The sequence below is a fragment of the Lynx canadensis genome, chromosome B1 (assembly GCF_007474595.2).
Source record: "Lynx canadensis isolate LIC74 chromosome B1, mLynCan4.pri.v2, whole genome shotgun sequence".
Classification (NCBI taxonomy): Eukaryota; Metazoa; Chordata; class Mammalia; order Carnivora; family Felidae; genus Lynx; species Lynx canadensis.
This window is the reverse complement of record NC_044306.2, coordinates 35,407,341-35,536,147: the sequence shown is the minus strand read 5'-3', so window position 1 is coordinate 35,536,147 and position 128,807 is coordinate 35,407,341. Positions and strand designations below refer to the sequence as shown.

Below are 128,807 nucleotides of genomic sequence, written 5' to 3'. Positions count from 1 at the left end.
TTCCCTGGAGACAGGGCCCTGCATTTGAAGGTGGGATGTCCCTGCCAGGCCCACAGTCTTTTGAAGTACTTGGCAAACACTGCTGCCCCCAGCCCTATCCAAGACCTCTCCACTCCCAAACAACGGAACTCACGGGACTGAGTCAGGCCCTTAGGACTGAAAAGCAACTTGTCAACGTATTTGCTGTGTGTGTGTGTGTGTCTGCAGGTCAGTTTTCACATCTGTGAAGTGGGGACTGCATTGGTCCCAGACTCCTTTCTGCCTCCCAGGGATGATTTGAGAGAGAATGAGGTCATGTCTGGCAGGGCTATGAGAGCCTCAGAGGCAGCCTAAGATAAACACCAGGCCGCCTGGAAGAGCAGACTGCAAGAAACCACGGCTCCACTCCCCCATTATCACTGGGAAAAACACTCCTCCCCTGTTAAGTGGACCTAATCACCCCTGTGGTGAGGAACACACGAGACAACAGGAAAGCCCCTTGTAAACTGAGAAGGGCTGCGCAGGCAGAGGGCTCTCCAGGCACTGTACCCAGCCCTTCTGGGAGTGCAGAGGGGGACAACAGAAAGTAGACTTTCTCAAGGCATTGGGTGGAAGACAGAACACACCAGACTAAGCAGAGGCCCTAAGACTGACAAGAAAAGCTGAGGGAGGAAGGGGGGCTGAGGGAGAAGCCTCCAGAACCAGAAATAAAGAAAGTTCTTTGTTAAAGTTTGCTCTGTATCCTCCATTTCCAGAGAGAGCAGAACACTGGTGGGGGTGGGGCTGCCCAGCATGATGGACAAGTGTGGCCAAACTGGTAGATCACAGAGTACAGGACTCCCAGCATCCATGGGAGCAAAGCCTGAGGCAGTCATTTCAGAGCACGTGGACACACATGCGCGTGTGAGCACATGTACAGGAAGGCAGTGTAGGCAATCTTGGAAACAGGGCCAGGGATGGGCAGGCAGGGTGGGGCAAGGGTGTCTGTGATTCTGGAGGCCTTTACAGAGCAACAAATGCCGTCCCTCTGCAAAGTAGGAGTGTGAGGAGGGCAGCAGCCCAAGGTATACAGGGAGGGGGAGGTTTGGCTCAGCCTGTGCTCTGCCACTAGCTGGCTGAATGACCTTGGGAGAGCCACATCTCCCCTCTAGGCCTTCTGTATCATGCAGGCATAGGTGGATCCTGAAACAGAAAAAGGACATTAGTGGAAAACTGGTGAAATCCCAAAATTCTGTTGCTTAGTTAATAGTGTTGTATCAATAGGGGCGCCTGGGTGGCTCAGTCAGTTGAGCGTTTTTCAGCTCAGGTCATGATCTCAGGGTTTGTGGGTTCAAACCCCGTGTTGGGCTCTGTGCTGACAGCTCAGAGCCTGGAGCCTGCTTTGGACTCTGTATCTTCTCTGCCCCATCCCTACTCACACTCTGTCTCCCTCTGTCTCTTAAAAATAAATAAATATTTTTAAAAATGTTTAGTGTGTCAATAATGATTTCTTCGTTTTGATCACTGTGCCATGTTTGTGTAAGATGTTAACATGGGACAAAGCTGGATGCAGGGTAATCAGGAACTTCCTGTACTATCTTTGTGACTTGAGTGTAAATCTAAAATCATTTTAAAATAAAAACTCTGAAAAGGTACTTTATAAGAAAAAAGAAAAAGGCGGCACTGCTTATCTACATGCTGATGTCACTTCCGGCGCTGAGGGTTGTGCTTCTGTGTTATTTGGGCGAGTGAGAGGGGCTGGAGTAGACAGTGGACAGCGGGGATGCTGGGAGAAGCAGAGACCCCAAGGGCAGTGCTGGACTGGGGTGAGCCAGCTGAGCCTCCATGAGGAACAGTGCCACCAAGTGCCCCCAGACGTCTCAGGGTCAGTACCCACCTGGACTGGCTTCATGCCCAGGGCCAGTCCTAGAACATTTGGTCCACCTGCTGTTTGCAAGAGTCAGATCCAATATGCCCTCGAGGGTGCTGTGACCTGCCATGAGATGGAGGCAGCAGAGAGGTGTGCAGAAAAGAGAGGCCTGGTGACTGGGCTATCTCTGTCTTCCCGCAAGAAGGACCCCATGTTTGGGGTTCTAGGGTGACATTAGGACACAGCTATATAAGGTGAAGTGTAAGTAGGGATGGTCGTGCAGTGCCACTTGGAACAAGATCAACTGTAAAGTGTGTGTGTTGGAAGGAGGACAGAACAGCAAGCTCATCTGCAAAGTCCATTAAGGGCCGAAACTAATGTAAACGAGGCTCAAGTCCGGAAGCTTGGTTCAAATCCCAATCCTGCCACTGAAATTGCTGCGTGACCTTGGGTGACTCAACCCCAGCCTGCCTCTTTCCTCTCTGTAAAATATAAATAAATAATATCTACCTCAAAACCATGATAAGGGATTAAATGAGATCAATTAAATGAAAACAGTGGCAGAGTAAAGTGTAGGACTGCTTCCATTTTTTCTTCTCTCTCTATCCCATGATAAAATGAAAATAACCTTGCTTTGCAAACAATGAAGAAACCTAATTTTTTAGGTGCAGGATGGTTATGTAAACCACAGCAAAGCCACATAAGGGAATATAAGCAGCTATTTAAAATGAAGGTTGCATAGCAACACAGAAAATGACCATAACACAGTGTCGAAAGGAAAAATCAAGTACAAAACGCATCAATTCAATCATGTATGAAACCCTTAGAGAAAATACAAGGAAATACACCAATAATGCTAACAGTGGTTGGGTCGGGGTGAGTGGAGATGAGCTTACAAGTGACTTTTTCCTATTTTCTAAATGTTCTGAAAGTATATTAAATTTATAATAAAAAATTTTATTTCATAAAAAACAAAAAACCCACTCCCCGAACCACCGCAGGAACAATTAGGTATAACAAGAGCTGGAGTATGCTGGCGCTAAGATGTACAAGGGCAGCGGAGCGGGCTGAGCCACCCCGGAGGGCCCTGGGGGCGGGGAGGGGCCTGTCAACTGTCTCTCGGGCAGCAAGCCAGTCCCCGGGTAGCGGGCCTGGGGCCAGCCGCGGGCACTGAGGGCAGATGGCTAGGCAAGGGCTCTCCTGGGCCGCACTCCCAGTGCTCCAGGTCAGGGCAGACAGGAGAGCTGGGGTAGCCTGAAGTTTGCCCGCGGGTTGGGGCTCTAGATCTCTGCAGCCAGTGCGCACAGGAAAGCTGCCATGCTGCTGCACCCCAGGGTGCCTTGCCCACCGTCTGCTGTCAGGAGCATCCTCAGGGGCAGACCCCTGGAATGTTCCATCTGCTCCTCAGTGGGAAAAGGATCCAGGCCCCAGGAAGAAGAGTAGGCAGGGGTGTTTGAGGTCCCTGTCATCACCCCCACCCCTGCCCCACTCCACTTCCTTATCTCCCCACCCCTCCCCAGTCCATGTGGCCTGCAGGAGCAGGGCCAACCACTCCAGCAGCATTCACAGAACAACAGACTTTAATGGAAATCATGAAGGAGGGAGGTGAGAAGAGGGAGCAGGAACAGGGCATCACCCATATCATTCCTTCCAGCCAAGCCTGGGCAATGTTCTGATGCCACCCTCTCCCCACACCTCACTGTTCTCTGGCGAGAGGGCAGGATTTCAGTGGCCCCTTGTCCAGCATGCCTGCAGTGAGAAGGGCCACCCGGGAGCCCAGTGAAGATGCAGGTGGTGTAAGGAGAGCACGGGCACGGGTGGGACAGCAGGGGATGAGGCAGCAGAAGAAGGTGTTGCTTAAGCCAGAATGATTCCCGAGGTGCCCCAGGGAAGGGCTGTTTGCCTCCTGGGTTCAGGGGGCAAGGGTTGAAGGGAGTCATTCACCCCCAGTGTGGGCCTGGTACCATGGCAAGAGATGCAGGGACAGCAGGTGCCATCCTGCGAAGGGCAGGTGTGAGCTTCGACGGCACTGTGGTTGCTGGCTGTAGGGCCTAGGTTGGAGCGGGGAACAGGGTGCCCTGTCTGTGCCCAGAGTGGTGCTTGAGGGATTGACCAAAAGTCCCCAAGTCTCCCAGCATCATTATCTGCTGAAGCTGTGCCTGGACTGAGTATTTGCCCCCCAACCTACCCCAGACACTGGGGATACCCCTATTTAGCCTCCTGTAATGTTCCCACAGCCACCTTCACTGCTTGGAACACAGCCCAGTCCATCTAGGAGAAAAAGAGAGGACAAGGTGTTTACAGTCACATTCCTGGGCTCTTCCCACTGAGGATGCCCTTCCTAGGCCCCGGCTGGCTGCTTGCTTGGCACAGAGTAGATCTGCTATGCCACCCCAACTGCCCTCCTGGCCAGTGTCACACTCACCTGGGCATAAAGCAGGCGGTGATCAGGGGGCAGGCTGGGTCCCTGGTGGCAGAGCTGAGCAGAGAGGGCAGAGGTCTCCGGGGACAGGAAGTGCTGAGTGACACTCACTGTGCTTACTAGGCCCTGTACCTGTGCCAGACAGGAGGTAGGCAGAGGGTCAGTGGAGACTCGGGCTCACACATCCTCCCCTTGCCCCTCTTGTCCCTGAGGTCTACTTCCCATAATGACCCCCACCCAGCTCTCAGAGAGCAGAAGCCCTGGATCCAGCACCAGGCACCTCAAAGGGCAAGGCCAAAACCATGCCCAGGGGATGCCAGAGGTGGCACAGGCAGGGTGGGGAACCGAGGACAAGAAGCTCAGTTGGGCTAGATGACTTCAAGACCACTCAGCTTCTCCTCTTCCTTACAACGGGGCGTGACTTCCTGCCCTGCCTAGCTCTCAGGGCATCGGGAGGGGCAAAGACAGAGCAGGCCGGGGAACACTGTGTCACTGTGGTGTCTGCTCTTGGCACTTCGCATAGTGTGAGCTCTCTGCAGAGCCCCTGGCTTGCTGGGGAAGCACCTGGTGGGGAGCCCCCGCAGGCACCAGCACAGCCTCTCCAGGGGCCTGCAGCAGGGTCCAGCAGCTCACGCCCCACTCCTCCCGTAGGCGCCGCCGCAGGCCTGCGTCCAGGTAGCAGCTGCCCGGGGTGCCAGGCTCCAGGTTGCCTGCTCCGGCCGGGCACACCTCAAAGAAGAGAAGGCAGAATGAGGAAGGTGGGGAAACAAGGACAGGGCTGCCGGATGGGGCACAGACTTCCCAAAGGTCAGGGCGCAAAGGCCAAGAGCTGAAGGGGTCAAGTCTTGAAGGGCAAGGAGGGGAGGTCATAGGAGTGGGAGAAGGGGCTGGGTGGTGAGAAGCTAGGGCTGCTCAGGTTGGCAGAACAGAGATGTGGCTGGAAACAGCTTAGAGGAAAGGTTTAAGGCTCTGAGGCTGGGAGTCTAAACCCCCACCTTTCGTGGGGCTAGATGCCTTCAGTAGCCTCTATGTCCCTGGTCCTGGGCCCCTTTCTCTAAAACCCAGAAAGATATCCTGCATAATCCCAACTCATAAACTGTCTACATGAGGAGATCTTGACTTGGAGTCCTGTGAACGTCCTGAATTGTGTGCTAAGTTGTAGGTGACTAGATAGCTGTATATCCTTGAGATGAGATGATCTAAAGCATTTATCAGATTCTTCTAAGATCCTAGATGCAACAAAGGCCACACAGAAGTTCTGATGCCCAGTGGAAGTACATCCTTGCCTGCTGGGCTGAGGCCTCTGGAGCAGGCATGGCTATGGGGAGGGGTGGCCTTCATCAGCCCAACCAGAGTGGGGAACTCCTTGGGCACACAGGGATTCATGGGGGACAGAGAAGTAGACGCCCAGGGAATAGCCGTAGGGGTAAATGCCAGCATCGTGCCCCAACTGGCTGCTGGACAAATCCACCCCTTCAGTAGGACCTCAGCAATTGTCCCTGGACTTAGGACTCAGGCTTCCAAGACTGGGCCATGGGGAAAGGGGAGGCTGGTGTGTTAGGCTGGACCCTAGGTAGCCCCAGGCAGGTGCCCAGGCTCTTTTGCCCTCTGAGTGCATCCTGGAGTTCGATCAGTGTTTCCCAGGCCACCCAGTGAGAATATGCCCCTCAAACCTTCTCCATGAATCATCAGGTTTGGCCATATGAGACTGCCTAGAGGAACCACACCCAGACTAGATGAGGCTGTCTATGTATGAAGGTGTGCTTCTGTCTGCTCCCTCTGTGTGTTCTAGCATCTGTGTGTACATCTACAGATCTGTGTGTGTTTGTCGATGTGTCTGCAGATACACATGCCTGTGGGCAGGAGGGTGGTGGTGGACAGCAAGTTTAACACCTGCATGTCTGTGTATATGTATGTGTGTGCCTTAGCAGGGGTGACATTTGGTGGACGTCTTTTTCCCAGGACAATCAGAGTTCAGCTGGCCTTTGGAACTGCTGTGCCTGTCCTAACCTTAACACTAGCCTTCCACTGCCTTCCACCCCCTGGAGCTTCCTGCCCCCTGCTCATCTTCTCCTTCCCTGCTCCTCATCCTGTCCAGTCTGTCCCTCTACCTACCATGCTGTCTCCCTCAGCCTTCAAGTGCTAGCACCCCAAAGAGCACCTCCTCATAAGGTGTAGACAATGGACAGGGGAGAAGCAGGAGGACATCTCAGATGGGCTTCCCTTTGCCCTCTGCCAGGCCCCCCCCCTCCACCCCCAGCCTATGCAGGGGATGCTGCCTGCCCCCAGGAGAAGCAGTGTAGTGAACTGAGGTGGGAATAGCCATAAGCTCAGGTCTCCACTCTACCACTTAGCCTCAGTTTCCTCATCTGCAAAATGGGAAAGCAGCAGTGCCTGCCACACAGGGTGGTTATGACGACTAACGAAGATAATGTACCCAAGGCTCTTACACAGTGCCTAGCCTGTGACGGCTCCTGCTTTCATTTCATCATGAGGTCCCTCCTCAGCCCCTGCTCTCTCTGCGTGCCCCAGCACACAACTCATAAGGTCCCAGTCTGCCTTCTCTGTACCTGTCTGTGGGAGTCAAGGCTGTCCAGCTCACCTAAGGGGCAGAGAGAGTGAGCACATGGGACACACACAACAGGGAGGGCTTCCTGGGCTGGGAACCCCGACTCCCAGGGAGCATGAGGGCAGCGCAGCGAAAGAGGGCTCCCAGCTCCTTCCTCACCATCTGGAGAAAGCGGCGGATGCGTTGGGCATCCTGTGCCCGGAACACGTGCCACACGGTGCTGACCTGGCTGCCTGGAGACCAGAGCCCCTCCCCGTCCAGGCCTGAGAGGAAGTCTGTGGAAGAAAAACAGCTCAGGAGGGCCCAGGGTAAGCAGAAACAGCACGCTGAAATCTGCAGATTGTCCCCACCCCTGCTTCTGGCCCAGGACCCACCTTTCTGTGCCCGGTGCCAGGTAGGCAGTGGGGCCTCAGCACGTACCAGGACACTGACCAGGTCAGCCACCTCCACACAGAGGTTCTTGGTTCCCAGGTGCCCACGGTGTGGGCTCACACCTGATGGAGGCAGAAAAGGGACAGCTGGGCACGGGCTCCAGGACTTTGGCACAGACACACATGGGCCCAGAGGTAACAGGAATGGGCTCAGGGGCTGGGCAGGGTGGAGTAGCACTCACCATACGCTGCCCACAGCTGGGGCTCCAGTGGACGCAGGGCAGGACCAGGTGGGAGGTAGGAAGCCAGGTTGAGTTTCCCATGGTGGGCACAGTACTCTGGGAGTGGCAGGCTGGCAGCCAGGTTCTCCATCCTGAAGGGGGCAGTGTCATACCCAGCAGGCTCAACCCAGGCACCCAGATCCCCTCAAAGCCCACCACTAGTGAGGTCACTCCCAGAGGCAAGCAGGGAACACTGAGGTGGGGGGTGAAGAAGGAGAAGTGACAGCAAGGGGCTGGGCAGAGCCTCGGCAGGTGGGGCCAGCCCTTGGTACTATACACACCTGCTGGTGTCCTCGTCCCCCAGAGCTCTGTGCAGCAGGAGGACGGAGCCCTCATCTGACTTTGGGCGAACTAGAGGAGGAGACATGCCATTTGCCGGGGGAGGAACCTCCTTGTCCAGAGGACCCCGGCCCCCTGGCAGCAAGACAGTCTAGTTTCTGCCCTGGGCTCTGCTTCCAGCTGCCCCCCAGGGTCACCATGGGACTTCGCTGCCCCCTGGCTCAGTCTCCCAACTCCCCATACCCCACATCAGGGACACTTACTTTCAGGCCTGGAGAATCCCTCCCAGAACGTAGCACTGTGGAGGCTTGTGGGCTGGGGAGGTCCAAGGGGGGTCAGTGCCTGCACTTGGCCTCCAAGTGCTCCAAGAGCTTCCGTCTCCCACAGGTTGCCTTGCAGTGTCCTCTGAATCCCTGACACCAACACGGGCTGCAGTGAGGAAAGGAAGAGGGATGCAGGGAGAATGGACAGGCACCCAACTTGGCCAGGCCAGAGCATGTTGTGAGGGACACCAGACCAGTGTGGGGACCAGCCCCGCTGCCCCTTCTGTGTGATGGACCAGGTCTGCCTGATGGTGACCCTGAGGCCCTGAGGGTGACCAAGGCCATGAGAATGGGGAGCTGGGAGGTGAGGAGCCTCACCTGGCCCTGCCTCCAGTGCTCCTGGAAGAGGTGGAAGCCTCGCTGAGGTCTGGGCTCCTGCAGCCACAGCAAAGCTCCGGGAGGAGGCAGCCGTGGCCGCACTGGCGAGAGGGGTAGGCCCAGGCCTTTGCGCAGGCCTGGCCCAGCCCGCAGCCCCGGCCCCAGGGCTTTCTCCTGGATCTTCCGTTCTACCACCTGTGCGATGATGCTGTCCAGGATGTTGGTGATGCGGTCGTCCTGTGTGAAGGGAGGGATGGAGGAGCAGAACAGCTCAGGACCTGCCTTACCCCACAGGGAGGGCCAGCCCAGCCTCTGTCCCCGGGCCCCCAGGCCTCCCTCTGTGCCCTCGCTCACGCTGGGCAGGGCAGGAGTGACTGGGGCAAAGGCCATGTGTATCCTCTCGTGCCCCAGGCAGAGTTTGACAGCAGTGGAAGCCAGCAGTTCACAGAGAGAGGGACAAGGCAGGGGCCCTCGGCTGGCACGGTCCTCTGCTGGGGTCTCCGTGGAGTCGGGGGTCTCTGGCAGGGAGGAAAATGGTGAGAGGCTTCCCCTTCCCTTCGAGGCTCCACAGCCCATAGGGTCTGCCCTCATCTCTTGGCCAAGTCTGTCTCCCGCTGCCTCTCCAAAGGAGGGGCTCACAGTGGAGTTCTGACTGGACAGGGGTGGGGAGACTTGTCCTAGATTGTATTTAGATTTATTTCATCTGGAATGACTTGAGAAGAGTGAGGAAGATTATTGGGGGCAGGGCGGGGGGGAGGGGTGCGCTGGCTAAAGCAATTCCCATCTGTCCTGGGGATGCCAGCCCTGGCCCAGCCTCCCCATGCACAGTGTGAGCGAGGGCCAGGGGGGCTGCTCACCTTCCTTGATGTCCTTGGTCCTGTCAGTATCCCCGTTGCAAGAAGATTGTGGAATTGGGGGAGTTTTCTCTGTCGGCTCCTTCTGTTAAACCCATCCACCAACCCCCCCAATCCAACCAGAGATTTAAAAATGGCAAACACAGCTCAGTCCAACCCAACCCACAAGTATTAACAACAGACTCTTATAAATCCTAAAACTGTGTTTACAAGGAGCAAAATATTATGTGATATAACGTTAGGTGGGAAACAGTTGCTTACGGAATGTCACACAAGTCTGATCTAAGATACACAAAAACAGACTGAATAAATATACAGGCAAGTGCCTGGAAAGAAATATGTCACAATGATAATGGTGGCATTATAGGGCTACTGTTGTTTTCTTCCTATTACTTGCTTGTAGTTTTCACCATGGGTATGTAACACTGTCAGGCACACGAAATGCATTCAATAAGCCATTTCTTGAACGAATGATTTTTATAATAAGAGCATGAACTTTATAAAAAGTTTGTAAAATGCATACTGAGTGCCTGCTATGTGTTAAGTGCAAGGCACACAGGGAAGGTGGGTCCAAACTCCACCTTCAGGAGTCCATGCCGGCTGAGTAGAGAGACAGGACCCGCCAGCAAACGCTAAGCTGTAACACGCACAAGGTGGATAGGAGCTCTGAGCAGGAGCGAGGGAGGTGGGACAGGTGCTAGAGCTCAATCCATGGATCCCAATCCCCAGAGGAAGGTGAGAAGTAGCTTGATTTTACCCAGCTTCCATATCCTTCAGTCCCATCAAAAGATACGGGCCAAACCCTGCCAAGGTCAGTAACTTCCAAACACACTGCCCAATCCTGGGGCCAACCAGCTAGTGCTGGCACCTGTCCCATGCCCTGCTTCTTACCTGCTGGCCCCCATCCCCAGCGGCCCACACCCGGGCATCAGCTTGGCAGGGGCAGTGCCCCCGGATGTCATACTTGACCCAAACCTGGTGCATGGCGGTGCTCAATTCTGCCAGAGCTGTGAGTGGGGAAGGGAGATAGAGTTTGGTGGTGAGTGTGGACAGGAGGCTGTCCCTGTGCTGCTTGGCCTCACCAAGCAAGAGGGCATGGGATTAGGCTGAGGCACATCCACACAGAAAGCTGCTCTCCCCAGGACCCGCCCTCTGCACACCCCACTTCTCCAAGATGGCTTACCTTGGCTGGAGATGAACTGGGTGAGCATCAGGGAACTGGCACTGTGCCCAGCCTCTTGAGGACACTCCTCTGTGGACTGCTCCTGAGAGCCTGTGGGTAGGAAGAGAGAAGGTGCAGGTCAGGAAACCAAAGTAACCACAGCTTAAAGACAGGGAAGAAGGACAAGGGCATGATATCTAAATCAAGGGGCTTGACAATCCATAAAACATGGGCTTTCTAGGAAACTTGGGTTCAAGAGTGACATAGGATCCTTTGCTTGCAGAATGCAGAGCCTTTAAAATGATGATATGCATTGCCAGACTCCAAGACGATCACATAGAATACGGTGTTCTGAAACATTTCTGACCCTGCACCTCCTTTTGGCTATCTCTATTGGAACACTGGGAAATTTTAAGTCCTCAGGTGACTGAGTGGAGCCAAGGGAGAAAAAACTGAGGACCATGAAAAGAGTAAGACTTGGGATTAGAAGACGTGAGTCTGCATCCTGGACCTAACACTTACTAGCTGTGTGACCTTGAACAAGTCACTTAACCTCTCTGAGTTTTTCTTATCTGGAAAATTGAGGCAATAATACCCACCTCACAATGTTGTAAGGTTTAAAAAGATGCAAGCTGAGCAAAGTGGGAGGCATAGAGTAGGCACTCGACTTCTCTTAAGGGTGGGCAAAGACACAGGCGTGGCCCTCTGATCTGGGGAGAGGGAAAAGTCTGCTCTAAGGGGCATTGAGCCATGGTGGCTGAGGCTGGGGCTGGGGAGGGAGGCTTTCTTGGGGAGAGGCAGCCAAGAAATGGCCACACACCTTAGAGCAGCCCTTGGAGGCCCCCGTCTCTGCCCTCCCACCCTCAGCCCCCAGCTCCTTTCCTACCTGCTTTGTCCCTGGCCCTCCTAGCACCTGCCATGCGACCACAGGCCACACACAGCCGGTGGCTGCAGTGGGGGCATTTCCAGTGGGTGTTGAAGAGTCCACGATGGCAGCTGCTGCAGCAGAGTGGAATGCCTGGGTTGTCCTCTGTCCTGGTTGGCCCCTGGCCTGCTTACCACGGGAGAGAACAGGGTCAGAGGAGGCTCAAGCCATAGGTCCCTTTTGAGGACCTCCAGGCAGGGATGGAGAAGAGCAGGAGCAGCTTCCACTGTGGGGCCACCCTGGAAGGGAGACAGGCCCCTTGCAGACACCCCCACCTACTCGACAGCCTCTGTAAAGAAACTCCCCACAGCACGTCTCCAGAAAACCCTCCCAGGGAGAGTGCAGGCCTCACCTCCCCAATTCCTGCCCCAAGGATTTCCCCTCAGTCCTGAATTACCAATCCACACCATTTCCAACACATTCCTTCACCCACCTCCCTCCCTCCGGAGGTGGCGTTCCTGCAGGAGACTCTGTACACCAGAAGAGGAAACCTTAGGTGGCCACTCCTTCCCTCGCCTGGGGTTTCTGACTAAGCCCTCCGCAGTAGGTGGAAGGACGCCAGTGAGCACACGCTCATTTACTCATGCAACAGACACCTTGTCCTGTGTGGGGCTGAGCGCTGGGGACTCAGAGCTGGTCAGGGCTCAGAGATGCCCTCCTAGAGCTCACATTCCAAGAGGGGAGATGGGCCCATAGACGGGGCAATGACCACAGCACCACGGGGTGGGCACTGGAGTGGGAGAAAGGGATAGAAAGACGAGGATAGGGATGGTGGGGGCAGCTTCACAAAATGCGCCCCTAGAGTGATGAGTAAGTGTTCATTCATCAGGGAGAAAGGGAGGAGAAGGCCATTCCAGACAGAAGGAACAGAAAGTGCCAAGGCCTGAGGGGCTGGGCAAGCTGGGGTGAGCCGAGGAGGACAGGCTGCTGGCTGATGTGGAGTGCTGGGAATCCAGGCTGAGGGAGTGGCAGGCTAGATGGGCTGAGGAAAGGGGGAGGGAGCTGAACTTTCTGGGACAGGAGGGAGCCGGCTTGTGACCTTGCTGCAGGTGTGTGCACACATTTTCAAATGCACATGCAGTGTTGTGAGAGGGAGCAGGAGGCAGAGCCTGAAGCCAGGGGGACCCACGGAATGTCTGGCTCCCCACTGGTGTCTTCACATCAGCCCAGACCCTACTAGCTTTCTTAGGGCCCATTAGCCTCGAAACGCAGGGAGGGCCCTCACCTTCCAGAGTTCGTACATATACCTGGCTCTCAGTCTTGTTCCCCCAACAAATGCAGAAGCTCTTAGGCAGCTGGACTGGACCGGGTTTCACACCCTCCCAACATCCCTCACCCAGGCCAGAAACTTCAGAACTCATGTTAACTAGAAGCCTAAGCCAAGAATAAAGGCAAAGCAGTGCAGGAGCTCTCCTTGAGCCATTATCAGGACAGACAGCGTTAAGGGGAGGAAGGGGCCCACACTCTGCAGACCTCCTGCTCCTTGTAAAAGCACAGTGACCGCAGGATCCAGCCCTCTCGGGCTCCTGGCTGCCCCACGGGTCCTGCTCACCTTCCCGCTGCGCCCAGGCCAGGGCTTCACGCTCCCTCCGAAGCAGACGGCATAGTCGATCCCCCAAACCACTTAGCAGATGCTTGGCAAGGCCCTTGCTGAGCTGGGCCTCAGGGCCAGACCCTCCTCCCTCAGAGCTGACTGCTAAGTCTTCCTCCTGATGCTGCTCCCCTTCCGGAGGCAACCTGAAGACAGGGCACAGGAAGGTAAGGAGGGAGCCCCCACTGGGAAGATGCTGGGGGCACACCGGGGCAACAGGCTCACCTCAGCACTTGCTGGGAGCGGCAGGCCGGCCCTCCCACCTCTCCAGCTGCATGGGTACAGCTTTGGCACTGAGCCACGCATGCCAGAGGAGCCGAACAAGGTGTATCCTGAAGCCCTGGGTCCTGGAGGCTGCTGGCCCTACCATCTTGGGGTCCTGAGGAGACAATGAAGCTGGTCAGGGACTTGCTGGGCTTATGTGAACCCTGGGCCATGCCTTAGCACTCAGCCCACCCACATACAGAGCCAGCCCAGCCCCTAGGCCCTAGTCTACTAAGCCTGATTTGGAGCTAGTGAAAGTGAACCAGGCAGCCAGAAACTTCACAAAAAAAGGCTGGGCAGGGAGTCTGAGAATGACACGGGCAGATGGCTGAGAGGAGGGGTCTACTGTGCTGGGCCCAAGGTTGGAGCAGGTGGGATGATTATCCTGCCCCAAGTTCAAGATCCAGTCAGTGTGGACTTTGTTATATCTTTTTTTTTTTCTTTAAAGTAAGCTCTGCCTTTAAAGTAAGCCTCAGTGTGGGGCTTGAACTCACAACCCTGAGATCAAGAGCCACGTGCTTTACCGACTGAGCCAGCCAGGCGTCCCTCAGTCAGTGTAGACTTTTGGATTGCTGCGCCGTGGGCTTAGCAATACCTCTGGCGTCGTGTCAGCCTGAGGAGACAATCCCGGCATGGGACGGAGGGCGCCGGAAGGTGAGAAGGCCTGAGGGTTTCAACATAGGCCACAGGTGCAGTAACCCAAGAAGGGAGAGGGGGCCAACTGCTTCCCAACCCAGGCAGAGGCCTGCGAGAGTGTGGACAGACCCACGCCAGGTGCAGGGGTGCTTAGGCAAGGCCATTGAGAGTTGGGATCCAGGTCCGGCGGTCCTGGAGGCCAAGACTGAGGTGATGGGCCATCAGTGCCGGCTCCCTCCATGAAGAGCACAGCATGACAGAGGGGTTCAGGATGTGCCCAAAGTCCTAATACTGGCAGAGTCCAAATTGAGTTTCCATGATCCCATTGCCCAAGGGAGTAGTTGTTTATTCCTGGGGCAGGACAAGGGGTCCTTCAGGAGGGATAATCTGCCAGACAGGGTTAAGTGGCACAAGTAAGCACAAAGACAAATGTTTAGCAGGGCGCCTGGGTGGCTCAGTCGGTTAAGCCTCCAACTTAAGCTCAGGCCATGATCTTGCGGCTCGTGAGTTCGAGCCTTGCATTGGGCTCTGTGCTGACAGCTCAGGGCCTGAAGCCTGCTTTGGATTCTGTGTCTCCCTCTCTCTGCCCTTCCCTGGTTCACACTCTGTCTCTCTCTCTTTTCAAAATAAACATTAAAAAAATAATTAAAAAAAAATGAAGACGAATGTTTACTGAGTCCTTACTCAATAAAGTGCCAGGAATTCTTCAAAGCCCTTTATGTGAATGATATCATTTCATCTTTGCAGCAGTCTTTATGAGGTAGATGCCGTCTTTATTCCCACTTTATAGATGAACAAACTGAGGCCCAGAGAGGTGCAGTAACTAGCCCAAGGTCACATAGCACCAATCAGCAAAGTCAGGACCCAGGCACTCTGACTCCAGAGCCCATGCTCTGAACCATGTTGTTATATTGCCACCAACACATCATAGCTTGGGAGGAGGCAGATGGGAAGAAGAAGCCACTTTCTAGAAGGCTCTGGCCTGTAGATGCTAATGAACTCCCAGGGAACTATCACATTTCGGTGGGAAACCAGACAACTTGTGCGATCCACTCATAAACACCTCTAATGACCCCACTTCCCCACAAAGCCCCAGTCCCAGCTGCCCCCTCCCAAGCAGGGCCCCGTGCACACTTACCTCTGTGGTCATCATGCTGTTCTGCCTCCACTTTGTTCCCAAAGGATGAGTTGAGCATCTCCTGCCAATCTCTGGCCCCCTGCCCCGCACTGCCTGGGAAAGGGTTGGGTGGGCGCTTGGCAGCTGGACTGCCACCTGCCCCCTGGACCTCAGGGCTGCTTGCCCTCTTGAGGGCCTGCAGGTGGGCAGATGGGTTCTCCTCATCGCCAGGGCAGCCACCTGGACACCTGAACTGCTCTGAGTGTCGTGTGAGCCATGTCTTCTTCAGCTTGGTATGATGGCTGGGTGGGCAGGCCCTGGGACCAGAGGTCTTGTTTGCTTCCTCGTTGGAGTCACTGGGCCCAATGGTGCCCCCCTCCAGGCCCTCCTGGCACTTCCCACAAGGGCCAAGATCTCTATCTCTAGCAGGTGGGTGAGATGAACAACAGCCCACCTGCGTGGTAGGAGGCCCAGGAGAGGGGCACCTCAGCGTGGCTGATGGCCCCAGCTGGCACCCAAGGCTCCCACCCCCTGGTACAGCCCAGACGTTGCCAAGAGTATGAACCAGGCCTGGGGGACAAGTGGGCCAGGGGTTCCGGGGAACAGCATCTGGATGTCCCAGGAGAAATGGGCAAAGATTCTGATGCCTGCTGACTCCTGCCTCTCCGTCTCTCTGATGGAATGAAGGACGTTCCACTTCCCCAGTTCTCTGGAGATGCCCACCAGGGGCTAAGCCCAGCAACCCAGGTTCCACAGTTGCCAATGGCTCCTTTGCCAGCCTGAGAACACTTGGATCCTTGTGGTAAAAGCCCTAAAGAGAGGAGAAGGGATGGAGCTAGTGCTGACTTTGATCCCCAGTGCTTCAAAGGACGAGCAGAACCGACAACCAGCAGGTGTGCGCCTGTGTGGCCTCAAGGGTTGTGAAAACACTGAAGAACTCAAGCCTGGTTTATAGGCACTGCTCCCTAAGTGCCTCCCCACTGCCCTGGCCACCCCAGATCCTTCCCCCAGGATTTCTCAGACCTCCGCACAAATCCAGCAACTAACAGGTTAGTGCTTGCCACCCCCAAAGGGCCTCCAGAATCTATTGAGATTGTTTGATGACCAGTACCATACTGGTCTTAAAATATTTTAAATCTTATTCCTAGGCATGTGGGTGGGTTGCCTGGGGCAGGGGGAGGTGACGTAGACACAGGCCATGGGGCACCCTCATGTCCCACTCCCAGACAGACAGCCTCGTCTGCTCCACAACCCCAGGATGAGACCACACATTCTGAGATCCCAGTTCCCAGGGATTTGTTCTGGGTGGACAATGGGTGAGTCAACCCTGAAATGGCCCAAAGGCAAGGAAGGCTTTGTGAGATGGAATTGCTCAGAAGAAGAATTGCTTGGGGTTGACTCTGAGCTGACTACTTGGGTGCTGTCTTATCTTGTCATCAGAATGGAAGAGCAGAGTTGTGTGGCCCTGGCAGGGCTGATCAGGGATCACTGAGCTACCTCGTGTGGCCTGAGCCTCAGGTACCTTCTCTGCTCCATCACTCACCTTGCTGCCTAAGCCAAAGGCAGAGGGCACTTTGGGCTGTCCCCCTGAGTACACCCAGGGGTGTGGGGCCAGGGGCCAGTCACATGGACGCTCTGGGGGCAGGCTGGACACTAGGTAGGGTGGCAAGCAGGTGGGCATCCAGAAGGGAGCTTGCTCCAGGATCTTGGTCTCCAGCAGGAAGGGGCAGTGCAAGGGCCGGAAGGCCACAGGGTCACTCTTGGGATGGCCACCATTATGCTCAGGAATCAGGGGGCCATAGCGGGGCGGGCACGCGGAGCCACAGAGTGCCAGTGGGTGGTTTAGCATTGCCTCCTTCCAGCGCAGACCCTCTTTGCTGCCCAGCCAGCTGGCCTTCCTCTCCCCATTGCGGGGGTCTTCTCCCTCCACCAGTGGGAGCGTGTCCTTGGGGCTCTGGGGAAAGCCAGGGGGACGCCAAGAGTCTGGGGTGCTTAGGACACCCCTCCAGAAGGGGGCAGACTCTCCCAGGCACAGTGCCCCACGACGCAGGCCATCTTGAGGCAGGGTATCCGACTCCTGTCCCACAATGCCATTCTCAGGGGCTATCTTCTCCCAGGCTGGGGCGTCCTTCAGGAAGCTGGGCGTACTCTCCATTACTCTCCTGCCCTCATGGGGCTTTCCAAGAGGGGATCCCTGGAGCATAAGCAACAAAGCATGAGTTTCTCAGGCACATGCCCCAAGCACCCTACCACCTGCTACAGAGCAGGCACCGCCCTGGCAGCACCAAGGCAGCTCAAACCAGTAAGGCAAGTGCCAACCCACAGCTAGACTCCACACTGCCTGCCCACATGCGACTCGAAGGACCTGCATGGGTGGGATGCTCAAGTGTGGGGAGGTCACCCCTTTGCCCAAATACCTGGGACTTGACAACCCACCTGGGCCAGAGCCCCTCAGCAAAGACTGCCATTTCTAGGATAACATGTCCTTGCATTGCTGAGCCTGGACCCTGGTCACGAGCCATTGGGAAAGGCAAGGGGGAAGAACCCAAAAGATGAGCTCGGTGGGAGGTGCTGCACAAGGGGACAAGAAGGCTAGATCCTGGCCCTGACTCAGCACCTGCTGCATGACCTTGGGCAAGTCATATCACTCCTCTGGACGTCAGTGTGCCCTTGTGCAAAATAGGGCTTGGAAATTGGGAGTCTCAGAGGCTTCTTCCCACATTGCAGTCTGTGGATCTGGGGGTACTGCTTGCCTACCCACCCCTCAGCCCTACTCAAGCTTATAGGGGTGGGAAGTGAAGGCAGGGCAGGCCAGAGTCACTGGGGAGAGCTGCCAGGCAGGGCTGCTGGCTGGTATCTTTCCCTACACTTGGGCAGCCCCTAGTGTGTTTCTTCCCAGCTCTGTACAGTTTCTTGGCTTCTGAAGCAGAGTCCCCGGGCAACTGCTGGGGGCTGGGATCTTCACCACTGCCCCCAAGGGAAGGAGTGAGCCAGCACTGAAGAGGGGGATTAAGAGGACTCAGCTGGGATGGGTCAAGCCGCTCCAGTCCAGCAGGCAGTGCCAGGGCCGCTGGCGGCCGCTGGTAACTGCAGCCTGGCAGGGGGAGGGAAAGAGGCGGGGAAAGCGGGCTGGGCCCCAGAGAGAGGCAAAGGAGGGAAAATTGAACGTGCATGCAAAGGACCAGGATGACAGGTGGCACCAGAGCCGCAGCGCTCTCCCAGCACGGCCCCCTCTGCCGGCTGGATGAAGCCCCAGGAGAAAGGTGAGGGAGCCCAGAGAGCCTTGGCATGAGGTCGCTCGGGTTTTCTGGGGCCACCGCTCCGTCGCAGTCCAGCCCTGTCTGGCATCCTTTTAGATCTGTGGCCCAGCCCGGAGAAGCACACTGGAAAAGCACAGGGAACTCACTCGCTGCGTGCAGCCCAAGCTTGCCTCAGAAATGCCCCGCTACGAGTATCCCCTGAAGGCCCGCCCCTGGCGCCCCCTCTCGGCCCTTACCTGGGCTTCGCAGGCCGGGCGCGGCGCGGGCGGCGGCGGCGGTCGTCGTGGCCGGCGCCGGGCGCCCGCTCCCCATGGGCCGGCTCCGGGGCCTCCCGGCCGGCGAGCGAGGACGCGTTCTCCCGCTCTCTGCTCAGCGCGCTCGCGTTCTCTTTCCCCCGGGGCGGCGGGGGCGCTCTAGGGCCGCAGGTTAGAGGGGTCGGATTCCGGGATTTGCAGGATGCGGCACACGGCGCGGATTGGCCGCACCAGCTTCTGGGCCGAGGCCGTGGGTTGCGCCATGGGACGCCGAGACTCCGTGCTGCGCCGCGGGGAGGGCCGGGCCGGGGCTAGGGAGCGGGTGCCCCCGGAGGGAGAGTGGGAGCCGGGCCGGGGGGAACGTGCGCCCCGGGTCGGAAACGGCCGAGTCGGGGGAAAGGCCGAAGGGCCGGGGGAGGGGGTCGTGCCTGGAAGGGGGGCCCGATCCCGGGTCCCAGGAGAGAGGCACCAGAGAGGGCGCAGCACGGCGCAGCGCGGCTAATGGAGGGAGAGCGCGGCGGACAGCGCAGCAAGACCTCTCATCGCCATCGCCAGACGCGCAACTGAGAGTGGGGAAGCTGCTCCGCCGGTTTCCTCCTCCAGCACCCTGCGGGAAACAGGAGCCCGTGATTCGGAGGCCCCGCCTGGGCCTGCCCCCTCCCGGGCCCTGGGGGCTTCCGCCAACGCCCCGGCGATGCCACCGGCTGCGCACGGGGAGAATGAGCCCTTTGTTCCCCCCTCCCCCCCGCGGCACCCGGGCGCCTGCCGAGAGAGGCTCCCCCGGGGCAGCGTGCCAGCTTCCCAGCCGCCCCACCCTCCCGTGGGCCCGGCCCCGGAGCCTGGCAGGCGGGCAGCACCCCCACTATAGGTGCCAAGCCCGGGAACTGGAGCAAAGGGCGGGAGGGGCCGGACCAGGCCATGGTGGGGCGGGGTGCCCCCCGGGGTGCTAGGGCGGGGCGGCTGGGAGGGGGCAGTGCCAGAGCTGGCAGGGGCAGTCGGGTTCTCACGGGTCAGTGATGGGCTCCTGACCCACGCCAGCCGACCCTGTGCCTGCTGGACCACTTGCTTGTGGTCCTTCAGCTCTGGCACAGGGGTACACCCCCCCGTGGCCCAGGTCTGCCCTACCTCATCCTCACCTGGCCAAGCTGCTCTTCACCATTCTTGACTAAAGCCCCCTTCCAAGTCCCAGTAGCAGGCCCCGTGTCCTGCCTTAGCAGTTCCGGGAGACCTAGGCTCTGGTCTGTCCCTGCTCTATGGGCCTAGGTTTCACCAAGTGTCCAGAGAGGAGGTGGGACCACATGAGCCCCAACACCTGCTCCAGCCTGGTGTTCTGGGGGTCTGCCCTATCCCAGTTCCTAGTGCTTCCAGGCCCAGCACTGGAGAGCAGCCCATGGGAGTGGCTCCTGGGAGGGAGCAGAGAGGAGGAGAGGAAATGGGAAAGCAGGGCACCCTCCACCCGAGGAAGCATCCCGGCTCCTCTGCGGGGGTGGTTCCAGAGCACAGACACAAACAGACAGATTCAAACACACACAGACAGATTCAGACACACATAGAAACCCACACGCCCAACGGGCGCTTCCCTTCCCCTCAGGCCCCCCCACCTCTCACCCCACAGCTCCCCTGCCACCCTATGGAAGCCGTCCTTGGCCTGCCTTCACCCGGCCTAGGACAGAGGCAGCACCACCCCACCCACCCCCATCCCAACCAAGGGATGAGCTCTCAGATGCCTCTAGCCTGGTTCGAAGTCACACTAACATCCCTGGAGAGGGGAGCCATGAAGAGCTGGGAGCAAGCCTTCCTCCCAAGAGACAAAGGCAGGAATCCTTTTCCCAGATGGGGAGAAGAGGAGGGGGCCTAAGAAGAGGAGTCCTGAAGGGGCACTGGGCAGGACTTGGGTCATGTTGGCATAGATTCACTCAGCCCCTCCACCTCCCCCCAGAGGCCGCTTCTGTGGCAGGGCAGGCTGGTAGGGGTTGTTTACATGACTAAGTTATTAACACTCCCTTCCTCCCCCAGCTCCCCTGAGGGGTGGCCTGGACCTGAGTGTGCCCAGGAATATGATCATGGAGGGTCTAATGCAGACTGCAATGCCAAGATCCCAAGCCCCAGACCCTCCCCCAGGCTGGCTCCACGATGCAGATGGGGGGCTGGGGTGTGCCTGTGGTCCCCCATCTGTGTCCTCTGGCAGCCAAAGCTGGTCGGAGAGTCTAGGTGGGAGAAGTCTGGGCCCTTCAGCTTAGGGCCTAGAAGAGGCTGGGAAGGGCAGGGTGGGACTCTGGGTTGTCCTGGGTGCTGAGGGCCTGTCACTGTCATCCCAAAGGAGATGGGGACTGTCCCAGGGGAGTATGACAGACAACTCCCCCCACCTCACCCCCACTTGCCTTGTCTGCCTTGTTAGGTCACAGTCTCTGGACTAGAACAGGACTCTCAGAATAGGTTCCTGAAATGCCGAGGGGGTTATAGGGAGGTGCGGGGAGAAGGCCCTTTCCACCCTCACCCAGCTCCCCATCTTGCTTCACAGCCCATGCCACCGGCCCACAGAGCCCTTATAGCCGGCTATTCTGTGCCTGAGGACGGAGAAGATCTAAGGAGACACACAAAAGACACAAACACAGAAGGAAAGCCACACACGCGGGGACACAATGCTGAATTCGTGGACAAAGGCAAGCTGACCAGCACCCCCAGATGCGTACCGGCCCACCCCAGGCTCACATAGAGCCCTCAAGAGCACACACACACATACACACACACACTCTGATACACACATTCATGCTGACAAGCACAGCAGCACTCACGAGCCAGCTGCCCTCACGCTGTCCCCAGAGCCCCTTACCTGGGCAAGCACAGTGCCCCTCGGGTGGAACAGCCCCCTGCCCAGGGGAGGGCAGCAGGCGGGGGCGGGGGAAGGAGCCCCGGAGAGTCAGGCCAAGCTGCCACTAATCCGGGCGGGGAGAGGGGGGGGCACCCACGTCAGAGCGGGGACTGCCGGGTGGAGGGCATCTGAGGACATCCCCTCCCACACACGCGGCCGTCTGGGCACCTAGCCCTACTTCCCCAGCCCCTCCATCCTTCAGACAGCTGAGGCTGGCCTCCCCCCACTCTGCCCCCCACCCTTGTGGCAAAGCCTGGACCGGGGGGCATGGGGGAGGGGGAATACCGGGGAGAATTCTCCCAGGACCTGGGGTGAGGGGGAGAGAGGAAGGGAAGTGTGGAAATGCTTTTGGAGCCAGGAGGAAGCTCTACAGTAGATGCCCCCTCCCCTCATGCCCACCCACCCACATCCCTGACCTAATTCCTCTTCTCAGCCCACACCTCCCCAGTGCCCCATCCTCCCTCCCCCACCCTCCCCTCCCGGCATCTAACCACCCTAGTAGAGAAAGCTACCTCATTCTGCCCCAGGCTCAAGACCTTCTGCCTAGCAACCAGGCTCTGGCCCCCAGGGTTTCCTGAGCAGCAGGCATCATCCTCCTGCCGGCATTTCTGCCCCCTACCCAGCCATTATCCCTGATGTTTATCAGGGACAAGGGGTGAGAGCCTGGGTGCTCTTGTCAACCCCCTTATGGGTGGGGCAGTGCCAGCCCAGACTCCCCAACTCAGCTTGGGCCAGGGCCGTGTTGAAACAAGAGGTTAACTATCTGCAGCCCAAGAGTGGCGGTAAGACTACAGCAGGGGGCCAAGTGCACCTGGAGGCCAGAGGCAGGAAGGGGGACCAGGACATGAAAGGGCCACAGGCTGAGAGGGGCTGAAGAGGCAGGGAGAGGGGGGAGCCGTCTAAGGTCCAAAAGAAGGTGGGGCAGTGCAGAGGCAGGAAAGAGGAGGCCAGGAATTCAGGACCACACACACCTGGCAACTGGGAGGCAATGGAGGAGACCCTCGAGCAGGCAAGGTGGACTGAGACGCCAGAGAGTAAGCCCTGAGCACAAACCGAGTGGGACTAGTACCGGGGCCAAGCAGAGGTATGTTCTTGGAAGGGGGCTGGCCTAGGTTGTCTCATCTCCCTACTGGGTGCTCAGCATGGAGCCCAGCACATCTGTGCCCTAAGTCAATTGCAGCAGAAGTCCAGCCTTGATCCTACCTGGGCATACTAGTGGATAATAGGAGGTTGAGGGCTATGGGCAGGCCAGAGCTTAGGGGGCCCTAGGGCCAGGCCCCCCATGCAGAAGGAAGCAGTGTCGAAGAAGGCAGACGTCTCAGTGATTGTCAGAGGGACAGGGCAGGCTCTGAGGGAAGTCCAGCCCACACCCAAGGCTCTAGTCTCAGGATCACGTGTATGCTTGGCCAGAAATGCCCCAGAACTTGGAATTCTCCTTACTACCCCTTCCCCTCTGGCCTCAGGATGTCTTGGAACCCGTATAACTGCAGCAGCAGCGATTTGGCAAATGTGTGTGTTGTAGAGACCCTGGCATTTTCAAGGTTCTGTGATGGGCACAAAGAGGTACAGTGCACAAAGATGAAAGCACAGGCCATCCCTGCCCTCAAGGAGCTTATACTCACTTAGTGCCTTTGTTCTTTTACCAGCAAACATTCACTGGGGCCTCTTACATGTCAGGCCCTGTGCTGGGCACTGTGGGGTGACTGTTGGAGTCGGCATATTAACAAATGAGTACGAGGTGCTCTTAGTCCCACCCTGGGGAAGTGGGGGGAAGCTTCACGGAGGAAGTGATGCTGGAGCTCACAAGTCAGAGAATAAGTGGGCCTTCACTGAGCCACACACATACGACGACATTTCACTTTGGCTAAACCACCACTTATTCCAGGCTGGATACAAAAGTGAATAAGTTGCAAGTCTGTTCTTTATGAAGCCACAATGAATTGGGGGAGAAAATAGGATGTGCTCAAGGCAAAAACAGAGAGGTTCGTGTAAGAATAGCTATGGTGTGGTCTGGATGACCAATCAACTCTAAGGAGGCAGGGGGGCGTGCTCACAGAGGGCTTCCTGGGATAGGTGGTGTCTGAGTGAGGTTCACAGGGCACATAGGAGGAGGACAGAGAGTTGAGTAGAGGCGGAAGATCATGTCAGGGGGAACGGCATGGAGGTATGAGGCAGTCCGGTTGGATAAGGTGGGGATTACAAAGCAAATCAGGTTTAAGGGAGGCCAGCTGGGGACTGGCACACCCACGCAGCCCACTGTGAGCCCAAGATTGGTGAGCCAGCCAGAGATCAGGAGCTTTAGTAGCTTGAAGAGGAGTTGGCAAGTCAGGGAAGGCTTCTGGGAGAAAGCAGGTCTCAAAGGAAGGCTATGGGGGGCCAGGAAAGAAAGACTGTTCAGAGGGCAGGAGAGTCATACAGCTGGAGCAAAGGCCTGGAGGCTGATGTGGATGCACAGATGAACTTGAGCGCTCTGGAGTCAGAAAAGGCAGGAGCTGCAGAGCAGCCAGGCTAGCAAAGAGGCTGGTGGGGAGGGGGGTGGAGGTGGAGATCTTGGGCCTGAGAAAGTGTCACCATTTCAGCCTAGGGGCCCAAAAGACCCTGCTCCCCACTCAAAGCACATTCTAGGAATGAGGGCAGGTGAAGCTCCAGCTCCCATGAAAGCTCCCTCAACACCCTTTAACTTCAGGCCTTCCCCTTCCTCAGAGTTTTTGTGTCATTTGCCCATTCATCACACATTCCTGTTTGCTTCCCCCAGTTCGGGAGTGTGGATCCTGCCATTCCACGTCTACCGCAGCAACTTCTGGGCAAGCTTGCCTCAGGAAACAGGGACACCACCCACAGGCAGCCACGACTGGGAACAAGTTGCTTCACTTCTCCAAGTCTCTGTTTTTTCATCTGTGAAATGGGTCTAACCCCTCCCTTCAGGCTCGTCAGGAGGATTCAAGGAGATCATCCCTATAAAATGCCCAGCACAAGGACAGGCACACAACTACACACACAACTACACACACAACTGCATGTTTGCTACACACTTACCTCCTTCTTCTTGCTTCATTTACTTTAGTCCTGCACAGTGGTTAAGTGCACTGACTCTGGAGCCAGACTGCCTGGTTCAAAGCCTAATTCTGCCACTTATTAGCTGTGTAACCTCAGGCAAATCACTTGCCCTCTCAGTGCCTTGTTTTCCTATTTGTAAAATGGATGTCATAATAATAGTACCTACCTCAGGAGATTGTCATGAAGATCAAGTGAATGTGTTAGGGGCTTAGAGCAGCACCTGCTGGGGAGTCACATTCTAGGTGCTAGCCATTCCTAGACTGCATTCTGAGTATTTGGAAACACGCCTGGTACCCGATAGATGCTCAACAGACTTTCTGAATGAAGAAATGAAGAAATGAGGCAACACCATGATGCAAGGGAATGCCTACATAGGAAGTCATTGAACACCAATACGTGAGGAGCTAAACCACCCCGACTGATTAAGTGCCTTCCCCAAATAAAACCCGGATAATCCCCACACCAAGAGTTAATCCACACTCCTCAGGTCACTCCGGGTTACCACACCATTTCCCTTCTTCCCACCCGCCTCTTTGCTTAATCAAAAGTGGGAAGGAAGAACAGGCATGGGGTGGGCAAGGGGAGCAGCCCTGGGACACCGCAGTGAGACCAGCACCCAGGAGCAGGAGCAGGAGAGGGCAAAGCCAGCACTGACTGCCCCAGGGATTAGAGGAGGGGATGGAGTAGAGTGAGCTCTGGCAAAAAGCCTGGGTCTCAGGACAGGGGAGACTCCGTGAAGGGGGCAGACAGGACCAATGACCACAAACAACAGGAAGGAACAGCAGAAAGAGCCGTTGGAGGCCAGGCCAGCATTCTGCATCGTCTCTCCAGCCAGCTAGCCAGCCAGCCAGCCAGCCAGCCAGCGGCCAGGCCCCTGTAGGGCAGGGCTCTGGCCAGCCTCCCAACCCCGCCCTCCTTGACCTGGAAGCTAGGGGCAGCCCAGACCTTGGCAACTGCTGCCCTCTCACGGCCACTCCAAAGAGGTGCAATGCTCTCTGCATTATCCTGGGTGTTTGCAGGAACTCAATGTCCCCAGAGCTGCCTAGAGACCACCTCAGGCCCATGGAGGAAGTTGGCCTCCCCAGGCCTTGTCTGTTTACAGCTCCAGCTAGTCCCCATGGGATTATTGTGCTGCCCAAGCTCCCTCCACACCTCTGTTCCCACTGGCTTCTACTTCCCATCAAGATCTAACCCCATCTCCTGATTGCAGATTCTTAAGACTCTGACCCCTCTTAGGGCTGTTCACCTACTCCCTCTGTCCCCCATCTATGTTCTCAGAGGTCTCCAAGAATTTCCTGTGACAGTACTTGACCCATTACAACCATATGTCAATGGCTATCTCCCCCCATTAGACTGGGCCCCTCTGGCAGTCTGTCTGTCCCTTGAGCCCCCATCCTAGGCCTGGACTGGCCTGTAGAAGGCTGTTTAATAATATGTGCTATGAGGACCAGGAGTACAAACCAGGACAAACAGACCACTTTTATGTATTTATTTACCAAAACTTGCATAAACCTGACCTCATTCACCAACATAAAACGTACAACCAGGACACACACACACACACAGGCCTTGGAGGAAACTGTCAAGTACTTTGAAGGACAGGAAGGAATGAACACAGCTGGGTGGACTTTTGGTTTCATTTGCAGAGGTTTGAGAAGGGCGCTCGTCCCACACACCGGGAAGGTAGAAGGATGAGAAAGACAATAAATAGAATCCTGGGCCCAGCCTGCTTTGGTACATTACAGGTATAGTCCTGTGCATGGCCCGGGCAGCACCCAGCCCTTAGCCAGCAGCAGGAGCCGAGGGGGCAGAGCCTGAGCAGCTGGTGCAGGTAGGTCAGACATGCAGCCAGAGGTCCCCTCCAAACAGTACCCGGTGCTCCACAAGGCAAGAGGTAAGACTGAGCCAGGCTCTGAAGACCCTAGCTGTTCATGTCTGAGGAAATGGTCTTTTTCCTTGTCCGAACCTTCAGTGAGCGCGAGGTGCCCTGCGGGGAGAGGGCAGGCACAACCTGAGAGGTGTAGGCTAAGTACCTGGACAGCCCACCTCCCTTGTGCCTTCCTTGCCACTGACCTCCCGCATGGGTGGCTTCCTCTTGACCACACGTAGGCTCTGGCTGCGGCTCAGAGGCTTCTCTCGGGGCCGGGCAGGTGGCTGGGAGACTGCCTCTGTATCTGACCAACACTCATCCTCAGTGTCGCTGTCCTGCAGGCCCCCTGCCCTATACCCTGTATAGAGGAGAGGGAGGCCAGGGAGGCAAAGCTGGGCATTTCCATAGTCTGAAGGCCCAGGGCCAAGATATACCTTCTTCTAACCCTTAGGGAAGCCACAGTTTGCATGGAAGAGGCATTCCTTCCGGAACAGCTCTGTATCTCTCTGTCCACTTACCGATGGGCGGCCTGCGGCGAGGTACCTGGTCCTCCAGGTAGAGGGGATCCTGGTAGGCAGGGGCAGGGGCATCAGGGATGGAGCGCAGGTCCTGCATGGAGAAGCTCCGCAGCCTTCCGGCCAGTGCACCCTGACTCTGCAAGTGATGGGGAACCACTGTATCACCTGGAGGAATGGGGCAGGGGATCCTAGTAGGAAGGGGTCTGAGTCGGGGCAGCTACTCAGGAAAATCAAGGGCTGACTGGTGGGTAATCACTGGGGCATAGGCCTCAGAACTAAAAGCAACCCAGTGACCTTCTAGCCCCATGCCTTTGTGGCACCAACAGGAAACAGGCCCAGAGAGCAGGAGCAACCACTCAGTCACTGTCCCAGCCAAGGAAGTCAACTTCCCGCTCCACGCTCCTGCCAACACCCCACTGTCACCTCTCATCCTGTTCCCTGGCATGGTCTGCTGCTCTCTCTCAGCTCCCTGATAGAGAGCTGGACTCGCCCAAAAGGCACGAGGTTGGGAGGACTGCTGAAGGGCTGGGGCCCAAGGTACCTTGGTGGCAGCCTGTACAGCAGCCGAAGCAGCAATGTTGAGGCCCCGTTTCCCAAAGCTGAGCATCGTCTCATAGCTGCGCTCCTTGGCCTGCACGATGCAGGTGTCAATCTCCTGTAGGGGTCGGGAAGGGGAGAGAGCTCAGGTGGACACCTGAAGACTGAAGTCACTCCTCCTCTGCAGCCCCAGAGAAGCCAGTGCGTGCCATGCCTCCCTGCCCACCCCTGCCTACAGTGCACTAGCAACCACACCAAGAGCAGACATTCCCATGCTTCAGTGAATGACCACGCTCAGCCTCCTCCCACCATCCCCAACACAACTTCCAGCTGGTGTTTCACACCTTCAAATGCTCATTCACCTGTGCCCCCATTTGATTATCACAGAAGAGGAAGAAGGCTAGGGTCTATCAAGGTCCCACAGCTGAAGGGCAGCAGGAGTCAGATTAGAACCCAGGTTTCACCCAGCGTCCTGAACCCCGAGTCCAAGGCTCTTTCCTTCACACCCACCCCTATGTTTCCCTCCCTGGTTCCCCCCGAGGTACCTTCTCATGACGGGATAAGGATGGGTGGACAAACTTTCGGTAAAGCAGGCTGGCCCCTTTGGTGTAAGGCGAGAGCAGCCATAGCACAAAGGCCATCTTGATCTCATAGTAGAAAGGGAACCTGTCAGAGCACAGCGGGAGTAAGGTCAGCCAGGGAGCTGGGCCAAGAGTGGGCCATCATCTCCCCACAGCCCACAGACCCCCTGCATGCATACCAGGAAATAAAGATGTCTGTGAAGGTTTCCACTGCCATGAACAGTGCAAAGACTATCCAGTACATCATCCACCGCACCTGGGGGTGGGGGTGGGGGTGTCAGAGGCCAACAGCTGAGCCTGCAGAGCCAACTCCCCTGTCCCAGGCTGACCCAGAGATTCCAGAGAGCCTGTCCTACTGCATTCTCCTGGCACCTGGCTGGCCCTAGAGAGGTGCCTCTGAGAAACTGCCACTCATTCCTGTACCCACCCCCAAGAAGCTTCACCCACAAGATTCTGCACAGGCACCCCCATAGCCTGCCCTCCAACCACACCCACTCTACACGCACCTGCTTATGCTCCTGGAGGAAGGGGAGGCCAGGTCAGACCATCCCCACCTTGCCAAGGCCTACCATACCCCCCAAGGTTGACTGTCATCCCGTCCAACCTGAACCAAGCTCTCCTGCCCACAGCCACACTCACATATTCACGTATGTTCTTGGTCTTCACAGCCTTGTAGGAAGCATAAGCTGGGTACAGCATCCCAAACACCAGCCTAGAAAACAGAGGGGGAGTATGAGGGGCATCATGCCCTCCCCCCCCACACCAGGTGGCCACTTCCCTGAAAGGTGTGAAGTAGCAAGGGCCTACCCTGTTCTTCTTGCTTGGCTTGCACAACCTGTGCCTGAGTCAGTGCCCTGGAGGCCACCTCCCCACCCTGCTGTTTACAAACAGTCCAAGCCTGCCCAAGCCTGCACCAGTGGCCTATGGGTGCATTATTGAGCGGGAGCACACACAGCAGGTAGGTGGGAAGCAGGCTTCTGAGCTGGTGAGAGGGCCAGGCTGTCCCCTCCCATGGACACGCAATCAGGGCCACCAGACCTGGCACTGCCAGGCTGCAGACAGGGATCTTGGAGCCAGGTGCTGGAGTACTGAAAGGTAGGACAGAGTGGGGAGGCTGAGGCCAGGGTGGTGAGTCATGTGACTGCTCAGACAGGAAGCAGGCACCTGAAATCTCCGCCCACAACGTGCCACAACACTTTGTTTGCCAAGGGGCTGCAGGCTGGTGTGAGGTCCTCTGTCCCACACTCCTGTCTGCAGTGTATGTGACTGAGGGGGGCCGGGGAGAGGGCGGTCGCCATGAGCCAAGAAGGCTTTGGGGGTAGAGTACAGGCACGGGTGCCCGATGCCACGCGGTAGGCCCGAAGGTCCGTTAACCCTTGCGGGCACTAAAAGCCCCTTTCCCACCAGATGTTCCCATCTTCCACCTCAAGGGCGGCCTGGCACCTGTAGGTAGAGGGGGTATGAAAGCGGCCATACTCACACTACCAGGCGACAGATCATCCAGGACACCATCCCGCAGCCTCAGGACGAAGGGAGAACCCCTACAGGATGCCTAGAGGGACGCTCACGCAGGGCTGGGATGGGGTAATCAGCGGAAGGGCGAGAACCAGAGGGGCGCTCCGGCTGCCCCTTGGCAGAGGCGGAGCCGGCCGCCCCCTAAATCTGCAGTGCGGGGAGCCTGAAGAATGGGGAGACCCGTGGGCTGAGGCGAGGAGGCCGGGGCTCGGAGAAACCGACTAGGGAGCCGGTAAGGGCGGGCGCGCTCTGCCGCCTCGCCGCGCTGCCGGGGCAGTTACGGCTCCCACCCGCACTTCCTGCTGCGGAGAACCAGCTGTTCGACTCTCCTCGCGGCGCTGCTGCGTCCCAGGCAGCGGGTTGCGGTCAAGGCCTTCGTTCGTTCGGGTCCCCGAGGTCTCAGAGCGCTGGGCCACCGGCTCCGGCCTCGGGGCGGAGTTTGCAACTCACTTGAAAGTTGCACGGAACTGGGTTCTGCCCAACCCCAGGTCTCCGGCGCTCGGCGCAGGCGCAGTGCGGCCCCGGAGGGGGCGGGACGAGGTCAGGGAGGCCAGGGGCCTGCCCCTTAAAGGGGCGATGCACCTCCTACTTGTGGATGGGGTCCATAGGTTGAGTAGCAGCCCTGATTGCAAAGATTAGAGGGTGGGAAACAGCGACAAAAAGGTGGGGAGGAGGAAAAGAAGGAAATTTGGATTCCAGAGTTTTCTCAGAAAACCGGCTTCCTCCTTTTGCCTTGTCTTTCCTTTCTGTAAAATGAGAAAGGGCATGGGATGGATGCAGGACCCCAATTCCAGGCTCACGCACACTCGGAAGGAGGCTAGGCCTGGACAAATCCAGGTCTTGCACCACTGGGCCAGGAGATGCGTGAGTGCCTCAAAGACGCTGAGTTGACCTAGAGCGAAAGCGGGAGGAAGTAGGGAGAGGGGATCTGAGGGGCTCAACATCCCCATGAGATTCACCCTGAAGAGTGGGCTTCAGGAGTTGACGTCTCTCAGAGTTACCTCTCCAGAGCCCACATATCTGGGTGGGCTGACCATGATGATTTGAGAGATTCTCCGCAGAGCCCTGAGCACCCGCACTCCCCATGCCTTCTTCACCAGAAATTTGAAATTCCACCTATTCCTGGGAGTCAAGAACACAAATATCCCTAAGAGCTTAATCATATCAACAATTGCCACTTTGTAGCAAGTTTTTGTATGCAGGGTCTTGACCTTTACAAAGATCCCTTTTTTACCATTTAGGAAATACATTCCCTCTGGGATGAAAAGTAACTTCATCTGGTGGTATTTATTGCTGGATGATAATGCTTGGCTTATCAAGTCTTCTGAGCTCCAGCCTGGAAGGGGACAGGGAACTCAGAAGCTCCTCTGGGGGGAGGTGCATATGGGGAAGAAGGTGGGAGCTCAAAAGAGAAGGCAAAAGTTGTTGCCTCTAGAACTTTGTATATAGGATTGCACTCCTTGTACCTCTTTTGCGTAGCACTCCATTCCTCCCTCGGGCAATGGGACCTTGCCTCCCCCACCTAGACCCTGTGCCACCTCCCCTCTGCTTCATAGGGCTGGTGTGAAGGAGACAGCAGAGTTCCCCAGAGCCATGGAGGTGGGCAACTTTGGCAGTTATTACTTTTTATTAGAGCTATAGTTAACACCCACCACCTATGGAAAGGATGGAACAGGTAATGACTGGGACCAGGGAAAGGAGGCTTCCTGGGAATAAATAAACTCGTGGTAATTATGTTCTTTTAATTACTATCATCAATTTTATTGGTGTTGCTGGGTGTGAGAGCTAGCAGTGAAACTGACCCACAGGAGAAACTCCCCTGAGGCCTGCTCTTCCCATCTAACCACCCCCTCACCCTGGGCCTTGCTCCCACCCTATGTTGGAAGAACAAGAGACACCACAGGCTAGGATCCCACCATCTATCTCTAGGCACAGACATTGTGATCGAGGTGAAAGTTGAGGTTCATCAAGGAGACACATCCTTGTGTCCTTGGAGCAGAAGGATGTGACTGACTTAATAGGGGGCCAGCTCAGAAGGAACAAGGAGGTTGCGGAAGAGGGAAGGGACATCCATTCCTCTGGAGGAAAGGGTACTAGGCTGACTGTGTGCATGTGTGCCTTGGGTCCTTTGGTACCTGCTACAGAACCACCTCCTTCCCAGCTGCCTTCCAGAGTCACCTGCCCTGACCTCAGCATCTACCCCTACTTGCTGGCAAAGACCTCCCCTGTACCTATTTGAAGGCTACCCAGCCGGGAAGGTCTCTCACATGGAGACTCCTGGTCCTGATGACTGTGCTTAGGAAATCTAAGGGACATCAGAGGTTTGCTCCTGAGAGCAGGACTCAGCATGGAGGAGCATGTGGCTGGCAGCTGAGGGGTATCATCCTTCTTGGCTTTGGCAGAGTGAGTGGACTCTGCCTCTCACGGCCTTTGGTCATGAGATGTTGACACAGTCACCCAGCTACACTGGGTTGCTTAGCAACTCTCTGGACACACAGATGAACCCCCAGGGCAGGTGACCAGGCAGGCATATAGCAGAAAGCTGGGCATTTGGGGAGAGAAGTGTCTCCCACCCCTAGAAGGAGTCCTGGGGGGAAGTGACAGAATGATGTTTATCTTCCTACTGGGCAACAGAGTGCCAACGTGTCTGAGAGACTCAACCCACTTTCCCTGGCAACTTCTCCCTGGCACAACATGAGGGTCCATTGCCCATTTGAAAAAGCAGAACAGGAATTCCCAGGACAGTATGGCTGTGGGGCCTGAGGGGCACCTGCTAAGCCAAGAACACATGAATGTGGTTTGAAGAGGTGGAAACCCAGACATGTCACCTATGAGACTCCACTTTGAGGACTGGTCAGGGGCAGGCTTGGCTGGGCATCTGAGGCTACAGGTGAGACATAAGGCACAGGGGCTCTGAGACTGATGGCTAAGGAACCCTCAGCCACAGACGGCAGTTCTCCCCAAAGATCAACCTTCTCTCCCACCAAGCACTCTTCTCTGAGCCACCTCTGTATCTCATATGGTCCTAAAGACCAATACAAATCATAATTCTGTGACAGACACACTATTCCAAGGGTCTTTCATATATTAATGTATTGTATATTTAATGCATTTACATTTCACACTAACCCTGTCAGGTATGTATCTCGATTATCCACCTCTCATAGATGAGAAAACTGAGATACAAATAGGCTAAGTAACAGGGTTGAGGCCACCACTGCTAGTAAGTGACAGAATCAAGAACTGACAGTGTATGTTTTATTATCTACTTTACAGAAGGAGAAACCAAAGGCCAGGGAAATCAGTCAACTTGCTTGAAATCTCACACATAGGGCAGGGCTGGCAGCAATGGGGGAAGGGGAGAGGAGAGGAGAGGGACTGCTGAGATTGTCTTTGGCTATGTTGGTTGGAGTTGACCTCATAGAGGGACAGACTCCAATCTCAGTGGGCCCCGAGACTGTGATCTCCAGGAAGAAACAGCTGGGTCATGAGTCAGCCACAGGTGGTAGAGACTAGTCACACTTTCTCTGCACCTGAGTATCATCACCATGAACTCCTCACTCCAGGACCAGCTGACCTTGGGGTGCCCACTCGCTCCTCCAAGGAAAGAGAACATGGAAGAAGGGAGTCTGAACACTAATGCTGCCCCCCCCCCCCCACAACGCCTCCGTGAACAGCAGGGACAGAGAGCACAGCCCTGGCTCTGTTCTCAGTGAAACAGCTACCACCAAAGCCACTGGACACCTGAGAGCCAGCAATGGGGTAGGAAATTTTTATTTGCAGCAGTGAGTCGTAACATTGCCCCCAAGTGCCCCTGGGCATCTTGCCACCGGTACGCCCTCACACAGCCTGGGCACAGGGATGTTTCCCCACCCTGTGCCTTCTCCACTGGCCTCCAGCTCAGAACTACCTATTCCCAGCATACAGCAGAGGGCAGCAGAAGCTTGACTCCCAGGTGCTACTCCCACCGGACCCTCACCCCCTCCACCACTCAGCTTGCTTTAGAAGGCAATGCACCTGGGGCCTGTCTCTGTGGACTAGAGAGGTCCCAAGATCCCCCAAGATGCTCTCTAGCCCTGCTCTACTCTTGGCACCCACCCAGTTGGCTCATGTTTGCAGAGTCCCTGGCTCGGCCAGCTCTTGGACCCACCCAAAGGAGCCTACACAGCTCAAGGTCCAATCCCAAAGGTGGGGCTGAACGACAGGGTGGTCTGAGGCTTCGGCAGCTATAGTAAAGAAAAGCTGGAAGGCTTTTATCTGGGTGGTCTCCTGTCCACAGGTGAGCGGCATTCAGGATCAGAGCAGGAAACTCCAGTAAGAACAGAGAACCCTAAGAAAAAGTCAGGGTCTGCTGTTGTTATTGCTTTGGGCAGAGGGGCTTTGCCCCCAGGAGATCAAGCTGGTGTCCAGAGGCTGGCACCACCATTCCCATCCTTATCAGCTACAGGGTGGGCACACCAGGGATGAGCAGAGGAGGGTGGGTACTGTGTGTCTTCTCCAAGAAGAGAGGCAAGGTGATGAAAGAGAGCCTCGTTAGGCAGCACTGAACCTGCATGTGTGCACACAGAAATGGGAGTGTCAGCAGGTGTGTGTGCGTGTGTCCACGTGTGCATGCAGAAGTACAGCATGGGTGAGTGAGCCCAGCAGTGTGAAGGATGTGGCTGTGGGCTGCAGGGCAAAGCACAAGTAGGTAAACAGACACTGGGAGCACCAACAGGAGAAACTTCGGAGTAGGAAGAATAAGCTGAAAAACAAGAGGGGGGGTGGCCCTGCCCTTCCTTCCCGTACTCCTTCCCTGGGGCCGGAGCACGGGGAAAGCAGCAGACCAAGGGGGGGCCTTCAGGTAGGGTGTGGGGCCGACAAGTGTCCACATATGAGAGGGCACAGGGTTGCTGGGTTGCCTGGTGCGTATACAAGTCTTCATGCTGATTACAACTATGACAAGTGGCTCTCCTGGGCCAGTCCACAGTGTGGCCCATGCTCATGGGGAGTGCGGAGGGTGTATGTGAGGGTATGTACACAGGTTGGCTACATGTGTCTTCACATGGGCACACATGCTGCTCACACAGAGACTCCTGTTCAGCCTCGAGTGGCTGCCCGAGGAACACAGAGGCCTCGGCACCCCTCTAGGCACTGAGATCCACCACTATGTGTCGGTACACGAGCGTCTGTCCCTTGAAGCTAGGGGCCAGGAGCAGCTGAGCATCCCCAGCAGGCATGTAGCAGAAGGCCCGAGGGGCCTGCACAGCCAGCTCCTGGAACCGCACAAACTTTTGGCGCCCCTCATCCCACTGGTAGATCTGCGTGAAGGAGAAGTCGCTGCCCAGTGCCAGGTAGCGGCGGCCACCCACGAGGAAGGGCTGCATGGCCAGCGAGCCCCTGGAGGGCAGGGCCTGCACTTCAGAGAAGCGGGTGCCCTCCCAGCGCAGGATCTTGGAGTCACCGATGTAGCGGCTGAGACACAGGTAGCTGTCGCGCCCAGCACGGAAGTGTTTCACAGCCTGGGCATCAGGCACCTGGGTCACCTCACCCTGGGCCACAAACTGCTTCTGGGTGCGGCTCCACTGATAGATGACAGGTGCCTGGGAGCTACTAGATACAATCAACCGTGGCTTGCCCTCGCCATCTACAAACTCCAGGTCAGTGTCACGGTGCCAGGCATGCAGGGCCTGGTGGGAGTAGAAGCCATTCTGGTGCCAGCGGTAGAGGCTGGTGGCACCCGCCTTGGAGCTGTCGGCCACGGCAAAGTACCAGTCGCCGTCAATGCGGAAAGCTTCCAGGTCGTTGGGCTTGCGCACACGCTGTGGGTCGATATCCTGCAGCTTGGTGAAGCGTGTGGTGTTGGGGTCCCAGTGGTAAATGTAAGATCCACCGAACAGCTGGGCCACAACCACGTACAGCTGGCTGTCTACCACCATTGGCTTGCAGTGCACTGCAGAGGGGGCTGCCAGGGTGGAGGGAAGCAGGGTGAAGACAGTGTCAGGCAGCCGCGGGCCCCCAGCCCACGCCATGCCCTCGGCAAAAGGGGGTCAGTTCCCTCCAGCCCCGGGCCAGAACTAAGGCTCTCCCCTAGAGCATCCCTCCCCCTGATGCCCACCCACTTTTCACAGCTAATAATCTGTCTCAGCATCATGCTCCCTCCGCCCTTGCTCCCAGAGTTTAAATATAAGCTGACACTAAGCACAAAATAGGTATCCCTAGCTATTGACCCATTGTTTATCCATAATGTCATTATTGAACTTTTATTGTGTGAAGTCACTGTGCTAAGTGTGAACACAGTTCCTCAATTAATCACTCCGAAGTGGAATCTATTATTTTGCCCAGAAGCAGGCTCAGAGTCTAAGTGACTTGCCCAAAGCTACCTGACTGGCCAGATGCCAGGCAGGGGAAGGAGGAAGAGTCTGTGCCTGTCCACAGCCTGGTGATAGAGCCAAGGTATACAAAATGACAGCTTGATGTTTGGATAGTTGTGTATGAAAACGCATTCTCCTAAGAACTCCTACTTTTGAAAGGGCCTTAATGTATGAGGACGTCCACACAAATGTATTTGTCAACAACCAGACAGATCTGACCCCTTCTCAGGCACCCAAAGCACATGGGGCCACACTCTTAACCTATCTTAGTGTCCTCAGTCATCTCCTCTCCACCTCTCCCCTCTCCTTCCCACCCCTCCCCTCCCTTCTCCTTTCCTCTCCTCTCTTCCTTCCCAGTGCTGCTTCACCCATCCTCCTCCTCCCCTCCTCTCTACCCAAGAAAGCTCATGCTGAGCCCCAGGCTCTGGCAGTCACCCCCAAATCCCTTCCACAGCCTTGGTGCACCTGTGTAGATACTGATGATTCCCCCAGCACCCGAGCTGCAGCTCAGACCCTCCCTGCCCACACACCCAAAAGCACCTCAAACTCCAGCTGGCCATTACTGAGCAGATATGTGCCCCCAAACCTGGTCCTCTTCTCCGTGTTCTCAGCTTCAGTTTGTGGCAGTCCCCCCAACCAGAAACCTAGAGCCATCCCCAACACCTCCCTGTCTCTCACTCACCCACAACTAATTAGTCCTGAGTCCTGTCAATCCTCCCTTCTGCTTTCTAATATAGTTTGTGTAGGATTGCTGTTATTTTTTTTTCCATAAATGTGTTATAGAATTTATCAGGGAGACCATCTGGCCCTGGAGTCTCCTTTTGGGGAAAGTTTTTGTTTTGTTTTGCTTTTGTTTTAATAAGGACTTTAAGTTCTTTTAGAGATACAGGGCAATTTAAATTTTCTGTTTCATCCTGTGTCAGTTCGCTCCTCCTTTCTAAATCTATCTCTCCACCCCACTACTATTGCCCCAGTCCAGGTTCCAGCAGATCCCCCTAATAGTGTGCCCACATGACTTGGCCCATGCCAAGCCACTCTCCATGCCGCATACAGAGAGAGTGTTCTAAAATACAGGTTGGATTGGTTCACACACTCTGCTCAAAACCTGTCCATGACCTGGTCCTCATGTCTTTTGGGTTTCATCTGCCTCTCTCCACTTTGAACCATATGGTGCAGTCAAATGAGCTGCTTATGGTTTACACATGTACACATTCATACACTAAGCTGTTGCACTCCTTCTTGAATTTGCTCATGTCGTTCTCTCTGCCAGAATATACTTTCCACATTTTTTCTCTGAGCTATGTATCCCTCAGCCTTCTAGATTCAGCTCAAATTCAGTGGATCCCAAACTGAGCTCACTAGCCACTCCCATCTCCTCCTTGGTTTACAGGCCCCACCCAGTTACTTAAGCCAGGCTCTTAGGCATCACCTCTGACTTGTCCTTCACCCTCACCTTCAAGACTCAGCTCAGGTGTCTGCTCCACTAGGAAGCCTTCCTTGATTGTCCAGGGTACACCTCTCCTTTGCAGTCCCAGAGCATCATGTACATATCTCCCTCCTCACACCCATCTATTACATGAATGTTACCTGTGTATATGTTGGCCTCTCCCCCAAAGACTGGAAAGTTATTATGGGCAGAGACCATGTCTCATCTATCTCTCTACCTATAGGAACCCACTGGAGAGGAACAATTAAGACCATCCCCACCCCAACCCCTTAAAGTGGGGCCAGCACAGCCAGACTGGGGCAGGTACCTGGTATTCTATCATAATCTCGAAGCTGCCGTTCAACATAGTCCCACTTGAGGACGGTGCAAGCGCTGGCACCTGGCTGGGCCAGAGCCAAATAGAGGTCGCTGGAGTAAAGGAAGGGCTCGGCTGATACTGCTGGGAAGGGCAGGGTCTGGTACAGCACAAAATCTGCAGGGTCAAGAAGTGAGGGGTGGGGTGAAGAAGGGTAAGAGCTTGTTGGGTGATTAGGTTGCTGGATTGCAAGGCCAATGTTGGGGGTGGTTCTGGCAGTGCCTGTGGGGCTGCCCTGGGGAGGTCTGCTGGGGGCATCTCCTACCTGTGGTGATGCAGTCGAACTCCCGCAGTGGCAAATCCTGCACCTTGTGCTCTTGGAAGCGGGGCGGGCTGGCGCAATAGATGGGAGCCACCGTGGTGTTGGTGTGCACCAGCCACTCCACCAGCCACTTCACTTTGCAGTCACAGTTGAGTGAGTTGCCCCGCAGGTCCCTGGATCATGAGGGTGACGGAGGGAATATAGAGAGGAACAGGCTCCCAGCTGTTCTGCCCACCCAGGCTCTCTAGGTTTTTAGAAGTAGGTATAATCAAGGCCACTGCTGGTTGCTCACATGGCATCTTTGCACAGATTAGAGAAAGGTTCCCCTGGGGGTAGGTACACCCCTGTGGAGACATGCTTGGCCAGTGGAGTGGGAGCTGAGTTTTAGTCCCTACTTGCCTCCTAGGTCAGGGGCCTTTTGCAGTGTAGAACCTGCACAACTATGTTACATCTCAGTTCCTCCAGACCTTCCACAATCCTGGGTTGGTTTTCTTCTTGTGTAAGTACTGATTGATTGTGGCTATCTCTAGGACTTCAGTGAAGGTTCAAATCAAACATAGATTTAAAAAGCACGTGTTTGGGGGCACCTGGATGGCTCAGTGGGTTAAGCACCTGACTCTTGGTTTTGGCTCAGGTCGTGGTCTCATGGTTCATGGGATTGAGACCCGCTGACATCATGGAGCCTGCTTAGGATTCTCTCTCTCCCTCGCTCTCTGCCCCTCCCCCCCAAAAAATAAATAAATAAACTTAAAAAAAAAACATATACACATAGTGTCTCGTGTGTATCAACACAGCCTTCTGGGAGGCATCTCCAAACCCAAGCCCTCCCAGCCTCTCAAGACCTTATGATCTTCCCAATTCTGGCTCCCACACCGCTCCCTCCAGGGATGCGCCCCTCTGTGGCATTGTTAAAAGAAGTAGGGCTCAGCCTTACAAGTCACTCAGGATGTCCAAGGGCCGAAAGATGTCTCTAGGCAGTGTCTGCAGATTATTGTTGGCCAGCGATCTGCAAGAGAGACCCTGAGTCACCTGAAGATTGTGGCTAAGGCCATAGGCCACAGGAGATGAAGGGCTTTGGTCTGGTGTGCTTATGTACATGATGTACTCACAGGTGTGTCAAAGACTTGAGTCCTCTGAAGGTAAACTTGGATAGTGCCCAGATGTCATTGTTCTCAATGAAGCTGAGAAAATGAGAACTTGTCTTAGATGCCACTCAGCATCCCAGACCCCCAACCAGCTATTTCCCTCTGCTCCATCTAGATTTCTGCCCATGGTCCTAAGCCAGGCTTCCATTCTGATTCTGGAGACATTAAGCCTGTGGTGACAGGGCATCCAGGCAGGATGGTTTAGGCAGAGGGATGGATGAAATGACCCTCTGCTCAAGTCCTGTGGTCAGAGGATCCAAGGGCTCTCCACTCCCCCCATCTTCCCCCAGCCTTCCTCATTTACCCTCCCCTCTCAGCCCACCCAGGTCCCAGCTCCCTCCTCCCTTCTAGTTCCCATTTCCCGGTTCCTTGCCACACACAGGTACTGCAGGTGCGACAGTCCTGTGAAGGCATTGTCTCCAATCAGAGTAAACTTGTTGGAGTTGAGCAACCTGGAGAGACAGAGGGAGAATTAGAGCTTCCAAGCCTGTGCCCGCTGTGCCAGCCCCCAGCCTGTTGCCTCACCCTGGGGATTCCTCACAGACTGGCTGCCCTGCCACTCCACCTTGGGACCCCAGCCCCAGCCGGGAGCCCCAGAGAAGCCCAGCAGCAAGACTAGCCAGGAACCCATTCTGGTCCCAGAATCTTCTTCAAGGGTAGAAACAGCCAGGGGCAGATCTCTCCGGTCAAGCTGGGTCCTTCCCCACTGCATCATTCCTGTCTCCATCACCACTCTCTGCCTCCTACCCTCGCCCCAGCTCACTCTGTCCCTTTCAGACTGGTGGTGAGTTTGAGGATAACCCACAGTGAAAAGGAGTTGGGGTAACTCACAAGCACCCTTTCCTGCAACTGACTCTCCAAACAGAAACATTCCCTATTACAATTCCACACCCTCTCCTCCCTCCCTTTCAACCCCCAACTCTTCCTTCAAATCCTGGTGTCAGCGGTCTCTATGATGACCCTTCTTCCTGCAGTGTCCACCCTATGGCACCAGCCCAAGTTACTGACCCCAGTTCTTTTGGGTCTCCAGAGGAGGCAAGTCCATTCCTAATTGGGCCCTAAATATCCACTCTTGGCTTTTGCATGCAACCCCCAACTTCCTTCTCCCCACTGCGGCTCCCTTCACCCTTCCTGACTCTATGCTGCTGCACCTTTTGTGGCTATCCCATCCAGTAAAAGTAAGGGACACCTGTATGTTAATCTCCAATGGCTATCTTCATTTGCTCTCTTCCCCCCAGTCCAGGGTCTGCCCCCTTCCACTGCCCCACCCCCTACCCGCCCTTCCTCAAGGCCCTGTCCATACAGGAACTGCAGCAGTGGCAGGTGGGAAAACGCTCCATCCTGGATCTCCGAGAAGGCAGCATTCACCAGCGTCCTGCAGGGGACACCTGAGTCAGTACTGTGGGGACTTTGCAGGGACTGGGGGGGTGGGGGGGGGAGGGGTGGGGTTCACAAGGTGAACAGGGCAATTGTTCTGTGCACACTTGCCCTGGAAACCACTCATTTCACCAGCCTGGGCCACCCACCTAGGGCTATCTTTCTCTTCTCCTCATAAACTCATTGCCTTCCGTCTCACTATCCTCCCCTACTACCTCCCTCAGCACCAGTGGCCCCAGGCTCAGCTTCCCCTTCAGCCAAAAGAAACACCCACAGTGTGCTGGGTGCTGTGGAGGGATGGGGCACTGGGATGGCGGTGGGGATTAGCACCCTGCTTTCAAGGACCACACAGCTCATCTAGTCCCTGAGGCCACTTAACTGCAAGTGACAGGCTGGCTGGCCCAGTGCCAGAGTGGATGGGAGACCAGCGGCAGGCGTCTGTCCCCAGACAGGGCACTGTGTGGGTATATCCCACTTCTATCCCTTCCCCTGATTCCACCCTCCCTCTCCCCACAAAAAGCCTTTCTGCCCTTGGTGTGACATCACAGGCAGGAGCCCACATGCTCTTGTAAACAACCCCTCCCCCCATGTTCAGAGCCCTGCACACAGTAGGTCTCATTGATGCTGCCGATGGTGATGATTCATTCTTGGCCATAAACTCCTGTTTTCCCCAGCCATGGCTGCTGAGCCTGCATGACTACAGAACTCCCTACCTGGAGGATGCCTTGAATCTCCAGTCCTGAGGACCCCTGGAGTCTTCCTGCTCCCCACGCTTTGTAGACGGGGAGCAAGGGTTTTCCCATCCACTCCCAGAGAGGCTCTTGCCTTCCTCCCTCTCTCTGCTCCCCCACCTCAGAAGCCAGGGCACTCACAGAGAGATGACCTCGGAGGGCAGGTTCCTGGGCACTGCCTTAGAGTCCACGCAGAAGGCGGTGTCCCTGGTGCAGGAGCAGCTAGGCGGGCAGGGGGGCGTCTTGGGGGGCCTCTTGGCACTGACTTGCAGCATCAGGCAGAAGCCGAGCGTGGACAGCGCCAGCAGCCGGAGCCCGGAGCCCCGCCTGGCCCGCAGCCCCGCCATGCTGACTGCAAGCAAGCTCTCCCTCGGGTCACCGGCCGCAGCCCCCGCCCCGCGGCTCTCCGCCACCCAGCGCGGGCTGGCACCTCCCGGCCACTGCCGCCAGCAGCCGCTGCCGCAGCTAGGGGCCCGGCTGCCCGCTGCGGAGAGCCGAGTCCTCCAGCCCTCGGCTGCGGGCTCCGTCACCTCCCCTGCTCGTTCTCGCGAGCCGGCTGGGAGAGCTGCGCGGGCCCGGAGCCGAGCGAGGGCTGACCGGCGGGGGCGGGCGCGGACTGCGGCGGGGGCGCGCGCAGGGCCGAGGGGGGTGGGGAGCGGGGGGGGGGAGGGTGGGTGGGACGGCGGGGGGGGGGGGGGGGGGGGGCGGCGGGGGGAGTCCCGGGCTGGGAGTAGCCAAAGAAAGAAGTGGTTGCGGCTCTGGCCGCTGTATGCACTACCAGCGGTCTCTGGGGCCATCTGCTTGCGTGTCTGGCACCCAGAGGGTCTGTCGTGAGCGCAGGTGTGCGAGGTATACATGTGCATCCTATGATGGCATGACTGTGCACGCGTACACACCTGCCTCTGCACGGGAACGGGCACAAACTCCCTGCTGCGGGCATTTCTGCATTGTGGGTCCACGTGCTGTGTGTGCCTGTATATCTGTCCTGGCCCTTAGGGGACACATCCTCTAAACAAGAGTTCATGGGTGTGTCATAAGCGCCATGTATGTGCATCTGTGTTCTTTTGTTTCCAAGAGCCAGTGAACAGAATGTGCCTGTGTGTCTCTGTGGGAAAAGGGAAATGTTTGTCACTCAGTTGGACTGGGAGTGTGTGGAATTCTGGAACATATCTCACTACCCAACCACAGACTGTTGAAGCTGGGAAGAGCTTTGGGTGTTTTCCAGTCCATCTCTTTGTCACAAATGAGGAAACTGAGGCCCAAACTTGGAGGAAAGCAGCCAAGCTTTCCACAGTAGATGTCACATCCACTGTGTGGTGTGCCCTCTAGGCATGTAATCCTTCTAACCTTTTGAGGATGATAGTAAGCCCCCTTTTACAGATAAGAGGAGTGAGGCTGATAGTACCTGAAGAAAGCGACAGAACCAGGATTTCAACCCACAGTGCCCAATGCCAAAGTTCACAGTCATACTTCTACACCAGGAGTCTTCAAAGTGTGGTCCAGGGAGTCCAGGGGGCCTTGAGAACCTTCCAGGGAGTCGCTGAGGTCAAAACAATTGCCCTAATAATGTTAGAACATAATTTCACCTTTTCACTTTCATGCTTTCACAAAAGTATCCTGGAATTTTCCAAAGGCTACACAATATATCTTCTATTAAGCCAGAAATTAGGGGTGCCTGGGTGGCTCAGTCGATTGAGCATCCAACTTCAGCTCAGGTCATTATCTCACATCTCATGAGTTTGAGTCCCATGTTGGGCTCTGTGCTGACAGCTCAGAGCCTGGAATCTGCTTCAGATTCTGTGTTTCCCTCTCTCTCTGCCCCGCCCCTGCTTGTTCTCTGTCTCACTCTCGTTCAAAAATAATAAACACTAAAAAAAAATTTTTTTTAAGCCAGAAATTAAAGAGATTTACAGAGGGGCGCCTGGGTGGCTCAGTCGGTTAAGTGTCTGACTTCAGCTCAGGTCATGATCTCGTGGTCTGTGGGTTCGAGCCCCGTGTCGGCTCTGTGCTGACAGCTCAGAGCCTGGAGCCTGTTTCAGATTCTGTGTCTCCCTCTTTCTCTGACCCTCCCCTGTTCATGCTCTCTCTCTCTGTCTCAAAAATAAACATTAAAAAAAATAAAGAGATTTACAGAAATGCAAGGCAACAACATTCTTGCTTCTAATTTCTTTTGCTTTGTAAAATAAATTTATTTAAAAATTATGTTATTGGGGGGTGGGAGGGAGGGGAGGGTGGGTGATGGGTATTGAGGAGGGCACCTTTTGGGATGAGCACTGGGTGTTGTATGGAAACCAATTTGTCAATAAATTTCATAAAAAAAAATAAAAATAAATGTGCAGGTCACCTGAAAAAAAAATAAAAAAAAATAAAAATTATGTTATTTATGTTAAAACATAGAATGAGTTTATCGCAATTTTCATTAATTAATTAACATTTAAAAATAACCTAAACAAAAGCTCTTTGGGCCCTCAGTATTTTTTAAGAATTTTAAGGGGTCCAGAGCATCTGGGTGACTCAGTTGGTTAAGTGTCTGACTTTTGATTGCAACTCAGGTCATGATCTGCATAGGGCTCTGCACTGTCAGGATCTTGCTTAGGATTCTGTCTCCCTCTCTCTCTGCCCCTCCCCAGCTCACACACACGCTTTCACTCTCTCTCTCTCTCTTTCTCTCTCTCAAAAACCAAATAAACTTTAAAAAAAAAGAAGAAGAAGAAGGATGTTCTCAAAATGTTTGAGAACCGCTGCTCTATACCTCCCTGGGGGTCCTCATGGGGACTGACTGTACCAAAAGTTTACAGGTACAGGACAAGGGGAAACTTGGTCAGGTTGGCTGGGCTCTCAGTCTGGTATTCTTTCCACATCAAGCCAGGAAACTGAGATCAAGATCACTGGGTTTAAGATGTGTCCCCAGCTGTCCCCAGCCTCTGCCAGTGGGGGCCTCTCTGGTAAGGAGCTTATGTCCATATTCTCTCAACCAGGGATGTCCCTTCCCTTTGATGCTCACTTGCCAATGCCCATCGAGCTGCCCGTGCTGCCCTCCCATGCCAGCTTGTGGGAATACAAGCAATGGGGGTGGGGAACGTGGTTGGGGCAGCTGGGCAACTGTCCCCACTGGTCCCTGGCACGGCTCTGCCCAGCACACAAAGGGCAGAGTGAATCTTGTCCTAACCCCTGCAGCTGAAGAGCTGGAAGGAAGAAAAGAGGAGGCACACATAAAAGGAGTGGCTACCATAGGGCTTACATCACCCAAGGTTCTCCCAGAGGGATTTAACCTGGAGACAGACAAAAAGAGGGAGTCTGGGTCCTACTGTCAGCTAATGAGAAGAGATGTCTTGGGGGGGGGGGTCAGCGAAGTAGATGATGATAATCATGATGATCAGCTTGATGATGTCATTGGATCCTCACAAGAGCTTGGAGAGAGAGACAGAATGGGCAGACTGGTCCCATTTCACAGTTGTCCACACTAAAGCCTAGAAAGGCAGAATGACTCCTTTAGGGTCCCAGAGCTGTCAGTGAAGCATTGCAATGTCCACATACTGAAGGAACAAACTATCGACTGTTGGCCAAGAGCCACTTGGTGTTTGGCTATACCACTGAATATAATTCCATGTTGGCTGTGTGCATGCTCCTTGCCCTGCAACAGGTACACAGAATCCTCGGGGGAGCATGGTCTCAGGGCCAGTCCCAGGGAACATAGGGCAACAATAAGCACCCACATAGCTGAGGAGCACAGCAGTGGATGCTAACTGGCAGGTTAAAGAGCAGCAGGAGACTGGGAGATTTTGGAGGAGGGATGGGGCACCGCCTGGAGTGGTGTGGTCACAGAGCAGGTGCGATTGGCTCTTGTCTGGCCTTTTAGGGTGGGTGGCTCTCAGAGAGGTGGAGAGGCATCAAGGGTGGTATTTCCAGGGGAGAAAAATGGCCTCAGTAAAGACCAAGACATGAGAAGTCTACAACAGAGGGCTGTTGTTGGGGCTGAGGTGATAGCTATGCGTGCTCAGCTAAAGGTCCCTCCTCGCTTCCTGAGAGGGAAGACAAGGACCGCAAGACCTCTACTGGGTCAGTTCCAGAAGTCTCAGTGCTAGCATCTGGACTCCCCTTATGAAATTTGAGGGCAACGTTCTTTCCCCAATTGCTGAACAGGCAAAAACAAGTGTGTGTGTGGGGGGGGACCATAAAGCTTGTGAGAATTACAGCCCAAGGGCAGCCTGCAGGGGAGACTGAGGACCTGAGAGAGCAGAGGCTTCTTTCCAACAGAGATTCCTTTCCCCGCACCAGCTGATGATGGCAAGCCCTACACACAGTGCCTGCTCAGAACAAGCTCCACAGCTGGACCATGCGCCCCCCTGAGATGCCTGCAGGGACCCCGAGATGCTTGCAGTCCTCCTTGGCTCTCCTGCTGGCCTCCTGCCCACCTGGCTTAGGCCCAGTGCATGTGAGTCAGCCAATCAATCCCAGCGTTGCCTGGACAACCAGGGGCGGGCAGGGGTGGGCACTGCAGGCAGCTGTCTCCTACATCTGGCACCTGCTCACAGCCAGCCGAGGCTACACACAGTTGAGAGGAGGATGCTTCCCCCTCCTTCCTGGACCCCTCCCCCCTTCACTCCTCCTAGGACACTTGCTGTGAGAGGTTTTGGCAAATATTTAAAGGGGTAGTTGGGGCTATTGGAGGGTGGTGGGAGCAAACACCCTTCCCTTCCCTCTCTCCTTCCCTGAGCTTCTCAGGCACTCTCAGCTCAGATGCCATGCTGTTGTGCAACCTGGAGGCTGAAGGCCCTCCAGCTGGAGAGAGGGTCCTTGTGGGGAAGGGCAACCTGCCAGTGCTGGAGAGCTGGGGGTCAGCTCATGACTGAATGGTAGGGCCAAGGTGTGGAGGGAGCCCCCAGGGCAGGGACAGGAACTGGGGTGAAGTGTTGGAGGTAAAGTGTCAGGAGGACAAGGGAGTTCGGCCTAGAGGAGTGAGGGTGGGGCTCTGACTTACACACTTATGGAAGTTCCAAGGTAAAGGCACTATAGAGACCACCTGGCCTGGCAAGTGGAGGGGAACCCAAGAGAAAGGATGCAGCCATTAGTAGATTTGGTTTAGTACAACAAAGCAAAAGAAGTGGCTTTGAGGAAGGACATAAAGGGACAGAAGGGAGAAATAGAAGGTCCAGAAAGTGGATTATACTGGAATGAGTAGCATTCCCAAGGCAAATTTAGGATCCGAGTGTATAAAAAGAGGAACACAGAGGAATAGGGTCATAGGCAGCACCAAGCAGATGAGATTCAAGGAAGAGGGGATTGGGACCCCATCAGTCACCACACCCATCCCTGTGCAAGGCTGCTGAGGTATAAGAAAGAACTGTCAGGTGTGGAATCTGCTATCAAAAGCCCTCAACTTGATCTCTGAAAATGGTTACTATTCACTTGATGCAGAAAACCCACAAAATCATTCAAATCAAGAGGTTCAAATCTTCACATTCATTTTAACAACACTCATGAAACTCCCCAGATCATTAAGGGCATGTCTATCTGAAAAGCCACCAAGTATCTGAAGGATGTCACTTTACAGAAGCAATGTGTGCCATTCCATCATCATAATGGTGGAGCTGATAGGTGTGTCCAGGCCAAATGGTGGGGCTGTGCACAGGGTCAGTGGCCTAAAAGGAGTGCTGGATTTTTACTGCACTTGCTTGAACATGCAGAGAGTAATGCTGAACTTAAGGGTTTAGAGGTACATTCTCTGGTCATCGAGCACATCCAGGTGAACAAAGCCCCCAAAATGAGCCACTAAATTTACAGAGTTCATGGTGAGATTAATCCCAGCATGAGCTCTCCTTGACACACTGAGATAATCCTTACTGAAACAGAGCAGATTGTTGCCAAACCAGATGAGGTTGCACAGATAAGAAAGATATCCCAGAAGAAACGGGAGAAACAACAGTATATGACTGGGGAATAAATTCAGCATAGAATAAATGGAAATGAAAGTAAAAGCGGTGGTGGTGGTGGGGGGGGGGGGGATGGCCTTCAGTTTACAAACAAGCCCAAAGCAAAGAAGGAAAAAACCACACATTAGTGGGTATGACTTTATAGCCAGAGGGCACAGAGTTTTCAGAATTAGGAAAAGAATGACCAGGGGCAAGTCTGAGGTTGGGTAGCAGACGTGCTGGAAGGGGCCAGGCAGGTGGCATACTTGAATTGAAAACGTGAGGCTCTCAGAGAAATGGCCATATATGGACCCCCACAAGGGATGCCAAAGCACAACCTGCCTTCAGCATTGCCTTTCTGGGTCCATAGGCACTGCCTCCTCACTCCTGTTCCTGGAGCTCATCCCTATGCATGAGAGAAATTCTGTTGGGAAATGTGGTGGACTCCCCATTGGGTTAGACCCCTGGCTGCCTGAGAGGTTCAAGCTGGCAGAAGAACAGGGAAAGCCACAAGACTGCAGGGGCAGGTGCCAGCAAGAAAGGCGGCCAATGCCAGGAAGACACCCACAGTGAGAGGCGCAGATTGCCCAAGGGCAAATTTGCTCAGTGTACCCAGCTTCGCTCTTGCCCGGGCCAAGAGGACTCATGTGCCACGGCCAAGAGCCCTTAGGCGCTCTTGCAGCTGGCTTCTCCGGACATCAGTTCTGGAGGGCCAGGAACAAACAGGCTTCAAGGTCAAGGGCTTGGCTGGCAGAAGGGGCCTGGATCCTTCACCTCTGTCCCCTCTCCCTACTAGCACATATAAGATGCTAGTCACACTTGGGGGATGAGAGGGGAAGGCGTCTGCAGCAAGATGGATGTGGGCAGCAAGGAGGTTTTGATTGAGAGCCCGCCGGTGAGTGTGACCGTGTGTGTATATGTGTGTGTGAGCTGGGCCCTGCTTCATCCAACCTCTCTGAGACTGTTTCCTCATCCAAATTCATTCATTTAACTAACCCACGACTGTGCTAAGTTAGGGCAGGGACACCAACCACCAAGGCACAGTCCTTCGGGGAGACAGACATGGCAGCCAATAATTCCAATGTGAGGGGCTGAGAGCCACCACAGTGGTCAGTAGAAAGGGCTATAGAGAGCGCTGTGTAAGCAGCCACTACTTGGGAAGTCACAGGAAGCTTTGCAGAGAAAATGACATTTGAACTGGCTCTGGAAAAATAGGTAGGAGCTCACTAGGTGGAAGAGGCAGACATTGTAGGAAGAAGGGGGTAGTACGTGTAAAGGCGGGGAGGTGTGAGAGATTGTGGATTATTTGGGGGAACAGAGAGGGACTGGGCATGGCCGGGGTGCCAGGGGTCTGGAGGAAACAGCAGATGAGACTAGCAAAGCAGAGTCTCTTGGGTCTCTTCATGCTAGACTTCACGTCTAAGCATTTCTGTTGGAATCCAGGCCACCTCTTCCAAGAAGCCTTCTCTGATCTCACCCTCTTCTGCATGTCCATAGTATTGGTGTCCAGCTGTGGGAGGGTATCCAGCTTGTGCAGGGAGTAGAAGGGCCAACTTCATGATCTCACACCTATCTCCCTGCCTGCCTCACCATGTCAGGACTACTCAGCAGCCCCCCGGGGCCGGTTCAGCATCCCCTGCTGCCCTGTGAACCTCAAACGCCTCCTCATCGTCGTCGTGGTGGTAGTCCTTGTGGTCGTGGTGATTGTAGGGGCCCTGCTAATGGGTCTTCACATGAGCCAGAAACACACCGAGATGGTGAGCAGGCCTGGGATGGAGTGGGCAGTGGACACAGGACATGCCAAACAGAGGGGCTGAATGGGCTGGGTAGACAATGAATGGTCCAAGGGGACCGGAGGGGAGGAGGCAAGGGTGCCTCAATAAAGGACAGAAGCACCTGGTGGCAAATCGGGCTTGGGTTTTTGCACCAGGCCTGTTGCTGGTATGGCAGCCTGTTCTTTCCAGGCTCTCTGAGCTATCAGGGAAGAAGGGATTGCATTTGAGTAAAGAGGGCTGAGAGTGGACATGGGTGCCAAAGGGATGAGCGGGGAAAGAGAAATGTCAGTCCACCCTATGCCCTCCCCCAGGTCCTGGAGATGAGCATTGGGGGACCAGAAGCCCAGCAGCGCCTGGCCCTGAGTGAGCGTGTGGGTACCACTGCCACCTTCTCCATCGGCTCCACTGGCATTGTAGTGTATGACTACCAGCGGGTGGGTATACCTGGACTGCCTGATGCTGGGGACGGGGGGCCAATGACGAGGCTTTGCTAGACCCACCCAGCTGTGCCATTTCATGCATATCCATCTCTCCCCAGCCCCTAGCTCTTTTGCTTGCCCAGGCTGATCCCCAGATTCCAATATGACTGCCTTCGGTGCCTAACCTAGAGGGAGATAGCCCAGGATCAGGGTTAGGGAGTGAGTAAGGCAGGGCCTTTCTGAATGAACCCTGGGCTGGGGTTTCTGTCCTCAGCTCCTGATTGCCTATAAGCCAGCCCCAGGAACCTGTTGCTACATCATGAAGATGGCTCCAGAGAACATCCCAAGTCTTGAGGCTCTCACCAGAAAGTTCCGGAACTTCCAGGTGGGTGTGTGAGTGAGGAGGAATAAGTTGTCTCCCTCCCAGGGCTGCTCGGAGGAGCATTTGAGATAACAGCTATTTGTCACCTGTAGAGCGCTGCTCCTTGTGGGCTGCCAGGTGAGTGCCCCTCTCCAGACTCACCTGTGTCACACATTCCCTCCTATTCCCCAGCCCCGCCCTGATGCCAAGCTGCTGGGCTCAGCTGAGCCTCACCACTTGGGGGCTTCTGACTCCAGCACAGCCCCCTCTTTACTGGTAAGGAAACCAAGGCTTTTAGGAGGCTCAGAGAGATGGTCTCACATGCCTGAGGTCCCACAATAAGGGCCACAGGTGGAACAAAAACTCAGTTCCCAGGCTCAAAATCAGGTGCTCTTTCCAGGTCAAGCCTGCAGTGTCTACCTCTAAGCTGGGCCAGGAGGAGGTCCGTGATGCTGGCTCAGCATCCTCTGTGGACCTGGACTTCCTGGGCACCACTGTGAGCACCCTGTGTGGCGAGGTGCCCCTCTACTACATCTAGAACCCCTCAGGTGAGCAGGTGTGACTGCCAGGGCACTGAGCAGCTGTGGCCCAGGAAGGCTTGGGCCACCTCCCCATGTCAGCTGACCAAGCAACAGGGAGGATCCACTGAAGCCAGGTCATCTAGGGAGCTCAGGGGAGGGAAGGTTCATAGATACCTCCCCCCAGTCTCTCTCCCTCTCATAATAAACAGTGTTTCTTTGCTTCTCAGGGCCTGTGGAAACCCCAAATGGACAGGAAAGATCCATGAGAAAAGGGTCTTTTGCAGAGACGCAGGAAGCTGCTCCTGCCCACACCATAGGGACTGGTGCTGGAGAAATGGGAGCTGTGGGGAGAGGTGGGAACGGGCAGCGGAGATGCTCCTGGGGCCAGGGGGCTACTACCATGAAAGAATAAAGCAACCCGATTGAAAAACGAAGGGTGAGCCTTTTCTATCTCCCACACCCTCTCGCTCCCGCTCTTGGTGGGTGGGTCAGGGGAAGGGTAGGACCTTGGGGAAGCAATGGGGGTTTCCCCTTCCCACTGCGTCCAGGAGCGATGCGGGGGCGGGGGGCAGTGGCGAGGGGACTAGGCAATCCACGGGCTCGAGGCGCCCCCCAGTGGTGTCTCCCGAGGGAGGGAGAGAGACCGAGACAGCCAGACACCGAAAGACTGAACTAGAGAGACAGGGACCGCGATGGGAGAGAGCTAGGGTCCGAAAAAGGCAGAGACCGAGAGAGGCGGGCGGAGAAACGCAGTCAGAGACCGAGGGGGCAGAGGCGAGCTGAAGCCCGGGAGAGACCTGACAGCGTGTCCCGCTGCCCGGGACGGGGCTCGGGCCCGGCGCCCACGGGACCAGCCGCCACTAGAGGGCACCTCGCGGGAGCGGCCGTCGGCCGGGCACCCCGGGGCCCGGCGCCCCGCTCCCCGGCCCCGCCGCCCCAGCGCCCCGGGCGGCCGAGCCCCCTCCCGGGGCGGGCCGGCTCTCCGCGGTCCCCGCCCCCGGCTGGCGCGCTGCCCGACCCGGCAGAGCGCTGTCCGGGACCCGAGGGAGGCCGAGCTCCAGGCGAAAACCCGCCCTCCAGCGAGCTCATTTCCCTAAAAAGGGGGGGGGGGAGGGAGGGAGGAGAGAAGGAAAGAGGGAAAGAAGGGAAAGGAGCGGAGAAGGCTGGAGGCTCAGGGAGAGAGCCGAGGAGCCGCGCAGGAGAGGGGGCGGGAGACAGGAAGGAGGGGGGCGAGGACAGGGAAGGGGGAGAGGTAGAGACGCGCGAGGGGGGGGGTGGGTAGCGCGGGGAGGGAGCGCGCGGGCGAGCGGAGGGGAGCGCCCTCCCCTCGCCGCCAGTCCTCCGCTTCCCCTCTCGCCGGCTCCCGCGTCCGGGCGCGACCCGCCGCCGCCACCGCGCCCGCCGCCACCGCCGCCGCCGCGCCCTCCAGCATGCCCGGCGTGGCCCGCCTGCCGCTGCCGCTGCTGCTCTGGCTGCTGCTGCTCGCGCGCCCGGGCGGGCCACTGGACTTGGCCGACTACACCTATGACCTGGGGGAGGAGGAGGACTCGGAGCCCGTCAACTACAAAGACCCCTGCAAGGCGGGTAGGCGCCCCCCACCCCGCCGACCGGCAGGGGCGCCGGGGCCGGGGAGCGAGCAGGCCCGGCGGGGAGGCGCGGGCTGCTTAGGGTTTGGGGTTGGGGGAGGACAGTCCAGTGTGGGAAGCCGGGAGCTGCCTGGTTGGCAATGCAGTGGGGAACAAAAGAAAGAGGGAGAGAGGGAGGGGGAAGTTTGGGGGACTTTTAGGACTGAAGTTTTGCTGCTATTTGTGGAAGCTGCTGCCGCTGCCTCCTCTTCCCAGAGGATTCCTGGGGAAAGCTCTTTGGGTCCAGGGAGAAACCTGCGGCCAAGGAGGCTTTTCCTCCTGCAGGAAACTTTTCTGGCCAAACTCCCGTGTGTGTGTGTGTGTGTGTGTGTGTGTGTGTGTGTGTGCGCGCGCGTGCACTTTTCCCTTCTCCCCCATCTCAAGCTCCAGGACATTGGTGTTTTCCAGCCTGTCTGGGCTGCCCCCAGGCTGCACATCTGTCTGCCCAGGGGGTGCGGGAGGCCTGCATCTCTGAGCAGCAAGTCTCCTGAGGCCCCCACCCAGCCAAGAGAAAGAAGAAAGTCTTTCAAGGGATCCTCTGAAATCATGCTCCCTGGGTATCCCATGTGTCACCCCACCAAACACAGCAACCTTCTGGGACAGAGGAGACAGCTGTCAAAGTTAGAGAAGCCAGCCAGGAAGGGGGAATTACCTCTGCCCTTATGTGCCAGAGAGACCTAACAAGGCCAAGTTAGGGTGGAAAGGAGAAAAACACAGAGAACTCAAATACTGTATATCAGCTCTCTCAGTCCACAGACACTGGAGGCTAATTAGCTGAGGTCAGGGCCCTGGAGTGTGTGTTTGCGTATGTGTGTTCTTTGTCCATGAAGACCCCAAGTAACCCCTTCACTCCTGCTGGGCCCAGAGGGGTCCTGCCCCTGGAGTGACCAGATGGCCAGGCGCACAGGCCGTTTGCCTAATCAGATGACCCTAAACAGGCTGCCTGGGACAAGAGAACACACAGGGCATAAGATGTCAGAACCTTTCCTCAACTTCCTGCCTCTGATTTCAGCCTGTCTCCAAATAGCCAGGGCCAGAGGCAGTGGCACAGTCCCTAAGGTTCTAGGAGTGCCTGTGTGTGGCATAAGAGGTTGGGTCACTCTAGTCCTAACCCTGGGTTCCCCACTTTGGGTGAATGGATCACAATAAGCTGCAAAGTAGGAGACCCTTCTTCCAGTGGGAGGAGCAGAAGCCAAATCTCTCAGCCCTTCTTCTCCACCCCCTCTGGATTGTGGGTGACCCAGACATTAGCCATCATCTTTCTCCCTGGGCTTGGGGTGGGCATGAGGCTAAGCAGATAGAGCTTGGCCTTTGAAGGCAGGCCGACCTAAGCTGTCAATCCTGGACCCACAGCTCATTAGCTCTACTGCCTGGCGGATGTTAATTATCATCTCTGAACTTGGCTTTTCTCACCTGTAAAATGGAACTGATAATATGTCTCTCTGTAGAGTTGGTGGTAAGGATTAAATATGAGAACATATATAAAACACTTATTAGAGATTAACACACAGTAAGCACTTAATAAATGTTTGCTGCCTACTCCCCTGTGTTCTGTGCCTCACACTCTCATTTCATTATTTTTTCTGAGGAATGGGCTTGGTTTTCAGGAAAAGGAAGTGTTCTCCCTGTCTCTGTCCTTGTATTACTTGTTTATTCTACTGGTCTACATGTACTGAATGCTAATATGTGCCTGGCCCTGGGCTTGATGTTGTGGGAGATACAGAAAAGTGTAAGACATGGCCCTTGCCCTCAGTGAGCTTCCAGTCCAGCAGGCGCACAAGACGTGTAAACAACAGCACAAACCACAATGCGTTATGTGCCACCTTGGAAGGAAAGGACTTAAAGGCTCAAGGAGCCTCTTGTCCCTCTGCAGTCCCAGTGGTGACAGTGGCAGAGAAACAGTGATCACAGCAGGCTGGGAAGGTTGGGGGGGGGGGTCCTCATGCAGGAGGCAAGGCCTTAAAGAATGGGTAGGAAGTCATTCTGATGTATTTCACTCCTGGTTGGAATTGGAGTGATTTTTGGAAGAGGCAGCAGGAGGCTGAGGGCTCTATCCCCAGTCTCGGATTTCATGCTAGGGTGGGGCTGGCTGAGTTGGAACTTCAAACAAGGGCTCTGGAGAAAGCTCTGCACCAGGGTGAAGTGAGGCTGGTGGGGAGCTGGGCCAGGCCTGGGGGGTGGCCGAGAGGGCCCGAAAGCCTGACAAGGCCAAGATTCAGGGTCAGATCAGGCTTCCCTCTTGGGTGTGACTAGTGCAGCCTTGTGTACCTCTGCCCTGACTCCCTAAGACCCCACACTGACAACCCTCAAGCCTTAGGTCCCTAGGCTCTTTTCTCTATGTTGCTGTGTCTTCTTGCCCTCTCTGAGCTCTGGTGGTAGGTGTACCTGGATTTACCTCCTTTGGATGCACCTGATATGTCTGCTTCCCTCTTCTCCCTTGACCCTGTCCATCTCTCTCCTTTTCTCCTCCTTGCACACAGAGAACCAAGAATGAAAGCCCTGTTCACTCCCCTGGCTCACCTGTGATCTTTTCAGGATAACCAGGCCCCTTCATTTGAGATTACCTCTTGCAGTTACTGTCAGAGTTAGGGCAAAATTGAGGGAAGTAAGGAAAAATTAAGACCCTTGATACCCTGGAGAGTTTCCTGGATCTTCTGGGCAACACCAGAACAATAGGCGGGAAGCCAAATTGGCCTATGTGTGTGCTGATTGCTGGTCCCACCAAGCTTGCACTCTGGTGTGCAGGCTGTCAAATGCAAATATGAACTCTGTCTCTCTGTCTCTCTCATTCTCTCCCCCTTGCCCAGGGAGATTGCAAGTCAGCCCTGACTTCTTGTATGTTAGGATGCCAAACCATCAAGGGGGGAGGGGTCCTTCCCTGAGATTCCCAGCTCTGTTTGGTGCCCCAGGAGACTTGGCCATGACCCTCAGGACTCTGGGAGAGACCCAGGAGGCAGGAATTGGGACATAGTTGCTCCCATAAGCAGAGAAACACATAGGGACTACCCTTGAACCAGTGAGGACCTTCCTTTTACCTCAACTTGCATCCCAGAGGTTTGCTTTTAGGAGGTGAGGTATGGGGGTAGCTTACCAACCCTTATCACTCTCCTCAGCCCAGGGCCTTGTGGCCCAGATTTGGACTTCAAGGGGCCTTAGAGGAGTAGGTCACAAGCTCCGGAAGTTGAGAAGCAATCCCTTCTCTTGCCAGACCACATTCCCCCTCCAGACACTCTGAATGAGTCACCCACCCACCTATGCCCCTGCTCCCTGAGTCACCTTCTCTTTTAGGTGCCCCAAGGGAGGAGGAAAAGACAGTCTCCCTGGGCTCCAGATGGAGGGGAACTATGGGACTCCCCAGAAGAAGGAACTCTCAAGAATTCTAGTTTCTCTAGAGATCTGGGGAGAAGATATTAGGGGAGGACAGGGAGAGAGTAGAATGTGTCACTCAGGCCACTAAGGACTTCCTAAGGGTATCCAGAGGAATCAGTTAATCTCTCTGTCTCTTTCTCTCTGTCTGCACCCCCCCATCCATTTTTAAGGTCACCCTTCTCCTTTTGGGGGTATGGCCTGTGAAATGTGCACATGCAATTATTTGTATGTTTGAACACACTACGGCTTACACAGGGAAGTAGTAAGGATGGTGTTTGGGCACATTTATGGGTGCACCTCTGCTTTATGAGCAAGTCTCTTCAGCTGTGCATATGGGTACTCCTGAGTACATGTAAGGATGCATGCAAATACACACCTGTATATAAGCATACAGCTGTGATTAAGTATGTTCTCCCCAGCTAGAAGCTTGCATTTATGTGATAGGACATGCGTATACCCGGTACACATGGCATTGGGGCTCCATCACACCAGTGAGGGTCCTCTCCCTCTCCCCAGAAGGGGATGCCTTGCAACACCCTGTGGGGAGGAGACTCTGGAGTCAAGAGGCCTACCTACAGGATGGGCATATGAGGTCCACCTCACTCTTTTTCCTCTCCTGCTCCCAGCCTGGCAATGGAGCAGCCACGATTGCTCCTGGCTGGTTTACAGCCGGAAAACAAAACAAACTTTTGATCCTGTGTTGAAAACAACTACTACTCTGACCCTGACCTCAGGGCTTCCTTCCGGGTAAGGGTTAGGGGGGAGGTGTCCTGGACTTTCCAGCATCCAGATTCCCTAGCTTCCCCATGAGGGAATCCCAAATGGGCAGGGCCTTCAGGCTCAGCTCCTGGCCAGAAGGCTCTCCTGCCCACCCCATGTCTCCCCACCCCCACTCTGTTCCCACACATTCTTCAGTCATGACATCCCCACCACAGGACTCCGGCTCTGCAGAAGAGCTCTGCGGCCAGCCTAGGGCCTTCCCGCCTTCCACTTGCCCTGCTCCCTGCTCCCTTCCCCCACTGTCCTGGTTTCACAGGCCAGCACAGTTCTGTGGCCTCTGTACTTGGAATTCGAGGTTCTACTTCTGAGCACTCCAGGGCTTCCCTCAGCTGGGAGGCCAATGTGGGTGAACCAATGTGCCCTTGGAAAGTAGAGAGCAGATTATGAGCTTATGGGGCTGTTATTGGAGTAATATTAACAGTAGTCATTTAGTGGGTACTTACTGTGCTCCACACTCTGTGCTAGGTGCTTTATTTACATGCCTTATTTCATGCAGTAATTCTAGGAGACAGATTCCATTGTTAGCTTCTTTTTATGTAGGAGAAAATTGAGGTTTAGTAGAGCTTATATGACATGTCAGCTAATATTAGCCAAGCTAGGATTCAAAGACAGGTCTAACTACAAAGACTTTGCTTTTTGCTGCTGTGTGCAGAGGCGAGTCTAAATATCCAGCCACGTGTGTATATGATAATGCCCACGGGCACATGAGCTTGGAGGTACTTGTGTCTGTGCAAAGGTGTGGGGTTATTCATGTGGCATGAGTGTACCTGTCTGAATGTTGGCGTGCAGGAAGCCGTCACTGCCTCCTTGGAGTGTCCCTCTGATCCTATGATCTTTGCATGTCAGCTAAGAAATATCTTCTGTTGCTGTCCCACCAGTTCCTGAGCCAAGGCCACCAAGGGCGACATTTTACAGAAAAGAATATTGCTCGTGTGGTGGAAGAGATTCTGGGCCAGTTACCAGCTGGTGACCTTGGGCAACTCATTTCCTTTCTTAAGCCCAAGTGTTCTAATCACTAAAGTCGGGGAGGTGGGCTGGAATCTAGCCACTCAGTTCTCTCTCCAGCAATTTGTAATTGTACACGCCCAGGCAAATGCAGAGATGGAGTGTGGCTTAACGGGCACGTGCCGAGTGGGCCAGGATTAAGTGAATCCGTTAATGAGAAAGCACTTTGTCAACTAGGAAGCACAACATCGATTTCAACATTAACATAAGGTGTCATTATTGCTACCATTATTGGCTTCATGGGTTTGGAGCTTGCAGTTAGTTTGTGTGTGTTGGAGCTTGTGCATGTGTGTTTTTTTAGAACACGTGGTTTATGACTGTATTTTTGTGTGTGGATGTGTGTGTCTGAGTGAGTGTCTATCTTTGTGTATATGGCTCCACAGAGGTAATGAACTTGAGTGCAGTGAATGCCAGACTAGGAATCAGGAGGCCTGGGTTATGAATCCAGCCTCTCCAATGACTAGCAGTGTGGGAGACCATTTCCCTTCTGAGCCTCAGTTTCCATATCTGTAAAATGGAAGGCTGGCCTAGATAACTGCTAGAGGGACTCCCACGTTCTGTTGATCCAGGTGAAGGTCCCATCAGAGTACATATCTATGGGCATGTGTTTTTAGGCCTAAAGACTATTGATGTGATACTTCACTCGAATAAATGTTCTGGAGTGCCTTCTACCTACAAGGGTGGTGTGGGCGCTGCTGGGGGAGGGGGCATCTCTGTGACTCACATAGCTCTGTGTTTGAGGGCATGGCTGTGGATGTCACCAAATGTCTGTAGGATCACTAACCCATGTGGCTGATTCTCTGTGTGATGAAGTGTGTGTGTGTGTGTCCACCCAGCGGGCCATCTGGGGAGGAGAAACCTGTGTGCAAGGCCTCAAGGTTAAAATAATTTGTGTAATGCTGCCGCCAGGCCTGTGTAGCACTCAGGATGAGAAGCAGATGTCGCCATGGGTGGAGCTTCAGGGAAGCTGCTCTGCGCCCCACCTCCATCCAGCTCACCCTCCCGCCTCCCCAGCCCAGCTCAGCATGAAGCTCGCCTCTGAGCTCCTTCCAGAGCACTCAGCTTCCTCTTGCTCCCAGCTTCTCCAAAGTCAGGCAGATTGTTTAGCTCATCTCTCCAGAAACATCTCTCCCCAGGTCCAGAAATCAAAATGCCTATTCAGGGGGCTCTATTCCCCCAGGCCTTTCTTCCTCCAGAGAGGAGACCCTGAGATTCAGAATAGGAATCACTTGAAAACCGTTAAACTTTTTCCTCCTAGCTGGGCAGCTCCCATTAAGTGTCCTGGTTTCCCTAATAGGCCTATCTGCTCCAATTTTTGTTCATGGCCTCCCCTCAATTTAATTGAAACGGCATTTGTTGAGTGAATACCATAGGCTCGGAGCAGTGCCAAGGTTATGGCCCCACAGAGTAGATGCTCTATCATCTCACCCCCTTCTGTTTTCTTCATAGCATTCATCACTGTCTGGAATTCTTGAGTTCAGTGTTTATTTAGTTATGTATTGTTGAAGGTTAGCTCTATGTGAGCAGGGACCTCTTTTTTTTTTAAGTTTATTAATTTATTTTGAGAGAGAAAGAAAGAGAGAGAGAGAAGAAGAAGAAGAGAGGGAGAGAACACAAGCAGGGGAGGGGCAGAGAGAGAGAAAGAGAGAATCCCAAGCAGGCTCCTTGTTGTCAGTTTGGGGCTCGATCTCACGACCATCATGAGGTCACGACCTGAGCCGAATCAAGAGTCAGATGCTTAACTGACTGAGTCACCCAGGTATTCCAAGCAGGAACCTCTTCTGTCTTGCTAATAACTCGAGTGGTACCTGGCTTACTAAATATTTGCCACAGAGCGATGGGAAAAGTGACATGATCGTGTCTTCCTCTGGTAGGGAGCGTGTATCAGCTTTGCTAGATTCCCAACTTAGAAGTGAGCACGAGTCTCCCCCGGGATCCTCAAATCCAGTCCCCTATGACCCCCTTCCTCAGAAGGCATTTGAAGACTGATGTTGCTATGGGGGTAGGGGTGGTACCCATGGGGTTGGAACTGTCAGTGCTGGGTAGGAGGATTAACTTCCCAGGCCTCGTCTTTTCTCTCTAGCTGCCTTCCTTGGGGACATCGCCCTGGATGAGGAGGACCTGAGGGCCTTCCAGGTGCAGCAGGCTGAGGACCTCAGGCAGCGTGCAACCCACAGGTCTTCCATCAAAACTACAGGTACTCTGGGTACAGGCGGGCCCTTCTATGTCCCAGAAATGGGTTCCAGAATTAGAGAAACAAGCAACCTCCCTGTTTCCCAACCAGGCCCTCTCAGGACAGAGGCTATGAGCTTGAACCCAGCATAATGGCTTATCTTCCCTTGGGATATCTTTGTCCCTTCCCCAGAGGAGCAGCAAGTATAGACATACCCAGGAGCAAAGAACTGACATTCTTTTTGCTTACAGTTTACAAAGTACTTTCACCAGCATTATCTAACCTTTCCCCAACCACCTTCAAAGGTAGATGTAGGACAAGTCCTGCATTGCAGATCCAGAAACTAAGACTCATGGAGATAACGTGACTCATTCAAGATCACATAGCTGGTCAGTGGCAGTGCTGGGACAGGAACCCAAGCCTTCTCACTCCAAATCTGATGCTCTTTGCTCAACACCCCAATCCCTCCCAGCTTCTCCTCATGCTCCCACTTTGCAAGCTTTTATACTTCCTTCAAAGCCCATCTCAAGAGCTTCTCTGATGAAATCTTCTCTGATCATCCCCCAGGCATGGTTATCCACCCATTTTCTGTGCTCTGTCTGCTCTCTGTTTACAGTATTAGTATCTCACTCATGGAACCATATTTCAATGATTTTTTTTATATGTCTATCTCCCCAACTGGACTCAAAGCTCTTTAAGGTCAGGGACGGGTCCTTCTTATCCCTGGGTGTGGCCCAAGCACCTAGCAACCCACCTGGCACTTATGAATGGGTGAGAGAATAGGAAGAATGAGTGCCTGGGCTGGTTTAGTTCTGTCCAGCTTTGTCACTGCTCAGGAACATGGTGCTGCCCACAGGGAGCCCTCCCACTGACAAAGGATAGGGATTCTCATCCAGAGCCCATTCTGCACACACTCTGGTGGTTGTCCTGTCCAGCATGAGAGAGGATCTTGGCATGGGCAGCCATGGAGTAAAGGTCAAACTTCCCAGAGAGGAGCTGGCATTGGAGGGGAACATGGTGGCCTGATGACTAGCAAGGCTTACTTGGCCTGAGAGGGGACCAGCAGACATGGTTCAAGCAGAATGGAGGAACTGGAGCATGTGGGCCTGCCACTAACTCACTAGGTGACTTTGGGCAAATCTTTGGCTTTAGTTTCCTTATCTGTCAAATAATACACAGTGACACTTGCACAGTGCATCCCAGAGAGCTACTGTGTCAAATGAGAACATATATTTGGGAACACTTAAAGACGTCAAGCTCTATATGCTCCACAAGGAGGAAGTTTTATTAGATGAGAAGTCAACATTTCCTGGTCTCAAGTCCCCTATAGTTCCTAGGAAATTAGTACACCATTGTTCTCTTTTTCAGTTTTAGTCCATTCTTGCTATCTGTGGTAGTTATGAATAGAGTTATGGAATAACTTTTTTCTATAAAGTCACTGTGAACACTGAATTAACAAATACTGAGTCAGTCATCACTCCTAGGAGAAATACAGGGTTAGGTCCCTGCAAGCCTCTTGTCACAACATTCTCACCAACTGATCAGCATGTAACCCTGTCTTGCGTATGTTTCTGTTTAAAGACCCCTTATTTAATTCACAGTAGATTCATTAACTTTGAGCTATAGCCAACAGGACTGTAATTTAGGGGCTCGACAAAGCATATTAACACACGTGTATTTTCTCCATAGGGCACATCAGATCCTTCTTGCACTTAGGAACGTTGGACAGTGGTCTGGTGCCTCTGTACTATCAGGGCAGAAGGGGGTCATTTTAAACAGCAAAATCACCAATAAAAAGTCCCCACATACAAAAAAAAAATGTGGCACTAAACAGACTATGAAAAAGATGCTTATTTACATTCTGAGAGCTGAACCAAGAAGGCAAAGTGTCACCTTGTTCAACCTCGGTTGGGTATGGGGGTGACTCATGTTTTTCACTGTCCTGTGCGTGTCAGTGATTGACCGTGAAAGAGCTAAGGTTATTGGTTTGGGGGTTACAAATAAATTTTAGTGAGTGGACAGGTATGGAATCCCCCCAAAATGCGGATAGAGTATAATTTGTTTCCCCGTACTCCTATTCCTTCACTTGCTACCAGTGTCTTCCTCTCCCAACACCAGGAAACTCTTCTACCCCCAACTGCCAGAGCACCAGTGGGCAGCCACAGAGGAGAAACCGTGGAAGATGGAGAAGCAGGTCCCGGAGCCGGCGGGCAGCCACATCCAGACCAGAGCGTGTGTGGCCTGATGGGGTCATCCCCTTTGTCATTGGGGGAAACTTCACTGGTGAGCATGATGTTGTGGGGCCGAGGGAGCAGCCTGCATCGGGGCCTAGCCTTGGGGCAGCCTTGTCATGTGTAGTGGTATGAGTGATGTCCTCTGCCTATCTGTCCAACAAGAGGCTGACATTCTGGCAGTGGGTTGAGGTTGGCCCACCTGGACACTGTGGCAGCCTGGCCCCCTTCATCCTGGCAGGCAGTCAGAGGGCAGTCTTCCGGCAAGCCATGAGGCACTGGGAGAAGCATACCTGTGTCACCTTCCTGGAGCGCACTGATGAGGACAGCTATATTGTATTCACCTATCGACCCTGCGGGTGAGCAGGGGCCCCTGGGCACTGCACCCTCGGCCATCACCCCAGTCCACATTCTGCTCTGGGCACTACTGCTGCCCCATCTGGGCACGATCCTACATCATCTGTCCCCACTCCTGCCATCGGGCATCTTCCCAGGAGCTGCCCCCTGGTGTGGCTATGACCCCTGAACACAGCCTGGGCATCCCACGCTCAGGCCCCTCCCCTGTACCTCACTCCCTCACCCTCCTGGCAGCCTCGCCCGGCCCCTGAGTGGATGCACTCCCCCAGCTCGGGACCGCCCCCCTGAGCTGGCCCCGCCCTCCAGGTGCTGCTCCTACGTGGGTCGACGCGGTGGAGGCCCACAGGCCATCTCTATCGGCAAGAACTGTGACAAGTTCGGCATTGTTGTCCATGAGCTGGGCCACGTCATTGGCTTCTGGCACGAGCACACGCGGCCAGACCGGGACCGCCATGTCTCTATCGTGCGTGAAAACATCCAGCCAGGTACGCACCTTGGCCTGAGTGCCTAGCTGTGTGCCACACCTGCCCCCGCCCCCCCCCCCCCCCCCCCCCCGCCCCAACCACTCCAGGGCCTCTAGTAGGGGTGGGAGCTGCTTCCTGGAGCCATAGCTTGTGGTCAGCTCAGTGTTGTGGCAGCCCTTGCCCGGGGCCCAGGTTGGTCCAGACCCTGCCCCTGAGGCATCTGCTTCCTGCCAGTAGCAGCTCAGAGACGGAAGATCAGTTGTGGAGCTGTTTGGGGGGCTGGGAGAGGTCCTGGTCCTGGACACGCAGGCCTTCCAGAGCAGCCCAGAGCCCAGCTGGCCTTGGGGGGAGGGGGGGAGGGGGGAGTTGGCCCATCCCCCATGCCACCTCAGCCTTTCTCTTCACTTTTGCCCAGTCTTCTGCCCTCTGCCTGTTCTCCCCTCTAAGGGTTTTTTTTTTCTCTTGTTTCTCCTGGCTACCCCCTCTCCCCTCCCTTCCTGCTTCCTTCCTCCCTCCCCAGGCCTCCTCTGCTCTTCCCTGCTTTCATCTCCCTGTGGTTCTAGAAATGGGTGCTTCCTTCCCATACTCTCTGAGCCTTCCCTCCAGCCAGTCCTCGTTGACCCTGCCCCTCTGCTGGACCGACTCTTCTAGAGACCCGCCCCTACCCCCCCAGACTTCCCTTGGCTGCTCCCTGGACCCTCAGGTAGGGGGGCACCTCTCGAGTACCTGAGGGGCCCCACTCCCCACCCTGAAAAAGTGGCACTGTGTGGCACACAGACCCACCCCTCCCACCCCCCACACCTTTTTCCTGGTCTTCGCAGGGCAGGAGTATAACTTCTTGAAGATGGAGCTCCAGGAAGTGGAGTCCCTAGGGGAGACCTATGATTTTGACAGTATCATGCACTATGCCCGGAACACGTTCTCCAGGTGAGAGATGGGGCCTGGCCTCCTCTGGGGCAGCCTAATCCTGCCTTCTGTAGGGCGTTCTCTTTGGGCCTCTCACTTTGCACTGGGCTGCCCTGCTGGGGCAGTCACCAAGGGTGAGAGTGGGCTTCTGGGTGGCCCCAGCTCCCGAGCAGAGGACCCATGGATGCTGCCTGCCCTGCTGTCCTCTTCCATTGTGGGTCCATAGCAGGGCCTGGACCCACGAAGCCTAGTACTGTGGACCCCTGGGATACCTGGCTCAGGAGGCTGAAGTCCAGCCATTTTGCCTGACACATATGTATATGCTGTGGCTGAGAACTGTATCAGCCAAGGGAGCTGAGCTTTTCCCTCATCTGTCAGCCAAAAGAGGACACATTTTTCTAATTGGGGGCATCCTTTGTAATCAGTTTGCCTTTTTGGAACCGGCTAATTTGCACAAAGGCTGGCTACTGCCCTGAACTAGCCCTTTCCTCTGCTTACAAGCACACACACTCCTCCTGGGGGCCCACATTCCCCGAAATCATGACCGGAACCCCCAGAGGTAGTGGCCCAGCCTCTGCACCGGCAGCTTTTCCTTAGCAGAGTGTGGGAAACAGCCCCTCCCTGCTCCTTTACAGGCTCCCCTTCCAAGCCTGGCCTTTCCCATGCCTGGCTCTTTCCTTATCCTCTGTCTGCAGTCCTGCTCTGTCCCACGCACAGTGCCCCTCCTCAGTCTCCCTGCCTCCAGACCTGAGGGAACAGAGACCAAGGAAGGGTGGTGAGGTCATCCTGCCCCCCACAGCCACAGACCTCCCCTGGACATTTCCCACCACATCCCACCCCACCCCCTGCTGAGTTCCACCCAGCTGGGTGTGAGTCAGGGACCCTGGGGAGGCAGAGGGCCGCCTGTTTCCCTTCGTCCTGCTCCTCCCAGATGGAAACACCCAGGACCTAGCAGGCAGGAACTGGGCAGGGGGGACAGGAGACATGGATGGATCCGGAGTTGTGTGGTCTGACCATGGTGGAACCTGTCAAAAGCAGTCCGTGCCAGCAAAATGAAGCACTGGCCTTGATAGTCCTGGGAGAAGTTCAGTCACGGCCGAACGAGCACGAGGGGCCACAGAAGCAGAGGCTTGGTGAGGCTAGAGACATGGTCACTAGGGGTCCCAAGCTCTCCTGAGGCTGGGGGTTGGACCTAGACTGAGCCAGAACACCACTAGCTTCCCAGGGCATGTGGAGCCTGTGTCCCTGACCTCCCAGCGTATTCCTGGGGCTCCCCCAGGCTCCAGCAGTGTGGCTGCCACGGAGCAGGGTGGCTGCTGGTCAGTGGGCAGCATAATGACAGGGTGAGCAATCTCCACCCGTCCCTGACCCTACTGAGGAATGTCTGGGCTCTGGCAGGGTCGTGACCTTGGGTACACACAGGCACACCACCCCTCCCTCCATCAGACTCTCACCCAGATCGGGCTTTTCCTCTTCAGGGGCATCTTCCTGGACACCATTGTTCCCAAGTACGAGGTCAATGGGGTGAAACCTCCCATTGGCCAAAGGACCCGGCTCAGCAAGGGGGACATCGCCCAGGCCCGCAAGCTCTACAAGTGCCCAGGTCAGGGCAGGGAGGGATGGACCAGGGAAGGGTGGAGGGCAGGGCCTGGGGCTGAGGAGGTTAAGGCTGTAAGTCTTAGAGAAGGCCAGCAGCTGCCTGGTGGTAGGGGTGGAGGTACCCAGGCAGGGGCAGTGTTCAAGTTAAGGAACCAAACTGGGGCTGGGATCAGGTGGTGAGGGGATCAGGTGAGATACCGAGCCATGTACCTTCAGAGGGTCTGGGAGAATAGGGCAGTAGGAGCAGTAAAGGGGACTAGCAGAGCAATTTTCAGGGACGGAGGTAGAGTGAGGCCCACCAAAGGAGCTTGACCTTAACTCTGGAAGCCATGTTGCCTGGACAGCAGGGCATCCTGCAGCACTAGGCCAAATAGGTCCAATGGTGTGGGCTTATGTGTAAAGAGCATGGAGTGGATCTTAAAGGGACAGGACCACCCCAGACTCCTTCCTCTGCTTAGCCGTTCTTCTCTCCCCTGAGTGATGCCAGAGTTCAGGGCGTGGGAAGCCAGGAGGTTGGGGGAATTGAGCATCTGCAGCCAGCAGTTCAGTCATTTCCTTTCTCTGACAGCTTGTGGAGAGACCCTACAAGACAGCACAGGCAACTTCTCTTCCCCTGAGTACCCCAATGGCTACTCCGCCCACATGCACTGCGTATGGCGTATCTCAGTCACACCTGGAGAGAAGGTAACTGAGCGTCCCCTCCTCTGCGAGGACCCCAGAGTAAGAGAGCTTAGTTGATTGTGGCTGTGAATGACCTACCTGGGAAACGTAGACCCATTCACTGCACAAGAACGATGGAGCACTACCTTGAGGAGGGGCTGACTTACTACTCGAGAGGCACTTTTCCAAGGTCTTCTCAGATCTATCCACAGGGTTTTCCTGTGGTATCTGGACCTCTCACTCACCCCTTTACCTTCAGTGTCCTTCCGTGCATTTTTATTGTTCCCGATAGTCAACTTTAAGACTCTATTCCTCTTGATTGGAATATGGTACTTAATGTACTCGTGCAGTCTTGAGCTTGACTAGATTTTATTACTGGTCACATTGTTCATTCCAACAGCTCTCAAGACCATTTGGAATCTGAATTCCACCATTCAGCAGGTGCCATCTCTCTTACTCTGTCCTGAGCTCATTTGATAAGCATGTCTTTTCTGGGTCTTCTGAAACTGGTCTTTGATTGAAACATTGAACATGACATGAATCAAAGCAGAGCCAGGTTCCCTCTCTGAGCTGACACTGTTCATCTGCAGACTTTGGGCAGATTTATTCCACTGGCTATGATACCACTTGCTACACCACCATCCAGCCATGAGTCATCACCTTGTTGACTGCGAAGTGAGCTTCTCTGACCACGAATTTGTCACCTTTATATCCCTGGCATAGGAAACAGCTCATAAATGCTGAATATATAGATGGATTGCCTTACCAAATCAAAGCCACTGTTCCACCAGTTGGTGAAACACCTTTTAAAAAGGAAATGACATTTGTCTGATGTGCTTTAAGTGAACCTGAACCAGCTCCTAATAATCAAGTGTCTCTTTTCTAAAGGGTAGAAGGCTATCTGTTTATTTGGGGATTGACATTCAACTTAGTGGGTTGTGATTCCCAGGTTTCACTCCAAACCCCTCTTCCAACACACACGCGCACGCGCGCACACACACACACACCCCTTTTGGAAACTGGCAAAGCTTTTGTTCTGAGTTTTCGAGATTACAGACACTGATCACATCTGTAAGTTATTTGAATGTCCTCTGATGTCATTTTTGAGCCTAGAGGCAACAGCCAATTTAAAGAGGTGCTCACTGACTCCCCTCCAATATGAATGAGTTTCTATTCCCTTTCCAAACTAGCTTCTTTTACTTTTTGCAATTTGAAGATCATTCTCATTTGTGGTAGTCTTTTACTGAGGGTTGAGTAATTCCGTCATCTCTCTCAGTTAACATTCTGTCACCCTCCCTCAAAAGTGAACCCACCCTAGGTGGCTCAGTCAGTTAAACATCCGACTTTGGCTCAGGTCATGATCTCACAGTTTGTGGGTTCAAGCCCTGCATCGGTCTCTGTGCTGACAGCTCAGAGCCTGGAGCCTGCTTCAGATTGGATTCTATGTCTCCCTCGCTCTCTGCTCCTCCCCTGCTCATGCTCTGTCTCTCTCTGTCTATCAAAAATAAACATTAAAAAAAATTTTTTTTAAAGTGAACCCATCCCTTCCTTGTTCTTTTTCTTGTTCTGAATCTAATTTAAAAATTGCTGTCCTTTTTGCTGTCTTGTTCTGACCATTCTCTGGCTTCCTTTATCTCTCTGCCAAAGGTCTCCACAACTTCTGCTTTTGGAAATCTCACAGCAAATAACAATAAAAACAACTAAAATTATTGAGCACATGATTGGCCAGGCATGTGTTAAATTCTTTATGTGTTATGTCTTATAATTAACACAACAACATTCTAGGCCGGGTGCTAATGTTGTCCCCATTCTGCGTATGAGAGAATCAACTTGGAAAAATTAAGTAACTTGCCCAAAGATTATGACACAAAAGTCCATGATTGCAATACTGTGAATTCTAAACCCTGTCCCACATCAATAATTGCTAAAGTGCCCTTCCAGAGACCTGTGTGCTCACTACACACCCGGCATTGGGGACAGAGAGATGCATGAGAGAGTCCCCAGCCCCTGAGGAACACAGAGTAGGGTAGAGCGTTGCTTTTTTTTCCTGTTCAAGAAGTTTGCTCAGCCAGCAGGGATATGCCAACCTTGGTCAGGATCAGCTTCTTTCCCTGTGGTTCCAGGCTGGCATGGGCTGGCCCTAGTCTCTAGTAGACAAATGGACTTGCCCCAGGAGCCTCTCTGTGCCTTAGGCATGCTCCCTCCACAACACCCAAGAGACTCCCCATCCTTTTTCAGAGGCCTGCCTGGAGCTCCAGGGAGAGAAGTAGGCTACAGAGAAAAATTTCAAACTTTTCAGTGCATAGCTGCAGAAATAGAAAAAGTAAAATTCACTCACAGTTCTGGATCAAATTGTGGAGCTGTAATTGAGTCAAAGATGGAACCCTGGGGGACAGGAACCCTCTAAGGGTCTGCAGAGGCTGGGGAGCCAGGGAGGATAGCATCATGAAATAATAGTGACCATTCTTTGCTGTTTACCCATTACGTTTCAGGCAAAGTATTAGGCATCTTGTATGTATGACCTCATTATTCCCCACATCAGTTTTGTGGTGCAGGTTTTCTCATCCCTTCTGTGTAGATGAGGGAGTCGAGGCTCAGAGGGCATCAGTAAATCTGCCCACGTTTACACAGGCAGTCATGGTGGAACCAGCATTTAGTTCCAGGACCGTCCAACTCCAAAGTCTACGCTCTTTCAACAGTCAACCTTAAATAAACTCGCTTGCATTCGTGGGTGGACTTTGATGTTTCTTTTGTGCTGAGAGGTTGTTTTCACTTGCCTCCTAGTTCTCTGCTTATTGCCAGAAGTTTGAGTGATACAGAAATTTTATGCAAGGCAGGGATATATCAAACAAGAAAGAGCCACTTTGGAAGGCTTCTTGTAGGACCCCCATGTCTCCACTGCACGTCATTGGCAGCTGCTCCAAAGAAGACTTAAGAGTGTTTCCCAAGCGACAAAGCCCGCCCCTTAGGAGCAGGAAAGTGGTTTCAGGAGATCATGGTCCATTGTTGCAGCCGAGCCAAAAAGATAAGAACTTAAAATGTCTTTTGGCTTTGACAGTGTCCACCCTCATTCCCATCCCTGCCTTGTGATATCTTGCCTATTCTTCAAGTTCCAAATTCCGCTCCTCTGTAATGCCTTCCCCAACCCCACCTCCAGTCCTCCAGTTGGGCAGCTATGACCCCTCCCTTAAGTCCCTGCTTCCTGGTGCTGAAGGGTGTGGGGCTCTGAGGGTGAAGGGAAAGTTGACTCTCATTCTTCATGCAGCTGTTAAGCAAAATTGACTGGCAGGCCTGGGGAGGCCACATGGAATATAAGTTTAAGGGTTTAAGTTTAAGACCTGAGTGCCTGGGTTTGACTCCCAGCCGTGCTATTTGCTAGATGCATGATCTTGGGGAAATTGCTTAACCACTCTGTTCCTTTGTTTCCCCATTTGTAAAGTGGGTCTGATGGTTGTGCCTCCCTCATGTGGTTGATACAAGGATTAGACAAGTTAATGCACGTAAAGTGCTCAGTGCTGTGCCTGGCACATGGCAGGAATTCCATCAATGTTGGCTGCTACTGTCATTCTGTAGCCTTTTTCTTTTTCTTTTTTTTTTTTTTTTTACATTTACTTAGAGAAAGAGCACATGTGCATGCATGCATGCAGTGGAGGGGCGAGAGGGATAGAGGAAGAGAGAGAACCCCAAGCAGACTCTGGGCTGACAGCTCAAGGGGCATGACCCCACAAAACTGTGAGATCATAACCTGAGCTGAAACCAAGAGTCAGATGCTCAATTGACTGAGCCACCCAGGTGCCCAATGTCATTCTATAGTCTTAATCTATTAAATCGGTAATCCCTGGTTGACTTCCTAGGTCCCCCTTTTGCCTCCTTCTACTTCCAGATTCTGGGATGAACCATTTCAGATTTCAAAATCTTAAGCAAACTCAACTCCAACAGTGAAATTAACTTTTTTTTGAGTGGCATACACAGTACTATATATGTGTGGCATGTATGTATATTGCATGTGTGACACATACATGTGTCAATGTTATAAACTTTCCATGTATTGGTTTAATTCTCTAAGTCCTATGAGGTTGGTACTATTACCATTACCATCTTATAGATATGGAAATGGAGGCACAAAGGTGTTCAATGATGAGCCTAAGGTCATACAGCAAAGTCAGACTGAAGCCAGACTGTGAGTCCCCGGGGGTCAACATATCGTCCCAATTGCTCCCTGAGAGCATCCAACAAATGTGGGGGGTGCTGCCCATTTGCGGGGTCCACTTGTGGACACTCTGCACCCTGTTTCTCACTGAATCCCCCAGCTCTTTATGATTACTGCTGTTTTTTAGACAAAGACACCAAGGCACAAAGAAGTCAAGCCACGGGCCCATCATCACCAGCCAGGAAGTGGTAGAGGTGGCCAGGTTTTCTTTGGCAAAGGGCAGTGCCCCTGCCACCAGAGCACAGCTGTTTCCACGTGACAGAAGCCATTACAACTCTTAATTAGACATCTCTGGTCTCAATATAGCCATGGTGTGCCCTCCTGGAGGATGCCTTTAACTGCCAGCACAGGTCTCTTCTTCCTGAGCGAGGTGACCACTGCTTCCTCCTGCCCCATAGGAGGTCTCGGGTGGGTCCTTTGGGCTTCTGCCTGTGGGCATGGTTCTTCAGGAGGGTGTGAAGCCATCCTCCCTGGACAGAGCCAGTGTAGTTTCTGAGGGCGAAGGGAAAGTTGCTGCTGTTCTTGTCAGCTGCTGAGCAAAACTGATCGGAGGCCACATGGAATCGTGGTGAAGGATGTAAGTTTAGGAGCCAGACTGCCCTCACTCAGCCCTCTGCATTCCTTCGTCCATCCAGCAACTCCTTAAAGATGTTTTTGTTGTTTGTCAGATATAGAGATAAGTATTTTGAAAAGTATAGGAATTCATATGGTAAAGAGTGAATATTCTGCCCTGGGTCCTCCTCCAAATCCCACTCCCCAGAGGCGACCAAACATTGGTAACACTTGGTATGTCCTTCCAGACTCTTCTAAGTATGTGTGCATGCATGTGTGTATGGATATGTGGTCTTATGTAACTTGCCTTTCACTCAGCAGGAAATCATGGTCATTGTTCCATGTTAGCGCATCAAGTCCTACCTCAGACATTTTGATGGTTGCTTAACATGCTGTCATCCCCATTCCTCTGATGTTTCATTTAAGTTTTTTCCAAGTTTTTATCATTACCAAAAATGCTACAGTAAATATCTCAAACCTGAGATCTTTATATACTTGGGAAAGTGTATCTATAAAATAGATTCCTAAAAGAAAAATTCTATCCAAGAAACATTTATTAAGCAACTACTACATGCCACACACCAAAGATTCCATATCGAGTTAAATAAAATTCCTGTCCTCATAGGGTTTACATTTTGGCGGAGTAGGGGTAAGGGGGAGACAGACAAGCAAATAAAAAGTAAATGCGATAGGTCAGATGGTGATAAGTGTTATGAAGGAAATCAGCAATAGGAGATAAAGGAGTGAGGTGGGGGTTACTGTAACATGTGGGATGGTCAGAGAAGGCCTCATTCACATCAGGTGAGTTGGAATAGAAATGGATAGGAAGTGAGGGAACACATCAGGCAGGTAGCTGGGAAGAGCTTCTAGGCAGCAAGTGCAAAGGCCCCAAGGCAGGAGCAGGCTTGGTGTGTTTGAGGACCAGTAGGGTCCATGTGGCCAGAGCCAAGTAAGCAAGGAGGAAAGTGGTAGGCGATGGGGTCAGAGAGATAGCAGGGGGCTAGATTATAAATGGCCATGGAGGACATGGTAAGTAAGGACTTTGGATTTTACTCTGAGTAACATGCATTAAAGGATTTTGAGCAGTGGGGAGATATGATCCAATTACATCATGAAAGCTCTGCTCTGCTGGGAGGCAAGATCAAGAGCAGGGACTATTGAACTAATCTTGGAAAAAGATAATGGTAGGGCCAGGACTGAGAGTTCAAGAAGGGGTACAGATGGTTTGAGGAGAGAGGAGGAGAATGTGAAAGGTGTGCCTGGCAGCGCTAAGGACGCAGTGGAGGTCAGTGGTCTCAAATTTCAAGTGAGACAAGCAACATGGTTGTATTTCCTCTAACCATGACTTCAGCCTCCTGGGAACAGGCACAGAGTAGGTGGAAAGTTGGATTTAAGCAGGGGTGTGGTTTTCCAGTGAATACAATGAGGAGAAAAGAGGAAAAAGAGAGTTGAGGTCCTGTACAAGGAGGTGATGATAAAGATGGACCATGGATTTGCTTTGAAGTGAGGTGACTGCCCCAGGCCTTTGCCACTTCATCTATGTCCTACTTTGGTCATTGATCCAGGCACACTGTCTGTCTCCAGAGCAAGAGCCAGAACAGATTTTCAACTTCAGTTTTTCAAAATACCAGAACTTGTATCTTTATAATAACAATAATAACACTCAATGATGACTAATAATAATCATCAAGAGTAATAGGGTGCACTTTTCAAAACCTGGTCTTGCTGATCTTGTGCTCAGAGTGCCACAACTCATAAATGTTTCCCCAAACACAAACACATTTCAACTCATGTACGAATCAAAAGAAAAGAGGCAGGATGGGCTATGGATTCCAAGCCAGGCAAGGACTGATGTGAGTATGTGGAGATAAAGGGTGGGAAAACCCCATAGGCTCAGAAGGTGGAAGGTCACGGTGAACTGGAAGGATTGTTGGACTAGGTGTATGGAGCAAGTGAACGAGGAGAGATTGGGGCACGTGGATGGACAGTGGGGTGCTTGAACTTGAGCTTATGGGGGATGCACAGTTATTGATGATAACAGGGTCTAGGGCATGTCATGCCATGTGTGGCCGAGAAGAGGTGGAGAGAGGAAGTCAGGGAATGGGGAGGCCCAGAAATGGGAAGGGTCATCTAGGTGGCTATTGAAATCACCAAGAATTCTAAAGGGGTCGGTGTCAGGGAGTGACCGAGAGCCAGAGTTATTCTCTGACCATCGACCGTCACAGCACTGACACATTCTCTGACCATCGACCGTCACAGCACTGACACAGGCTACAGACCACAGTTGCCAGTGCCTGCTTTGGGATCTTTTTCATTCTCACCTCCACTCTGACTGTCTCTAACTGCAGTGAGCCAGAGGGGAGATACACCTTGTCCCCTTTTCCTCCAGCAGAGAAGCCAGCTAGACCTAACAGGTGGGTTCCTGGGCCATTTGTGTCCACTGTATACACCTCTCAGGTCACCATGAACTGTTCCTGCTTGTTGGACTCTAGATACAAAAGAGGCTTTGGGGGCACATTCTGGAAACTACTAAAGCAATTTCTCTCTTGGAAAGTGTACCTGTCTACTGTTAATATACCCATCGGCTGGGGAGAGTTGGTATTTACCAAGGTGTCAAACGTTCCTCCAGTATTACATGACCATTTGATGAGTTCAAAGGCTGAAATGAGTTCATGAACAGGAGGCACTTAGGGCGGTGGCTGTACCTACGAGGTGCTACTTCAGGGTGAGGTGCTCTTTCCTCATTTTATGCTCGTGGCAGCTGAGGTCAGAGAGGTTGGGTGATTTACCCAAGGACTCCCAGCAAGAAATGCAGAGGTGACGTTCCAACCCAGGCCCATGTGTGTGGAGTCTGAGTTTTTTTACTCAGTGAGCTTTTCATGTGTATTTCTTATCCTTCTAAATCCTTATCCCCTTGACAGGGACGGACGTTAAACCCACTCACAGGAAGGATTCAGATCTGGTATTCCCCTCAGCAGCTAGCATGACCCCTTGCCTGGAATCAACATTCAATGAATATGTGATGATGGGTGACTCAGCCCGTCTCTCTGCCTCTCCTCTCTGGACCCTTCATTTCCATTTCAGAGCCCCTGGTACCCACATGCCACCCTGGGCCCTTCCTATCACTGACACCTCACCCCTCTAATGGTGCTGTGATTGGTGTTGTTTAAGTCGACCAGGAGGAGAGATGGGTTTGTTTAACCCAAACCAGCGTCTCCTCACTAAGGGGATCAGTAAAATGAGACCTCTGGTCTTATACAGATATTCAGCAAGGGCATGTATGTTAAGTGATGACTGAGTTATCTGGGAAAGCTGGCCGCCATTGGCAGACAGCTGGGGAGAGGAGTGCCGTCTCTGCACCAGGAGCTCCTTTTCTGAGCCCCTTCACTATTTATGCAGAGTGAGGCAGGCAGTGGTCATGGGGCCGGCTGGTGGGGAGCTGTGTAACCCTCTTCCTCTTCCCATTTCCCCTAGATCATTCTGAACTTCACGTCCATGGACCTGTATCGCAGCCGCCTGTGCTGGTATGACTACGTGGAGGTCCGAGACGGCTTCTGGAGGAAAGCACCCCTCCGAGGTAAGGCACTAGCCCACCCCCTGCCTCCTCTGTGGAGCCTTCTTTTTTGTGTGAATTGAGGTCTAATTAACATGTAATACCCTCTTAGTTTCAGGTATACATCACAGTGATTGAATATTTTCATGTATTACTAAATGATCCCCATGATAAGGGTAGTTACCATCTGTCACCATACAACATTATTACAATATTATTGCTTATATTCTCCATGCCGTACATCACATCCCCATGTCTGATTTATTTTGTAACTGGAAGCTTGTATCACTTCTCGGCCTTCTGGCTAAGATCAAGTGTACAACTGGAAGCTTGTGTCTCTTAATCTCTTTCACCTATTTTGTCTACCTCCCACCACCTCCCCTTTGGCACCCATCAATTTGTTCTCTGTATCTATGAGTCTGTTTCTGTTTTGCTTTGTTTGTTCATCTGTATTGTTTTTGGATCCCACATATAAGTGAAATCATATGGTATTTTTCTTTGTTTCACTTAGCATCATACCCTCTAGGTCCATCCGTGGTGTCACGAATGGCAAAATCTCATTCTTTTCTATGGCTGAGTGATATGGATAGCCCACATCTTAGTCAATCTATTCATCTACTAAGGGACACTTCGGTTGCTTCCATCACCTGGTTGTTGTAAATAATATTGCAATGAACATGAGATTGCATATCTCTCTTTGAATTGGTGTTTTCGTTTTCTTTTGATAAACACCCAAAAGTGGAATTGTTGGATCATAAGGTAGTTATATTTTTTTAGATTTTTTTTAAAGTTGATTTATTTATTTTGAGCGGAGGGCAGGGCAGAGAATGATGGAGAGAGAGAATCCCAAGCAGGAGCCACACTGTTAGCGCAGAGCCTTATGCAAGGCTTGATCTCACAAGCCATGAATGAGGTCATGACCCAAGACAAAATCAAGAGTCCGACACTTAGGGGCGCCTGGGTGGCTCAGTCAGTTAAGTGTCCAACATTGGCTCAGGCTGTGATCTCATGGTTTGTGGGTTCGAGCCCCATGTCAGGCTCTGTGCTGACAGCTCAGAGCCTGGAGCCTCCTTCAGATTCTGTGTCCCCATCTCTGCCCTTCTCCCTCTCTCTCTCCCTCTCCCTCTCTCTCTCTCTCTCTCTCTCTCTCTCTCTCTCTCTCTCTCATCCTCTCTCTCTCTCAAAAATAAATAAACATTAAAAAGAGAGAGAGAGTTTGACGCTTAACCGACTGAGCCACCCATGCGCCCCGGTAGTTCTATTTTTAATTTTTGAGGACTATCCATACTGTTTTCTAGAGTGGCTGCACCAGTTTGCATTCCTATCAACAGTGTACAAGGGTTCCCTTATCACCACTTCCTCAAACCTGTTGTCAGTGGTCTTATTTAAGCAAGCTCCACACTCAGCATGAAGCCTGATGCGGGACTTGATCCCATAACCCTGGAATCATGACCTGAGCTGAAATCAAGAGCTGGATGCTCAACTGACTGAGCCACCCTGGCGCCCCCCACCTTTTTTTTTTTTTAACTTGTCTTCTTGATACTAGCCATTCTGATAGGTGTGAGGTGATATCTCATTGTAGTTTTGATTTTCATTTCCTGATGATGAGTGATGTTGAGGATCTTTTCATGTGTCTGTTGGCCATCTGTATGTCTTCTTTGGAGAAATGTCTACTCAGGTCCTCTGCCCGTTTTTTAATTGGGTTGTTTGGTTTTTTTATATTAAATTGTGTAAATTCTTTACATATAGTTTGGATAGAAATCCCTTACCCAATGTATGATTTGCAAACATCGTCTCCCATTCAGTAAATTGCTTGTTCGTTTTGTTGACCATTTCCCTCACTGTGCAAAAGCTTTTCAGTTTGATGTGGCTACTTCCTTCCTACACCTACTCATATTCTCTTCATCCTCCCCTGAAACCCATAGCTTGGCCAAGGGTGATCTGGTGTGGGAAACTGGACTCCTGATAGAGTCAGTGCCTGATAACTCCATCACCAAGTGTATAACTTTGGGCAAATCCCTTCCCTAGTCTGGACCTTAGGGTCTTTGGTATGGGCTTCTGGGCCTCTCTCAGAGGTGACTCTCAGTGTGTGGGTCAGGGGAGTCATATAAGTTGACAGAGGAAGACAGACAGGCACATCTCCACAGTTCCAGGCTCTCCTCATCTGGGCAATTTCAGAGGCTCTGTTTTCTCTATCTGCAAGGTCTGGCTTAAGGGTACCCACAATGCAGCCTGGCACACCACAGAGGCCTACCTACCTGGCACAGACTTGTTTGCACAGGATACTTTGTCCCTTGGTGGTGGGGGGTGGTGAGTAAGTGGGGGATGTGTAGTCAGAACCACAGGACAGAAGTTATTTTAATGGACATGGAGTTAGGGCCAAAAGAAGCTTTTGCGTCAAGCCTGAGGAGCTGTGTGAATTCTCCTTCTCCAATCTGGACATAACCCTAAATAGCCCGGGACTACTCATTGTCACTAGAGTCTTTGCTCCACAGCCTGTGTCTGAAGCAGGATGACAAACCGTTACTAACCATCTCTTTTCCCCCCAGTTTCTGATATTTGAATATTTCTTATTAGTCACCCAAAGCAGCTGTCATTACAACACTTCCTCCTGAAGACATGTTAGCATTTCCAAGATTACAGTTTCTTTTTCATAACTTACATTCCTGGGTCAGCACCCTCTGTCCCTTGCTGAAGGTTGGGAAACACCCAATCTTACTCAGAACACACAAACCATCCCCCCTTGATTCTCCACTACAAAGAATTCTACAAATGGCCAGCCTCATCTGCTTACACAGATTCCTGTCAGGTTTTATTTCAAAGGGGACATTTTCTGACCCAGTCCCTAGATTCTAGGATTTATTTGGGGTCCTCTGCCATCTCTTGCGTTTGGTCAAATGAAAACATTCTAAATGTGCAAAGAAAGCTGAGTTCGTTCTTGGTTATTACTTGTTTGCATGAAGGTCAAATAAGAAAAGTAATGATAATATGCTCTTTGAAAAAAGTAAATAGGGCTGCTGGGTGGCTCAATTGGTTAAGTGTTTGACTCTTGATCTCAGCTCAGGTCTTAATAGGGTCGTGAGTTCAAGCCCCGCATTGGGCTCCATGCTGGGCGTGAAGCCTACTTTTAAAAAAAGGTAACTAAAACACAGATACAGTTTGATATTGTGCGAAGTCCCCTTTCCTCCCAGAACTCATATTCTATTCCTCGAGTGCATAAAATCCTGTAGAAGTTAGTACTCTCTGGCCCTTCAAGACCACACTAGACCTTAGACTAGTTTCAGGCCAACTGGAGGGCCTTGAGATTGTGTGCCAAGTGCAGACCAAGGCCAGAGCCCCTGAGCCCCTAAGCCCCTAGAGTGGTGGGACAGGCTCCCTGGAGGGACAGCCCTGGAGCAGGGAGGGGAGAGGGACCCACTTCAGGCCTCACTGCCCTCTGTCCACACTGTCTGCGCAGGCCGCTTCTGCGGGGGCAAACTCCCCGAGCCTATTGTCTCCACCGACAGCCGTCTCTGGGTCGAGTTCCGCAGCAGCAGCAACTGGGTCGGGAAGGGCTTCTTTGCCGTCTATGAAGGTACGGAAGAAGAGTGACGAGGGAGGATTGGGTGTGGTCCCTGGGGATCAAAACGCTCACTCCTGGCACACTAAGGGCAAGGTCAAGGGAGCATGAGGGAGGAAGCAGAGACCCCAGTGGGATTGGCCAGGCCTGGGGGCACTAAGAAGCTGGGGGGAGGGGTACATAGGAAGGACTGAAGGAGGGGAGAGAGGGGCTCTTGAGCTGAGCAGAGCATTCTAACTGACCTCACCCTGTGTCCCCAAAGCCATCTGTGGGGGAGATGTGAAGAAGGACAATGGCCACATCCAGTCACCCAATTACCCTGATGATTATCGGCCCAGCAAAGTCTGCATCTGGCGGATCCAGGTGTCTGAGGGCTTCCACGTGGGCCTCACCTTCCAGTCCTTTGAGGTAGGTCGGAGACCCTGCTGTCCCACCTGTTGTGGGTTTCCTGGTGTTGGGCCCTGGCCACCAGAGCTGCTCCAGCTGATCCAGCCCCTGACCCTCAGATCGAGCGCCATGACAGCTGTGCCTACGACTACCTGGAGGTGCGTGATGGGCACAGTGAGAGCAGCACCCTCATCGGGCGCTACTGTGGCTACGAGAAGCCGGATGACATCAAGAGCACTTCCAGTCGCCTCTGGCTCAAATTCGTCTCTGACGGATCCATTAACAAAGCTGGCTTTGCTGTCAACTTTTTCAAAGGTGCTCCTTCCCCATTCCCCACCTGGCCCACCCCCATGGCCAATCCATCTCCTCCATTCCTTCTTTTAATTTTTAAAATTGTGTTTTGTTGTGGTAAAAACACGTAGCTTGAGATGTGTCCTCTGGATGCATTTGTAAGTGTACTATACCATGTTGCTGGCCGAAGGCACGGTGCTCTACAGCAGATCTCCAAGGCTTATTCATCTTGCTTGACTGCAACTTTATGCCTATTTGATTAGCAGCTCCACATTTCCCCCAGTCCCCAACCCCTGGCAGCCATCATTCGTTCATTCATCCACTCATTCATTCATTCATTTATTGAATCTATTTTAGATAGCTCGTATAAGTGGAATCCTGCAGTATTTGTCTTTCTGTAACTAGCTTTTTTACTGAACATAATGTTCATAAGGTTCATCCATTTTTATTCCACTGTGTGTATATAACACATTTTTTAAAGTGAAGAGTAATCGACGCACAATATCCTGTTAGTTTCAAGGGTACAACATAGCGATTCAATGTTTATGTACATTATAAAATGGTCACCACGGTGAGTCTAGTTACCATCCATCACCTTACAAAGTTGTTACAATCTTGTTGACTTATATTACCTATGCTGTATATTACATCCCCACGTCTTGGTTTTTTTTTTTTTTTTTTTATAACTGGAAAACTGCACGCCTTAATTCCCTTCACCTGTCTTGTTCATCCCTCCACCCCCTCTCCTCTGGCACCCATCAGTTTGTTCTCCATATCTATGAGTCTGTTTCTGTTTTGTTTTGTTTGTTCATTTGTTTTGTTTTTAGATTCAACATGTAAGTGAAATCATACAGTATTTATCTTTGTCTAGCTTATTTCACTTAGCCTCATACCTTCTGGGTCCATCATGGTGTCACAAATGGTAAGATTTCATTCTTTTCTGTGGCTGAGTAATATTCCACTGTATGTATATACCACATCTACTTTATCCATTCATCTATTGATGGGCACTTTAATTGCTTCCATATCTTGGCTGTTGTAAATAATGCTTCAGTGAACATGGGGCTGTATATATCTCTTCAGATTGGTGTTTTCATTTTCTTCAGATAAATGCCCAAAAGTGGAACTGCTAGATCATATTGTAGTTCTGTTTTTAAATTTTTGAGGAATCTCCATACTGTTTCCCGGAGTGGCTGAACCAATTTACATTCCCACCAACATGCAGAAGGTTCTATTTTCTCCACATCTTCCACCAACACTTGTTATTCTTAACTTTTTGATACTCTCCATTCTGACAGGTGTGAAGTGATATCTCAATGTGGTTTTGATTTGCATTTTCTCTGATGATGAGTGATATTGGGCATCTTTTCATGTATCTGTTGGCCATCTGTATATCTTCTTTAGAGAAACGTCTATTCAGGTCCTCTGCCCATTTTTAATCAATAGTCGTTTTATATTGAGTTTTATGAGTTCTTTATACATTTTGGATGTCAACCACTTATTTCATATAACATTTGTGAATATCTTCTCCCATTAAGTTGACTTTTTGTTTTGTTGATGGTTTCCTTCACTGTGCAAACGCTTTTTAGTTTGACGTAGTCCCATTTGTTTATTTAGCTTTTGTTGTCTTTGCCTGAAGAGACAGATCCAAAGAAAATATCATTAATACCAATGCCAAAGAGCTTACTGCCTTGGTTTTCTTCTAGGAGTTTCATGGTTTCAGGTCTAATATTTAAGTCTTTAACGCATTTTGAGTTTCTTTTTGTGTATAATGTAAGTAAGTGGTCCAGTTGCATTCTTTTGCATGTAGCTGTCTGATCTGTCCATTCATTGAAGAGGCTGTCTTTTCCCCATTGTATATTGTTGCCTCCTTTGTCATAGAATAATTGAACACATAATCATGAGTTTTTTTTTCTGGACTCTCTATTCTCTTCCACTGATCTATTTGTCTGTTTTTGTACCGGTACCATACCATTTTGATTTATTTGTTTTTGATTATAGCTTTCAACTACAGTTTGGAATATGGGAGCATGCCCCTCAGCTTTGTTCTTTCTCAAGATTGCTTTGGCTGCTTGGAATCTTTTGTGGTTCCATACACATTTTAGGATAATGTGTTATAGTTCTGTGCAAAATGGTATTTTGGTCAGGATTACTTTGGATCTATAGTTTGCTGTGGGTAGTATGGACATTTTAACAATATTAATTCTTCTAAATCCTGTAGCACATTTTCTTTATCCTCATCTGTTGGTGACCATTTAGGCTGTTTCTACATCTTGGCTATTGTGAATATTGCTGTGGTGACTTCGTGTCTTCTTTATTCACCCATTCTACACAGAGATTCTATGAGGGATGCATAGACCATGGTACCCTGTGCTTGAATTTATGGCCTAACTGGGGAGAAGAGGTCAACTGCACTGAGAAACTGCATATCTCATTGAGTAAATGACACACATATGTAAAAGTAGCTGACACGTGGTAGGTGCTCAACTGTGAATTGAAATAGTAGTTCAGGAGTTGCCTTAAAGTCCAAAAGTTTGTGTAGAAGAAATGCCAGTGAGGCATAGAGGCAGGAAGTGCCATAGAAGCTTAGGGAGGAAGCAAGGCAGCATGGATTTCTTTTACCGGTGTGATTGTGGACAGGTAATCTGTCTGAACCTCATTTCCTCATCTGTAAAATGGGGATAGTAACAGTCCCTCCATCACTGGTCATGTCAGGATTGAAGGATAAATGAAGAAAGGCTGGGGAATGACACACAAGAGGCACCAATAAATGGTGGTGGTCACCAGCCCAGCCATTGTGGTCAAAGAAAGGCTCTGTGGGGTCTACCTGTCCCCTCCTTCAGGTTACTACCTGTCCCTTTGGGGCTCTCAGGAGTAGGAACCCCTGGGGACCGAGTTGGGGGGCTGGCTGGGGTAGGGAGGGCCACAGCCTCAAAGCTGAGTGGTCCACAGCTGACTCCTGTCCCCTGCAGTGGGGCTGGAGGTGGTCACAGGAAGGCTGAGGGACACTGGAATTGACTCTCAAGCAGAGCACAGGAGGCAGGCCCCGGCCTGGCAGTCACTGACACCCTTTCTTCCCAATTGGCAGAGGTGGACGAGTGCTCACGGCCCAACCGCGGGGGCTGCGAGCAGCGGTGCCTCAACACCTTGGGCAGCTACAAGTGCAGCTGTGACCCTGGGTATGAGCTGGCCCCGGACAAGCGCCGCTGTGAGGGTGAGTGCCTCCAACACAGCCCCAGGGCCCAGACCCTCTAGCCCAGATCTCTTAAGCCCTTGGACACACCCCTTCCTGGGAAAGCCCAGATTCCCTAGCACTTTCTTCACTCATCACCAACAAGGAATACATTTTATATGGCAGCCCTGCAGCCCCCTGAACACACTTACGAGGTGTGATGCACTCTGGTATTTTTTTTTTTTTTCATTTTTATTCACTTAAAATGCTGATCATGACCTGCTGATTGATTTCATCATCCTCTTGAAGGTCATGATCCCCAGTTTGGAAACCACTGTTTTCAGACAGGCAATGATTTTTCAGCCTCTCCCTATACCTGCCCCTGAGGTGAGAGCATTCCCTGCCAACTACCTGCAGCTCAGCCTGGGTTTGCTGTGTGTCTTTTCTCTACCCACCTTCCTCTCCCTGCCTCCAGTCCTCACTGCCCACCGGCCCAGCCTTCCCTGAGCCCTTCACTCCCCGCCTCCTTCTTAGCAGAGGCCCTGAGAAAGTAGAGTGTTCATGCATATGACTCCCCAATTCCTCATACTCTGAAGGTACACCCCTCACCCTGCCTGCTTCCCTCCCATCCTTGAGAGACCAGACACAAGCCCCAGAACAGCAGGGCATCCACACATCCCCCTCTTCTCCTTAATGCACCCTTACCCCTGGCCCTTACCTAGAGTGGGGACTCCTGGTGGCTGATGCCACCTCTGTTGTCCCCACAGCTGCCTGTGGTGGATTCCTCACCAAGCTCAACGGATCCATCACCAGCCCAGGCTGGCCCAAGGAGTACCCCCCTAACAAAAACTGCATCTGGCAATTGGTGGCCCCTACCCAGTACCGCATCTCCCTGCAGTTCGACTTCTTCGAGACGGAAGGCAATGACGTAAGTGCCCACCAGAGCTGAGGAGACTCAGGAAGGTCTGAGGCGTGGGAGCTCGGCTCAGTGCCTGCTTCCTTCCATATGAAATACCCAAAGAATGTAGAGGAGGAGAGACTGCTCCCAATTCCAGGAAGCAGGGGAGGGTCGGGGAGGAGGGCTTGAAGGTCAGGGAGTGCACAGGGGAATGTGGAGCAAGGCAAGACTCAGTCAGGGCTTGTGTGGGGAGCGCAAAAGGATCCTGTGGGGGTGGCTTGGCACCTTTTTGAGTTGTTAGATTATGTAAGATGGGTGACTAAAGACAAAAGGACAAAAGGGAGCCTTCCCAGGTGGGGGTGGTCAGGAGAGGCTTCCTGGAGGAGGCAGGCCTAGAGCTGCACTGCCCTGCAGGTGTGCAAGTATGACTTCGTGGAAGTACGCAGTGGGCTCACAGCTGACTCCAAGCTACATGGCAAGTTCTGTGGCTCCGAGAAGCCCGAGGTCATCACCTCCCAGTACAACAACATGCGTGTGGAGTTCAAGTCTGACAACACCGTCTCCAAAAAGGGCTTCAAGGCCCACTTCTTCTCAGGTAACCCGGACTACCCAGCTGTGAGCCCACCGCCCCTCCCCCCTGCCACACTACCCCTGCACTTTCTAGCCCTCTCTGTTACCAGGCCAGCAGGGTCTGTCCCCTGCTCCCCCCATTAGCCCACCACCACCAGGCCAACCCCTCTGCTCCTGAACCCCATTACTCCTGAACCCTCTGGGCTATATGGGAACCAGCCTGAGGATGGGCAGTACATAGGCATGAAGAAATGAAAGGAGAGGGCTTTCCTTTCAGGAGCCATCATGCTGAGGCCCCAGAGAGGGCAGGCCCTGGAAACAGGGAGTTCAGCATGGCCAGAGAACGCAGGGTGCATGCAGAGGAGGAGGGTGTTTGCCCTCGAGTGTGTGGGGCAGATTATCTGGCAGCGGCCACATCTCTAATCAGACCCACATGCCAAATGGGTTCATGCCGTGGCCTTCAGAAACGATGAGGAGCCTCCCTGTCATCAACACCAAAGCCTTCCCACTCACCCTCAGCCCATAGGTGAGGGACTCAGATCCAACCAGCATATGTTTATTGAGAGCTGCCCCGTATAAGGCTTGTGATCAAGCCCCTTTGATGGACCCATTCTTGAGAGGCCTAAAATGCAGTCAACCTCTCTGAGTTGGGCCTCCAGGGGTCCCAGGAGACCTGCCCCCCTGCCTTAGTCTTCCCTCAGTCCTTCATCCTGGGGCAAGGCTGGTGGTCTTTCAGAGGCACTCTTTGACTTGGGACGTTGATAGTGTGGGGTGGGAACTCCATGAACTTGAGTTGGGGAGTGGGAGGTGGAGGGAGTGGCTGAAGCAGCTGGTTTTATATGGGAGTGGCCCAGGGATTCTGATCTCCAGCTGGCCTGGTGGGCCGGGCATGGGGTAGCAGGAAGGCAGGAAGCCCATGGCCTAGTCCACACTGCCTTCCTTTTCCCCCCCTTTGCCCAGGGTCCTGCATCCTCAAGCCCCCTATGTTGCATCCCTGCACCCCTGCCTGCCCCACCTGGATGCCATGCACTGCCCCTGTGCACTGGTTCCCTGCTTGTCACTGCCAGCCATCCTGCTCTGCTTAAAGTGCCCCACAGCCCCTGCCCCACTGCTTGCTGAGACCCCCTCCCCTTGCAATGCGAATCCTTTTCTTCCCTATGCCCACCTGGAACTCCTACAGGGTGCTCACCAGAGGGCCAAGGGGATGTAACACCTACTCAGGGGTGGGCTCAGCCCTGGGGAAACCATTACCTGCTTACTCTCGTCTCTTTCTGCCCTTCTGTTACTTGACTCTCAGAGGCGGGAGGGGGACCGATGCATCTGTCAGGCTAGAGCCCAGGTCTCTCCACCCCTGGGTACTGCCCTGCCCTGGCCTGACACTGGGCCACCTGCCCCCTCAGCCCCACACAGAGACGCACACACACACGTGCACAGCCACACACACACACACACACACACACACACACACGTGCAATGCCCTGCTGCCTAAGAAACCTGCAGAGGACCCTCACCAGTGGGCATCAAGGTTCGTTCAGCCCTCAGGGCATGGGGCATCTGACTCTGGCCCCCCAGGAGGGGGGCTCTTTGGACTTTTGGGACACCCAGCGAGGAGACCCTAAGCCAAGAAGGAGAAGAAAGAGCCTGAAGACCTTCAGTCTGACCCCAGCCACCTTCCGGGGCATTTGGCACTGGAGGGTGAGTGCCGTCTCCTTGTCCGGGCCATGTCCACCCTCCCCGCTCCTGCCCCTCCTGCAACCTGCTCCCTGGCTCCTCGGCTCCTCTGAGGTGAGGCTGTGAGGCTGCCACTCCCACTCCCCACCCCCCCCCATGCCAGAGCCCTGCCCCGGGACGCTACAGCAGGCCTTCCTCAGGACTCACTTTTCTGTCACTCATCCATTCAGCCACCCACTTGCCCACGCACTCGTTCGTTTACTGGGCAGGTATTTCTTTTACCCCTCCTATGTGTCAGGCACTGTACTAGGTATTTAGGGTGCACATATAGGGAAGGTGTGGGGTTCAAAACATTTCAGGCAAATCTTTGCTCCATTTGTAAGATGGGGCCCCTAGAGTTCCTAGTGTAGTCACAGGCGAGTTTCTGGGCTGTAGGGTGCCCCTCACCCCCACCTTCCTGCAGGGCCGGCAGCTTCCACAGGGCCCTCAGCGAGGATCCCCTGTGAGGCTGTAACTGAGAAGGAGCCCTGGGGAGGGACTTGGGGATCCCACCTCTTGACCTTGAGTTCCTGCGGGCCTTAAGGGGTCTGGCCCACCTGAGAATGGAGTGGAGAAGCCAGGCCTTCCGGAAGCCAGTGCTCAGCCCCCTCCACTACTGATGGAGACCAGGAAGAGGGTCACCTTTGTCACAGACCCCACCTGCCCATTTGAATGCCAGCGGACATCTTTCTACCTCACGATTCCCCTCTGGAAATCTGGGTGTCCGTTCGATCTACACAGCTTCCCTGAACACCTGCCTCTGTGCCAAGCACACAGTCCCCAGAGTGACCGCAGACAGACTGGAGCATGTGTGGGAGTGACAAACACATGCCTGTAGCCTGTGTCTCTGTGTGTGTGTGCTCATGGGAGAGTGCGTGTGTGGGTTGACCCGAACTTGAGCAGCTGCATGTGTGAGCACACTTGAGTCCACAGGTCTGCTGAAGAGCCTGTGGTCTCTGCGTTTTTGTGTCTTTATACCCACGTACTGGCCCCTGAGTGCCTGCCTATGCATCTGTGCGCACGCTTCCTCACACACATGTGGGAAGAAGTAGTGTGTGTCCCTTATGCACACGTGCACACAGGTGGATGGCTGGCCAGTGGTATGTGTGCATGCGGTCTCTATGTCTGCCTGTGGGTCCTGCGCCTGAGTGTGGTGTACCTGTGGGTCAGTGTCTGTGCTGCCCCAGTGGGACCGCAGTACATCCCCGAGGGATCCCGTGTCTGTGGGCATGCTGGTGTGGGTGTGTGTGTCTAAACACAGCCTGTAGCTGCAGCAGCCAGAGTGAGAGCTCGGAGCTCCCAGCCGGGCCCACCCTTTCCGTGGGCTGCTCTCCTCTACCAGAGACTCTGTTTCTCTCCCTCCATATGTGCGGGCCTCGTGCCTACCCCTCCAGGCCTTCTTCCTGCCGCAGGGTCTCTTCCTTTCTGTTTCTGTCGCTGTGCCTCTTCCCACTTGCTCTTCCTCTTTGACCTGGCTGCGCCGGACATGGCCGTCCTGCATGTGTGTCCCGCCGCCTTCCCGCATTGCCCTGTGAATCTGCCTCTGAGGCCCCGGGTTGGTTTTCACTGCTCTCCCTCCCTGGTCCCTGCCCTCCACCCCCACCCCTTGGTCCCTTTTCTCCTTCTCTCTCTCGTTTCAGAAAAGAGGCCCGCTCTGCAGCCCCCTCGGGGACGCCCCCACCAGCTCAAATTCCGAGTGCAGAAAAGAAACCGGACCCCCCAGTGAGGCCTGCCAGGCCTCCCGGACCCTTTGTTACTCAGGAACCTCACCTTGGACGGAATGGGATGGGGGCTTCAGTGCCCGACCACCCCCCACCTCCGCTCTGCCATTCCGGCCTGCCTCCTTCTGGCCGGACAGAACTGGTGCTCTCCTCTCCCCTTGTCCCCCCCTCCCATGGACAGGGGACCTTCCCTGCCCCCACCCCCTCCCATTTTGATGGTGTCTGTGACATTTCCTGTTGTGAAGTAAAAGAGGGACCCCTGCGTCCTGCTCCTTTCTCTTGCAGTCTGCTTGTCCGTGTGTCTGTTTTTCCACTTGTCCGTCTGTCCAGTAAGCAGGTAATGGTAGAGGGTGCCCATGTTGGTCAGCTCCAGCCCCCAGCCCTCCCTCCACCCCACTTCTACTTTCTCTCCCCACAGCTGGGCCACTCAGCTGGCTCCGCTGGATGCATTGCCCTGGACCCCACCGTGGCCTTGGCCCCCCCCGGGGGGAGGAAACCCAGCCAGCCTCCCGCTTCCCCTGGGGTGACCACCCCGACCTCAGCCCTGCACAGACCTGGGCCTGCCTTGTTTGCTCCCCTGCAGACAAGGACGAGTGCTCCAAGGATAACGGCGGCTGCCAGCAAGACTGCGTCAACACCTTCGGCAGCTATGAGTGCCAGTGTCGCAGTGGCTTCGTCCTACATGACAACAAACACGACTGCAAGGAAGGTAAGCGCTGCCAGTGCAGCGCCCAGAGCCCCTAGGGCAGGGCCAGCAGGCCCAAAGGACTGGAGGCTGGGGACATGAGGACACGGGTGCCATCTCCATCTGGCCCGGTGTAGACTCAAGGTCACGAGTGGTCTCTGAGGTTACCTTGTTTTGCCTCCCACCTGGCCCACAGATTCTTCCGTCCTCAAAATATCCAAGCCACACATGCTTCCGTGTCTCCTTGTGCATGTTAGGAGAGGAGGGGCTCACACTCATCCCCAGGCTCCATTTTTAGACTGATCTTAGTGCTTCTTAAAATCCATGGGCAAGTCCTTGTCTTCATAACGACCTTCCTGTGGCAGAGAGTCGAGATGGCACAGAGGTCGAGAGCACAGGCTGGAGCCAGGCTGCCTGGCCCAGCCCCACTGCTTAGCCAGCTGCGCACCCTTGAGCACTTCTGTTTGTTCCTGTGTGACACGTAGGTCGCAATAGACCTACCTCATCAGGGCACAGGGCTCTCTGAAGTGCTCCAAGCAGTGCTGAGCTCATAGCAAGCACAGTCGTATGTCAGCCGTTATTGGTCACACTGCTGACCCCTGGGGACATTCAGAACAGGGTCACCGCCTCCCAGACACTAAAGCCCTGCAGATATTTGAAAACAACACTCATATCATCACTAACATCATCTGATAGCTCTTTGGACATGCTACAACACTGGCCTGTTCCAAGTCCTGAATGCCGTTGTGTCCCCCGCTTGCTGGGGCATACTATCCCAGCAGCACAACACAGACCTGGCTCTGCCACTGAATGTCTGTGTGACTTTGGGTGAATCACTGCACCTCTCTGAGCTTCCAGTTCCTCACCCATGAGATGATTAACAATGGTAACTGCCTTGCAGCATACTAAAGTTTACAGATCTTGCTTGAACACTTAGCACAGTGCCTGGCAAATGCCTCTTCTCACTGTTCTTAGGTGGACAACCAAGGTATGAACAAATAAACTCCTGGATAAAATAAACAGAATTGAAGCACTCAGCAGTGACCCAATGGACACTAAAGAGCTTCCAACCCGATTACTTCGGTCTACCCGAATACGAAGTTCCTGATTCACAGGGCCTCCACGTCTTTTAGCTGGAGGGGACCTTATTCTGTGGTTGTCCAAAGTGCATTCTCTCTCTGTGTGTACTGTGTGAAAAAGAGTACATCAACATTAACAAGATAGCTGTGAGAGGTTTTACACTTCTAGGGTGGACGACCTGTACATAGCTGAGTCATTTTAAAAGCACTCATGATTCCTCACTCAAATGATAGGCGAATTACAAATCAGTATTTCCTGACTCCTCCTTGCAGAGGTTGTGCAAAGTTCTGCAGGGACCTCAAGAGGGGAGTTCCTCTGGGGTGCCTGGTTGGCTCCGTTGGTAGAGCATGCAACTCTTGATCTCAGGGTCGTGAGTTTGAGCCCCACATTGGGCATAAGGCCCATTAAAAAAAAAAAAAAAAGAGAGGAGTCCCTCTGCCCCCAGGAAGATTGCAGTCTAGCCAGGGGAGAAGTGGGCACACACAGAGAAGTTAGAGGGCCCCAAAGACCTGTGTATAAATGGGGGAGAGCAGCGAATGTGGCCTTGGAGAACCACAGAAGGATGATGGACACAGCCCATAGGTCCACTGTGGAGAGCCAGGAGCTCTACCTGCCTCCACAGGGCCTCTGGGCAGCCTGCACACTGCTCTCTGGGCCTCATGGCTGTGTATTCATCCTGTGAGCCGCTGACCATAGGCACCTATCCATCCCTTTCTCTTCCCCAGCCCACAGTGCACTGGCCGCCTGTTTTTCCCCAAGAAACCTGTCAGATTGGATGATAATAAATCATGAACATCAGCTTTTAAATTCGTTTGTGAGGCCACACTCTCAGAGGTGGGAAGGCAGATTGCAATGGATCAAAGAGCCATAAACAGTGAGAATGGGGTAATAGCAAGTTTTCTTGAAGAACAACTGAGAAGAAAAGGAGAAAGGATGGGTGGCAGCTAGAGGGGAATGTAGGGCTGTGGGGGAGTTACTTTAGGATGGGGCAAAGCATAGGAGGGTCCACAGGCTGGCAGAGATGACACAGAGAGTGAGGGTGGATAATTTGTGGTACAAAGGTACCCAGGTGGACCTGGGACTCCTTTTTGGAGACGAGGAAGGAGGAAGGTGAGTTTGCAGGGAGGGGCTGGGAAGCTGAAGTTGTTCATATCTGAGGCCCTGATTTTTTTCAGGGAGGCAGGAGGTGAGGTGATCTTCTGAGAGGGAAGGGATGGGAGTGGAGAGGGCTGAAGATTTGGAGCCGTTGTTGAGGAGGTAAGGGGTGGAGGTGGTGAAGGACAGATCCAAGAGTATCAAGTGGTTTCGGTTCCCAGTGGTTGAGGCAGATGGGGTTTTCCGAGAGGACACAGTAGAAGGACAGTATGTTGATGAGCAGCCGGGGCGATCAGCCATATAGTCCAGCCAGATAGGGAAGCAAGTTAAGTCAACCAAGGAGGAAATATTGGGAGAAAATAGAAGGATCAAGACCCTGGAAGTCTCTCTAAAGCTGAAGAAGTGTTGAAAGGATAGTGAGGGCCTGAGCACCCTGGAAGAACAGGAAGTGGTCACAGAGAGGTGATGTGTTTGTAGCATCAGGAAATGGTAGGTGATGGCAAGGCCTAGAGTAAGGTGATGAGCAAGCCCGGCTTGAGAGGAAGAAGATAAGTGCCAATAGAGCTGAGAAGGTCAGGAACAGAGAGGCTAGAGTGTTGGCTGACATCACCTGGGATGGCAGCAAGAATGGGTATAGAACTGAGTCAGGTGCCAAAGTCTTCTGTGAATGTGGAAGTGTGGCAGGATACCAGAGGATGACAACATCATGGAGGGCAGAGGGGGTGTGGCCAGAGGCCTCAAAGGTCCAGGGATCTGCACGGGAGTGCCTGTGAGGGCGGCTTTCATGGATGCTGCCAGGCAGACCTCGCTTGGAGGCAAGCAGCTAGATTTCCCCGGCCATGGGTAACCGAACAGAAAAGAAGTAATGTAAGCCTTCCATCAGTTTGTAGGTGGGGGACAAGAGAAAGAAGCAAGGAGGGCAGGAGGGAAGGGCTTTGTTCCTTTCCTCACAGGAGGCACTAGAGCACCAAGGTTCTTGCTGATCCCTTTACCTTCACTTCCCCACAGCCGGCTGTGACCACAAGGTGACATCCACCAGCGGCACCATCACCAGCCCCAACTGGCCTGACAAATATCCCAGCAAGAAGGAGTGCACCTGGGCTATCTCTAGCACCCCTGGCCACCGGGTCAAGCTGGTAAGGTACCCACACCCCAGCCTGCATGGGGACCCCTGCTCTTCCATGCCATCGGGCTACACCTGTTTCCTATCAGTTCCAAAGCTCTGGGTAATTCAGAGGTCCTGACCAGAGCCATGCAGACTGCAGGCTGGTGGCCTGGCTGAGCCCACAGGGCTGTCATCCCTGTGAGGATCCTCATGAGCCCCAAGTCTGGTCTGGACAGAGGCCCGGTCCCAGTACATATTGGGGGTGTGCCTGCCATTACCCATTCCCGGGTCCTCCCTCACTGCTACCAGCAGTGCCCCTGGCAGGGGCTGCTTCCCTGGTCTCCATCAGCTGGGGTCTGGAGGCCTAGATTTGGGGCCACCTGCTGCCCCCCCAGACGCATTCTGAACTTGCTGTCCTCCCTCATGCCCTCTAGACCTTCGTGGAGATGGATATCGAGTCCCAGCCTGAGTGTGCCTATGACCACCTGGAGGTTTATGATGGCCGTGACGCCAAGGCCCCCGTCCTGGGCCGCTTCTGTGGGAGCAAGAAGCCTGAGCCTGTCCTGGCCACGGGCAGCCGCATGTTCCTGCGCTTCTACTCCGACAACTCCGTCCAAAGGAAGGGCTTCCAGGCATCCCACTCCACAGGTGAGGCCATCTCAGGCTAGCCCAATGTCCTCACGCTGTCTTGTTCTGTGAACTTCTGCTGATCCTGCTCTCACAGGCAGGCCCAGGCTCTGAAGTTTCACAGGGGGATTAGAAAGAGTGTATGAAGGGACAGATGGACAGAGCTATGGCCTGGGTAGACAGAGACTGTGTTCTGAGGGCCGGGCAGGGGAGCAGAGAGTGAGCACTAAAGGGAGAGTGGGAGAGGTCCCGATTAGGGGCCGCTAAGTTGCCGGAAAACAGAGGGCAGTGACGCCAGTGGGTGGGGAATCCAGGGATGGGGAGGGAAGCCCCACAGTCCCCAGCGGTAGGACGCCTGACTGTGTGGCAGCCCACCCACATTCCAAACCCAAAAGTCACTCGTCTAGAGATATTTATTAACACATAACATGTATGATGAAGCCGTGCTCTAAGTGCAGGTCACAAAAATGAAGCAGACAAACATCTCAGGCCTTGAGGGGCTACTTAGTGATCGTTTGTCCATTTATCTAACAACCATTTGCTGAGCTCTGGCTGTATGCAAGACTCAGAGGGGCTTATGGAGGTGAATCAGGCATGAGCCCTTCACCCCTGCACACCAGGAACTCGCGGTCCAGAGGTGAGGTGGGACGTGCACAGATAGTTATAGCATGAGACAAAACATGATAAGGTCTAGCTCTGGGCAGGAGTTGGTGGGGTCATTCCAGCAGGGGGAGGAGCCCAGGCACAGCCACAATCCCAGGACAGCTCTGGGTGTGTACAGGTGACCGCAGGTCATTTCGTTTGGCCTGAGCAATTGGTATGTAAAGATAGGACAGTAGTGAAGTGGAAACAGTGCAGCAGTAGAGGAAGCCTGGAGCCCAGGCTTGGGAGGCCTGGAACATCAGGTATCAGATGGGGGCTTCACAGGCTCCTTGTGGGTCTTGAGCCACCTGTTGCGGAGTCCCCAGGACTGCTGGGTCCAGAGCCTCTCATCCTTCCTTGTAGCTCAGGCCCTGTCCCACCCCCTCCTCACCCCTCCAGGGAGACATAAGCACCAGATTTCCTAGTGGCCAGAGGGCTTCCAGAGGAGGATGGACGCTGAGGACCCTGTCCTGCATGCTCTCATTTGCCCCTCCCAGCAGAGGGTCACAGACTGGAAGCCCAGAACTCTATCTGGCCCTCAGTTCCGCTCTGTTTGGCCCACAGTGTGTTTTTTAAAAATGTGAGCCAACATTGAAAAATCAAGAGTTTTCGCAGAAAATCCAGATGTGGTTCTTCTCTCTTAAGAATGGAAGCCCTGGCAACGCAGGGCCCACATTCTTCCATGACAGCCATCAGCTGGAGCAAATTAGCAATGTGCTCTTTTGACAAGCGTGCCCCCCCCAGTGCCTCAGCTCAGAGTTGCCTAACAGCCCGGTGTGTCCCTGGTCCTCTGTGGGCATCTATCCAGAAGTAGAGCAGCAGAGCACTTGTTCTGGGCCACGTCCCAGGCAGGTCCAAACCCACTCGCCCCTAGCCATGTGGCCCTCTCTCCATCGAGCCATGAGGGTTCAGCACAGTGAGGCGCGGTACCCTGTCCCTGGCCATGCTCGGGGAGTGGTGGCCAATCCTGTTGCTCCTCCCCCAACAGAGTGTGGAGGCCAGGTTCGGGCAGAGGTGAAGACGAAGGATCTTTACTCCCATGCGCAGTTTGGTGACAACAACTACCCTGGGGGGGTGGACTGCGAATGGGTCATCGTGGCAGAGGAAGGATATGGCGTGGAGCTGGTGTTCCAGACCTTCGAGGTGGAGGAGGAGACAGACTGTGGCTACGACTACATGGAGCTCTTCGATGGCTATGACAGCACAGCCCCCAGACTGGGGCGCTACTGCGGCTCAGGGGTGAGACCCCACCCCCTGCCCAGTGCCCTTGCCTCTGCAGGTGTGGGGTGCCGGTATGGTGCTAGCACATGCCTGGCCCTTTGCAGGAGCTGGGAGACCCTGCCTGGTGGGTGGCTGCTCACAGAGGCCCGCCCTGCCCTAAGCCATCCCCACCCAGGAAACTCTGTCCTTTTTTGCCCAACACTGTGGTTTCTGCATCCTCTGGGACAGGCCCTGCCCTGACCCAAGCCTGCTCAGCACCAATTTGTTTGGACCTACAGGGTAGCTTGCATCCGGGGAGGTGGATGGAGTTCCCTCTACCACCCCTGCCCCCCCCCCCCCCCCCGCCCTTGTTCCAGTCCCAAAGCAGCTTACCAGGGCCCAGGGTCGGGGGCAGAGGTTGAAGCAAAAGCCAGGGACCTAGGACCTGAGCCGAACTGTGCTAACCAGTCATCTGGCTGAGCCATAAAAACACCCTCATCTCTTCCACTGCCAGTTTCCCTTCTTGGTGGGAGGCCAGCTGGTCCCAAAGCCCTTGGTGCTACTGTCCAAGCAGACACTGAGCATTGCTTCTTGGTCCATAAAATGGCACTTTCAGAGGCAGTGGGCAAAAGTTTGCTTGATTTTAACTGAAGCCACAGGAAAATGACAAAGGTGGATTTATGTTCCTCTCAGAGCTGTGGCTTCTTTTTGTTTTTGTGAATCCTTTCCCCTTTCGGAGAACACCGTATTCTCCTCTCCATTACACACCCGTGCATGCGTGCGCACACACACGCACACAAACACACACGCCCTCCTGCCCCTCACCTCCCTGGCCCCTCACCTCTCTCATGGCTATGCTCCAGTGTAACCTGGGCACCTTAGGAAGTGTTAAACTTCCTTCCTGGAGCAGCAGCAGCATCTGCTGGGCCCAGCATTAGCCAGCTGAATGTGCCCTTAGTACAGAGCTTCTGCTTCACAGGGTCTGGGACAGGGCAGAGAGGTGGGGGGGTGGGGCAGGAGCAGAGCAATAGGCCCCTCCCCTGCCTGGCTCACCACTCTGGAATCCCCTGGTCACCAAGCCGGCACCCCCTCCCCATTTTGCCCTTTGTAACTCCCTTGATCTGGCACATTCCAGTGAGCCACACACCAAATTGGGTGTCCCCAGGTGGCTTCTTCCAGACACTTCCACCAGGCTGGAGCCAACGGGAGGGAACCTGGGGAAGGAACCCAATCCTGTCAGGGCTTCCTGGCAGGGTTGCTGGAAATGTCCCCAAGGTTCTCGGAAATGATGCTTTCTGTGCCCTGAGAGCCAGGGCATCCGTGTGCTGAGGCTCTGTGGGCGGCTCTCACTCTGAGGGCCTGTACACAGAGGTAAGGAGGGGCTTGCAGGAGCTAGGCAGGGGCATCGCCTAGAGCCAACCATGGCCAGAACTGGGGGAGGATGGGAGGGGAATGGCCACAGCTATGTCTGGAGGACCCAGCTATTCTGTCTTCTCCGAGAAGCAGCTGAGACAGTGAGAAGGTAGCCTCTCAGAGAACCCACTCCCTTTGCAAAACCCATTCACAACCACACTCTCATTTGCTCCCTCCCACAACCCCCATCAGCCCTTCTGAGCTTGGAGAGCAGGGAGCATTTACTCCCGCTTGCCCTTGAGGGAAGTGAGGCCCAGAGCGGGACAGTGCCTTGCCTGAGACTTCACAACTAACTTGTTAATAGCAGCGTTAATAGCAGCGCTGGGTATGAAGTGTGACTCTGAACTTAAGGCAAGCTCCTCTATCCCCTGCTTTTCTTCCCCTCCTCCAGGTGTCCCCTTAAACTCTTGCTATCAATAGTCTTCCCCCTGCTTCAAGGGGCTGGGGGAATCTGGTGAATGTCTGGGAGCCGCCCACCTTCCTTAGAGCGGGGGATCCTGGGGAGGAAAAACAGCAGCCTCAGCCTCATGCCCATCCTTTTCCTCTGTCAGCCTCCTGAGGAGGTGTACTCGGCCGGAGATTCTGTCCTGGTGAAATTCCACTCAGATGACACCATCACCAAAAAAGGCTTCCACCTGCGGTTCACCAGCACCAAGTTCCAGGACACACTGCACAGCAAGAAATGACCACTGCCTCACACGGGGGCGGGGACGGGAGGCCTGCTGCCCTCAGTCACCTGGACTGGACAGTGGGAGGTGGGCAGGAGGTGGGCACCCAGTCCCTGTCCCCCAGGCGCCAGGACCTGCAGGCCGATGGTCCAGGTGAGGCTGTCCTCAGGAGGCGGGGGAATAGGACTGCTTCGTGAGCCCCTTCCCCGTGATCCCTTCCTCCTTGCCCCCACCAGAACAAGGGGCCAGGGCCAGGGAGCCAGAGCTTTCACGGAGACACTTGAAGTGGCCATTCCTCTCTGGGGGCCTGGCCTGGGGGGGAGAGCGTCTGTCAGCAGACCCTCCCATCTTCCCTGCCCTCTCTAAGTGCACCATATTGTGTATAGCCGGTGGCATAGCTTCATTGTAATGTACATTTCCCACCCCTTCTCCAACCTCGACATGGTTTTTTTGAGCCCCTATTTCCCCACTTCCTGGGGTGTGAGTTTCCATACGAGTCCCATAGGATGCACCGTGAGGGGCTGCAGAAGAGGGGGTGGGGAAACAAGACGGGGCTTCTCTCAGGCCCAGCGGCTGGTCAGCCACACCAGGGCACACCAGCCAATAAACTGAAAGTGTTACAGCCAGTATCTTGTGCCAGATGCTGTCTGGGACATGGGGCGGGGGGGGGCGGGGGGGGTGCGGTGCATCTCATTCCAGATGTGCAGCTTGCTGTGTCTGAGACCAGCCCACAGCCAGGACACCTGGCCCTGCTGGCTGCACTTCCTTCCCTCAATTCCAGGACCCCTGAGGGTGTGATTTCACACTCAGGCACACACAAACACAGCCTCCTAGCACACTTCAGCCTGCAGGCATACCGCATATACACGCACTGCTCATAGCCCTCCCACACAACGAGAGGAGTGGAACATTCTGTAAAGAGGCTGTTTGGGGGCGGGAGTGGGGGGAGGTAAGTAAAAGGGGATAGGCATGTGTCTGTCCAGCTGGTGTCCATCCATGTCTTCTGTCTCTGACTGGGGAAGGGGTGGGTGGGCTGGAGGGTGTCCCAGGAGAGCTCGCCAGAAGCCAGAAAACTGGCATCAGCCTGAATGGATCTACTGACTGGCCCTGAAACTCTGCCTTCCTGAAGGTCAAACACCCAGTGCTGGCCCCCTGCAGGTCCTTCTCTTCTCATGGAGACAAGAGCCAGACACTAGGCAGCCACTGAGCAAACATTCCAGCTCTGGCCCCCTCTCCCAAGGCTGTGTCTTGTCTGGCCTCCTCCTTCCTGCCACTGCCCCCTCCCTCCCCAGACAGCAGTGAGGCACAGACCTGTTTCCCAGAGACCAGGAGGAGAGAAGCCACATCCCTGCCCCTTCCATTCAGAGGAGCCTCTCTCTCCCTTTACTCTACATGGATCTCAAAGGGAAAGAAAGAGAGAAGACCCACATTCTTATGCCTGGGCTAGCCCCTCCCACATTTCAGAGCCAGGCATGCTGCTCCAACCCCCAGGGCTCCCTGAGATCCTTCAGTGGGTCTGTAGGTCTTTTACTGGCCTCAAGCTCCGCCCTATTGCAGAAGCACATGTTGTGCCTTATGCTCTCTGGACTGTGGGAGGGGACATACCCCTAGGCAACATTATGGTACGGTACACCCCAGATGGGCCCTTGAAGCAGAAAGCAGTAGTGGAAACCAGACACATTGCTGGCATCTGATGTGTATGCAGGACCCTCTCCTTCCAGGAAGCCAGCCTGCTCCCACTGTCAGGCTGTAGCCCTCTCTTTCCGTCCTGAGAGCAGATGAGGCCTTGAGGTCCTGCAAGAAAGGGGGGATGGCCCGAGGGGTTCCTGCCTATTGCTCCAGTGAGGTCACAGGCTGTGACATCATAACCACCCTTCCCCGCCTCCACCTCCTCTGACCTCGGTGCTCAGGACAGCCTGGAGGACCATGAGTAGAATGGAAAGGCCCGCAAACCATTGGAGCTGCCTGGGCATCTCACCCAGACACTTTGCCATTCCCATTTGGCAGAATTTGTAGTTGGTGGTCACAGCTCTCCTCACCAGCCCTCCAGGGCCCTCTGAAGCTCAGAGGACCCTACTCCCAGTTCACGAGTCACATGCCCAGAAGGAACCAGGCTCAGAACCCCCCCCCCGGACTGTGGAGAGTGGCCTGCAGCCCAAAGCGAGTACCCAGTCTTCCACCCCGAACAAGGGCTCTGTGAACAGCAATGCCACAGCCAGAGGCAGCTCAGGATTGACTCATGCAGCCACCCCAGATGCCTGTCCCAAGACTTCATCACCACCATAGACCCAGATCCCTCTAACGACTTAGGAATCATGCTGGTGGGCCTTCCCTGTCTTCTCTGGGCCTATCTTCAGAGGCTGCCTCCCAGTGGTAGAGGCTGCTCAGGACCTGGGTGCAGGTCATTAATATATATTCCAGAACTTTATTCATGCACTCTTCAATGCTTTGCCCACCCTCACCTTCTGCCGGCTTCAGGGTTCTAGACTAGACCAACTCCAGTGTAGCTACCATCAGCTCAGTTGACTCCATGTCATGGGAAGGTACTCCTGCTCCCACAACTGTCTCCAAGCCCCAGAGGGCCCCCTGAGGGCCCCCTTGGTTCTGAGTACATGGCCAGTAGTGGAAGAGCTGGGATGGATCTGCCCGACTTCTAGGTTGAGATAAGCACCTGAAGCTTCAGACTTGTCCTTCCAGGAGCACCCTTGTAGCCTTCAGAGGACAGGACAAAAGAATTAGGAGATGCTGATCCCGGAGACCTGAATCTGCCATGGTTTGCCCAGTGGTGCTGGTCAGCTATTTCCTCCCTGGGCCTCTACTCCCCAAGCTTGTCATCCTCCCCAGCAACCCTCCTCCCTCCTGCCACTGCTGAGACAGACAAGAAGACTCAGGGTCTGTCTAGTCTCCAAGCAGCCAGAGAGCAGGGTTCTTCATGGCGGGGGGGTGGGGGAGTGGGGGGGTGGATGTCTAGGGCCAAGTTTGGCTCAACTATAGTGGAAGGAAAGTCACGTGCCCTGTACCTCTGCTTCACTGTTTCTTTCCTCTTTTTCCCTTCCCCCTCCCCCAACCCTAACCCTATATGCTTCTCTGTCATGAAAAAGGTCACAAACTTGCATGCAAACATAGCCGGTTTTGAACATCAGTGCTACCATTTGGTGGCTGTGTGCTCCTGGGTGAGTCATTTAACCTCTCTGAGCCTCAGTTTCTTCATCTAGACACATGGAATGACAACACTTCACAGGGTTTCAAGGAAGGAATGAGATAACCTTTGAAGAGATCCTGGCAAATGGGAGGCTCTCCATAAATGGACCTTCTTTTCCTTTCCTCTGCCAGACAATTTTCCAGTTCCTGGACTACTCTCTTTCTATGCAAAAAGGAAACTTCTGGGTACACTAGTTTCCAGTCAAGCATTAGGAGCTTAGGGCAGATGTACTCCTGCCAGAGAAGGCAACACTTAGCCCGCAGCAAGGCGGGGCTTGTGGGGCAGCAGGAGACATTTCTGGCTAGCTGGTAGCCTTTCTGGGCACCTCCCAAGTCACACCCTGTGCTTGACTGTCCCTACACACAGGCTGATTCTAGAATCTGTGAAAAGATTTGCTGCTCCAGTTTGCAAAAATAGCAGTGTCTGATTTGGGGAGTGGGGATAGGGCAGCCAGCTGTCTTCCCCAGAGAGCCACGAGGCCCTCCCCACTCCCCCCCAACCCAGCCTCCTCCTGACCAGCCTGCTTCTCCTGCTCCAGCCTCCTCCCAGCCCCACACCCTCCCCTCCCCCATCCCAGGAACATCTGGTTCCAATCTCCTCCAGATGCTGTGGCCAAGCTGTTTTACGGCCAATCACCTCAGCTCAGCTTCCTGAAGGCCTCCCTCCATTTGGGGGAGTGGTCCCTCCTCATCTCTTTCCTTGGGACCCCAGCCACTTCTTTTCCTAACACAGAGAAGAGACGCACACCAAAACCATACAAAACTGTGAGGGTCCTCAGAACTGGCACCTCCCCTCCCACTACCTTGGGAGAACTGTCATCCATTCAAGATTAAAAGAACATTGCTAGCCCAGAAGGGAAGGAATAGGCAGAGGAGACCAAAACAGGGAGGTGGAGGCATGAGTGTGTGTGTCCATGTGTATGTGTTGAGTCTATGTGTTTGTGCTATGCCCCACTTGTAACCTGGAAACACCCCTTGGTGGCCTCTGCCTCATTTTCCCTCCCTGCCTGTACTGGAGCGGGGCTAACTTGGAATCCCTTGGCTGGACAGTGGCAGCCACAGCCCAGGGTAGTCCCTCACCTTGTGGCTCTCTGTGGCAGCCAAGCGTGTCTTCTAAACCCAGCACAGGGAGGTGGTGTTTCTGTGTGTTTGCGTGTGCACCCACTCTCATGTAGACCTCTTTTCCCTCCACCAGGTCAGATTAGAGAAACACAGGCCAGAAGGGACCCCAGGGCAGATTCCAGCGAGTGCCCTGACCCAGCTCTGACGAGCGCCTTGAGCAGCACAGGGCTGGCAGTATGCCAGAGAGCAGCCATCTGGAGAGAGGAAGGAGAAGCAGGCTCTCTGGAGAAACCTGCATGTGGCTCCACCCCCACCCCCACCTCAGTTTGCTGCCTTCATCCCCCACTAAGAGGACACTGGGAGTCAATCTTTTCCTAAGAAACCCAGAGGGCTCACAAAAGGAAGACTAAAGCCTGCTCCTCTGGGAGGATTCCAAAAACCCCTCTGGGGTGGGGTGGGGGTGTCCTGACCAGAGGTGGAAGGATGGATCCTGGAGGTCACTCCCCATCCATGGAATTCTGGCACCAGTGCTGCCCACTACTCCTTTAAAAGAAGGCTCCTTGGCATTTGTGACTCCACAGCCCCCCCTGGTGTTATTCAGGATGGAGGCGCAGCCTTGGTCAGCCAGAAGAGATGTGGAGGAGACCCTTGAGAGGGCCACATATTCAGATGGGCCTGCCCATGTCTTACAGCCCAGGTGGTCCCTGGCATACATGAGGGAGGACAGGACAGTGCAATGGGAAGATTCCAGCCTCTGAATCAAACCCAGGCACTGTCGCCTACCTGGCAATCCTTTTAACTTCTTTGTGCCTCAGTTTCTTTATCTGTTAAGTGGGAATACTACAGCACAGGGCCATTGTGAAGCTGATGTGTGTGAAAGCACCTGGCCAGATGCCTGGCCCATAATAGGCCCTCAGGAAGTGGTCGTTTGCCCTTCAGCTTTCCCCTAGCCCAAGGAGGCTATGCCCCAAGCTCTGGATGACACATGTTCATTTGGCCCTGAGCCCAGGCAAGTGTCAGCGAGGTGACTCTAATTTTTCTGGAGCTTTCATACTCTGGCAGAGGATCATTTTAATAAGTCCATAATAATAGACGCAGAGGTGACTCAGATCTGCAAATGAGGAGCCCTGCTGGGGAGGGGACATTTGGGCTCTGGGGGAGGGAAATTCAGTAGCATCTGGGGTTGATGCAGTGTCAGGCTGCTGCACTGGGAAGGGCTCCAAAAAGAGGACCTTGGTTAGGTCTCCAGATTGCTATAGGTTCTCCTCTAAGAAGCCTCAGTTTCCCCTTCTGCAAAGTGCAAGGTCATAAGTACCAAAAGATCTTCAAAGTCCCTTCCAAGCTAGAGATATGGCTCTGCTCTCTGAGCTCTGCCTCCCACAGCAAGATTTGGAACACCCTTGGAGACAGTTCCAGATGTCTTGTCCTGGGGGGCATCCCCATTTGAGTTCCTCTGTGCTTGTGCAACTTGCCTAGTCAGAACTACCCCTCCCAGAGCCCAAAGAGAGTCGGGGCTCTCAGGCCATGGTGGTTTATTGATGCAAGCACAACACAGGCGGGTGTGCCCCCAGCTCAGGGCAGACACAGGGCCAGGGGAGAGCAGTGGGCCACCCCCACAGCAATGCTGTCAGCAGAGGTGGAAAAGGCCTGGGGGCCCATGTCCTCTCCTCCATGCATCTCCCAGGGCCCCCAGACCTGTTCTGTGCCACAGAGACAGCTGACCACACCACTCCCTGTGGCTACACAAGAGGCAACCAGCTGTCCCACCTGTGCCCTTACTGAGATATGGCCTTGTTGGCCTGCTGGCCCCTTCTGTACTTCATCACAGAAATCCGGCTCTCACTGTGGGGGCTGTTGTCCTCTGCCTGACATCACCTCCGTCATCCCCCAAACAGCTAGCTGCCTTCATCCACACCTCTACCCAACACCCCCCCGACCTGGTCCGCTTATCTCAGGGGTTCACCCTCACCACCCTCATGACCCATACAAAAGTAGGAAAATGGCAAAAACGCTGGGAAGCCCAGGAAGACTTCATCAAGAACTCCCCAGGGAAGGAGCTCTTTGCCAACAGGCTCGCAGTGGGGAGCAGACAGTGCCAGTGGGTGGGGTGTGAGGTGCGGTGGCAGGGAAGCCACAGTCCAGGTCACACACAGGCACAGGGCAGTCACGGAACCGTGGCAAAGAGAGCGAGCAAAGCGCACAGTCAGGCAGGGTGCCAGGGCTCTTAGGGAAAGCCCTCAATTCTAGTTCCACACTGGGTCCCCTCGGAGCGTGAGGCCGCCCATTCCTGGCCTAAAAGGGGTACCTCTGGGTCTCAGGGGTCTCTTTCCCCCTCCTCAACCCCAGTGGCTGCCATTGGGGGAACCAGACCTCAGTGCTCTGAGCAAGAGAGAAGGTATGCTGGGGTATTTATCATCTCCAGGTAAGAAAGGAAAAGTCCCAACAGCCCGGAGCCCCCAAAGCCGAGAGGAAAAAGAGGGCCCCTTTCTAGAGGGCAGGTGGAGAAAGGAAGGGACAGCTCTCCCCATGCAGGAAGAGGGTGCTGGGAGTCAAGGAGCAGCTGGGGGGCAGAGCGGTGCAAGAGACTATGTATAGAGGGAAAGGGCCAGGCCTGAAGTGGGAGGTCCCCGGCCCAGCAGAGCGGGGAGGGGCATTCTGTGGTTGGCCCTGAGTGGGATGGGCGGGGCTAAAAAGGAGCACCCCGCATCTCTCTGCCGTGCCTCTGGGGGCGGGCAAGCAACTCGTGGGCTTTGGCTAGGGTGGGCTGCTCAGCGAAAGCCCCCAGGCTGAGAGTCTCCGTTAAGTGGAGGCCGGAATGAAGCAAGAAACAGCAGGACGGGGAAACCGGGAATGGGGAAATCTCCAGAGATCTACCCTCCTTCCACCAACCTACCGCGGCTAAGAAGCCTTTCCAAGTCCGCCAGACGTTGAATAGGCCACGCCCACCAAGGGGACCGCCCTCTGTTGCCTCTAATGCCTGCGGGGTGGGGAAGGGGGAGGCCGTGGCGTGGAGGGAGCGGTTGGGGGGGGGGGCAGGGGAGAGAAAGCCAGCTCCCTGAACCTAGGCCACCCATCGCCACCCTGCCTGTCATCTCTCTCTAGCCCCCCACCTCCCCAGGAGTCCCTAGCGGCCCACGCTGATGTTGCAGGTTTTGCAGCTGGGGTCTTTCTTGGCGTCAGCAGTGGACAGGCTCATGAGCTGGTGCCCGCTGATCTCCCCCAAGGTGCCCAGGGACAGGTCGACGGGCTCGGTATAGATGATCTCCAGGATGAGGTCCTGGGCATGGCGGAAGATCAGCTCCCCATCCTCCACGCTGCAGGTCAGGAACTTGTTGCAGGCAATGTCCAGGAGGGGCAGGCGGTCACGGCAGAAGCGGTCCCCCAGGGAGCCCTTGGGGGCCAGCACCAGGATGGCGTAGTGGTAAGCTGTGTACATACAGTAGAAGTCTGCAAAGTAGAGGTTGGTGCTGGGGTTGAAAAGGCGCTGGGCAGGGATCTGGAAGCGCCAGCGGCCGTAGGGGGAGTCCTGAGGCGGCTGGCCTGTGTTGAACTCTGTGTTGCAGCTGAAGAAGACGCCGTGGAGCATGCCACTGGTTGGAGAGCCATGGCTGCCGCTGTTGTCCTTCAGGTAGGGCTGCAGCATGTTCCCGCAGTGGGTCCTAACCACCCCCCGGGGAAAAACGCCAAAGGGAAGAGAAAATGCCGCTGGTTAGCTGGGCTGAGGCTTGGCTGCTGTGTGTGGTTGAGAAGGGAGCCCGCGCAGCACCCCGCTCTCCCACCCGCTGCCGCCTCCATCAGTCACAAATAGAACATTCCAGAATGTGAGAGCAGGGAGAGCCCTGGAGATGGGCTGATGCAGCCCACTCCTTCGCAGAGATGTCTGAACCTACCACTCCCCAGTTTAAAACCCTTTAATGGGGCTTTCATGAAAAGCAGGGCTATCACGATCTGTCCTTTCTAACCCCACCTCCCAACACCCCCATATCCATAGGTAAGATCCTCCAGCCACATGTGAACCCCAACTTTCCTGCCTTTGTGCCTTTGCAGTGCTCTTCCCTCTGCCTGGACTGCCTTTCCCACCTCCTTTCACCTACCCTGGCAAATTCCTAATCATCCATCAAGGCCCAGCATAGGTATCCCCTGCTCTCAAAATCTTCCAGGAGCATCAGGCATTTGTATTCAACAAAACCATGTGCAGACACTGAATTTTACTCAACAATCACACACACACTCATTACATTCCATCTGTCTGTACTGTCCCCCCGATAGACTCTGAGGTTTTCAAGAGGGGGCACTCTGCCTTTATTCACCTTTATATCCTAGCACATATGGGTGCTTTCTGACTCTTTCTTACTTGCTGAAAGAGGAGCTCAAACTGGGCCAGTGAGCTCACCACACACCTCACTGCCTCTCTTCTTTAGTACAAACACCAAAGATCTCCCTTGTTCCCTGCTGCCCTGGGGTAGGGTCAGAACGCCCCACCCCAACTGAATGCAATGACAAAGACAGTAAGAGTAGCAGCTTGCCCTAGTCCAGCCTTAGAAGGACAATGTCTTGGAGCAGTGTCAGCAGGCCTGGGGAGGATGGGCAGCCCCAGACCCAGCCTCACCCTTGCCTGGTCCTGGAAGTCTCAAGTAACTAGTGACTTACTGGCTTTCTGGGCTTCAGGCTCTCCATCTGTAGGCTGAGTGGGTTGGACCAGATCATCAATTGGATTGAATATTTCTGGACTATAGAGCCCCTCTCTTTCTTCCGCGAAGGAATTTATACATAGGCGGTCCATAGGCAATAAAACTGAAGATGCTCCAGCTGAATGATAGGTGTGGGGCCCACCAAGACTCAGCCTGATTTCTTCAACAACCCGTCAGTACCCCCCTCTCCCCCCACCCCAAAGTGCCCTGAGATAGCTTCCTGGAGCCTCCAGGCTATCCAGCACACAGTTTGAAAACAATGACCCTTCATGCATGGAAACCTGTCGCTCTGTGCTACCCTCACCACCTCCCCCAGGCCCCAGGGCTTGAACTGGAGAGATGGCTGACCCTTGGCATTAGAACCCAGTGAAAGGAACTGTCCCAAAGGAGGAACAAACCCGAGATCTCGTTCACCCAGGCCAGTTAGCATGGTTCCCCCAGGCAGCCCCATCCCAAGGAGAGTCCTCTCCTTCCTTGGAGCCCAATCCCAAACAGCCAGCCACCCCCCCAGAGCCAGCCTGTGATAAGATGCCATGGGGACTCTGGTCTGGCAATGACAAGGTGGGGGTGATGTCAGACAGCCAGGGCTGTGTGGGCAAAGCAGAGCCAGGGGAGGAAGGAGAGACCCAGGCCCTGCTAGGGGCCATGCTGTACCTGGCATGCTGGAAGTACTCCTTGTGGTGGTTGCGGTAGAAGACAGAGAAGCGGAGCATGCGGCCTGCGATCTGTTCAGCCTTCTCCTGCAGCTGGGCCAGGTGTTCCTTGGCATAGTCTGCAAGAGTCCAGGCTGGTAAGCCCAGGGCCAGACTGAGCATCACAGCCTCCCACACTCACCCACTGTGCACATTGAACACCAGCCCACAACTGTCCTCAGAGCAACAGGGGATACCAAAGAGTTACAGCACCTTGGACCACATAGGAACAGGCCAGGTGGCCCAGCTGGGAACATGGACAGCTGGGTGCACCTCTGCACCCTCGCTGCCAGAGGCTCAGGGCTCTGAGTCAGAAAGGGGCAGGGGCTGCCCAGTTAGACAATCACGCTGGGGACCCCAGGAGCTGTAATCACTAGCTATCCTCATGTGAAGAGGACCAGCAAGCAAAGGAAGGATTGAGAGGGGAGAATTTGAGGTCCTCTAGGGAGAACTCAAACCCAGCAGGCAAAAGGCTGTGGAAGCCAGTGGTAATTACAGGTGGGGGCTCATGAGGAGATCACAGAGCACTGAAGTGAATGGTTAGCCGGACCAGGGTCTGAGGTAGTGAGTGCATCTGCACCCCAGGAGAAGCAGGGAAGGCTGGAAACAGGATGGTAAGATTGGACACCTCCCAGGGCCAGGATCAGAGTCTGGGGCCCTGGGGCCCAGGCAGGGCGGCTGCTAGCCAAGACAGAGCCTTTGTACAAATTAGAAAAAGGTGCCCTTTCCTCCTTGCTGATGTAGCCCTGGCCAGGGTGCTGGGTTTGGCAAGAGTAGTGTGGACTGGACTGCAGCCATCCCCAACTCCCCAGTTTGAATTAAACTTCCACCACGTGTGGAGTTCTGGGGTAAACCCAGAGGCTTTCCCCACAAGGAGTGGGAGCACCTCCAGAGAGTGGGGTTTTGCAGCCGAGCTAAGAAAAAGCACCACTCAAAAGAGAATGGCATGTCAAGGAGACTTGGGGCATAGGCCTTGGCAGAGGATGGAACCAGCAGCTTCAGAGGCCCGGGGCTAAGAATGTTCCCTGCCCCTTCCTTGTGACAGAGAGAGATCTGGAGCAATTCTCACTGTGGACACCAAAGGAATGGAATATTGTGGGGCAGATCGTGGGTCATCCACGACCAAGTACACATAAGCCTGGTGTTTGTTCATGCTGGAATTTGCCAACTGAATTCTGCTAAGAGGTTTGCAGGACCACCGAACAGGGGTCATTTTCCAGGCTAAGTGGAGCCTCAAGACAAGCAAATGTGATGACCTACTGAGTATCCATCTACCGACGATGGATGAACAATGTGTAGTCCGCACATACAATTGTTCAGCCTTGTAGAGGAAGGACGTTTTGACATATGCTCAACGTGGATGAATCTTGGGGACATTATGCTGAGCAAAGTAAGCCAGTTGCAGAAGGACAAATACTGTGATTCCCCTCATGTGAAGTACCAACAGTAGTCAAATTTACAGACCCAGAAAGTGGAATGGTGGTTGCCAGGGACTGGAGTGAGGAGGGAAGGGAGAGCTGCTGTTTAATGGGGTTAGAGTTTCGGTTTGGGAAGTTGAAATAGTTCTGGAGGTCAGTGGCACACCAGTGTGAACGTACTTAATACTACTGAGCTATACATTTAACAATGGTTAAAATGGGAAATTTTGTGTTGGTGTGCATTTTACTACAGTTCAGAAAAACATGCTTGCCCCAAGCCAGAAAAGTAATTCCATGCCTGTATGGGAATGGTATTGTCAACATGATTAGCAGGGCTCACGTCTGCCTCCTGTGTCAGACTGCAGGTTTGTTGCGGGCAGGGGCGAGGCTCATCCGTGAGTATCTCCCTGACAGCTGAGCATAGAGCCTGTATACAGCAGGTGTTCCTAAGTGTGTGCTGGGGTAAGATCACAACTAAGCCAGATGTGCTAAAGCGGCAGGACAGCAGGGCCTCACCCCCAGTGCAGAACTCGACTGTCTCGCTCCAGCCGGACACCAGGTACTCTCCATCACTCTGCTTTACGGCGGTCTGCACGGCCACGCTGTACTCTGTGCGGGGGCTCAGGAACCAGTGGCCTCTCACTGTCATGGGCAGTGGCACGGCCTTGGCCACAAGCTTGGTGGGGACATCCTGAGAAATGGGATACAGACGGAGAACCAAGAGTCAAACTGGGAGTCACGTCCAATCTTGGCATTCTGCCAGACTTCACACTCCCCAGATGGCACCTGGGCCACCTGAGGAGGGCCAAAGTCTCCAAGATTCAATGGCTTGGTGCCCTGGCCACCATTTTCCTGAGGAAGGAAGCAGTGGCCATTGGGAAGGCCATATTGATAGCCCCCAGCCTCCACCCCTCATCAATGCCCCCTGACACCCACTGTCTTGGGAACTAGGGAGAAAGGCCACTGGGGTGGAGGCCGAAAAGTTGAGGGCGGTGAGACCTCCGTTTTCGAGGGAGACTTCGAGAGCTCTGCACACTGCAGTGCCGTCTCCACGGCAACGGCAAATGCTGAGAGCCAGGGAGGAAGGGAAAATATCCTTATTCTTTGGGGGGGGGAGGGTTAAGGGGGTGGTGTTGAACATTCACGTCACCGTGGCAACTGGCCTGCCAAAAGACACCCAGATCGGGAGAGCCAGTTCCAAAGAGAGAGAGGGTGAGTAACCCACATGATACGGTCGTCGTGGGAACCAGCTCCTTCCCACCTCACTCTTCCCCCTTCATCTCTGCCAGCTTGAGAAGGTGGGAGCCTTCCTCCTGCCCACCCCCACACTGCTCTGACCCAGGGAAAGCACACTCCAGCCAGCGGAGGACTCTCTCATGTTTCTTTCCTAAACCCAGCCACACCACTAAGCCAGAGGGCCAGGGCCAGAGAGGATCACAGGGGCCTAAGAGGCGTCCTTGAGGACCAAGCAAAGGGCCCCACCCCTGCCCATGGCCCGAGTGGCCCACACAGTCAACAACAAAGCTGCTTCCTGAGTCGGGGGCTTTGTTGGATCCTGAGACACCAGCCCCAGGTGTGATGTCTGTGCCCCCCCACCCCCCCACACACCCCCCACCCCTCCCCCTGCCCAGGTTTTCCTGATCCGTCTGAAGCCCAGTCATGATGCCGATAATGGTGTCCATGGTGGCTGGGCCCCAAGCCAGACACCACGCAAACATTACCTCACCAAAGCCTCTCACAAGCCTGCGGGGGCTGGCATTGTTATTCCCTTTTTACCAGTGAAGGAACTTGGGCTCAGAGAGGCTAAAGAACTTTCCTAAGATTACACAGGGTAATCTGAACCAGGCTTCTCTGACTCCCGACGATCACCCACAAGCATTCCATCACCCTGCTCCCTTTAAGGAGGGGTGTAAACAAGAGGCCCTCTGCACACCCTCCACTCACCCGGTGCTTGAACTTGTTGGAGTTCTTATTCTCCTTCTTGTTAAGGTCAATGAAGTAATGGGTGACCCTCTCCAGGTCACTGTTCTCCATGGCCCAGGAGATGCGGAAGGAGTCACAGGTGATGTTGTTGACCTCGATGCTGTGGGGCGTGGACAGCAGCTCCATGCTCCCCTGTGGCTTGGCTCCTTTGGGGACTGATGGGAGAGGAAGAATTAGCAGCTTCCTCCCTGCCACCGAATTTTCTGGAATGTCTTGCTCCCAGCATCTCTTGCAAATTGGAACCTTGGGGATAATCCACTGATTACACCTGCCTCATCCAATCTGATGGGAAGATTGCATGGGAAGATTGCATGGTGGAGGGATAAGACCAAAGGTGGGATGGGGTGTCCCCCCTGGGGGGTTCTTGGCTCTCCTCAGAGGGGTCTGCTGAGCAGACGCACCTGACAGGTGGCAAAGGCAGTGGGAATGCTGCAGACGCCAGGCAGGACAGATTTGCAGCAGATGGAACCGAGGAGGGGGGCTCACAGCCAGCAGGCGTGAAAAGAGAAAGGGGGTGGGGGTGGAGAGAGCTGTGCGAGGCGTAGGAGAGACAGGAAGCACCCACGGAGGAGACCGGTGCGAGGGTTGAGGCGGGCAGAGGGCACTGGCAGCCGAGAGGCCAAGGGTGACAGGTCGCTCCGGCTTGGGCCGCCCTCGTCTCTAGGGGTGACTCAGGGAGGGTCACCAAGATGCAGGGCTAGGAGGACAAGTGCCACGGAGATGCCCTTGGATACACTGGTGGCGGGAGGGGGCAGCGTGGGCCACAGCTCTTCTTTCACCCATGACTTTTCAACTATCACTCTCTCCTTTCAGCTGATCCTCTGTTGCTTGACTTGTTTAAATAATTGGTTTTACCTTTGACATTTTCCTCAGGCATCTGTGTGGTAATAATAACTGCATAAGCATCATATTGTGCAAACCTCACAATAGGTAGGTACTCTTATTGCCCCCCATTTTATTTTATTTATTTGTTTTTAAAGTAGGCTTCATGCCCAGCACAGAGCCCAACGTGGGGTTTGAACTCAAGCCCCTGAGATAAAGAGTCAGATGCTTAACTGACTGAGCCACTCAGGGGCCCCTATCCCCATTTTACAGATGGATTAACTGAGGTGGGGGGGGTACCAAGATGCCAAAGGTCACACAGCCTAAAAAATGATTTGAATTCACATCTGACTCCAGAGCTCAAACTCTTTATCATTAAGCCAAGGTTGTGTCTCCTCGTGTGTGCGTGTGCGTGTGTGTATGACATGTGTGGCATGTGTATATGCATAGGTGCACATGGTTTTATTGCTATTTATTTTTCTTCCTTCTATCCTTCCCTTTCAAGTAACTGCATTTTCTCTCACCTTCCTCTTCTCTCACCTTTGCTTTTTCTACCCCGGCTGCTCTTCCAGGTATAAAAGGACCATAGCACTGTCACTCACCTGTGCTTTTGCTAGGAAGATCTGACCCTGTCCTTGACTGTGGCCTCGCTCATGAGGTCTGGGAAACAGGGTGGGGAATGGAGAGGGAGTGGGGAGAGACTGTCTCTGGGACAAGAACATGAATGTGGGTTGGACTTGCTCCCGGGCATTTGCTTAGTGCCCAGTGAAGCTCATGCTTTCCTGGTTCTTTCTCAAGCCCCGTCCAAGCACACCTCAGCTTTCTGGAATGTGGTTTCCTTTTCTCCCCTTCTGCTTCTCTTCTCTTTGCCCAGGTGCTAAGGGTAAGGGTACCTTTTGCCTTCGAAAGCAGGTACTTCTATTTATAGCTTCCAGAAGATCCAACCCACACTCTCCTGTCAATCAAGCCTGTTGTGGAGCCTGATACCTCTAAATTCATCCGTGGGCTGCCTGAGTGGCAGGCACAGGGTGAAGGATATGGGTGATGGCTTTTACCTATTCCAGGGTGTCCCCTGAGCCCTTGTTTCATTTGAGCTTCTTACCCTAAAGCGTGAGCCTGCCTGTTGTGAAGTCCAGCCAAATGCCGGTGGCTTGTGCACAGAGAATCCTACAGTAAACAAGCATGGGGGTGCTACCAGGTCCACCCAAAAATAAAACAGAATAGGATTGGTAAACAACTGGATGATAATAAACCAGTTTGCAATTCATGGGGACAGATGTGGAGACGTGGGGAGTTGCTATCCTCTGGGCTCCCTGTGAGAAGCTCCCCAGGGAGACACACACACACACACACACACACACACACACACATGCACCCACATGCACCCACATACACACACACACACACACACACACACACACATGCACCAACACAACACACCAACACAGACACAATCCCACGCTAGAAAGTGCCTGAGCCACCACCTCCCATCCACAGGGGATTCAGTCTATGCCTACCCCACATGTGGACACCTATTCCTCAATACTCCTCTCTTCAGAGTCTCCTCCAGAGACGGGGCAGCCATCTTTGCAAGGGGGGGGGTGCATCTCCAGGACCTGGCTCATCCTTTCTTTCTACAGTTCTAGAAAAGCTGAGATTACTCCCCCATGCTAGCTTGGGAGAGTGGTCATGAGTGACACTCGGGAGAACAGCAAAGCCAGGGTGGACCAAGGGTGGGTGTGAGCCCCAGTTCTCCAAGTCCAAGTGACTGGGGAAGGTCGGGGTGTGAGGGACAGGTTGAGACAGGACCTGAGAAACACCCACGCTGCCAAGACAAGCATTTACACACCCACACACAGGTAGGCACATGTGTGCATGCACACGTATACACACACGCACACATACACTGAATGTGCCCGCCCACACCTGCCGCACACGGGTTGCACACACCTCCTCGGACATTCTCGGTCCCACTCACTCACCTACGCACTCGGGTGCCTCCGCCACGTTCCACATTCTAAGAATGTCCCACAGTTTCCCCTCTACAAGCTGTCACCTCCACACAGACCCACACATGTTCAAGTTCATAGGCTCACGCACACACATATACAGGCACACATTCTCACAAGCTATATTTGGAGGGAAGAGAAAGCCACAGGCGCGTCCTACCTCCACAGAAGGCATACAACCCATATGCCTGCTTGCACACACATGTGTATTCACACGCACGTCAACCTCTGCCCATATTCTGATATTCTCTCTCAAGTCTTCCCCAGGCTCAAAGACCCCAGCTATGGAAATGTGGTTTGTCTCTAGCCACACTCTGCCAGCCCTGATCCTTCCCGTGCCAACAGGTTTGCACACCTATGAGGGGCTGCCCACAGACAGTGGCTTCTGCCCACACTCTCCACCTACCTATCCCTTTCTGCTCTGGAGTCGCCCCTCCCCACATAGAAATGATTTGGTTGCACGCATTCCCTCCCTCACCATGTACTCCCACGCACATGACAAGTGATATGTCCACCCCATAAATATACTGCCTCACACTGCCCCCGCCCACATAACCCAAAGGCTACTCAGATAAGTGATCCCCACACACACACGTACCTCACATGTACAAGAAACGTATGTTCCTAAACATGCCACACAGCTGTGGAGACCCACACATGAGCACAGGCGTGTACATACAGAACTATCTACGCAAGCAAACCTCCAGGCTCCTCGCAAGCATGCATACATGCTGTGCACACGGATACCCCTTGCCCATGCCCATCCAGAAGAGCCACCCACAAGCCAGAGGGAAGTCTCTCCCCACCCCACTGTCCCTGTTGGCATCGCTGACTGCAGCAGAATGGTCACGGGGTGACTGACTGTGGTGCCCCGGGGACTGGATCCAGGGGTTAACCTCTTTGCCAAGGCCCTGGGGAACAGGGGACAAGGTCGTTGGCCCTGGCAATCCAGGTGGGTACCGTGGGCAGTGGCAGGCCCCTGGTGCCCCCACCTCCTAGCCCCTTGCCACCTGAGTCCCTCTCAGAATTGACAGCAGGATGCTCTGGGGAGAAAGGGCACTCACCTGGCTCCACTGGGTTCTGCAGAGGAAGACCTGGAAGGGAGGGAAGGGAGAGACCTCTGTGTGGATGTGCTCCCCAGGGAGAGGGGCAGCGGCGACGCCTGGGTCACAGACAGAGGCGCGCTCGCTCTCCTCTCGCTCCTCTCGAGGCTGCCAAAGAGGCTTCTTCCATGCCCCAGCAGGCAGCTCCTGCCGGCTCTGCAGCGCACTGCTGCTGCCCCCAGAGAGGCGATGTTCCCAGCCGAGCGCAAGGAGAGGCAAGAGCGAAATCAAAGCAGCGTGGAGGAGAGAGAGAGAGAGGCAGAGAAGGCGAGAAAGAACGAGAGAGCCAGACTGAATCTGGCTCCACCAATGGGATCAGTGGCTGCCCAGCGTCAGGTGACGATAAGCAAGCTCGGTCCCTGATCGCTCTGCTCGCTCGCTCTCCTGGGCTGGTGTGGGAGGGGAAAGGGCAGAGGGTCTCCTGGGAAGCTACAGTGATGTCCTCAGAGATAGCAGCGGTGGCTGCCACTCTTTTCCTTGTTTTTCCAGGACAAGCTGCCCTCAGAAGAAGTCCCTCTAACACACCCCTACTTGGAAATCTCTCACTTGAATGCAGCCCCCAAACTTTAGGTGCTGGGAGAGGGGTGGAGCTGTGCTCAAAGGCTTGGGAGCCCCTAAACAGGGATTCTGATTGGGGGAAGGGAAGGGGAGCCATGAAGGGAAAGGGTCCAGATGGGGGATGTGGGGGCAGTGTAGGGGAGGTTGGTTTGTCTTCAGTCTGGATTCTCTCCTCAGAGACTTAGGCTGATCCATGGCTCTATTTTTTTTTTTTTTTTTTTTTTTTACCAACTCTATCAAAACATATTAGACTTGCAGTCCCAGGGATTCCCAGTTGTCTAGGGAGAGTCCTCTGGCTGCTTAGGTGTCTCTGGGGAAAGGGACAAGAGAGAGGAGTTGTTGGGCAGTGAAGGGTGTGCAGAGGCAAGAAAGGGGGTGGGAAGAACACACAGAGAGCCTGGAATTTTCTCATCCCAGCCAACCATCTGGGCCAGGGAGAGTACTATCTGCTCTCTTATTGACAGGAGGCTTTGCTACCACCAAAGGAAAACTCCAGGGATGCCACTGTGAAGAACACTCAAGGAAATTTGAATCAAGCAACCAACAGTGACAAAGAGTGTGCAGTGTGGAAAAGCATGGGCTTTACAATTAAACAGACACAATTAAAATTCTTGTTCTCTCACTTTCTAGCTGAGTGATCTTGGACTAGTTACTCAATCTCTCAGAGCTTTGATTTCTTCATCTGTCAAGTGACATTATAAACACTGCCATCACTGAGTGAGAAATTATGTAAATCACTAAGCTGTGGGCCTGTACACCAGAAGGGCCCAGTCACCTATCAGAACTGTTATCATTGCCATCATTATTGACAATATCTGCCTGCAAGGAGCCCACAGTCTTTTAGGGGGAAAAGGGTGGACATAGAGAACAAGAAATCTACAACTAAGTTGCAAGGTACAGATAAGGATTCAGAGAAGAAGAAGTCCGAACCAGCTTGAATACAGGTGGAGCATGGCCAAGAGGGGACCATGGAAGCAGGAGCATGGTGGGGGTGGGGAGGGCTTGGTGCAGGGGCAGCAGACAGACCATGCAGGCTTCAGAGTGCCACAGAAGACATGAGCTGAGTGCACAGGACCCGGGGGCTGCGGACATCAGCAGGCGGTAAAGGTTAGAGAAGGTGACAGTGGACAGAATGTGAACATTGCACAGAAAGCAAAGACAAGCAGAAGCCAATCCTTCCCTAAATGGGTGTGGAGAATTTGAGCAAGTTGGGTCAGATCCTGAACCACAGAATGCAGTGCCGTGTGTTACACTGAGACAGGATTAAGCACTCCCTTCGCCAAACAGAGGTAGGTCCCGCCCCATGCACACCTACACTGAAATGTTGCAATCCCGAAGAGATGCAAAACGTAATCTCATGGTTATGGCCAGCACCAAACATCTGGACCAAAACCTGGCCCTACAGCTAACCTGAGAGGCGGTGTGAGGAAAAGTCATGTTCTCTATGACTCGGTTCTCCCCTTAAAAGGAAGATGAGTCCCAGCACACCTCTGCCTCCCACCTTCCCGGGATGGCATGTGGAGACCGCGTGAGATCATGTGTCCCAAGCGTGAACAACAGCCATATGAATGCGCTTTTGTGGAGCTACGTGCTAGCATCAGGTGGAGGCACAAAGCCTCTCAGGGCTTCTGCTTCTTCTTGCCTCTGAGGACTTCTCTGCAGATCACATGAGAAAACACATGGTAAAAATGAAGCTTAACAAGCCAAATATAAGTAACTCTGTATGAAACCAAACAACCACCAAAATGCGCTTTTGCTGCATTTTTATTTTTAACAACTTTTTATTACACAAGTAATACATGATCACTATAGAATGATGAGAAATTTTAATTCTAAAATTTAGGAGAGAATTAAAATCATTCATTCCCCCACCATTCGAAATAGGCATATGAGATATATATTTTATTAACAAAAATAGAAAGTGTAAATACTGTTTTATAACCTGCTTTTTTCACTCACCAATACCTTTTCTGTTCAATACACAGTCTTTCTACAGTATTGTTTTAAACTGCTGTGTATGTTCTATTGTCAGGTCACATACCCTTTTTTTAGAGCCAATCCCCTATTCTTCTATGATTATTTTATTTTTCTTCATTCTAAACAACACTACAATGTGCATTCTTTTTTTTATTTAAAAAATTGTTTTTTAACATTTATTTATTTTTGAGAAAGAGAGCACGAAGAGGAGAGGGAGACACAGAATCCGAAGCAGGCTCCAGGCTCCGAGCTGTCAGCACAGAGCCCAACATGGGGCTCGAGCCCACAAACCGTGAGATCATGACTCGAGCCGAAGTCAGTCGCTTAACCGACTGAGCCACCCGGGTGCCCCTACAATGCACATTCTTATGGCAAAACTCTTCCCATACCTTAATTATATTTCCAATTAAATATTAAAGGGTATAGACCTTATTTGGCTACTGACTTAAACTGTTCAAAAACAAACCCCATGTGACAATTGGGCAATTTGAATACTAACGGGGTATTTGATAGTTTTTAGGAATGACATTCTGATAATAAGATTTTATGGTTATTTTTCAAAAGAATGTGTCCTTCAGAGATACCTACTATAATATTTACAGATGAATGACATGATATCTGTGATCTATTTCAAAATAATCGGGGGGAAGGGGGACACAGGACAGACAGATGAAACAAGATTGGCATGGGTAGATAATTGTTGAAGCTGGGTCCTTGGAGGTCCAATAAACTATTCTCGGCATTTTTGTGCATGCTTGGAAGTTTCCATATTTAGTAGTATATCTAAAGTATGATTCCAATGATAACAACAGCATTTAAGTACCAAGACCCTAGGCACGAGATTCTCACAACAACCTTGAAAGGTGGATCTTTCAGTCTCATCTTGAAATGGTTGATGGTGGGAAATGAGACTCAGTTCATAAGAAGTAAAACTAAATTCAAATTCAGGTCTGACTGCAAAGGCTGGGTTGTTCATGGTAGGACACAGAGCAAATAGAGTCTGAGGCAATAGATAGAGGCCATAAGGAAAAAAGATCTACAGTCTTTATATTATTTGTGCATTTTAAAGACTGAAAATGTTTACGTGTATTTCCCCATGGTTGAACTAAGTGTGGAGATCTCAGGGCCAATGAATGCAAACACATCCAGACAGCTCATAAAAACAACTTTGTTCATTGACATGTGTTGGCAATGACAGGAGTGGGCAGTGACTATTTATAAGAACTGTGTGGATTTCTCAGTGCTTATTTACTTTATTGTTTTGAAATTATGTTTAGACCTCTTACAACCTTCACTACATTGAACGTTTAAAGTTCTTTAGCTGTTTTTTACTTAAAGACTTAATAATTTTAAGACTGGGAAAATGCTGAATTATATTTAAGGACACTGAAAAAGCTACAGGAGAGACACTAATGAAATGTTGGAGGGGCAAAAGGGACTTCAAGGGACAAAAGACCACAAGCAATGAAGAAAGAATCACAACCAAAATAAGAAGTGAAAAGACTAATATGATGAATCCATGGTCCTGGAATAGCCACTGAGTTACATCCGAGAGGACAAGCATAATGTAGAAGGTATGGAATACCATTGGGCACTTCCTGGCAAGACACCAGGGACAAGTCTTGACATAGTGTGTACAGAAACCGCTGCCATGCTGCAAAGCCTTCCCTCCACTCACTATTTGCTGCTTACCTACTTACTCTATGAAGCGACTTGCATACAGAGAACCTATAGAGAAGACATACAGACACACAATGCAAAGATACCTCTTACATCAATGGTGCTAAAGTTAAATCACTGATACAATCCACCAGAAAACAATCCACCCTTATTTCTCCAGCGCACATCTGGATTTGCTACTTGGTCTCAATACAAACTGGAATTCATTCATTCATTTAACAAAAATTTATTGGGGGCGCCTGGGTGGCTCAGTCGGTTAAGCATCTGACTCCTGCTCAGGTCATGACCTCGTGGTTCATGGGTTCAAGCCCCACATCGGGCTCTGCACTGACAGTTCAGAGCCTGGAACCTGCTTCATGGATTCTGTGTCTCCCTCTCTCCGCCCCTCTCTCGCTCATTCTCTCTCTCTCTCTCTCTCTCTCTCTCAAAAGTAAATAAAACATTAAAATTTTTTTTAAAATTTATTGGGTGCTTACTCTGTGTGAGACATTGTTTCTGGCAATTAGTATACTGTAGTGGAAGAAGGGGAAAAATCTCTGCTCTCATGGGGCTTACTTTCTGGTGGGGGGGGGAAGATGGACAGACAAACTCTACAGTCTGTTAGAGAAAATATATTAAATATGTTAGAGAAAATATAGTACTATAGATAAAAAGAAGTCTGTAAATAGGGAAAGAGAATGTCGTGGGGGAGGTTACAATATTTAATAATGCTATCAGAGAAGGCTTCCTTGAAAAAGTGACTCTGGGATAAAAAACCTGACTGAAGAGAGGAGGGGAGCTATGCAGAAATATGTGGGGGAAGGGCATTCCAGGTAGCAGGTGCAGAAGCCCAGAAGAGGAAACACATCAGATTGTTTCAGATACAGCAAGGGGACCAGTGCAACTAGAGCAGAGTGAGTGGGGGGCGTGTGGTAGGAGTCAAGGACAGAGAGATGGTGGGTGGAGGGATAGATTACTTGGGCTGTGTAGGCCAGTCTAAATTCTTTGGTTTTTACTCTGAAATGGGAAGCCGCTGGGAAGTTTAGAGCAGAGATGTGACCTGATGTGAAATATGTTAATTATGCTACATTGAGACTAGATGGAGGGGGCCAAGGTGGAAACAGGGAGGCCAGTTAGGAAGCTATTAAAATGGTGACAGCAGAGGCATCTGGGTGGCTCAGTTGGTTAAGCAGTTTGACTTTGGTTCAGGCCATGATCTCACAGCTCATGAGTATGAGCCCTGCATTGACTCTCCTGTAGAGCCTGCTTCAGATCCTCTGTCTCCCTCTCTCTCTGCTCCTCCGCCTCTCTCTCAAAAATAAACAAACATAAAAAAATTTGTTTTAAATAATCACAGCAAAAAAAAAAAAAAAATGATGGCCAGGCCCAGGGTGGGATGTCAGTGAAGGTGGTAAGAAGTGGTAAGATTCGGGATAGATCTGGAAAAGCTGACATACTAGATGTGTCACACGAGAGAGAGGAGTGAAGAATAATTGCAAAATTTTTTACTTGAACTGCTAGAGGGATGGAGTTGCCGTGTATGGAGATGGGGAACACTTTAAAGTAGTTTGAGAAGGAGGGGCACCTGGGTGGCTCAGTTGGTTAAGCGGCTGTCTTTGGCCCAGGTCATGACCTCGTGGTTCCTGAGTCCGTGTTTCAGATTCTGTGTCTCCCTCCCTCCCCTCCTCTCTCTCTCTCTCTGCCCCTACACCTCTCTCTCTCTCTCTCTCTCTCTCTCTCTCCCTCAAAAATAAATAAACATTAAAAAAAATGGTTTTATGTAGTTGAGGAACATCAAAAGTTTGGGTGTGAGGGGCACCTGGCTGGCTCAGTTGGTAGAGCATGGGACTCTTGATCTTGGAGTCATGAGTTCAAGCCCCATGTTGGGTGTAAAGATTACTTAAATAAAAATAAAATTTAGGGGCACCTGGGTGGCTCAGCTGGCTGAGCATCCGACATCGGCTCAGGTCACGATCTCACGGTTTGTGGGTTCGAGCCCAGCATCTGGCTCCATGCTGATAGCTCAGATACTAGAGCTTTGGATTGTGTCTGCCTCTCTCTCTGCCCCTCCTTCACTTGTGTTCTGCCTCTTTCTGTCAAAAATAAATCAACATTTAAAAAATAATAATAAATAAACATTAAAAAATTTGGGTGTGGACACAGGTTTGAGATGGCTCGCAGATATGCAGGTGGAAGGGTGGGCTAGGCAGAGATGCACATCTGGAGTTCAGAGAGGTCCATGCTGAGATAAGCAGTGGGGAGTCATCAGCATTTATCACAGGGGTTGAAGCTGAGAAACTGAACCATTGCCAAAAGAGTAAGTATAGAGAAAAAAGGGACGGGGTCTGAGGACTGAATCCTGAGCTCTCCAATGCACAGAGGTCAAAGACCTGAGGACGAACCAGCAAATAATGGTCTGCAAAATGATGCAAACAAATCAGGGTAAATTACTCATAGAGAACATGCAATGGCTTGAACTCGGATAGCATCTTCATACCACACGTTCCTTTTATTCTACACACATCCAAAACAGTTTCCTATTCATTTAGTATTTCCAATGCCCACCGAGAATTCATAGAAATAGGCTTTTGACAGAATGTTTATACCTTCTGAATTCTGCGTTAGACCAAAAAAACTGTATTTGCTCTTGAGTTTATTAATTTCATTAAGTTATCAGAAAAGAATGAGATTATTGCCTTTACTATGAAATTGGTAGAAATAAAATGTTATTAATAAGATCGCTAGAACCACAGATGCAATGACATGGGGTTCAGCTGGTAACGATTTACAAGTTTCTTTTGAGGCTAGATAAAAGAATGTACACTCTTTTTTTTTTTTTAATTTTTTTTTTCAACGTTTATTTATTTTTTGGGGACACAGAGAGACAGAGCATGAACGGGGGAGGGGCAGAGAGAGAGGGAGACACAGAATCGGAAACAGGCTCCAGGCTCTGAGCCATCAGCCCAGAGCCTGACGCGGGGCTCGAACTCACGGACCGCGAGATCGTGACCTGGCTGAAGTCGGACGCCCAACCGACTGCGCCACCCAGGCGCCCCTAGGAATGTACACTCTTTGAAAGAAAATGGAGAGGGAGGTGTTAGAGTAAATAAAGAAAGGAGAATGGTGCCAAAAGTATATTAGTCTAATTAGAGGGAACACTGGAGAATATTCTTAATGAGAAATTACAGTAATTGTTGTTAGGAAGCAAGCCCCAAAATATTAAAGATAGAAGGCTTTCTTCTCTTGTCCTGTTGGGGTGAAAAATTTTGTGGAAATCCAATCAGCATTGCAGGAAGGAAACTGGTTAAATTATGGTGCAAGATAACAATGTGGAGTACTATTTAGCCATTAAAAACTATAAGGTAGGGGTGCTAGGTGGCTCAGTCCATTGAGCATCCAACTCTTGGTTCCAGCTCAGATCATGATCCCAGGGTTGTGGGATTAAGCCCCATGTCGGGCTCTGCACTGAATGTGGAACCTGCTTGAGAGTCTGTCTCCCTCTCTTTCTCTCTTTCTCCCTCTGCCCCTCTACCCCACGTGCACTGGCTCTCTTTCTCTCTCCCTCGCTCTCTAAAATAAAAAATATTACAATTTAGAATATTCAGTAACTCAAAAAATGTTTATAATATATTGTTAAGATGGAAAAAAAAGCAGCTTTTAGAACCATATGTAAAACACCTCAATTTTAAAAAATCTACATGCATAGGGACATCTGGGTGGCTTGATAGGTTTGGCATCCAACTTGGGCTCAGGTCATGACCTCACGGTTTGTGGGTTTAAGCCCCACGTTGGGCTCTCTGCTGTCAGCACAGAGCCACTTTAGATCCTCTCTCTCCCTCTCTCTCTGCTCCTCCCCCACTCTCACTTTTTCTCTCTCTAATATAAAATAATAAAAACATTTTAAAAATCTATATGCATAGAAAAACAACTTTGTTTTATTACTACAAGTAATAAATACTTGTTTTAATACTTCAAGTGTATAACAGATGACTTTCATTTTCTTCTGGGTGCTTGTTAAAATTTTCCAAATTTTCTGCAATGAATAAGTATCTTTGTAAAAAACAAAACAAGAAACAAAAAACCTAGGAGATACTAAAAGGTCTGTGACCTCAGAGCCCAGAGAAATCAAAGCAACTTCATCTAGTGCTCTAGTCAGAAGGTAAAGGCTACTGTGTATAGCTCTATAGGAGACAGGAAGAGTCTTCCTTTGGTTGGGTTTAGTTATCATAAAACCAATATGTAGAAAAGAAGTTGAAAAAAGTCTGGTTAGAAACTGACATAAAAAATATTAATTTAATATTAACATATTGAGAAATTGGCAAAAAAGTTTAAAATCTTAAGAGCCCATACTCAAAAGGCTCCTGGGTGGCTCAGTCAATTGAGCATCCGACTTAGGCTCAGGCTCATGGTTCATGAGTTCGAGCCCTGCATCAGGCTCACTGCTGTCAGCCTGTTAGCGCAGAGCCCGCTTTGGATCCTATGTCCCACTCTTTCTGTGCCTCTACCTCTGTTCGTGCTCTCTCTCTCAAAAAATAAATAAAACATTTTTTTAAAAGTATGTCGCAAAACATTACATATGTTATGTACTCTACATTCCTAGTGGTAATGCATATTAGCATGACCCTTTTTAAAAAAATTTTTTTTTAACATTTATTTATTTTTGAGACAGAGAGAGACAGAGCATGAACAGGGGAAGGTCAGAGAGAGAGGGAGACACAGAATCCAAAGCAGGCTCCAGGATCTGAGCTGTCAGCATGGAGCCCGACGCGGGGCTCGAACTCACATACCGCGAGATCATGACCTGAGCCGAAGTCGGATGCTCAACCGACTGAACCACCCAGGCGCCCCAGCATGACCCTCTTTGAAAACAATTCAGCAATACAGATGAAGAACTATAAAATGTACAATGTTCAAAATGGTATAGCCATTGTGGAAATAGTTTGGCAGTTTCTTATAAAACTAAGCATATGCTACCATTCAACCAAACAATTGCACTCATGGGCATTTATCTCAGAGAAATGAAAATTTTTATTTATTTACTTACTTATTTTTTGAGGGAGAAAGCATGAGCAGTGAAGGGGCAGAGAAAGAGGGGACAGAGGATCCAAAGTCAGCTCTGTGCTGCAGCAGTGAGCCTGATGTAGGGTTTGAACCCATGAACCATGAGGTCGTGACCTGAGCTGAAGTCTGATGCTCAATTGGCTGAGCCACCCAGGTGCCCCTTAATGTGTGTGTGTGTTGTTGTTGTTGTTTTTGAAAATTTATGTTTATATAAAAACCTGTACATATGTGTTCACAGCAGCATTATTTGTAATAGCCAAAAACCAGAAACAACCCAGATGTCCTTCAAAGAGCAAATAGTTAGGGGCACCTGGGTGACTCAGTCGTTTAAGTGTCTGACTTCAGCTCAGGTCATGATCTCACAGTTAGTGGGTTCGAGTCCCGTGTCAGGCTCTGTGCTGACAACTCAAGAGCCTGGAGCCTGCTTCAGATTCTGTCTCCCTCCCTTTCTGCCCCTCCCCCACTCATGTTCTGTCTCTCAAGAATAAAAAAAAAACATTAAAAAACTTTTTTAAAAAGAGCAAATGGTTAAACAAACCATATATACTCAGCAATAGAAAGGAACGAACTAGTGATACATGCAACAATTTGGGTAATCTCCAGGGAATTATGCTGAGTGAAAAAAGCCATCCCCAGAAGTCACATACCATATGATTCCATTTTTGAAGGAGTTCTACTTTTGAAATAACAAAAGTATAAAAGTGAAGAACAGATTAGTGTGGGCAGAAGGAGGGAGGTGTGGCTATAAAAAGGCAACAAAAAGGGCTCCTTGGAGTGACGGAAATGTCTTATATTTCCACTGTATCAATGTCAATATTCTGGTTGTGATATTGTACTATAGTTTTGCGGTATGTTTCTATTGGGGGAAACCTGAGACCTCTGTTATTATTTCTTAAAACCACATGTATACCTACTATCTCAATTTGTTTTGTTTTTTTTTTTAAAAGAGTACATCTTATTTTGGCCAGTTATCACAAGTCTGAAAAGTTGTCCTACGGAGGGGTGCCTGGGTGGCTCAATTGGTTAAGCATAGGACTCTTGATTTCAGCTCAGGTCCTGATCTCCAGCTGTGTGCTGACAGCACAGGGCCTGACTGGGATTCTCTCCTTCTCCCTCTCCCTCTGCCTCTCCCCTGCTTCAGCTCTCTTCCTCTTAAAATAAGTAAATAAACATTAAAAAAAAAAGCTAGTCCTACGAATATAATCCAAAAGAAGAAAAAAACATTAGATGCACCAGATGTTCACCACAGCATTATTTACGGGAGTGGGGGTGGGGGGCAACCTAAGCGTCCAAATAGGAAAATAGGCAAATCATGACATAGCCATTGAGAATTACATCAGTTATTTGATGCAGCAACAAAGAAATGTTATTTCAAAAGGAAGGATTCAAAATTGTAGTACAATATGACAGCTCTATGAAAGGGACTGTAATATTTTACAGAAGTTTTAAAAGTAGTATTCTATGTGGAATTGTAGCAGAAATGTTTTCCTTCCCTCAAACTTTCCGCAGTATTAAGTGATTTTTACATGGTTTGGGGGTGGGGAGAAGAACAGTAAAGGCATTTTTTTATGTTAAATTACAAATGCTGGAATCATCATAAAAGTTCTTTAAATTCTTGCCTCCCAGTCGATCAACCTTCGTTTTTCAGGTTCCGGGCTTGGAACAAGAGTCCGCCACAGCTGCCCTAGCGAGGCGCCCACAGCCCCACTACAGGACCCCACCAGGAATCCAGGGAAGGGACACCCCCCAAGCGAGGGCGAGGCCGGAGCCCAGAGTACAATGACCACTCCAAGGTCATCATCGAGCCCGCAGCCGCAACTCGGCCGGACTCAGGGATCCTCAACTCTGAGTCCGGATCTCGCTCTCGGCCCCTCGCCCTGTCCGGAGCCGCGACCCCACTGCTCCCAGAGGCTCCGCCACGGCAAATCCCCATATTGGGTCGTGCCGTGCCAAGACCCCCGGACCCCGAGCTGGACGCGTCTACCCACTCGCCGCTGGCCAAGACCCCCGAACGCGGCACCGCAGGGTAACCTACACCCCTCTTCCTTTTTCGCCCTCTCAACCCAGCTTTTCCCGACTCCGGGAAGAACCGGGAAGAGAAGGCGGAGGGGAGCGAGGCGCCGCCGGATAAATACTGTGGCCTGGCCCCGCCCATCGACCTCACTTCCGCCCCGCGGCAAGATGGCGGCGCCCGGACCCTGCCACGCAGACTTCCGCCGGGCGGAGAGACTCAGGGCCGGCTGCGGGGTGCGTCGGCGGTGAAGTCGGGACGCGCCTGGTGTGGAGCCACAGCTCGGGGGCGCTGGGGTGCGTCTCAGCCTCGTGCCTGACCCGGGTCCTGGGCAGAGGGCTAGCCAAGCTCTCTAAGTGGGTGGTCCGGGGAGTCTTGCCACGTGGAAAGGGAGGGACGCACTGACTGGGGGGCGGGTGGCCACGTGGGCAGGGTTCCGCCCAGGGTCCGCGTGTCCGCCCCCTCGAGTGACTTTGCTGCCCCTTTCATCCTCTTCTCCCAGGCAACATGTCGCAAGGAAACGCCGCAGGCGAGCCGAGTGGTCCGGGAGGGCCCCGACCCCTCCTCTCTGGGGCCCGGGGGCTTATCGGGCGGAGGCCGGCCCCTCCACTTACCCCAGGTCGTCTTCCCTCCATCCGCTCCAGGGACCTCACCCTCGGAGGAGTTAAGAAGGTACCCGATGGCACCTTTCTAAAGAAACCCAACTACCTTGAATTCCAGGACCTGGGGTTCTACCGATGTTCACGGAGGGCCTGCCTTGTGCCAGGCGTGGCTTTGGGCCTAACAAATCTTGTCCCCAGACTTTGGCCAACAAATTCAAGGGAGCCTGCCCTACCTTTAAGTCTAGATACAGGGTACAAGATGTTGACGTGTTTCTCAGAGATGGCTGAAGGGCCGAGAATCCTAACTAGTTCCCAAGCAACTTGAGCATTGTTTATTTACCTTTTTTCTATGTTTTAGACACCTTTAAGAAACCATGGAAGCCAGCAGGCATAAATTTTGCCTGCAGTTTTAGAGTTCTGAATTGGCCGTGGATCCTAAGGGGCAAATTTTTATCTAGAGTGTAATGAATCCTAGGCACAGCATAAGAGGCTCTGTGACCTTTTCTGTTGTGTTTATGACTGTAGATATAGGGATACCCCTGAAATTGGGGGGTGGGGTGGATAACAAGCATAAAGCAGCCAGTGTTTGAAGACTTGTTTGCATTGGGAAATGCTGGTGGCAGTCTAAGGCTATCATCCATTTGTGAGTGCTGGCCTACTTCCTACTTGAGCCTTGCTGCTAGACCTCTTTCCTGTGATACTCAATGGTTTCTATAGCTGTTTGAGGACAAGAAGTGAGATTAGATAAATAAGTTTTAGAAATCCCGAGGGCTCTCTTTTCAGAGGGCAGAAGCTGAGGCTGCTAGCTTAATGGTTTTTGGTATCCTGTTCCGTAAGCCCACTGTTACCATGACATGCTGTTCTTCCCTCTTAAGTACACGTATGTCTCTGTAAATCACTGGCAACAGCGTGGAATGTAGAGTGGTAGTCTTGGTCCATACAAGATGCCCTTTGAGAGTTGTCATTTTTCTCTGTACTTTGGGATCAGAACTTACCAAATCAGTGACTCCCATATTTTACTTTCAGAAAACCTTCACCCCAAATATCATCAGTCGGAAAATCAAGGAAGAGTAAGTAGCTGGGCCTTCTAAAAACTTTCCCCTTATTTACTTGCTCTGAATTTCGGTCTTTTGGGAAATAACTAGGTATGTTATTTCCTCAGACATCTAAATGTGCATATTTAGTTTTTTTCACTAGTGATTTTCAACCCTGGCTCCAGGTGATTCTAATGTGCAAGTTTTAAAAAAATATTGATGCCTGGGGTGCCTGGGTGGCTCAGTCGGTTAAGCGTCCGACTTCGGCTCAGGTCATGATCTCGCGGTCCATGAGTTCGAGCCCCGCGTCGGGCTCTGTGCTGACAGCTCAGAGCCTGGAGCCTGTTTCAGATTCTGTGTCTCCCTCTCTCTGACCCTCCCCGTTCATGCTCTGTCTCTCTCTGTCCCAAAAATAAATAAACGTTAAAAAAAAAAAAATTAAAAAAAATAAATAAATAAAAAAATATTGATGCCTAGAAATCCATTTCTAGAAATGGTGATTTAACTTTTTTGCAATGCAACAGTGATTATTTTTTTACAGCTGGAGTTGAGAGCCATTAGTTTAGACGAAGATGTATCAGGTTTTCACTTATGTTCTTTTGTATTACAACCTTTTGCTTTCAGGCAATTGTAAAAAGTCCACATTGGGGGCAGTCTCTGTAATTCAGCGTTTGAGTTATAATTCTAATACAATTCTTCTCAAGCAAGAAGGTAAAGCAAAGCAAACTGAAAGGACGCTGCCCCATCAGGTAGAAAAGGTGCTAGCTAAACTTAGTATTGGGTTCTGTTTCTGATACAGTTACTGGCTCTCTACTTATCCACTCAGGTGGAGGAGCAGAGTGGTGTGAGGAAGTAAGACCAATTCTTTGAGGTGGAGTGAATGAGTGGTTTTCCTTAATCCATTTTCTTTTCTAGGCCCAAGGAAGAAGTAACCATCAAGAAGGAGAAGCGTGACAGGGATAGAGACCGGCAGCGAGAGGGGCATGGACGGGGGCGGGGCCGCCCAGAAGTGATCCAGTCCCACTCCATCTTTGAGCAGGGCCCAGCTGAAATGATGAAGAAAAAGGGTACCAAGCTGCTGGGGTTCCGGGAGGAAGGAATCAGTGGATTTCAGTTCAGACTGCCTGAGAGAAGGGCAAGGGCAGTAAAATTACCTTGCTCCCAGTTTAGTTTTCCTTGCTGTTGGCCTCTTCCGTACCCTTGGTGAACTGAGTGATTTCCTGCAGGGAACTGGGATAAGACAGTGGATGTGTCAGACATGGGGCCCTCTCATATCATCAACATCAAAAAAGAGAAGAGGGAGACAGATGAAGAAACGAAACAGATCCTGCGCATGCTGGAGAAGGACGATGTAGGTACCGGCAGACTGGGAGGAATGGGCTTCTGGGGGGCCGAGCTTGGTGGCAGAACTCTCTGATGTCCTGGAAGCCTGTGAGCAGGAGGAATCTTCAGTTAGAAAAGGCTGAGGTGGGCTGCAGTCCACCTGTGTGTATGCTAGCCAGACCACGTGACCCCCTGTCTCTTCTCTGGTAGTTCATCGATGACCCTGGGCTGAGGAATGACACTCGAAACATGCCTGTTCAGCTGCCGCTGGCTCACTCAGGATGGCTTTTCAAGGAAGAGAATGAAGAACCAGATGTTAAGCCTTGGCTGGGTGGCCCCAAGGAAGAGGACATGGAGGTGGATGTACCTGCTGTGAGAGGTACTCTGTGTCCATTAACGTCTCATCTCCTTTCCTGTGGATGCCCCCCCCTCACCTGAATCCTCCCTAGGAATGAACCTCCCAGACTAATAAGCAGATCCCCCTCCCCCACGTTCTAGCTGTAAAATACATGACCTTACAGAGACTGTAAGTTCTCACTCGCAGAGGGTTCATGCTGCCATGGATCTGTGGGTCAGCCTCAGATAATCCTTTTTAGGTAAGTCATACAACTCCTGGGTCCTTCTTCATAACCATAACCCTCCAGCTTCCTAGCTGAGTGACAGTGAAGCAGACAAGGATGAAGGGATGGGTACAATGAGAGGACGTAGAGGGTGGCCACTTGATAGCTCTTCCATTTGTTATCTTGGGCAGTGAAAGAGGAGCCCCGGGATGAGGAGGAGGAGGCCAAGATGAAGGTTCCTCCCAGAACAGCCAGAAAGACCCCAAGCCTTCCAAAGGACGTATCTGTGGCAGAGCTGCTCAGGGAGCTGAGCCTCACCCAGGATGAAGAGTTGCTGTTTCTTCAGCTGCCAGACACACTCCCTGGTCAGCCGCCTACCCAGGACATCAAGCCTATCAAGACCGAAGTGCAGAGCGAGGATGGACAGATGGTGGTTATAAAGCAGGAGAAAGACAGGGTATGCTCAGGAGTGAGTTCTGTGAAAATGCGGGGGGACCAGGAAGGGAAACAGCAACCTGTTGGGGAAGCAAAAGTGTGCCACCCAAGCTGAAATGCCAAAATAATACACATTTGTTCTTTCTACCCATGAGGGGCTTGGGGCTTTGTACTTCAACCCCAATTACACGTGTTTACTTTTTACAATGAAATATTTTAAACATGTACAAATGAGAAAATGTCAGCAATTATGAATATTTTGTCCATTCGTTCATCTGTTTGCTTTGGGTTTTGTCGTTCAGCCAACGACAGGCAGCCTTGGGAAAAGGCCTTCTTGAGGAGCTCATTCTAACCTTTGCTGCTGCTGCCTTCCTTTAGAAAAGGTTTCATCCATGAAGGATGGAGGAAGTGGCTCCTTACCCAGTGTCCATCTCCTGATTCTCTCCACAGGAAGCCAGGCTGGCAGAGAATGCTTGTACCCTGGCTGACCTGACAGAGGGTCAGGTTGGCAAGCTGCTCATCCGCAAGTCAGGGAAGGTGCAGCTCCTCCTGGGCAAGGTGACTCTAGATGTAACGATGGGAACCACCTGCTCCTTTCTGCAGGTGAGAGCCTGTAGGGGTTGGGGATTATCACATGAGAATCATAGGACTGAGTAATGAGCTGTTTGGTTTGTTTCTCCTCACTGTCTCTGTTGGTTGGCAGGAGCTGGTGTCCGTGGGCCTTGGAGACAGTAGGACGGGTGAGATGACAGTCCTGGGACACATAAAGCACAAACTTGTATGTTCCCCCGATTTTGAGTCCCTCTTGGATCACAAACACCGGTAAAATGAGCAGATGGAGGATGATGGTGACTGTGCCCACGGCTGCTGCCTGCTCCAGACGTTTTGTTCTCAAATCTGTGCGACCCAGAAGGGGCCTGTTTAGCCCACCCACTCCAGCCTTTGGCGGCCATTGTCCCAGTTTTCCCCATAGGGCCCACGTGGCTCCCTCCCACAGCAGCTGTGAATGGCACAGTGGCCTTCCCACAGCATGGATCCTGCACATCCTCGCTGCTGGGGGGCTTGTCCCTTCTATTTATTTTTGTATTTATGTCTTATCTCTTCAAATGACTGCACCCTCCCCTGGTAGAGAGGGGAGGGTCTGTGGGAAAGCCCAGTCTCCTTCTCTTGCTGACTGTCTTGTTCTCAGGGTAGGAAGCGTAAAGACTGCTGCTGCTTTTGCTCCCTCCTCCTTCCCAAGAAACAGTGTTGGAGAGAGAGCAGGGAATTTTTGAGTCTGGGACTCAGTGTGCAGTCCCAGTTCCATCAGTTACTAGCTGTATGACCTTGGACAAACTACCTAACCTTTCTGAGCCTCATACTCCTCATAGGACAAAAATGAGGATAATACCTACCTCACAGGGTTGGTGTGAGGATTAAATGGAATGTTGTAGATGAAAATTCCTTGCACAAGGCCAGATATACACAGTAGGCACTCAATAAATGTTAGTTTCCCTTCCCTTTGCCTGAGTCTGTTTTCAAACAAAATAGAGGTTTCAAGAATCTGTTGAGAGAAGTGAATAGAGCTGCTGTATCTCTGCCTTCTTGGTGCACCTCCCATCCCCCCCAGGCCCTGAGGCTCTCAAGGTATAGGTTCAGGCCCTTCTCTGCCCATTTTCTCCTGAGCAGTTAAGTGCTGCCTGTTCACTGTGGTGAGTTGCAAGCCAAAGGTTCTACCAGAGGTGAAGTCAGAGACTCCTCCCAGCTCTCTACACTTGCCTTTGGGTGACATCATGGTCCCGGGACTCCTTCCTTCTATCCCTCAACTCCTCTCCCCTATCCCCCCAACTCCTCCAATAAGTAGCAGTACTCTTTTGACTTCCATTTAAATATTTCCCAACAGAATCCTGTGACCACTCAGAATTATAACCACACTCAAATACTGCTAAAGAACAACCTCTGATAAGACAGAAATTAGGATTTATTGAAGATCCGCCTCTTTGACACTTGACAGATGACCTCCCACTTCAAAGCTTTGAATTTGAGAGGCCCCCCTCTACCTCCTGTCCTACCATCACCAGATCTGCATCTCAATCCCAGCTGGCCACAATGGCCTTTGAGTTCATGGGTCTGTGATCTTGTTTCTTGTACCAGGTCATTACACTCTTGAACCTCCAGTTTCTGGAGGAGCAGCTTCTCTTCCCTTGTCCACAGGCTGGGTTTTTTCCCTGGTTCAGTGGTAGGAGACATCTTTGGGA

At 52.9% G+C, this 128,807-nt stretch overlaps 7 protein-coding genes across 11 annotated transcripts; 3 read left to right on the top strand and 4 right to left on the bottom strand.

The window, feature by feature from the left end:
* Positions 1–3,390: 3,390 nt before the first annotated feature.
* On the bottom strand, positions 3,391–17,126 carry HR (HR lysine demethylase and nuclear receptor corepressor). The gene is made up of 18 exons (XM_030312436.1): positions 16,484–17,126; positions 14,962–15,751; positions 13,149–13,302; positions 12,885–13,069; positions 11,294–11,458; positions 10,429–10,518; positions 10,137–10,252; positions 9,249–9,330; positions 8,746–8,909; positions 8,392–8,628; positions 8,014–8,179; positions 7,753–7,822; positions 7,433–7,563; positions 7,194–7,313; positions 6,979–7,094; positions 4,815–4,979; positions 4,254–4,382; positions 3,391–4,099 (listed from the first exon to the last, which is right to left on the bottom strand). Exons 1-18 carry the CDS (start codon positions 17,093–17,095, stop codon positions 4,037–4,039), a joined length of 3,555 nt encoding a protein of 1,184 aa, XP_030168296.1. The 5' UTR covers positions 17,096–17,126; the 3' UTR covers positions 3,391–4,036.
* An 8,731-nt stretch (positions 17,127–25,857) lies between these two features.
* On the bottom strand, positions 25,858–29,884 carry REEP4 (receptor accessory protein 4). The gene is made up of 8 exons (XM_030312437.2): positions 29,370–29,884; positions 28,529–28,601; positions 28,069–28,145; positions 27,854–27,974; positions 27,313–27,426; positions 26,772–26,907; positions 26,457–26,611; positions 25,858–26,370 (listed from the first exon to the last, which is right to left on the bottom strand). The coding sequence occupies exons 1-8, from the start codon at positions 29,399–29,401 to the stop codon at positions 26,305–26,307; spliced, it is 774 nt and encodes a 257-aa protein (XP_030168297.1). The 5' UTR covers positions 29,402–29,884; the 3' UTR covers positions 25,858–26,304.
* Positions 29,885–33,154: 3,270 nt separating this feature from the next.
* Positions 33,155–41,452, bottom strand: LGI3 (leucine rich repeat LGI family member 3). The gene is made up of 8 exons (XM_030312434.1): positions 41,216–41,452; positions 40,270–40,341; positions 39,347–39,418; positions 38,931–39,002; positions 38,756–38,827; positions 37,825–37,994; positions 37,512–37,676; positions 33,155–35,348 (listed from the first exon to the last, which is right to left on the bottom strand). Exons 1-8 carry the CDS (start codon positions 41,419–41,421, stop codon positions 34,531–34,533), a joined length of 1,647 nt encoding a protein of 548 aa, XP_030168294.1. The 5' UTR covers positions 41,422–41,452; the 3' UTR covers positions 33,155–34,530.
* Positions 41,453–47,794: 6,342 nt separating this feature from the next.
* Positions 47,795–50,496, top strand: SFTPC (surfactant protein C). Of its 2 annotated transcripts, XM_030312432.1 has the most exons (7): positions 47,795–47,881; positions 48,585–48,743; positions 49,073–49,195; positions 49,455–49,565; positions 49,734–49,817; positions 49,942–50,089; positions 50,290–50,496. In XM_030312432.1, the coding sequence occupies exons 1-6, from the start codon at positions 47,813–47,815 to the stop codon at positions 50,077–50,079; spliced, it is 684 nt and encodes a 227-aa protein (XP_030168292.1). In that variant the 5' UTR covers positions 47,795–47,812; the 3' UTR covers positions 50,080–50,089; positions 50,290–50,496. The 2 variants fall into 2 exon arrangements, with proteins under 2 accessions (XP_030168292.1, XP_030168293.1); XM_030312433.1 differs by lacking the exon at positions 49,734–49,817 and having other exon boundaries at positions 47,796–47,881.
* A 996-nt stretch (positions 50,497–51,492) lies between these two features.
* Positions 51,493–94,996, top strand: BMP1 (bone morphogenetic protein 1). 3 transcript variants are annotated; one of them, XM_030312429.1, is made up of 20 exons: positions 51,493–51,646; positions 58,925–59,038; positions 61,133–61,297; positions 61,487–61,604; positions 61,909–62,087; positions 62,888–62,993; positions 64,451–64,575; positions 65,140–65,255; positions 73,468–73,570; positions 77,004–77,120; positions 77,368–77,513; positions 77,612–77,807; positions 80,872–80,997; positions 81,723–81,883; positions 82,268–82,448; positions 86,438–86,563; positions 89,723–89,850; positions 90,254–90,467; positions 92,077–92,327; positions 94,253–94,996. In XM_030312429.1, the coding sequence occupies exons 1-20, from the start codon at positions 51,493–51,495 to the stop codon at positions 94,385–94,387; spliced, it is 2,961 nt and encodes a 986-aa protein (XP_030168289.1). In that variant the 3' UTR covers positions 94,388–94,996. The 3 variants fall into 3 exon arrangements, with proteins under 3 accessions (XP_030168289.1, XP_030168291.1, XP_030168290.1); XM_030312430.1 differs by lacking the exons at positions 51,493–51,646; positions 58,925–59,038; positions 61,133–61,297 and having other exon boundaries at positions 61,494–61,604; positions 61,872–62,087; XM_030312431.1 differs by lacking the exons at positions 86,438–86,563; positions 89,723–89,850; positions 90,254–90,467; positions 92,077–92,327; positions 94,253–94,996 and adding an exon at positions 85,774–86,431.
* A 5,151-nt stretch (positions 94,997–100,147) lies between these two features.
* On the bottom strand, positions 100,148–111,706 carry LOC115511920 (phytanoyl-CoA 2-hydroxylase interacting protein). Of its 2 annotated transcripts, none has more exons than XM_030312427.1 (5): positions 111,312–111,706; positions 107,378–107,571; positions 105,950–106,124; positions 103,978–104,095; positions 100,148–102,291 (listed from the first exon to the last, which is right to left on the bottom strand). In XM_030312427.1, the coding sequence occupies exons 2-5, from the start codon at positions 107,540–107,542 to the stop codon at positions 101,757–101,759; spliced, it is 993 nt and encodes a 330-aa protein (XP_030168287.1). In that variant the 5' UTR covers positions 107,543–107,571; positions 111,312–111,706; the 3' UTR covers positions 100,148–101,756. The 2 variants fall into 2 exon arrangements, with proteins under 2 accessions (XP_030168287.1, XP_030168288.1); XM_030312428.1 differs by lacking the exon at positions 111,312–111,706 and adding an exon at positions 109,341–109,399.
* Positions 111,707–122,773: 11,067 nt separating this feature from the next.
* Positions 122,774–128,068, top strand: POLR3D (RNA polymerase III subunit D). The gene is made up of 9 exons (XM_030312425.2): positions 122,774–122,912; positions 123,119–123,288; positions 124,245–124,288; positions 125,168–125,319; positions 125,479–125,603; positions 125,786–125,954; positions 126,327–126,592; positions 127,021–127,173; positions 127,274–128,068. The coding sequence occupies exons 2-9, from the start codon at positions 123,124–123,126 to the stop codon at positions 127,394–127,396; spliced, it is 1,197 nt and encodes a 398-aa protein (XP_030168285.1). The 5' UTR covers positions 122,774–122,912; positions 123,119–123,123; the 3' UTR covers positions 127,397–128,068.
* The last annotated feature ends 739 nt before the right edge of the window (positions 128,069–128,807 follow it).

What these genes read in the sequence shown, in the direction of transcription:
- HR (XM_030312436.1), bottom strand. Translation starts at nt 17,095, where the DNA reads ATGGAGAGTACGCCCAGCTTCCTGAAGGACGCCCCAGCCTGGGAGAAG. An exon ending in CCTTTGGCTTAGGCAGCAAG is followed by an intron (nt 15,752 to 16,483) that starts GTGAGTGATGGA and finishes TCCTCTCTTTAG; the next exon opens with GGCTTTTACCACAAGGATCC. An exon ending in CCAGTTCATCTCCAGCCAAG is followed by an intron (nt 10,253 to 10,428) that starts GTAAGCCATCTT and finishes CCCCACTCACAG; the next exon opens with CTCTGGCAGAATTGAGCACC.
- REEP4 (XM_030312437.2), bottom strand. Translation starts at nt 29,401, where the DNA reads ATGGTGTCCTGGATGATCTGTCGCCTGGTAGT. An exon ending in CCTTATCCCGTCATGAGAAG is followed by an intron (nt 27,427 to 27,853) that starts GTACCTCGGGGG and finishes CGACCCCTACAG; the next exon opens with GAGATTGACACCTGCATCGT. An exon ending in CTGTACAGGCTGCCACCAAG is followed by an intron (nt 26,908 to 27,312) that starts GTACCTTGGGCC and finishes CATCACTTGCAG; the next exon opens with AGTCAGGGTGCACTGGCCGG.
- LGI3 (XM_030312434.1), bottom strand. Translation starts at nt 41,421, where the DNA reads ATGGCGGGGCTGCGGGCCAGGCGGGGCTCCGGGCTCCGGCTGCTGGCG. An exon ending in CCCTCCGAGGTCATCTCTCT is followed by an intron (nt 40,342 to 41,215) that starts GTGAGTGCCCTG and finishes TGTCCCCTGCAG; the next exon opens with GACGCTGGTGAATGCTGCCT. An exon ending in GTTCGACTGCATCACCACAG is followed by an intron (nt 37,677 to 37,824) that starts GTAGGAGATGCC and finishes TTGACCCTGCAG; the next exon opens with ATTTTGTGCTGTACCAGACC.
- SFTPC (XM_030312432.1), top strand. Translation starts at nt 47,813, where the DNA reads ATGAGAGGGGAAGGCGTCTGCAGCAAGATGGATGTGGGCAGCAAGGAG. An exon ending in GAAAGTTCCGGAACTTCCAG is followed by an intron (nt 49,566 to 49,733) that starts GTGGGTGTGTGA and finishes CCTATTCCCCAG; the next exon opens with CCCCGCCCTGATGCCAAGCT. An exon ending in GCACAGCCCCCTCTTTACTG is followed by an intron (nt 49,818 to 49,941) that starts GTAAGGAAACCA and finishes TGCTCTTTCCAG; the next exon opens with GTCAAGCCTGCAGTGTCTAC.
- BMP1 (XM_030312429.1), top strand. Translation starts at nt 51,493, where the DNA reads ATGCCCGGCGTGGCCCGCCTGCCGCTGCCGCTGCTGCTCTGGCTGCTG. An exon ending in GAGGAAAGCACCCCTCCGAG is followed by an intron (nt 73,571 to 77,003) that starts GTAAGGCACTAG and finishes CTGTCTGCGCAG; the next exon opens with GCCGCTTCTGCGGGGGCAAA. An exon ending in GGACAAGCGCCGCTGTGAGG is followed by an intron (nt 80,998 to 81,722) that starts GTGAGTGCCTCC and finishes TTGTCCCCACAG; the next exon opens with CTGCCTGTGGTGGATTCCTC.
- LOC115511920 (XM_030312427.1), bottom strand. Translation starts at nt 107,542, where the DNA reads ATGGAGCTGCTGTCCACGCCCCACAGCATCGAGGTCAACAACATCACC. An exon ending in AGTCGAGTTCTGCACTGGGG is followed by an intron (nt 104,096 to 105,949) that starts GTGAGGCCCTGC and finishes GGACTCTTGCAG; the next exon opens with ACTATGCCAAGGAACACCTG. An exon ending in GAGTACTTCCAGCATGCCAG is followed by an intron (nt 102,292 to 103,977) that starts GTACAGCATGGC and finishes GGGGGTGGTTAG; the next exon opens with GACCCACTGCGGGAACATGC.
- POLR3D (XM_030312425.2), top strand. Translation starts at nt 123,124, where the DNA reads ATGTCGCAAGGAAACGCCGCAGGCGAGCCGAGTGGTCCGGGAGGGCCC. An exon ending in TGAAATGATGAAGAAAAAGG is followed by an intron (nt 125,320 to 125,478) that starts GTACCAAGCTGC and finishes GATTTCCTGCAG; the next exon opens with GGAACTGGGATAAGACAGTG. An exon ending in GCATGCTGGAGAAGGACGAT is followed by an intron (nt 125,604 to 125,785) that starts GTAGGTACCGGC and finishes CTTCTCTGGTAG; the next exon opens with TTCATCGATGACCCTGGGCT.